At 43.3% G+C, this 144,179-nt stretch overlaps 1 protein-coding gene across 1 annotated transcript; it reads left to right on the forward strand.

The window, feature by feature from the left end:
* The first annotated feature begins 10,309 nt into the window (after positions 1 to 10,309).
* Positions 10,310 to 103,582, forward strand: UBL3 (ubiquitin like 3). Its single transcript, XM_075720093.1, has 5 exons — positions 10,310 to 10,510; positions 94,424 to 94,532; positions 98,238 to 98,324; positions 102,880 to 102,957; positions 103,375 to 103,582. The coding sequence occupies exons 1-5, from the start codon at positions 10,310 to 10,312 to the stop codon at positions 103,425 to 103,427; spliced, it is 528 nt and encodes a 175-aa protein (XP_075576208.1). The 3' UTR covers positions 103,428 to 103,582.
* Positions 103,583 to 144,179: the final 40,597 nt, after the last annotated feature.

Below are 144,179 nucleotides of genomic sequence, written 5' to 3' on the forward strand. Positions count from 1 at the left end.
ATGGTAAAACACATGAAGGGACACAAAGCAGTTGAGGAAAGCAACCTGGGACCCTTCAGTATGTGTCTGTGCCCCTGGCGTTGCTCTGTTAAGATAGCAAGAATCAAATTTATTCTTAGCAAGCAGAGCAAGCTGATAGAGCTGACAGCGGAGCTGGAGCTCAGAGGTGGTCTGCCCCGTCCTGCCTGGCTGATGCCTGGCTCCTGGGCACCCTGTGCCAAAACAAACGCTCCATTAACGCATGCTGGGCTCTCGCCTCCACCCAGGATGTTTCTGGAAAGCCAATAGTGGGTTTATCGGGGGGAGAGGAAGCACACTGGGGGCTGTCCCCGTACAGCGTGGTGCCGCTGCTCCCACACGGTTCCTCCTCTTTCCCCACTGAGCCTGGAGCCATTGCCCCCAGCACTTTCCTGACTCACCTGCCCAAAGCAGCCCCTCCCACCCCGCTCCGGCAGAGCTGCAGTGCGTGGATGCACATTTAGCAGAGGTGTGATGCTAATAACAAGGCATAGGGCAATGTAAACAGGAAATCCTGCCACCTCCAGCACTTAATCAGGCTTTCAGAGCCAACCATCACCCCAAAGAGATGGAGCAGCCCTATATCCGCTTGTAATGCTGGGTGGGAATGCTGCCATCAGGGTGACAGAGGATTGCGCCCAGCCTGGCTGCTCTGCCTTTGGCAGCCATACCCTCCCAAAAGCGAATACAAGCAGGAGTCAGATGCCTGGCAAATCCAAAGGAGAAAGGTTGACTTGCCAAAACTATTTAGTCTATTCAAGGCATAGTAATAGATGCTTGTCTGAGTTGTGTCTACTATTAGTGGACTTGTTCCAGAATGGTAGGAGATGTGATGAAAAAAAAGTGCTTCCATTTTAATAACTAATTAAACAGGCTAACTCAGCCAGGGACTGCTGCCGTGGAACTGAATCCAAAACCTGAAAGAAATAGTGGTAGCTATTGCCCGAAGCCTTAGCAGTGAATAAGCAATAGAGCAAAAACATCTGTCCCTTGGAAGAAGGTCAGAAAAGGCTGATAGCCCTCTTCCAAATGGAGAAAAACCTCTCCAGACCGGGAAATAGAACTGCTCCTGTTGGACCTGTGCCCGCCAGCCCTCGACAAGGCAACCGGCGTGGTGGCAGATGCTCCGTCTGCTGCTGCGGTTCAGGCATACGGGTGCATGTGGCCCACATGGTCAGGGGTTAGCACAAAGCTGGGGGGATGCTGTGCTGCTGCGAGAGCGGCCAGACCGCCCCAGCCCGGGCCCGGCCCTTCTTGTGGTGTTACTGGTTTATTAAATCATCGGCTTGGCTGACAGCTCCCCGGCATCCTCATGGCTTTGCCTGCAAAGCTGGCTTAATTCCTGGCCTTGGAACAGGCTGGGAGCGTGGCATGGGAGGATGTGCAGTTCTCAGCACATTTATTGGGGAAAACCAGGCATTTCTGATGAATGTTTGGGCCATCACACAGCCTCCCCCATCACATTACACCTGCGCTAGGGATCATGCTCACTTGGTTTTCCTGATATTCCATTGACGCCAGCGTTTTGTACAGCCTTCCCCAGGGCAGAGGGCATCCTGCCTTACTTAGGGGCCTGGTTTTACTGCATTGTACAAACATAGTTAGTTGGGTTGCCTTTGCCTTGCTGCCACATTTGGCTAAAATTGGTCATTAAGGTAAAAAATTACTCTGGAGAGGAGCAGAGAGGCAGGAATTGATGCTCACGTGTGTGCATGCCTACAGGAAAGCAGGCTGGAAGTGCAGAGTGCGGTGCTGGGGTGCCGGGGTGCATCTGCCAGTGCAGGGGGGCACCGGGCCAGGGGGACTGGCCAGCAGTGGCCACTGAGGGCACAGGCAGAGAGCTCATCCCACCTGGTTTTGCATCCAGGACTGTGCAGCCAAATCAGGTGGGAAAAAATTGCCTCAGCAGGTGCATTTGACAGCAAAATCTTTTTTTTTTCCTCTGACAGGTTCCTCAGGCAACTCTGGAACAACCCAGAAAGGATGAGCTGGGCATAGTTTATGCTTAAAGTGGGCAGCCATCTCTGTGGTGACAGCGTCTCATTTCTCTCTGCAGGCACAGCTGCCAGGCAGAGCAATAAATCTTTCAGATGAAGTACTTGGCGTGGACCTAAATTTACCTTTCTTTCTGCAACCCTCTCAGCTGTGCAGCAGCAACTCCTAATGCTGCTCCCAGCCCAGTTATCCAAGAGCAGAGTATTTTCAGGATGCTAAAACCCATCTGCCTTGGGTCATATTTACTTCTGCTAGTTTGGGATGAGGCAGAGATGAAGCGACTCTCCCTGTGGGAGGCTGCATGGGTTTATTTATTAGAGGAGGCCATTCTGCACGCCGCAGCGGCCTGGCCATGCTCATCTCCCCAGGGGATTTGTAGCATGCATGTGACCCGCGGATGCACATGGAGCAGCCCTGGCACAGCCCCGCTGCCATGGAGGACTGGAGCCACCCCCAGAACTGCTCCGGAAAGGACGTGGGAAAGCAATTCAGCACTGGGAGTGGTGCGTGCATGTTTATTCCAAAATAATCCACGACGTGCCGGTTGTGGTGCTTTGGGCCCTTGGAGCTGGGGTTTGCTCAGCCGCCTCTTCTCCTGACCTCAGGGCTGCCAGGATAACGGCTTCTCTCCTCTTATCTCAGCTGATGCTATCACTTGTTCCTCCCATGCCCACAGACACATGTCATGTGGTAAAAACTCCCTCTGGGGGAAGCCACCTTCCCAGCCCTGCGTGATCCTTCATCTCAGAGCGGGGAGGGAAGGGCTCAGAAATAGATGCTTCTCTCCCTTTTAAAGCATCTTTGATCCAAAAAAGCCTCCACAGTATCCTGCCTTTTGATCTGTATATGAGAGCTAGTGAAGGAACATTTCAGCTTAAACCCTTCCTAGCACAAAACACGACACCGGACTCTGTAAATCTGAATTGTTCCTGCCATCAGCTCCCGTGTGAGCCTGGGCAAACCCCTCACCCCAGCATTGCTTCGGGGTACAGGGACAAGGGCAGGTGTGACCCTGAAGATAGGGTTTTGCCACCTTCTCAGTCTCTGCCTTTTGCTAAATGGGGAGAGACTGATTCTCTAAAAGCTGTGTGCTCAGGAAGCTGCTCTCTGGACTTGAGCTGGATACCCAGCTCATTGCCTGTTTAGCCACAGAAACAGGTCCCTGATGGTTGCACGCATGTGCCTGCATGCATGCAAACACACCCTCTTGTGTGTGCTCCTTCTCCGGTGGCACTTAGGATTTTTCCTTACACGCTGGTATTTTGCTGAGGTCAAATGGCCCTGGCGGAGGGGGAGCCTGAGCAGCATCGTGCCCGAAGGGACTCAGAGCTGGCAGCTGGAGCCAAGGAGGGAGGAGTGGCGGCACAGCTTTCTGCCAGCCGACGAGATGAGTCATTTGGGCTCTTCCACTCTCTTTACCTTTTAAAATAAGGTGGTGAGTAAGCCTTGTAATACCCAGCTTAAAAGACAACTCTGCAGTTAAAAAAAGTAGATGGCAGGTTTGCTATATATACTTCTTATTGCTGTTTTCCTGTGTGCCATAATGGCTCAGTGTACGTGTCTGAAACAAGCAGGTAAAAAATGGAAATATAACGTTGGTTCCCTGAGCATATTCTGTGCAAGGCAGGCACGGGGATGGGGGGGGGAGAAGGTGGGCAGATTCACTCCTCATTACCCGCCTAATGATCAATAAAGTCTCCTAAGATGCTGAGGCAACAAGCAGATGGGCTGAGTGGCTTTTCTGTGCAATAGGATTTTGGAGAGCAGCCAGCCACCTGGGCTCAGTAGCCCTCCTGTAACACACAGGTGAGACCCAGGGCTGAGGGCTTGCTCCTGCCTCTTGATTATAAGGGACGCAGCAACCCAGAGGATTTGGGTGAAGGCCTGGTGATGACAGAGATGAGCCTGGAGCGAAGGCACATCCCGTGCCTTGTGAAACCAGCTCTCCTGGCCCTGGCCTGGCAACCCGGCCAGGGGCTGTGCCAGCAGCCCAGGCTGCGGCTGGTGGGAGCAGGACCAAAAGAGATGGTCACCTTGTCCCAGGGGCTGCCAGCCACCTGTGGAGAAACCTCCCAGGGTTGGGTCTCTCTCTTTCTATATATATCCCATGTGATGCGTGGATCCCTCTTGGGTTTCTCCCCAGCGCATCACTTCAGAGATGTGGGTTGTGTTCCCTTGGTGCTGGCTTTGTTCTCAATTTAACAGAGGTAAAAATAGTAAAAAGGAAAGAAAGAGAGCATGTAGGAATGGTCTCCTTTTCACGGCGCATCCCCCTCAGCACAGAGGCTGCAGGCAAACCCCCAGCTGGTCCAAAGAGCCCAGGACCAGGGGTCACCTAGAGGTGACCCCTTTGCAAAAAGATGCTGGTGCAGAGGAGCTGCCATGGCCTCGGAGCTGGAGGTGGCAGCACCCTGCATGCCTCCCGCCCACCTGTGCCCAGCCAGGGCTGTCAGGTGAGGAGCAGAAACCCTTCGCTCCCCGCCCCACCATGACTCACAGTGTGCCCGCTCTGCCCGAGCTGCAACAACCAATTCGACACGCGCTGTCGTCCGACCCATTCCTCATGCAGGTGTCCCCTCAGCAGGTCCCTGGTGCTCCAGCGTCCCTTGCAGGGCACCTTGCTTGGCGTGGGACAGTGTCTCGCAGACCACGGCGATGCTCCTCCTAATGCCCTGTGCCAGCCCCTGTCCCTGAGCTCCATAGGGACAGTCCGTGACCAGCTGTGGGAGCAGGCACCGCCTGTACGGCACAGGAACAGGGCATGGGCATTGCAGAGATACCTCTCTAATTGCGCTTAAAACTACACCGCCAAATTCATGATCATCCTCTGACCTGTCCAGACAATCACAATGTTATTTTTGCCTTATGCTTTGCCTTGCTCTGTGCTGCAGTATGTCATATGAACACGGCTTGTCACTGTGATAGGTCTCTTCCTTCCTAATTTCTCGTCACTGTTGATGGTTGTATGCAAAAGCATGACTCCTTTCCTGTGATGGAGCAGTGCCATACCTAAAGGATTAGTTTCAGGCAACCCACGGGAGATTCATCTTGGCCTCTTTTACATTCTGGTCCTTAAACCCACTGTTTTGGCTCTCTGGTGTCACACAGAAGAGACTTCCAGGCTCCCTCTTTGCTTTCTCTGCTACCCTTCAGAAAGTTCGATGCCCGAAATCACATGGGAGTTTGCAGGAGCTGAGCAGTGCTTTGGAGAAGCAGAGGAAAGCTCCTGGCAGTGGAGACCAGCCAAAGGGAACCACCACGAGAGCTGTCTGGGCTTTCACAGGAGCTGTAGGAGTTAAGAGGAGTGTGTCTGAGTGTCCATGGCTTCAGCTGCTACCTCACGTGGTCTCTGGGCTGTTTGGCCGTGAGCATCATCCCAGAGGCTTTGTGTGAAGCCCATGTGGCACGGGGCAGCCAAGCTCGCCATGCCATCTGCAATATTTGTAGATATCTTCTGGGAGACAGTGCTGGCGTTCCGTCACCCCAGGCTCCTCACCACCTTAAACAGCTGGTTGCTCCCAGGCATGCCTCATTCATAAGGCTGCCATGCCCGTGCCCACATCTTTGGTGCGGCTGCCAGGGTGGCATGGTGTTAGGAGGATCACCAATGGGTGGGACAGAAAGGAATCCCTGCGTTTGCGCTTGGCAGGAGACTGAGTGCAGCTCTGGGACTTCTTCCAACACACCAGAAATGCCATAGCCCCTTGATACAAAAAGCTTATCTAGAATAAACATGCTCTGTTGGTGGGAACCTGTTTTTTGAAAGCTCATGGGTTAACTCTGTGTCACATCAGGGACCGTCTGTCCCCCTGCCGCTGGTGCAACCCTGTGCCACCTCCTCGGCTAGTTTGACAGAAACACACCCATGTATGTGCCCACATCTAACCTGGGTCAGATGTGCCCAAATGGGTGATTTTGCTGAATTTAATGATGACAGAGCCATAGGCTGGCATTGCCCACCTGGAGTGAGAGCATCTTATCCCTGCAAGATGGCATATGCTCTGCTCGAGAAACTCCTGGATTTCCAAAGAGATGAGGGCAGCCAGAAACTCTACCTCCTGCAGAAATTAGGAGTCAATAACCTTTTGGGAGAGAGGGAGACTTGAATCTGAATCGCATCGCTGAGAGATTTCAAGAAAGAAAAAGAGTATAAAGGCTGCTGTGAGTGGAGTTTCCACCCTGCGAAGCAGCTCGAGGACCTGGGGCATGCAAAAGTACCAGGGGAGCTTGTAGCAAAGCAGCAGGAATAAAACAGCTTCTTTGCAGGGGTCAGTGCCATCAGCTCACTCGGCAAAAAGACCTCACTGAGGGTGGGTACTGGGCCTTTTATCTGCACATACGTTTGTAGTGATAAGGCTATGGTTTTTCAGAATACCTAAGATAAGTGTGAAAACCAAAAGAAGGCTTTATTTCAGTTCCAGGGCAGAAGCAAATAAAATGGCCACCCTGCCACAAGAAGTAAGAATTATCAGCCTTAAACCAGGTAGCTCCAGCTCTCCGCTGTTGCAGACCGAAGCAAAACCCATGTTTGATATGTGTGCGGCTAGGAGGGCAGAAGCATCCTATGTGAATTTGAAAATTCATAAGGAAAAAAAAAGGGAAAATCTTGTGTTAGGTTTAGAATAAACAATGTTTAGCTATATTTTGCAGTTTGTGTTATTCTCAGGCACAACCAGCAGCAGACTCACCAGACTGAATCATTTCAGAGCTGTGCTCAAGATTGCTGCTTTATTTTTTATTGCCATCAGAATTTAAACAGAAACAACTGATTTACTCTTCTTTTTACTTTTCTCGTAATTTTTTATGTGAATAATAGAATTGCAGAGTCACAGAATAATTTCAGTGGGAAGGAACCCAAGGCAGGGCCAGTTCCAAAGCTAGACCAGGTCCTCAGGCTTTTGGTTCTGATCTTCTCCAGGGATGGAGATCCTACCTCCTCTCTGGGCAACCCGTGCCAGTGTTTGACCACCCTCATGGTGAAGTATTTTCCTTATGTCGAACCAGAATTTCCCTTGTTGCAACTTGTGACCATTGCCCTGGTCATTTTAGTGTGCACCTCTGGGAAAAGCCTGCCTCTGTCTTCCCTGTAATCCCTTTTAGGCAATGGATGACAGCACTAGGTCCTCCTGTAGACAGCATTACGACCCCTCCCCTTCACATCCCCTCCTCCCAGAATGTCCATGTCTCTCTCATATTGGGGAGCCCAAGACTGGACACAACACCCCAGATGCAGCCTTATGGACACTGAGTAGACGGGAATTATCATTTCTCTCGACATGCTGGGTACGCTTTCACTGATGTGGCCCTACATGTGGCCAGCCCTCACCCCCCCACTTAGCATAGCTCTAACCAAGCAGTTATGTGTTAGTCACAGAGTTTGGAGGGGAAATGCCATCGCTGATAGGGTTCCTTAAATATTTGACTTCTCAAGAAGCCTGAAATCTGTATTTGCTTAGAATAAGACTAAGAGGATGACTTGAGAAATGAGAAAGAAGGAAGGGGACATAATCTAGTAAAGATATTCAGCCTCAGTGAAAGGTATGGACAAATATTCCCTGGAGGTATTAAACAAGTTTAGATCCCATTCAAGGATCTCCCTAAGGCTTAAGTGTAAAAAACTAGCCCGGCCATCAGGATGGACAGTGTTAGAACTATATGCTTTTGCCCCAAAGTCCAGGCTGCTGCCCCCCGGAGCACCAGAAGAGCCAGCCAGCCTGGGAGGTGGTGAAGCTCACATGCCTTCCCTTCCCCTCCTGCCCCTCGAACCATTACCAACCCAGAGAAAGTAGGGTCAGCCTCCATTTCTGCAGGCTCTCCAAACCCCCAAATATCTCAGCACATGCAGGGAACCTCCACCTGACTTGTGGGCTCTTACATTCCCATCACTGCCTACCAGTGCTTGTGGCACAAGGTCTTGGGCTGTGTCAGTCTTGCCAACAACACCTCCCTGCAAAAACATCTCTCTTCCTTGTGCTGTCTCTTAGTTTTAATCTGTGTCCCAAACACATTTTACCAGCTATGGTACAACACGTATGACACTGTGGCCAGCTGGTGGTGGTAGGGCTGCCACATAGACAAGTTCATGGCACACAGCGGAGACTGTCCGGGAACCTCCAGTATCCTAAGAGGGACAGCTGTAGGAGGAGATGGGGGACACCCCCTGCCCAGGGACACATGGTGCTGCTGGGAACAGTAGTCTCTTGGAGAGCTTCCCCCATGCTTAACCCCTCATTCTGGGAGCTAGAAGCCCCATCGTGCAGAGCACCTTTGAAGCACTCCCTCCTCTTGCTTCAAACTACTCTATTGCCTTCACCTTCACTGCTCTGACACTGCTAGAAACCTGGCTGGGCTAGAGTAGCCATGGCTTGTGCTGGCTGGGGGGGGGCACAGCCTTTACAAGCAGTTGGTGGCTATCCCGACCAGCCAGTTCACAAATACACACCCTTTTTGTCCTTTGCTTCTTCCTCCAGCTACAACAAACCCATGCCCGCTGCCGTGGCTTCTAGCTGATGGCTGATCTCCCATGCACCCTCTTCTCCATCACAGCTTGGAGCAAAACTGCGGAGAGGGAGGCAGGGATGGTCAGGCACGTTTTGATACATTTGGTTACATGAAAGCATGAGTATGGCAAAACTGGCACCTCATATCACCACCTTCCCTTCCTCGCTGGATCCCTCACATCACCCCAAAGCTGGTGGTGCATGCTCCCTGGTGCTGCTCGCTAAGTCACTTGAAAGCCTTCTGACAACATGTGTTCGTTCACCTGATGGGGGGATGTGGCTGCCTTGCTGTCATGTGCTGTGTGCTGCACATCGTGACTCACGCCTGACTGACCTCTAGTAAAGGCATCAAAATGCCCCAGGGAAATTCTGTGCTGGCCCTCTAATTCCCGTGCCTCACTCTCAGGGTGGCTGGACAGATTTCCAGCACTGTTTGCAGGCTGCTGGTTTGAGGTGGATGCTGTTAAGAGGGTGCCTGGATGTACCGGTGTTATTGCTGAACTGCATACGGTTGCCATAGAAATCTAGGACACGTAAATCTGACTGATAATCATCTTCCCCCCCCCCTTTCTTTCTTTTTGCATTAGGTAAAGGAAACTGCACAGCTAGACCTGCTTTTCTGAGGAGCTGGACTGGGAAATCTTGGCTGTGAAGTGGTGGTTTCAGATGTCGATGCTGCAAGTAGCCCTGTGTGCTGACAGACAAGGGTAATGCTGAGGGAACAGACCTGCTCCAGAGTGAGTGATGGATACAAGTTGGAGAAGCTTCTGCCTAGCTGGGACCTCACACTGCTGCTGGCGACACAAGGTGGAAGTGAGATCAGACCCTGGTTTTGCTATGCGCCATCTCTCCACCCCTCTTTCCTAATTAATGATCCATCTTTTTGCCCAAAAAGCTCTGCCAGATATTTCACAACAAATACTGTTTGCACTTTACAGCATGCTATGGTATGATCTTCAAGTATACAAATTTGATTTCCTCCTGCAGATCCTGGATAAAAGCAAATATAAGGCCTCATTCACCTTCAGAAATACCAACTGCTTGGCTCATGGTACATGCCCCAATGCTACTGATTTTTAAGCAATCATGCTAGTATTACTCTCACTGCAGTTGTGTTTATAACATGCCTGCTCCTTTTACTTTGAAAGAGCAAGATCAGGGCAAAAATAATTATACAGCAAAGAAATAACTGTTCAAATATTTTACCAAAGACCATAACAGAAGCATTTAAGAAAGTGTTGAAGCATTAAGAGTTTAAAGAAACGGGGCTTCCTGCCATAGCCAGAATTATCTCCCCCTTTGGTTGCATGATGTCCTCCCAAAATGGAGCCCTGACCAAAACTGGTGGTTGTTGCAATGTGAGCTGAAGCCCAAACATCCAAGATGAGAAAGCCATTTGCCTTTCTGAAAACTTTGCTTTTTCTCACACAAGCCCAGAAGCCACCCTCCTCTCACCTTAGCGAGTCCTCCCTCATGTGAGTGCTCCCATTAATGTCAGAGGAAATGAGTACATGCCCAGCAGCATGGGAAAGCCTTGCACAACCAGGCCTAAATATAAACCGGACATGGAAGATAAAGTCTCCAGTAAATATAATTGCAACAGCCGGGGGCCCAGCCAGCTCGTGTTAATGTCAGGGGGCGTTGGTTCCCTGGCCATCTCCTGGCTTCCCCTCAAATCAATCAGCATCACCCTTGAAATTCAGCCCATGGCTGAAAACTAGTTTTTTTCTGAATTAAAAGCATTCGTAAGATAGCCCCTATTAGTTGGTGTTTCAAAAGCGCTGTGGCGTAAGACGATGAGCAGCGTGGCTCCTCCTCGTGCTCTGCAGCCTGGGCTGTCTTCCTCCCTGCGCAGCAGTCAGGGCTTCCGTCGTGACAGCCCGCTGCGCCGGCCAGCCCGGTGGCTGCCAGCTGCTGGGATGCTCATGGGCAAAAGAGCTCGTACCCGTATCACGTACACCCAGTGTGCTGGGCCCCATCAGAGGGCGGAAATTCGGGTAATTACCTCCCTGAGAGCCAGACTTCCAGAGCGTATAATTGAGCTCAAATTAAATTGCTCATCAACAGGTAATCAGCCGGTCCACTTGATTTGCTAAGAGTCATAGCTGACGCTTTCCTGCACCTGTGTTTTGTTCTTTGACATGTTCCAGAATTTAAGGTCAAGGTGGGGAGTGATGATCAGTCTGTCCTGCATGCCAAAGCCTGGGTTCAAACCCCAGCCTCACAGTATCTTTAAATGGCTTTGGGTTGGAAGGTTCAAGTACACACCACGGGTAAGATTGCTCTGGCACATCCTTTTTCTGACACTCCTCCAGTAGGAGACATTGCTTCCCAGACACCTTTCCGGGCAACCCAGCTGCTGATCTGGCACAGTATGGTCATTTTTGCAATACACCGAAATGTCTGCAGTGATGATGCTTGAGCTTTCTTCCATGGCACTTGAAGGGTATAAACGTACAGCAGCAACAGATGGATCTAATCCTGTGAGATGCTGTGGGCCTCTGAGGATGTGCCGATGCTCTCACTTGCTGCTGGTGACTTAAGGAGATGCTCCACACCTTGTGAGATATAGGCAGCCAGCCAGGCTCTTAAAAAAAACCCACCCAAACATTAAAACAACGCATCGGTTTGTGGCCTGAGTTTCAGAGGGTTTATAGGACCTTTTGCACTGGTTTCAGCGAGAGAAATATCATCCTGCGGGGTGGTGGTTTGCAGGAAAAGCAGCATGGATTGCCTGCGTGTCCAGGCAGAGTTTCAAAGGCAATGAAGATCAAAGGAAAAAGCTTCAGACAAAGCCACAGCACCAGGTGCTAGGCACGTTAATAATTTAGAAACAGTCAAATGTAAGAATAGTCAAATGCAGGTGCTGAAGGAGTCACAGGGCTTCCAAGGTGAGTACAGCCCAAGGCAGGAGATGGGCACTGGTGCAGGACGAAGGGCTCTCGCTGCCTGGCTTTCCCTGCCTGCTCACCAAGGGAGCTGACAGATGGTCCTCCCTCTCTGGGGGGTGTGGAAGCATGACATATATGGGTGAGCAGGTCTTTGGGAATAAAAACCTCTGATTTTTGCTGGGTGTGTGTGCAGAGCCTTTGGAAAGTCCTGAGTGCATAGGCTATGGCCCTCTGCCATTCATATTGTGCGTGTGTGTGACCTGACCCTGATTATGCTGAGCGTGGCCAGCTGATAAAAAGCATTTTTTGGGTGATGGTTAAAGATTGTTAATAAATATTATTAGATAAAGTGTTTCTTGTGAAATAAAGGATTTTTAATCAAGCTTTAATTGCCATGTGCCACAGATCTTCCTTAAACTGAAAATAATTAATTTCAGTGTGAATTGTATTCTTAGGTGACTAATGAGATATTGGAAAACTCACTTGGTAATTTTTAGGGATGAGTGAGAGAGGGTGTAAACAAAGAGCCTGTCAGAAAAGCACTTGTAATCATTCAGCGCTGGCTGCATGAAGAGATGAAAATGGGAATCTGAAATGGAGCTCCGTTACAAATTCATCTCACAATATTAAGGTATAAATTTTAGCAGCAGCCCACATAATGGCTCTAAGTTTCGAGTCACATGTATGATCCATTTTTAATGGTACTATTTTTGCTGTGGCGCTTCTGACAAATGGTCAGAGAAACGTCAGTCTTGACAGTCCATAAAATTAGCAAAATTCCCCAAAAAAGCTAAAAGCAGGAGCCACTTTCCGAGCCTGTAGGGGCCAAAGCAGCCCTGGGTGTGCGGCACGGCTCAGGCTCCCCAGTGCTGTGGCGATGCCTCTCCGTGGCATGGGAGAGCCTGTCCATGTCCTTGTGCCACAGCCCTCGCTCTTGGCAGGTGTGTGCATCCACGGCTTCTCTGGGCAACCTGTCCCAGCGTCTCACCACCCTGCAAGAAGAGATGAAAACGGGAATCTGAAATGGAGCTCTTTTATAAACCAATCTCACAATATTAAGGTATAAATTTTAGAGGCAGCCCACATAAGAATTTCTTCTTTAGGTCCAATCTAAATGTACCCTCTTTCAGTTTAAACCCGTTACCTCTCATCCTGTCCCTGGTAAAAAGTTTCTCTACGTCTTTCTTATAAGCCCCTTTAAGTACTGAAAGGCTGCAATAAGATCTCCCTGGAGCCTTCTCTTATTCAGGCTGAACAACCCCAACTCTCTCAGCCTGTTTTCGTAAGAAGAAGGTGTTCCATCCCTCTGACCGTTTTTGTGGCCCTCCTCTGGACCTGCTTGAATAGGTCCATGTATTTCTTGCACTGGGGACCCCAGAGCTGGATGCAGTACTCCAGGTGAGGTCTCACCAGAGCAGAGTAGAGGGGCAGAATCACCTACCTGGACCTGCTGGCCAAGCTTCTTTTGATGCAGCCCAGGATACGGTTGACTTTCTTGGCTGCGAGTGCACATTGCCAGCTCATGTCCAGTTTTTGTCCACCAGTGCCCCCAAGTCCTTCTCTGCAGGGCTGCTCTCAATCCCTTCATCCCCCAGCCTGCATTGATACCAGGGGTTGCCCTGATCCAGGTGCAGGACCTTGCACTGGGCCTTGTTGAACTTCATGAGGTTCACATGGGACCAATCCTCAAACTTGTCCAGGTCCCTCTGGATGTCATCTCTTCCCTCTAGCATGTCAACTGCACCACTCAGCTTGGTCTCATCCGCAAACTTGCTGAGGGTGCACTCGATCCCACTGTCTGTGTCATTGATGAAGATATTAAAAAGTACCAGTCCCAATACAGATGCCTGAAGGACACCGCTCGCTACTGGTTTCCATTTGGACGTTCAGCCGTTGACTACAACTCTTTGGACATGGCTCTCCAACCAGTTCTTTATCCTTCTAACAGCCCATCCATCAAACCCACATCTCTTCAATTTAGCTGCAAGAACGTTGTGTGGGACTGTATCAAAGGTCTTACAGAGTCTAGGTCGATGACATCTGTAGCTCTTCCCTTGACCACTGATACAGTCTCTCTGTCGTAGAAGGCCACTAGATTAGTCAGGCATGATTTGCCCTTGGTAAAGCCACAGAGGGTGTCTGTGCCCACAACGTAGGGCCAGCACTTTCAGGGTGAGGGTTTCCCTTAGCCTAGCTGCAGCAGGGCAAGACATGTCATGCCTGGGGGTGAGGTGTTGAAGAGTCCCAGAGCTGGTGGATCGGTGAGGCAGTGGATGTTGCAGCTTCCTGCTGCAACTGGCTGCTCCAGGCCACACAGAGATCCCTCGTGTCCTCCTTGGCCCTGAGCTGGGGCTCACTTTGCTCGTGCAGTCTTGTAACCGCGTGGTTGCTATTTTTCCCTCAAGCACCAAGCAGACACTAGTGTCTCTGTAACAACCTGGTGGAGACCCTGCCCTAGCTGCAAGGTTTGCACAGTGGTAATGTGCCATCAGTCCTGGGCTGAGCCCAGGTGGTCAGCAGCCTGTACAAGGCGCAGTGCGTCACCATGCCGGGTGCAGGATCAGCCCCCGGGGAGGAGACCGTGCTGGGGGCAATGGAGGGAAATGCTTACTCAGCACGTAATCTTGACAGGCCTTTTAGTTTAGGAGTTTCTTAAGGTACGTGCCTACACCCACACATATTTATATATATACATACTTACATAGATCTCAAATCCAAAGTTGAAGTGCAAAGGCTTTTAAAAGCTTTAAGGTATTTAAAGACTCCTACTAGGAGCAATGCTGATGTGGGAGAAGAGAGAAAATAAAGGTTTGCCCTGGCTGGGGGAGAAAAAATGCAAAAGGGTCATCATGGGGAAGCCCAGTGTCAGCTTCTTGTCCTTTTCCAGACTTTTTGTCTGCACACGAACTGTGGTCACTGTCTGTGAAATGGGGTCACTCAGCCTCTTTGCCACCATGATCCCTAATGTCCGCTGCTCACAGGCTGCCCCTCAGTGCACAGCACAGTGGCAATCCTGCTGCCTCACGCTATTGCAGTGAAAATAACATGAAATAACAGAAAATGAAGCTTGGGTCAACAGCTACTGACTATGGAAGAGAATGGAAAGGGGAGCAAGTTCAGAGAGGGCTGGTGTCGGGTAATACAGCCAAGGGCTGATGTTTCAGGAAGTATTCACCAGGGAACGTGGTTTTTTTCCTCTATTCTTTTCTTTTTCTCTGCATCTTTTTTATTGATCTGTAAGAGCAGAGAGTTCTGTGGCTGCAATATCTGAGAGCTGGTGGTATCTCCCACCTTTACCTGCAGCCCTTGTCTCTGTAATTGTTTCTGGCTTCCTCTGTACTGCATCTTGGGCTTTCTCTGGGAGGCCTTTCAGCCATCTGAAATTAAAGGTTCTTCATCAGCCCCTCACCTCAGCTCCTTTCTTCCACTACTAACCAGCATTTTTCTCAGCACCTTTCCTGGTTCTGGCTGGGATAGAGTTAATTTTCTTCCTAGTAGCTGGCATAGTGCTGTGTTTTGGATTTAGTAGGAGAAGAATGCTGATAACACGCTGATGGTTTAGTTGTTGCTAAGTAGTGCTTACGCTGTTCGAGGACTTTTCAGCTTCCCATGCTCTGCCAGGTGCACAAGAAGCTGGGAGAGGGCACAGCCAAGATAGTTGATCCAAACCGGCCAAAGGGCTATTCCATACCATATGGCGTCATGCTCAGTATATAAACTGGGGGGAGTTGGCTGGGGGGCAGTGACCGCTGCTTGGAGACGGGCTGGGCATTGGCAGTTGGGTGGCGAGCTGTTGGGGTTTTTTTCCTGGGTTTTGTTTCTCTCTCTCTCATTGTTCTCCTTTTCATTACAATTTTTATTACTATTATTATTATTACTATTTTATTTCAATTATTAAACTGTTCTTATCTCAACCCACAGGTTTTCTTACTTTTTTGCCCTTCCAATTCTCTCCCCACCCCACTGGCGGGGGGAGGGTGAGTGAGCGGCTGTGTGGTGCTTGTTGCTGACAGGGGCTAAACCACAACAGCATCCTGAATGGATTCAGTATTTCCATCAGAGGTCAGGTGTTTCAGCTGGAAAAGGCCCTTGGTGGTAAGGTGCCCACCTCTCCCTTCGGCCCCAGACCTCCTCCTCCTTGCCCAGCACACAGGAGACTGGTTCAATTCTGCCACATCCTCCTCCAGCATGAGGAGCTGGAGCGATGCTGCAGCCCTACATTTCCCTCATTTCAATGGTGGTTCAGAGCCAGGAAAACTGCTCAGCCCCCCCTTATATTTTCATTTTTCAGGGGAAGTGGGTGGGTGTTTCCATATCAGTATCCGTGTGCTCAGAGCCAAAGGAGGGGAAAGTGTTACCCTGCTCCTCGCACCTTCTCCCCTCCTCTCCAACCCTCCGTGTCCGGCTGGTGTGGGCCTGCAACAGATGGCTCCTGAGTTTGCATCAGCATTCAAGCCCAGAGACATCGGCATTTCCCAGGCAGAGTGGTAACCGGACGCAGAGATTAGCTCTGGCACATCTCCATGTTTAAATGAACTTCCCCTAATTAGGGAAATTGCTTGCTATGGCACTTCAGACAGATCCTCCCTGGAATGATATTCATAAACTTCGCACGCACCGTATTACAAATCAAGCCACAAGCTCAGTGTGAGGCGATGCTCGTCCCCGAGCCCCTGCCCGCTCCCACCTCTGCTGCGGTGGCCATGTCAGTGCCCAGGGTTTACGTCCTTTTGCTCCCCTTTGCTCACCGGATGATGCTCACCTTTTTAGCTCGAGATGTGCAGGTCGCTGTTCCCCCACCTCTCAATGGTTACCCTAACGCCACCAAAACCATGATCCCACACCTCAACTTTTATTATCCACCACCCCCTGCTCAAATCCCACTGAAATCTCTACCAGGCCAACTCATGATGAAACTTTCCCTACCTCCCTTTCCTAAATGTCCACAATTTTTAGGAGACCTTATGGAAGAACAACTTAAGGGTGTTGTGTGTGTACATATTATATTGCCACATTTTCACTCTTTTGGGATATGGTGAAGACTGTGTGCTCTGAGACAAGTTAAGTCTGGGGAAGAAAAGAAAACCAACCAAATTAAACTTGTTAAGTTTTACAGTAAACCACTGCAAGTCTGAGGCATGACATAAAGGCTGGGGTTTTCAAAGGGCCCTGAGGGAAGCAGACCTGGGGCTGACACTGAATTTAATTTGCTCTGTGCTGAAGGAGGCAGCTTTGGAGAAATGCCCGTATGCATACTGATCCTTCAAATAGATGTTTTACCAGATTTAGGAAAAATTATGTGCTCCAGAGCAGCCATGAGTCTTCATGCTGGATGGAGAGCAGCATCCAGAGAAGGGGTCCCTCCACCCTGGTGCATGGTGGGGAACTCCATAAGCACCATGGCTTATCTTTTAATAGAGATATTACATTTTCTTGAGAGATATAATGGGAATTTTCTCAGCATACAGAGACAAGAGAAAACATTTTCAGAACAGAAAAAAAAACCCCAAACCTCAACAAATTGCAGATGAAATCTATGTAAGAACAGGAAATGAATTTTCTGTTAATAATCCTTAAGGTTAACAAACTCCTAAGAGCCAGACGGTGAGAACACTGCCCAGCTCTGACATCTGCCCTCCAAAGAGCTTTTTATTTTATGTCATTTTTTAATTGAATGGATTTCTCTTTTTCTGTTCTTTGAATTGCAGGTGATGCTTTGGACAGCATAAAGAGGCACTAAGCCAAAACGAGCAGGAATTGAAAGAGAACTGAGGGAAAAGCAGAGCTTTCCTGGTTTGAGAATATTTCTTTTTAATGTGTGAAGAGGCAAACCAAACAGGTGGAGTTCCCTCCAAGGGTAAAAACACCAAAACCTAATTCAAGCCCTGGCTTCAAAGCCCAGTTCCTTATCTAAGCAGCAGGATTTGTCATCACAAGTACTGTCACACAGAGAGTAATGGAATAATAAGAGTGAAAATGTATTTAGTGCTTTTAATACAATGTTGTCAATCTGAATTATTTCATCTTGAACTCCAGCGTCTGGAGCTTTTGTTAAGGACTGAGATGCTGCAGTCACGCAGCTTTAGCAGCATCACAACTTTTCATTCTAGCTTCTTCTTTCTCTCCTAGATGTGGGGGAAGAAAGCTTGAAACCCCAAGTCCTGAAGATGAGGCTTTTGTGAAAGATATCTAACTGTTGTGGTTTTAAAGCCTCAGTGTTTACAAGCAGGATGAAGATTTTGGGGGCAAGCAGGCAAACGTCTGGGGCTGGCCAGCATGAGACATGAAGCAATGCCCAGGGGAGGTGAAGCACCTTCATTCCCCCTTAGCATGGAGGAGGCGCAGAGCAGCCACATGGCCGTGCAGCTTGGACACCGCAGTGCCGTCCTCGGGGTGCGTGCTCTCCCTTACGGCCTTGCTGGCTCCATCTGCAGCCACTGCCCATTTTCTCTGCCTTTGAGGAGCAAAGCCACCACCCTCCCTTCCCCAGGGATCTCACCCCAGGCTCCTGCCCAGGTGTCGGGGCAGCATAGGGAGGGCATGCACACCGCTGTGGAGGGATGCAGGACTGGGGAGGGCTCCTTAACCACCTGCATCTAAAGAATTTTGGCGTTCTGCATTGGCTCATTAGAAAAGCAGGTTTTCACAACGTGTTGGAGCTCAGAAGGTCCCTGTGCCTCTTGGTGAGCCTGGGCTGGCTCTCAGTTTTGCTGTGCCTTCACACAGATCCCTTGCCCAGAGGCCAGCTGAGCATCTCAGTTTCACTCCAGCTTTTGGCTTCGTGGTTTCAGGAAAAGAGTGAGATTGTGCACTGTAACCAAATAGCAAAACAGAGAGTGCCATGTACATGATTTTTTTCAAATAGCAGGATTTTATGTCAACTTCATGATGGGAAGGAAATGGCTGGATGCTGGTGGTTGGTAATCCTGCCTTTACCTAGATTTATCCCAAAAGCTGGATGACGTGAATGTGCTGGATGGGACTCTGAAGCCTGGGGATAAGGTTTTGCCTCCATGCAGGAAGGGAGGGAGTAGGGTGTCTGCCCTGCCTTGGGCAGATGTCTCTGCTGACATCCAGATGCTGTTTTGGAGGCTGCGTATCAATGACAGCGTCTCTCCTGGGTAGCGATGTCTTGCTGCACACAGGCAGGGCTTGCGAGCTGTCATGCAAGGTCCTTGTCTCCCTCTGAGTACTTTTGCCTGGGTTTGCTTTGTGGTTGGATCTTTGGTGGCAGAATTTAATTTCATTCTAAATTTGCCTGGAAATTAATCCAGTTCCTCTGAGCGCCAACTATTTGCAAAGAACTAACGACGTCCTGGGTTAGAGTTACTCTGGGGCCAGAGATTAGATCACCAGCCCTTCCTCTTGCTTTGCACAACACATGATGAACACGGCATTATAATGTCAATACACTCAGTACACTTTTCAAACCCACTGAGTAAACACGCGCCGAGAGCGCACTGCAGATAGGCTTGCTTGCCAAGGGCTGTTGCCTCTTTCCTTAGCTGTGTTTAGCGAGTACATGGTTTTGTTTAAACAGGAAAACACATTAAGAGGCACTTCATCTTTGAGTGTTCCTTTCTACGCTGCCTGCATTCCTGACTGGGGTGTTTAATACACATTAAGTGCAACATGCTCATGGGACTCTCTGGTTAAAATACAGCAGGCCAACAGTGCTACGCTGGAGTAATCAGCATGACTACTTAAGTAAGAAAAGGCCAGTAATGTTCAGTTTTTAATCATGTTTCTTTTTCCTCAGGTTTCATGTCTGTTGTCTGATAGTCCATATGCTTCCCATAGAGCCTCTGGTGGTCACAGCAATGGCACCTGGGTTTAAATCCACAGTCATGATTTTCAAGCGTGACTTCTGGGGTTGGGGTTTGGTTCCTTTAGTTTGCACCATGTGAAAGCTGACTTCAGCCTCAGCCAAACATCTGGGTTTCTCATGCAGCCAGGATCAGTGCCTGGTCGGTGAGCCAACACTCTCCCCATGTCCATTTTTCTGTGCTGACTGTGGACAGACATGGGAGGGCTTACAGAGGAGGAATGATGCTCCATGAATTGAATCCCTTCTGAGGTTGCTCTATTTTCAGATGCTCAAGTTGAGTGGGGTCAAGGTGCCCAGCTTTTGTGGAAGAGCTCAGCACCAAATCTGGTGCCCTTAAAGTGTGTTGAATTGAGCAAAGACACTGATCATCAGGCCAGGCCCTCATCCTGATTAAATTTATAGTGGAAATCTAGTTTTATTCTCTTTTGCTCAATGGGGTAATACAGATTTATAGCAGTGCAAGGCTTGCCCAAATATGAAAATTTACAGATGCAGCTATTCCAGAAAAATTACTCAAAACCCTGTTCTTGACTATTACTCCAAAACCAAACCCACATCCCTCCACAATGTCCTGAAACAGATACTTTGGCTGAATGTAAGAATCTGTCTCCTTACCTTACTGAATTTGGGTCCCCAAACATCAGATCCACAGCCCCACAAACATCTTGGTCTGCAAAGATGACAGCAAAGCTGCTTTCTCTGGCCTGCCAAGCATGTCCTGGGAAGGATTTCTGTCTACTCTACCTTCACCCCCAGAAGACTCCCTGCCCTGGGCCCAGTGATCACTGATGGTGCTGGACTCACCTGGCACTAAGTGAAACCCCCCCAAGAGCTCCCACTGTGAAACGTATGGAGAGGGTCTCTCACAATTCCCTCTGAGTTTAGTTACTGGGGTTGAGACACAGATCTTATCTGTAAAAAAAAAAAAAAGAAAATGGAAAGAAGAAAAGAAAACACAGCCACTGATTCTTTCTAAGCTCCCTTTCCTCTCTTTTCATGAGCCTATTCTGGGATAATTCTCTCAAACAATCAGGTTTTCCCATCTCCATCCAATGCTCTTACACTCAGCCTGAGACACTTCTCACCTGCCATCATGTTTTTTTCCTAGTAATCAAAAAAAAAAAGAAAAAAAAAATCCCTGTAGTACAAAAGGGAGGTTATTTTGCCTCATTCTCAGTAGATGAAGTTGTTGAAGTGCATTTCCATCAGACGTGCCATACCCAGTGCTAAAGTTAACAAGTGTTTTTGTTGGTCCCATAGCTTCTTCCCAGCAGGCTGGGTTGCAGGTGCCAGAGACCTCCTCCCTCAGTCCAAGGCTGATCTGGTTCCTCATGGGACATCAGCAACATATCAGGGACACAGTGATTTAAGAGACTTGCCAGAAACCTAAGATGTGCCTCAACACTTTCTCCAAATGATCACAATATTCAAGGCAGATTGAAATAAACCAGGGGGAGAAAAGGGCACCAGACCTAAAGATAAGCATGCCTGCATTTATACCAAAATAAATATTTGAAATAACTTAACAGAGCTTATCCTGGAGATGATGTAGAACAATTTGTTGGGTACACTTCCAAGAGGAGACAAGTCAGGCCAACAAAATCCATTTTCACATATTTTTAGGAGAAGTGTAGAGAAAGACTTCGGAAATGAGGAAGGATCTATTTGCTTGTCCTGGAAAGATAAATATTTTACGTTAGTGGCTCTGGTTGTCAGCACCTCACCTGAGGTGCCAATAATAATGATCAAGTTACAGAATTACAAGTCCCTGCCCATGAGAAAACCAAGCAAGGAAGGCGATACTGTACGGCATCTCTCTGTATGCCTACACAGATCCAGGCAGTGCTCTAGCATGACAGGAACACTGTTGTTAGCTACAAAAGCAAAATGCCCCACAAAGAACCAGTACTGCGTGAACCAGTTGACCATGGAAATGGAGCCTGTTCTAAGGAGAAACTTGAAGTTTGTGGTGTACCCAAAGAAGAGCCAAGAGGAGCTGTCACTGCCCTCTGCAAATGCCTGAGAGAGGAGGAAAAGCTATTTAAGGTAAATGCTGGCTGGCATCAGAAAAAAAAAATTATAACCTGTCTCCACAACAACTCAGTCTGCAGAGAGAAGATCTCTCCCTATCAGAATGTGATGTCCTGTGAAGTCCCTGAGCTCCCCAAGGCAGTCGTGGAGGCTGGGAACCCTTTATAGAATCATAGAATCGTTTAGGTTGGAAAAGACCTTTAAGATCATCCAGTCCTCAATCCCCTCATCGAGATCATCGATAAAGATATTAAACAAGGCTGGCCCCAAAACAGAGCCCTGGGGAACACCGCTCGTGACTGGCTGCCAACTGGACTTAACTCCATTTACCACTACTCTCTGGGCTCGGCCACCCAACCACTTTTTTACCCAGCGAAGACTACGCCCATCCAAGCCATGAGCTGTCAGCTTCCCAAGGAGAATATTGTGGGATATGGTGTCAAAAGCTTTGCTAAAGTCCAGGTAAATGACATCCACAGCCTTTCCATCATCTACCAGGCGGGTCACCAGGTCATAAAAGGAGATCAGGTTGGTCAAGCAGGACCTGCCTTTCATGAACCCTTGCTGGCTGGGCCTGATCCCCTGGTTGACCTGCACTTGCCTAAAGTCCTTTGGTGAGCTTCAGCCTGGAGCTGCTGGTACATGGTCGTCACTGCCGGGCAGGGGCTGGTGCATTATCGCAGTGCTCCCTGCAATGAGGGAATTGTGGAGCAGAGCAACGTCTGCTTATGGCACAGAACAACCAGCCATTGTCCTGGGGTTGGCAGCCCGCAGGGATCCCCAAGATAAGCTGCTGGCTGAAACCAGATCCTGGACGCTGATAATGCCTGCAACATCCATCAGACAATAAAATCAATTGATCTCCTTATCATGGAGGGGAAAAAACATAGAAGGATTAGGCCTGGGAACTGCACTCCAGTCACATCTCTACTCCAAGACAGAAATGAGTCCCATGGGTGAAAATAATGTAGCACAGCCAGGGCTGGCCAGTTTGTGACACTGGAAGTCATGCTGGTCTCATTAATGAGGAGGAGCAAGTGGGGACAAAGCCCAGAAGCAGCAGCGACACAAAACATTGCATCTGGCAAACTACCTCTATTACATTTTTTGTCCATGTACACTCAAATAAGTATTGTACAGCCCAGGAGTGATGGAGGCAGGATCATTCCTTCAGTCACGGTCAGGGTCCTGAACGGGGATTGAACACATTAAAAAAAAAAAGATGTAAAAGTCATTATTTGCATCCAGAGTGATTATATACAGAGAGAAGAGGGCAGCTAATAAGCAGAGGGAACTAACATTAATCAAAAGGGAGTAAGAGTCCTTTCAGATATTCATTTAGACAAACTAAGGGGAGGATGATGAAGGAGAGAGTAACTGATAAAACACCAAGGAATTAAATTAGTGGGAACTAAATGAAAACTGAGTTCTGGATTTTTTCAACAGCTAAATTTCCTCTAGCAAAGAAACATGGCCTGGCCTCCGAGACACAATGAAGTAGGTCATCAGGATTTGAGGGATTGTTTCTGGAGCTCCTGAGTCCAGAGTCAGATTTTTCAGGTCTCTGATGCTGCAATGACTTGACAGAAAGAGCTGTACAAAACAAAACATTTCAAGGAGAGTGAGGTTTTAAGGGACTTGCCTTGCTCAGTCAAGGCTGACAGACATTGCAAAAGACCTCACCACCAGTTTATTGTTAGTGGGACTACAGCAGTCCTAGGCACCATGTCAAATGCATGGGGATAGCCTGGTGGTTTTGAAATCTGAGCACAGCGGTGAAGGGACTTGCCCAGGGTTGGAGCACAAGTTAGGGGGGAACTTGGGCAATGAGCTCAGATCCCCTTGGCACCGCATGTTCCTGTTGCATGTACAGTTAGGCAGGGCTGCTTTGGGGCTTTTACATACTGTGTACTGTTTTGGCCTGGTTACTGCAGACTTAAGCTTTGACTTCTAGCAGCTCCATGCTTGCCTCCAGTACCCACGTGGGAGGTTCTTCCTTTCGCTTCTTCTTTCCCCCGCTGCACACAGCCCTGGGGCAAACGGCCAAGAATGGCAAGTTCTTCTTTGCAGCTTCCTCAGCTGAGTTATGCAAGTGATTAAATCGTTTATGTCCCCCCACCCACCCATATTTTCTGTCTTGTGACTTTATGCAGGGTATCTTTCCATCAAAATTAACAGCCAGCTATATTGACAGCGGTCTCCGGAGCCGGTGACCTGCCCTCCTAGCTCCAATGCTGCATATACTGTGCTGGGGCAGCCTGGCTGTCACCACCCTCCAGTCCCAACCACAGTTCTTTGCAGAAAGTCACAGTCGAGATACCAACTTTTCACGGGAAGCTGAAGCAGTTGCCTTCACAGAGGCCATGGAAGAAGCTGTCTCTACTTGGACACACTCCCTCTCACTGTTCTGAGCAGCTATTCCAGCTGCCGGGCAGAAGCCTGTTGTCATTAATCAAAGCCATACCCACGAGAAAGGTCAGTAAGAAATAGTTTGAGGATATTTTAAACCAGAAACTATTTTTTATGCTTCCTCTTGAGATCAGCCAGTCTTTGTCCAGGCATGAAGCATCTCTTTTCTCTTCCCTTTCCCCTGGGCCACCCTGGTCCTGGGAGGGTGCGGGTAAGGGCAGAGCCAGGCACTCAGCTCCTGGGGCTCCAGGAGCTCAGGATGATCAGCTCTCCCAGCACCCTGGTGAAAAATAGAAGGATGGTGGGCAGGGACACCCACTACCCTGCTTTGAGGGTTCAGGCACCTGGCCCTCAGTCCTGTACTGCAGTCCGGTGGGGCTGCCTTGAGGGGACCCTCTCTTTGGAGGGGCAGGAGAGCATGGTGGCACTGAAGACACTGGCTGGGGCTGTCCCCTCCCCATGGCAGCCTGGCTCTGCTGCCCCTCTTTTTCTCTCCTTCCCTCCCTCCCTCCCTCCCTCCCTCCTCTCCTCCCTCCCATTCAGCTCTGTGGCGTTCAGCCCAAAGCACTCCTTCAAGTTGAAGATTACTTCCAAAAAGGTTGGAAGAATGAGCCAGGATTTTTCCAGCATCCCCCATAGATGGGGCCCCTCTATAACCCTCTCAAGAGTCCCAGTCTTGCCAGAGGGCCAGCAGCTTGGTTACAGGAGATTTTCTGTATGTGCTTTATCACCTAATATTTCTTTCAGAACTGTTTGCTCTGAATAATAAGCTGAAAAAAGTTTATTGTGCCAGAGTGTGCCTCGCCCACCAGCTACAGCTCACAGTGCATCGCACAGTCTTTGGGAAAACTGTAGGTGCTAAGGTGCGTTGCAAACTGAATAGGGTCAAACCTTCCCTAATTCCAGAATCACTGTATTTGCCTCCCCATGCCCACCTCTTCCACCTCTCCCCGCCATTTTTAGCAACTTTGTCTGACCAAGGCATTTGGGAGAGAGGTGCAGCCAAGCCCTCTGAGGGCAAGATGAGGCAACAGGCAGTTGTGTGTTCAGTCCCAGCTCTGACCGTGACACCATGTGTGTGTTTGGGCAAGTCATGCACAGGTAGATGCAGATGAAGTCCTAGCTGGCACTGACTGCCCCTGGCCAAAATGATCTAGTGGATAGAGGGTACGTTTCATGGTTCCTGTGGTCTTTAGGGGTCTGGAGGAGAAGATGTGCCCATCATGCCTGTGGGACAGGATGGGCTCTGGCATGGCTGCGTTTCCCATCTTCCTTCTCAGCAGGACTGGTGCAGCTGCACAGGAATAAGAGGGTTTACATCTCAAACACGTTCCCCAACTGCTTGGACACGTCCTCTAAGGTGTAAGTGAGCCTGGAAGGGACTGTGTGGCTGTTGAAGTTGCTCCCCTCTGCTGAGACAGCCAGACACAAGAGGGAGGAGAAGAGGAGCCTGACTATGCTGCTGAGAGGGCAGCAGAGCCGGCGGGGCAGGAGGATCATGATTTCCAGTCCCTGCTTCTGCGTCTGCTTCTGAGTTTCTCTTCCTATCATTCCTGGTGTGCTCTTGCATTACCAATGGGGAACTCAGCTGCTACCGACGTAAAGCCATGTGTTAAGGGCACACAGAGAGCCTGTGGCAGAGGGAGAAATTGGAGACAGGTCCCCACAGTGCCCGTGGAGCTGTCTGAGCAGAGAAAGCCTCCTCCTGCCCAGCATTCCCCCCTTTCCTGCCCAAACCCAGCCACACAGTATATCCTCTCACACCTTGTGACAGCACATGTACGGACCTCTGCTTCCCAAGGCGTTAGTCATTCCCAGCGGGATGACACGCGAAGCAGCCGGCTGCGTTTCAGCTCCTACCCGCGCATCCTGTTCGCTCAGCCCGACACCGGGACACCCAGCCGGTGCCGAGTCTGCGTACCCCGGTGTTAAAAAATCATAATAGTGAAAGCAAAGGCCGTGCAGCACAAGGTGCGCTGGTGCGGAGGCAGATGCGGAGCCGGGCGCTGGGCAGGAGGCCAGAAGGGGACCGGGCTTTCTGTCGCCAGCAGGTGGCATCGCCACTCTCACCGCCCTGCCCAGGGAAACCAAGCAAAACTTCTTCTTTTCTAGTATTTATTTAGCTAGTTGTCTGTTTATTTGTTTATTAAGTGTAGGTGAGCCCAGAGCTGCAAAGCGCTCGATGGGTAAATTTAGAAAATAAATTTATAAAACGTGATTTTCTCTGAAAGGTCTGTTCATGCAAAACCTGATGAAGGAACGCTGCCCTGTTTATTCCTGGAAAATAAAGGGTTGGGCGTGCAATATGTCAAGCATCCTCCTACCCCAAGGAGCTGAGGGTACTCGGTGCCTTGGGTCAGGCCCCAAGAGGACCCAGCGACGCATCTCTTGTGCAGCATCCCTGAGTGCCTGCGAGGTGACAGAGGGCCACGCTGGATGCTGATCACAGCCTGCTCACTTGCCAGCTCCTACATTTCACCCTGCGCCACACAAGCCCTGCCTGAGCAAAGCACTGCCCAGGGAAGACTATGCCTCCAAAAGCAAAGTCAGTGAGTCAGCAAAATAAGGCTGAATAAGCACTTCCCCATTAAATGCTGGACATCAAGAACAAAGCATCAATGACTTTGCATTTATTAGGCAGGATTACTGATGTGGCTACAAGCTAGCAGCCTTAAAGTACCCAATGACTCTCTTTCAAAAGCAACATCCTTACTAAGCTCAGGTGATAAAGATTTCAATTCCTCCCTTCCCACAGCAAGGCAGATTTGTCCAGTAGAAGCGTAAGCCAATATATCCTGTCATCTCCATTTACATGCTTCTTCCATGTCAAAGGGTCAAGTATGTTATGTTTTGCCCATACCATTAATGATTAACTGTTGTCTGTAGAGGAACTAGTTTTTCTCTTGACTTAAAAAAAAACCCTTGAAAGATGAAATGGAAAACCAGCCTTGGGTTGGCTCCAGCAGGTATTTATGACTATGCATCGATAGTACAGAAGATTAGAAGGCATTTGGAATGTCAGGCTTTTTTTTTTTTTTTTTTTTTTTTCCCTGATCTGTTCCTGGCGAGTTTGAAAATGGTTAGAAAAGCATGAGAGAAAAAAAAAAAACAGGCTTGTGGTTGGGGTACATAATTTCCTGGTCTGGTTGCCAACTCTGTGTGACCTTGAACGGGTCACTCAGAGAGGAAAGCGAGAAGGGAGTATCTATCACTCCTATTTCTAGGCTTTTACAAGTTCAGGTCAAACTCTCAGTGATGACAAACCCTGAGTCAGGGTCATCCCCTGAGCTCTGCGGAGGGACCCCACAAATACTACAGGCTTCACTGGAGGTGGTTGTGTAGGTTCTCCTTACAACTGATGGAGGGTGAATCGTCCCACCTATTTTGGGATGGGATGAAGTGTTCTCTGGAAGAACCTACTAAAAAGAACATTTTAAAGAGAGGTTCTTGTCTTGGCTTAGTGCCGAATTTTGAGATTGCTGAAGATGGCTAGAATGCTTCCTGGCCTTAACATCCTCAGGACGTTGCCTTTGAATTGGGAAGAACTATCCTTTCTGCTGTCTTATTCCTTTGTAGGTTAAGATATTCACAGAAAGGACCAATCCCTACATCACAATATCAGGAACCTTGTTTCCAGCTAGATGTCAGATCGGTGAGGGCCAGCCTGACCCAAGGGAGCTGGGGAAGCTCCTGACACCCTTACTCAGGTATCCCCTAGCATGCTTGTGTTCCCACTCACACACATGAGTGCAAAGCTCTCCAGACACCTCTGGTAGCCCCTAGCTGCATGAAACCTTTGGTATGTACCTTGTGGGATAGCAAAGGTTTGGCCAGCCCTGCTCCAGGCACCACATGAATGCAGGAATAGGTGGTTATATTGCTGGCAGGAGAGCAGCTACACTGGCTGGTAGGCATGTACCTCATCTGGATGAGATCAGATAGCTTATCGTTGACTCCCATCTTGGTGGCAAGGGCTGGGCAGCACGTTCACTGGCAGCCCTGGAGCTTACTGTGCTGGGGCTGAGGGTTCTTGTGCAGGAGGCTGGCTGCTGCACACAGCTCTGCTGTGGCTGTGGAAAGCCCCTCCAAACGGACATCAAAAGGACCACAGAAATAACCACCTCCCAAGAGGTCCCACCTCTCCACTGCTCAGTTTTCACATAATAAGTATCCCCTGATGATAAAGGAAAATAAAACTAGCTCTGACCAAATTCTTTCAAACACACCCTCTGGTCATTGGGGGAGAGACGGAAACACGAATACAGAGTCATGGATCAGTCAGTTGCTGTGCACAGAGACTGTATTGATGGACATGTTAAAAATATCCGGATGGCTGTAAGCCAGAAACCATTTTGTGTCTAAAACGGGATTTCATTTCCTTTTCCTTTCTTTTGTTTTTGTTCCACTTTTTCTGAAGGACCCTTTCCACAATTCACTACATCGGCGCTTCACACTCAAGTTGTTCCAAGACAGGGAGGCTTTTTATCTGCTAAGGTGCTTACAACAACGTTTTTAATGTTATGATACGGACAGACTTGCAGGTATGGTTCCAGTTCACTGCTGCAGAGAGAGCTGCGCCGAGCAGCAGAAAACTCAGCTCACTGCCTCTTCCTCCAGTTCTGCAGGGAGCTGGTCTGTCCTGGGGAAGAACAAAGGGTTAAAAATCATGTCATCCTAGAAAAGGTCAGGTTGGAAGGAGCTTCTGGAGATTGCTGGTGCAACCTTCCCTTGAAAGCAGGCCTTAGACTAGATTTTCCAACTCGCTAAGCACTGTGGTAGCCCCCCATTGCACCCTCTCCCATTTTCCAACGTGTCTTTTGAACTGGGGGCACCAAAACTGGACCAGGCCCATGAACTGTGGAGAAGAGTGCAAATATCCCATCCCCTGCTCTGCTGGCTATGCCCTCACCAGTCCAGCCCAGGAGAGGATTTGCTTTTGCTGCTGCAGGGGCACGCTGCTGACTCAAATTTGGGAAGCTGCATTTCTGCTGCTCACAAACGATTTGGGAGGCTGATTTCAGGGACAGGTACATAGTAATACTCATGGATCTGTTTGGGAGTGAACACGTGCTGAGTAATTGATATAGACTGGGTACAGCACTACAGTGTAATCTATACTGGGTGCTATAAGAGTGTTGCAAAAGAAGCAGAGGAATATAAAGGCTGTTTGCCCAGGAACTACAAGTATTTAAAATCATCATCCCATAAGTTAAACCTTTCCTTCAAAGCAGCCAGTTGTATTTCAGCATATAAATACAGTGCATTCCTCAAAATGAATATAATAATCAGAAAGCTTTTACCAAAGGTCCCCAATTAGCTTTTGGATATAATTTCACATGGCAAAATTTCAAGACATTGTGTGCAGAGAGCAGGTAGATCTTCTCTGGCGTAATGGTGGTCCTTTGTGAGACGTGACAGCTAAGTCCCTAATTAATCTTTGAAATGTCAGAGCCTGCTGGAAGTAATTGGGCCTGACAGTTCAAGGGCTAATTAACTTCAAACCTTGCATTTTCTCTTGCTTCCTCCACAATTCTAGGTCACTTATTTACTTTCTTTTTACATGATTTTTAATGTTCTGGACTGTGACTGTTCATACCTGCTTTTCTGGACATCAAGGTCAAGACTAAAGGTATTAAGGTGGGTGTGTTGCTCCTTATGAATCCTCCTGGAGTATCTGGACTTCACAGGAAAAGAAAGCTGCTGTAAGCAGAGGGCTGGTCCCCAGGGAGCAGCCTGCTGCAGGAGACGCTGGCTGCAGCCTCCTGGGGCCTCCTGTTTGCTGGGAGGTGTCAGCGGTATCCAGGAGCAAGGAGCAGGCGGTGTTCCTGAGGCCGGGCATCCTGCAGAGTGGAGCCAGTGTCATTCATCATCATTGCCGTCCCAACGAGGCAGCAGGGACAAGTTTTACAGGCCTCATAGTGTTGCGGTTTCAAGGCTCAACTTCATGTGAGCAGCATTAGGTGTGCTACGACCTGCTGCCTCAGTAAGCCTCCGCGGGCATCCTGCATCAGGTCTCCTGGGGCTGGTGTCCCATTTGTCTTTCTCTCTCTGCAGTCTCGTTTGACCCTTGGCTGAAAAAAGATGAAGGACTTTTGCAGCAGAGGCTCCAAATCCCATCCCCTGCTGCCCGTACCCATGTTGAATGACCTTGTGGCTATTACTAGAAATGCATGAAAAGCCTTTTCTCTGGTTGACAGACTCAGCCTCTGGTCATGCACAGATATAGAGCACATCTTTGTGAGAGCAGCACGTGCGTAGACTCCTGAGCTGACCCCTGCATCTCTTTGGTTTCCACACGGCAAATTTGCAAGGACGAGCGAGGCAAAGAGCTATCTGGGAGACATTCCCCATAGGCACACCTGCACCGGGAGCCACGGGGCTGCCCTCAGGCTCTCAGGCACCGGGAGCCGGGCAGTAGGAGCAGGGTCCTGCACCAGCCCCTGACCTCTGCCAGCACTGAAGGGATCCCTGCCGGGGCACAAGGATGGGGCAGCAGCATCCCTCTGCTACCTCCCGCTGCTGGCAAGATACAGCGGGGATGAAAGTCAGAAATGCTAAATTATTTCAGCCTCTTTCTGCCTTAGGCATAGCTATGCTGATTACATTTGCCTTCAGTGTAAGAGAGTATGAAGAATGGGAAGGAACACTTACTAAATTGAAAAATATTTTGGGGGAAGAGAGGGTTTCCATCTGCCCAGGTCTGAGCACAACAAAGCTGTGATTGTGGGTGACTGAAGTTAAATCACGGCAGCAGCCATCTCCCATTCAGCCATTAGCTTCAGACATGCACGGCTCATACCTGAGCAGAAGGTTCATCTGCTCCAGAGAACAGGGGCTGGAAAAGCTGTATCTGATTTCCTCACTCTTTTTTTTTTTAATCCTCATTTCCTCTCAGCTAGGGCTTTCTTACAGCTGCTGTGTAACCCTCTCCAGACAATATCTAATCTGTCTGTCACAGACATACCAAGCTGTCCCTTGAGTGTGGTACCTAGTGATGACTGACAACTGTCATTAAGCACTACTCCTCAAATGACAAGGCTCATTTTGTTAACGGGATTGCATAGATTCAGCCTGCAATCTCAGAAGGGAAAAAAAAATGCCATTTGTTCACACAGGATTTATAGAACGTCTCCTTTTACAATCCCTGTTATTTAGTAGCCCAACAAAATGAAGAACATCTGATGATACTAACCATATATTTCATATATATTTTTGTTGGTTTGCTTTTAAGTGTTCTGTCAAAGAAAAGAATGTTTGATCTTATTCACGCTGTTTTCTTGGACTAAATGTTATCCAAGTCATTGCAAATTGTCTGAGCCAATAAAATAGAGGTGAAATGTCAATGGAAAAGAGGTTTCGGAAAAGTTACTATCTTACTGTAAAGGGGTGGTGGTGGTGGAAAGCAAATATAATGAACCAGAGAGCAAATGGCAGCATGAATCCTTTCCATACAGACATTGCAATATTTCCTCTGCAGCTATGCCTTTTTTTGTTCATGCTCTTCTAGGAAGGCCATATGAAAGCACTATTAATTTCAGTTTTTCCTGGTCACCTTCCTATCCTGTGTTGAAGGATGCTGTGATGACAACAGTTCAACACCACCAACCGAAATCAGCTCTGCTATGAATTAAACTACTTATTCAAGTTAGAAAAGTCAGGGGTTCATCAGACACAGGAATCCAGTGTCAGCAGTAATAAGTCTTTTGTTCAGACTAGAGAGGTTCCAGAAGTGTAAGAAAATCACCTCTGCCAGCTTCTCTTCCTCAGTGTTGCAAGCAAGGCACACGGTGACAGGGCAGGAGCCAGTGATGCTGAAGGAGGGGGAATGACTTTGAGCAAAGAGCCCAGTTTCTTCCTTGTGCTGGCATGGCTGAAGCTTACTTTTATCGTTGCTTCAGTCTGAACATCCTCCACACCCTTGCCCCAGCTACCCTGCCTGGCTCTGGCAGCCAGGACAGGCTGGAGCCTCCTTTGTGTAAGTAATGGAGCAACCCCACATTGGGTGCTCTTATGCAGCACCTCAGTACGTTGACGTTATTCTGCCTTGTGACTGTATCCTTTGCCTCCGTGCACCAGCTGTACCACATGCAAAGATGAAAGTCAAGTGAGGGTCATTTCTCTGTGAAGATGTTGGTATCGGGGCAGGATGCTCCTGGAGTAAAAAAGTCATTTGTTTTCCTTAGTGAGGTCCAGCTCTGACAAAGGCAGGGAGTCACTCCAAAACACGTAGGTGATTCCAGCAGCTGAGATTACTGCCCCAGAAATTTTGTAGGCCTTTAGGATCATCTTCTTCCTGACTCCACGTGAAATACTGCCCACATTAAACCAGCATTCACCTTTGGGTTTAGCCCAATTCTTCTTCTGAAAGTAGTTGTTTCTCCCCTCCCTGTCACTGATGTATTGGGAGGAATTAGGGGAAGATGAGGCTATCTGGGCTCCTGGCTGCAGGTGTGAAGCCTGGCACACCAGGAAGTCCATCCAGATACAGATAACCATGCTTTGAGCTGGCTGCCAACAAATCAAACAAAAGGGTGGTGTTTTCACACGAGAGAACTTCATGTGCTCTGGAAATAACCAGGGAGAAGAGCAGCTACTTGCAGTCACATCCCTAGAAAGCATTGTGCCTGCAGGGATCTGTACCTGGCTACTGCTACTTTCTCATTCTTCCCTCTCCATCAAATCTGTGACTTTTGTTGCATCCACCAGCAGGGCCACATGATTTTCATTGTGCTTTAAAAGCTGGAGCAGAGCAGCAGCATGCAGCAGTGAGTGGGACTGGTAATATTTACTCTGACCGCTGCTGCCTTCTCTGTTTTATAGAGCATCCCTGAAGGAGCATAGGAACTGCACTGGACCTTCTGCTGCTGTCTCCAGGGAGAGGAATGGCTTTGCAATTGCATTTTGGCAAACGGAAACCCCGGCGTCACCTGTAGTGCTGTGCGCTCACTTTCTAGCAAGGGGCTCAGGCAGTGGGCTTTTTCCTGATGCCAGCACAGGTTTGTCCTTTCCCTCTCCTCCTGCACTCCAAGGACAAGCCTGAAGGTAACCAGAGAAGGCTTTCTCCTCTCCAAGCCAGAAAGCATTCGGAGATGGTGCTGGGAGCCAAAGCCAGCATGTGGCTTCTCTGGGTGCGAGATGTGGAGTTTAACATTGGGGAGAAAATCCTCATGGATTCCTGTGCCTGGGTCTCAGTACAAAATTAAGTGATTACTTTTTCTGCTTTGTGTGTGTTTAGATTTTTAAAAGGCACAAGCACTTTCTGGTTTCAAAGTGAGAAGCAGTAAATACACTGGTACCCGCAGTAGCTTTTGAGTGTTTCTGATTGTCTTTATTTTCAAGCAGAGTATTTTAGCTCCCACAGAAGGAGACACAGCCAGCTTTTGCTATACAGGATACGCAAGCTACCCGAGGCTCTGTGCCATTGCCTTTCCACTGATTTTGCTGTGTATAGATGAGACCATTATTTTCCATAATGTACAAGTAAAAGCATATTGGTAGTGCGGGCATTTCCGGCGATTAATGCTGGAAAGGTTAGGCATGGTTCCTTGTTGAGATACCACTGTGCTCTAGCAAAAATCGCTCTGCTACTGTGCGCAAAGTGGTTTGTTGTTGTAAGAGCAGTAAAGTGTTTTGTTGTTCTAATATTATGAAGGTTGTTTTACTCAGATGTACCGGCCAAAATCACTTGAGCACTCTGTTGTTTTCAGCCCAAGGCTCCTCACTGTTCAGCGTGCAGCTGGAGGGGGTATTTCTCTCTTTTTGCTCATCAGCAGAGCAGGAATGCTCTGGCAGCTGGAATACTATGGTACCATGTCTCAGCTGAGAGACAACCACTTTTAAAAATCAATCTGGCATGACATGAAGTGCTTGTTTTTTTCAAAAAGGAACAGTAGACTCTGTTGGGGGGCCCAGAGCCACTCAGTTTGTCTTAAGATTAAAAATTCAAGGTTGGGATTCCTATCACCTAAATTTAGCTTTTCAGGAGTCAGGTATCTAACCTAAGCTAGCCGTGTTGGCTGCCTGTCTGGTCAGCAGAGAGATGGGTTGCCAAAATGTGGTTCATCCTTCTGGGGACAGCTGCCAAAGTAGATGGGATGACTCTCCCTCTGCTTTTTCCTTTCTTTGTCATTCATTTGAATCTTAATCTAAACACCAACCTTTCAGATGGCTTTGAGGGGAATCTACTTCTAAGTGTTCAAAGCTGCTGTAGAATACTTCTCTCTGAACTGGGGGACTGATATTTTCTCCATGAGATTATGTTGTTGGGGTGGGATTTTTTGACCAGCATGACTGCAACAAATGTGAACCTGTTAAGAAACTAACAGATGGGTTTTTCTTCTGGCTTGGTTTGTTTTTTTTTTCAAATGTATGTCAGTATTGTCCAAGGGAGGTGTTTGCTCTGAGACAGGCTTGTATGTCAGAAAAGGTTTGTACTGACCCCTCAGAAAACAGAATTCTGGTTCCCCCTCGGGGAAGAGACGGTGGTCACAGAGCTGGGAGCAGAAGGGTAAAAGAATAGGGCTCTTGGCATCTCCTCTCCCATTTGCTAAGGAAACAAGCCTACCCAATACTTAATTTGGTAGATTAACAAAAGAAGCTATCCCTGCAGAGCTGGAAACAAGCTTCATTATGCTATGTCTTTAAAATTGCCAACAAGTCTCTACAGGACCTAATTTAACACATTCATTTGCTCACAAAAGTGCTTGAAGAACAACAAACCCGTCCTGTACAAGGACAAAGAAACTCTCTATTCCCGTACTTTGTCAAGCTGAACCAATCATAAAAGCGACTGTATCCTTCTCTGCTTTATTTTGCACATGTATATCTGATTCTGTACAATGAGGGAAAGTACCCATAAAACTTCCCTGGGGCTCTGTAGTGCTTGGGACTCTTAACTAAAACACCCCAAATGCCCTTCAATAGAAGACCCCACCAAACATGCCAATTACTCCTACAACAACCCAAAATGCCCAAAGGACCAAGCACCAGGTAATAGCACTCGCAGGCAGGGGATTTGAGGAAAAAGAAACAACTGGCTTTACTCATGTACACACGCATATACTTTTATAAATATATATTTTTATATCTTTTTTCCCTATGTTCACCTATCTGATCAGCACTTTTCTTTGGCTTCTCCAAGAGCTGCTGTTCTCCAGTAGGAGGAAGTGGACGCCCAGACTCTCTCGGGAGAAATTATCTGATCAATACCTGACAAGAGCATCCATCACACATTGCTCCACCATACACAAATTCCCTGACAATAAGCCAAGGTCACAACCGGCAAGGGACTGTCCCCACGGGACTTCTGACAGATCTGGTCACCTACTGTGTGAGAAAAGGGCAAGGAGTGATTCAGAGTCCCTGTTCTCTACAGCTGCAAAGCCAGGACTTGGTCTGGAAATGAGAGAGAAAAAACAGGGCTGCACCCAGACCTGCCACACTACGGACCTTACAAGCAGAAACCACGCTGAATACTTCTGAGATGGACTTAAGCCAGTCACTTAGGCTTGGCATTTAGACCAGACCACCTGAATAGCTCACTGATCTCCTGAGTTTAGTTGCCACAGTGGGTGCTTCAAGCCTGATCTCCAAGGTCACAGCGTGCATGACCCGAGGGCTGCCTCATGCCCACAGGGAGAGGATGTCTTCTCCCCACCTTTGGCCAGTGGAATTCAGCCCCATGCCACAGTGCACATGGTATCTGCTTTCCCAGGAGACGACAGATCCCCTCATAGCCTCAGCACAAGCCAATAAAATACTGCAGGCTGTGCTTAGTTTACATGCATAAACAGCCCGGGGTTAGTGATGTTCTTGGGATTAAGCATGTGTGAAAATACTTTGCTAGAAGAAGGAAAGAAAGAGTATGAGAACGGAGGCCGGTGGTGAGGAGGCAGATGCACATGCTGCTAGCTGCTTAATGCAAACAAAATATTCAGGACACGATTAAACACATGCTGCCCAAAGTATTCAGCTCCTTGTTCATAAACTTGTAAAACTTCACATCAAATCCTGTTAAACTAACGTGAAAATATTTTTTGAAATGGGAAAACCACTCTCACCTTTTTCATTTTTTCTAATAATTTCTAAGTCTATAGAGATCTCGTCTCTACCAACATTTTAACTGCTTGTTAATATTTGCTAGCATGTAAATCCACTTTAAGAAAACACCTGTCTTTAGAGTAGAGGGTTGAATGAAAGCCTTAAATGCCGAAGAAATCAGCACATTCATTTATTTGTCAACATTCCCTGATACAGAGATCCTGTGATGCATCGCTCAGATGCTCGTTACTGAGAGGGAATGGCATTGCAGTCAGTGAAATGAAACTGAATCTAACAATTGCATGCTAGCAGCAAAAAAATGTATAAGCAAACTGTTTAAATTATTTGTTTCCTCAAACCAGTACAGTGTTCAGTGTTGCCCACCCTTCCTCCTCATTACTCTTGATACAAGATACTACAGGCTGTTGTTTATTTAAGGGTTCAACTGCAGAAAAGGAAAAACAACTGTGGAAAAGAAAAAAGCTTAGCACTTTGCATACAAAAATTCAAATTCTACGAAATACTGCCAATGGCTTAGAAAATACAGAAAATGCAACGGTCACTCTCATGGGTTCTGGTGTAATTTCAGGAGGGCGCACACTGCTGCCATGGCTCACCAGGCAGGGAAGTGATGGTGCGGTGCTGGTGAGACTACAGCAAACACATGATGTTCAACTCTGCGCTAATCTTTCAACTCTATACCTGTGTTAGTACCTGGGCAGCACATAAGGACTAAGCCAAAATCAGACCTAAGAGTGGGCAGGGTAGTGTTGGTAAGTGGCTGCATTTTAACGAGAATGTATTGCCTTAGTCCCTGAGTTTGTGAATTGGTTAACTATGTGTTCCTGTTTATTGCTCTTCACCCTACAGGCTGTGAGCTGCTCTAACTTAATACTCTTGCATTTCCATGCTCAGACTGTTTTTCTCATGTCTTTTTTAACCTGACTCATATTTGCAACATTCTAGGCTCGGATGTGATTAAGAGTCACCAGATGGTATTACTGGAGATGGTTTTGCTGATCGTATTTAAACTGACTTATTTAAGACCAGTCCCTTCCTGAAGAAATGTTTATGGCCAAGCGTGATACATTGCCAGTCTCAGTCGTGGAGAGGCTGACGGGTAAAATCTATTTTGTCTAAATGAGGTTTTTTTTCAAGACTGATGTGTGGATTCTGCCTGTTGGTTACATCTATGCAAGCAAGCAGCCAGGAGCCTTGTAAATCCAAAATCAATCTATGGAGAAGTTTGCCTATATTATTAAATTTGCTGGGATCCTAGAAAGAATTGTAAAAGTCTGATACTCTCAAGAGCTGAAAAAGTCAAAGCAGCATGAGAGCTCTGCTGGATCACTGACAGCCTACAGAAATGTGCTGCTTTGAAAATCAGTTCTTTGTCAAAAGGTTTGAGGGCATATATTGCCTGCGAAAGCTAAAATGGAAATGCATTTTTTGTTTCATCATGCTACACACAGTAATCAGGAATAGAACAATTCAGTCTGATGACAGTTTTCATTCCTTTTCTTTTAGGAAAAAAAAATACTGAATAGCTTTTTGTTTTTCAGTACTTGCCTTGTTCCTCTACTCTAATATACAGCTTTCGCCCACTTTTTCAACTGCCACTTATACACTTTCTAAAGCACAGGAAAATTAGTTTTTCATACAAAAGGGAAGAGGTGTTTCATAAATAAGAAAAAGCGGGAGTTCACTTTTACTGCAGTCATTTGTCACAGAAAGGGCAGGGAAAGTGAACAAGATCTTTGTTTGGTGGCATTTTTAATACTCTTGAAAATACTCTGCAATATTCCATGTAACCAGTCTCTAAGAACAACCTCTTGCTGCATCTACAAAGAAACCTGCAGCAGTGAACTAGAAAGTATACACGTTACATGCCATATTAAAGCTACGAAGAAAAAGAGATCTAGACATGTTTTCTCCAAGCTTTCACGTCCTCTTCTTGTTCTCTTTCAACAAGCCTTTAATGATCAGCTCCCTCGCTGTGTCCTCAGTGTCCTATATAAGGATCCTTCTGGAAAAATGAAAGGTTTTCAGACCTGATGCAACTCTCAGCTCGGCAGTGGGACTCTGCCCATATAGTTTAATAGCAGCCAGGCTGTGCCCCAAGGGCTTGACGTCGCAGACTCCAAGGCACACGCTGTGATCGCTGAGTAGCCTCATTTAGCAGAACAGCCAGCCCATGACCTTCTCACCTCTCTCAGGAGAGCACTGAGGTGTTTTAAGTGATGCCATGATTGTAATGCTTCCAAAGTTACTTCATCATTCATGTTTGAAAACCAAGTTAATTAAGTGACAATAGCAAGTTTTGTGCTGCAAAGGAAACAAAAGAAGAACATTTTCTTGCCTTGAGGTGATTATTATTTAAGCCTTGATCCTGCCAAAGTTTATGCACCTGCTTAAGTATGTAACTAGTTCTGCTGCTCTTAAGTAATTCATTCAGCCTGTGCCCACTGACTCCAGCCATGGCGGTACCGCTTTCATGCTGAAGGACCTGCATAAATGTTTGTAGCATCCCTGGCATCGGATCTGAGCACTCTGGAGCATGAACAATGCCAAGGTCTGGGTGGGTGAGCAACAAATCATGGTTAACTTTACAGCTAGGCAGTGTGTGGAGCTGCAAACACCATGTTGGTGAGGAGAAGTGGAAGAGATCAGAGAAAGATTCACCATGGTTATCTTCAGCTGTATAAAAATTAAGCATCTAGTCTAAACTAATTGTGTGGGCTTTTATAATAGTCAACAGAGTGAAGTTAAGCATCTCATCTAAGAGATCGAGGCGGTGGATGTACCTTGCTCCATTGATGACAGATGGAGGCCAGACAAGTAGCTTAAATAAGACACCCAATATTTTTAGAGGACGAAATTTAGGTGAGTTGAATCCCACGTTAGCGTCTGGTAAAGGGAATCTGAAAATGTGACAGAAGTTTTTGCACATGGTCAAACACTGACACTATTGCTTCTCATTCATTTGTTGTGCCCGCCGCTGGCACCCAAGACACCAGCCCATTGCCAATGACACATGCAACACAAGTGAGTAGTGAGACTGGTGTCTGACAAATTCTCCTTTCATTTAACTTTTAACTAAAATAATTTTAATAAATTAATACAACTAAAATTAATAAAACCTAATAAAGCTCTTTAACAGCAACTACACATAGATAGAACAAACTAAAACATGGTAAAACCTGTCCACTTGATCTTTCAGATCTGTTGCTCTCTTGCTGACAGTAAACCAATTAGATGATTTTTAGTGCTGGCTATTCTGGGAGCAGTCGCCTATACTACACAAACACCTACTACTGTCCACATAGGCCTTGGGGTGGAATGAGAAAGGGAGGCTAGAATTAAATCAGGCTGTCTTGGGTTTTATGGTCATGATGAGCGAAAGTGAAAACAGAGGAAAAAATCAATCCCAACACTGGCAGCATTGAGGACCCGGGTGACTGTGAGCTTGGAAGTAACATGGAATTCAGGCTCCTATTAATTTTCCCAGTCCCTCTCTCACCTTATTGTAAACCAGGAATCATTGAGATTACGTCAATGGAGTCACAGTCATATAAAATTAATGTAAGATCTCAATGCAGCCCAAAGTCTCTCTGTTAAAAAAAATTCCTATATGCAAGACTCCATTCCCCAGAGCTATTTTTTCCGTATTTTCCCCTTTAAATCTGAAAGAAAGGGGACCATTCAGCAAAACAAAAAGCAGTTATTCAGTGTTTCATATACTGACAACATTCATCCTCAGGAAGTCTTTGTCGATTGTGCCTCGCATGTATAGTAATAAAGTAAAAGAAACACAAAACTGTGGTGTCTCCATATCCTATAGATGACATGAGACTATTGTGCCGTTATGTTTAAACAATGCGCCACCGCTCATGGAGAGTCTCCCCAACAACAGTAACCAGTTACCAGAGGTCAAGCAATCTCTTCAGCCAATTAAAAATAGCATTTCTAGACACTGCTTCATTCAGATATTGTTTCTGGTTTGGAGACTAATGAATGATAGAAAATAAGGCAGATGAAATGTTATATTACATTGACATAACATATGTAAACAACAATTATCTCCTCAGTGCAAATTCTGAGATGGGTTTTTGTTTCAGTTCAAGTAGCATACAATCAGATTTGAGTGTAATCCGGGTGCTACAGTTAATTTAAAAAATGTTCAGAGAATTAATACGCATGTGTGCATATAGATTTAGAGCCTATATAAACGTATGTTTATGTATATACACAAACGCATATGCATATAAGTAACAGCCTCAAATTACAGACATATGAAGATCCTTAAATTAAAAAACCTGAAGAGTTCTAATGCAGTGTAGATAACAGACATGAAAATCAAATGAGCAAGAATGATTTCTTAATTCAATTTAATATTTTTAGTACTAATTTTATAAGGAGTAAATATGACCTATAATGGGAGTTCACTAATGTTTAGCTTCCATTGGAGATCCTTACGGTAAAAAAAAATATATATATAAATGAACCTAGCTGCCTGATAATGTAAAAAATAACCTGCTGTAGTCAGCAGGACAGAAGGATGATAAAACACAGCCAGTACTCCAGGGTCCCCGCTGAGTTTGGCTCTGCGCAGCTAATAGGCTACACTCAGCCTTGGGCTGCAGCAGCTCCTGTAAGGCATAAATGAAGGCTGGGATCCTGGTAGCACCAACAAGCAGTTTGAGCTTCAGCTCTCATGTTTAACAGTTTTACAAAGCCATTTTCCTTCGACATCCTTGGTCTGACTGAGAGTGATTTCTTTTTTACTGTCCTCTCTTGAACATTAACTATGTATTTTTCTTTCATTATTTCCTAGACAATTGCTTTTGCAACGTTGAGTTTTGCAACAGCCATTCCGCAAAGTCACAGATTCTTGTTCCTTTTTCTGCAGAGCTGTCATTTAATCTGATATGGCACTTTCCAGGACCTTTGGCCTCCCTCTTCTCCGGCAAATTTTAATAATTTTTGCCACCGCAGCCCTTATGACCAGTCATATAGGACTTTTTAATTTCCACATATTTGATTTCCTGATATTAAAGAGCATTTTACTGCTATGTTTTGTAAATCCTTTCCTAAATTCACGTTTCAAGTTCAGAGCTTGAGTGTTATATCAGTGTTCCCCTTAGTTCCTCCTTGCTGTCAGGAAGCTGATCCAGGATGGATGCTTCTCTGCTAAAATTTCTCCTTCCCGTTTCTTATCTATTACATACCCTTAACTGGTTTAGTGGTGGTCTTGGTAGCGTCAGGTTAATGGTTGGACTTGATGATCTTAAAGGTCTTTTCCAACCTAAACAATTCTATGATTCTGTGATAAAACAAGGAACCTCTTCCAATTGTTTTCAGGGTTATTTTTCTGTACAGTCTGGACAAATGTATCTGTTAATTCCTAGATGTATGGACAGTTAAACCACCTCAAGAACAGTGGTGATTTGAGCACTCTCTAAAATAGGCCCAGGGATTTCTGTTCTCATCCGTGTTGGTCTTTTCTTCTCCTTATTCCACCTTCATACCCTCCTCTCTTAATCTTCACCCTTGCTCTTAGGAGTACCCTGACATAATTTATGACATCAGTAATGGTAACATCACTATGTCATATCTCTGCTACGCCCATTAGATTGGCAGAGCAGGGTTCCTGCCCAGTTCAGCTGCATCAGGAAGGTCAGGAATAAGCTCTGGCACTCGGTTTCATTTGACTGTTTCCTGTCATCTTATATTCGTACACAGGTACTGCAAATGTGAAGGGGGAAAAGAAATCCTTAAAGCATATTGGGGGGGGGGGGGCATTCAGGGGCAAGATGTGAGTTGTTTTAAATAGCTGTGCATTTTTATTTTCCAGTAAGATCGGTCCAATGAGTAACTTAAAAAGTAAATAAATAAACCATGATTCTGGCTGGTGGCATGTATTATAAACTCTGCAAAACCTCAGAGGTCCTTTTGTTACATCCCTGCTGGCTCTCAGGCAGGTGAGGACTGCTAAACACTATTCCCAGAACTCTGCTGGCATCAACCAAGGGGTCTGGTAGGACCCATATTCTTGACACAGAAGCAGCAAACAGGCAAAAATCAGTGTTCTTCCAAAGGGAAAGGAATAAGTTCAGTAAAAAAAAAAAAATCTGTAAACACAAAATCTGATGTTTTTACAGAGGCTAGCCCTAGAAACTGACAGTGCATGGGAGCCGACAGCGGGCGGCAAAAAAGCTGCAGGATCCGGCCCTCATTTCCAACGCATCTTTTTGCCTGAACACTCCCTTGTAAGGTGCCTGAATTCAACAGGACCAAGTCACACTGAGTTCAGTACAAACTTGGCTCAGTAAGAGTTAAAAAAAAAAGCCACGTGTTTCTACAAAGGTATTAAAAGTATCTTGTTGACTAGCCTGGTGTGTTCTTGCTCAATATCTTGCCTCTGTGGCTGCCAGAGAGGGAAACAATCCTGATCTGTCCCACGGCCAAACCCCAGAGAATTAAACCCTTTGTCTCAGGAGCCTTTCACCTTCTCAGGCTGCTCTGAAAATCTGGGAAGAAATCAGAAGCAATGGATGGATGTTCTTGCCTTAAAAGGAATTTCATGGTGGCGTGTTCCTTCTCCTGAAGATGCTCGTGTTCGCAGCCTGCCTCAAAGGGAAAATACTGGTGCACAGTACGGGGCTGAAAGCTTTGAATGTTGGTCTTGGAGCGTAGGTTTGATGTGGTCTCCAACCCCAGCAATAACAACTGTCGGAAGAGAGCGCTGCTTTTGAAAAATGGCAATCGGTCTTACGTGTTATCAGTGGGTTATTCTGCCATTAAGGCTACAAAGGACATGAAGTTTTGTGCTTCAGGGCATAAACCAGCTTCTCTGGCAGCATTGGCAGCAGTGGAAACTTAGCAAATATGAAGATTATAATGTGATTGTCCATCATGGGGGTTTGTGTGTCTTTCTCTGAAGCATCTGATGCTGGCCACTGCTGGAGACAGGATATCGCATTGGCTGGACTAATAATCTGAGTTAGAATAACAGGCCTTTTATTCCTATTAAGCACGTCTCAGTACAGAGTCAGGTTTCAACTAGTACTGATGGCCATGAAACGTTAAAACCATAGCCCAACCTACCAATAGATACCTGGCACAATCCTTCTCAAAGAGAATACAGCATGGCAAAATTCTACTTATTTACTCATGCCATGTCATATTTTTCAAATGAGGAGCAAAATATCAGTTGCATACTTCATCATTTTCCCCCACAAATTGCCAAAGTAATGATGATGAATGATTTTGTACCTGGACGGCTAAATTCACATGACAGTTCTGCAAGGGAGACTTAATGGAAATAAGATTTGTGTATCTGAGTACAGGGTTAGGTCCCAAAAGCAGAATAGCCTTTTTAGCTCTCCATGTCGCTAGCATTTCTCTCGAACAGCACTTCCCTTTTTGCTTGATCCTTGGATGTGGGAAAGATTTGTTTTCAGATGTGTATGCCTGTAGCACTTGCTTGGGGTTCAGCTGCAAGCTGATGCCAGATGCAGCCTACAGTCACGCTTTTGCAGGGTCCCTTGTTCCAGCTGACTACTGCTGACCACAGCTCTCATTTCCTCTCTGTGCGAATGTGAAATGAATACTATCATAACAGCCTTTCTTAATAGATGCCGAAGAGAAAAGATATTTTTCTGTTTTATATTTGACCACGCTGCATTTCAAATACATGACCTCACCTCCATGAAACTGGTGGGATTTATCCCTTTCGTCACACATAGTACAACTTCTACCACCACCATCATGCAGCACCTCTTTTTATTCATTTGCCCAGCACACAATCATCCTAAAATGATCTCCAGCATGTACCAGCTGTCCTGGATCCTCCATTCGTTTGTGTTGTGTCATCATAGCTGAGAGCCGGAGGAAAAAATCACGCAAATGCAATATAAATGTCAACCATAAACCTGGTACCATGAACCTTTCAGGACAGAAACTCTTGATATGTGCTTGTATGTGCTGTGCCTAAGACAGTGGATTTTGGCCTGCAGTCATAACTGTAGATTCAAATATGTAATAATAAAAAATCTAATTCTTCATGCCGTCTCTTGGACAGCACAGCTGCGTGTCAAAGAGAGAAGCTGATCCTTGTTTATACAGCACTCAGCAGAAAAGTTGACCAACCCGAGTGCGTACATGAAGTAGCAAGGACAGTCCCCTGACTCCTCCTGTACCCCACTGCTTCATCAACACAAAATGCATCATCCTTCCTTTTAATGGACTGTTAAACCAGAGGCAAGAAAGCAAAAACCATAGAAAACCATGCTGATGTAGGCTCTATGTCTTTTGTATTCTGTCCTATGGTTACGTCCTATGGATGTGCTTATCTTTATGCGCCACAGATGAGCTCATCCATCTAAATAATTTAAAAGAGCCATCTCCAATGTAGCAGATGTGCCCTGCTGCTGCCTGCTTGCCTTGCTGACCCCTCATCCAGTTTGCCTGTGCTTGCTGGTGTCCTTACTTGCTTGACGTGCTTGAGCACATGGACTTCCTGATGCTCAATCGAAGGGTATCTCCATATAACCTTTGGCAATTCATCACCACAATTATGAAGCCCTGCTGTCTGCCCTGCCTCCTTGTAGCAGAGGAGGTGGGAAAAACCATGCATCTTCCCCTCAGCTGTCACATCACGGCCAAGGACATAATTTTGAGTTGCCACCAATTCCAGTTTACATGAGGAGACAGCTGTGAGTTGCAGTGCCTGAAAAGCAGACACAGTGCTTATTCTCCCAGCCCTACTGTGAGAGTGCTAACAGGGAGGGCATGGGCAGGGCACCTCCTAAATTACCCTGAGGTCACCTCCAGGCACCTGTACAGGGCTGCTGTCAGCATGGAGTGAAGGGCTGGTCTGCAGGATGGCACTGGAGCAGGTCTCAAGCAGATCTTAAACTTAAGCTATTGTATGTAAGGGTTGGGTTGTTTTTTTTTTTTCAGGGAAAAGCCCACATTAATAACGTTCTAAGTAAAAACTCTATTCAGCAAGATGTATTTATAATTTATTTATAATTCTTCAGTCTGTCACTGATTTAACTAGAAAGTCATATGTGCCCAGAAAAGCATATTATTTGGAATGGAGAGACATCATTCAGGGCTTATCCCTTGGACCCTCATCTACGAGTATTATTATTTAGATGCTTTAGAAAAAAAGAAAAAAGAATGAGGAAGCCTTGCACATTTTCTGTCTCCCAAAGTTACCCGATTGGGGAAAAAGTAAGCAATGCTTCAACAATATGCTAATACTCCCAGAAACTCAAGCCTTTTTATCCTGTTGGTGGCTAGAAGACCTGCCTGAGATTGATGATGCTACAAGGTACTATACAACCATTTATCAGGGGAGAGTCACAGTCACAGCATTGTTCAGGTTGGAAAGGACCTCTGGAGGTCACCTACTCCAACCCCTGCTCAAGCAGGGTCAGCTGGAGCAGGCTGTCCACGACCATGTCCAGCTGGGTTTTGAGTATCTCCACCACAGATGGAGGCTCCACAACCTCTTTGGGTAACCTGTGCTAGGGTTTCGTCACCCTCACAGTGAAAAAAAGTCCTTTCTTATGTTCAGTTTGAGTTTACTGGTTTTTATTTTGTCCCTACTGCCTCTTGTCCTGTCAGTGGGAACCAGCCTGGATCCTTCTTCTTCACTCCGTCCCACCAGGCACTTACACTGGTGAGATCACCCCAAGCCCTCTCTTCCCCGCGGCTGAACAGTCCCATCTCTCAGTCTCTTCTCCTGTGAGAGATGCCCCAGTCACTGCCTCCCAAAAACGTACTCTCCAGGCAAACTAGGCTGACAAGGGAGTGATGTGCCCGAAGTCACACGACGTGTGACAGCACAGGATCCTCACACAGGCCACGCGAGTGGGGCCACTTCTGCTAGCCCCCAACCCTTCTCCTAGGCATCAGATGGGGCTGCTTGCTGCCAAATCTGGTAAGCTTCATGCTATTTTGGAGCAGAGTATGAAGAAAAGCATTACAAACCCTGTAAGGGTCAGTGTCTTGCCAGGGGTTGCCTTCGCTGCACAGAGTCATAGAGAAGAAAGGCAGCCTCAAAGTTTTAGTATTAAAGGGAACAAGTCTGTCTTAATTTCCTGTGGTTTTACATGAGATCTGTCCCCGAAGGAACCAAGCTGCATCTGTCACAAGCTCCATCTACTTGATTTTCTTGATTTTTTTTTTTTTCTCGGACAGATTTACAGTACCGGCGTATGAATGTGTCTCTCCACACCCCTCTCAAAAGGCCTACTCATTTCTTCAATAGATCTGCACCTTGTGTGGGATTTTCTTGTGTCTTCGAGGTGGGATGCGTTTTTCATCAGGCACAGCCTTTCTTTGCTGAATGCTGGTATCTGGGAAGAATAGAATACCCATTTACAGACACCATTTCAGATAATGTGGTGCCGTAACAAACCGGGATGGCTTCTGAAGGGGACACGTTACACGCTAAGTGCCCTTTCTCAGATGTTTCCAGGTTGGAAGCCATCATTTCCACAGCAAATCTTACAAGAGCTTTTTTCATTAACAGAACTACACAGTTTGGGGGGGGGGTGGGGGGGAGGGAAGAAGAATCTTGATATTTCAAACTCTAAAAAATAATGCAGAGAAATTAGAAATACAAAGAACTGCTGCGCAGGCTCAGATTTGCGGATCTGGGGTGCAACCCCCCCAAACCAAGAAAATAAAAAACATTTTTTTTGGGGGGGGGGGGGGACGACACACCACCGATCCATGGAGACAGGGCTGCGAGGGGAGCCCCGAACGCCCTGAGGAAGCTGCAGCCGCCCTTGGGGAAAAAAACGACATACGCGGTATTTGCCCGGGTGGCGGGGGGGGTGCTGGGGTGACCGCTGCCCGGGCGGGGAAGCGGCGGCCGAGGCTCGGAGGGCGGCCCGGGGACCCCCGTCGGCGCGGTGCGGTCCCCGCCTCTGCCCGCAAGGCCGCCGGGGCGGGGCGGGGCTTGCGGCGGCGCGGGGGCGGGGCTGCGGCGCGGAGGGGCGGGGCCAGACTGGCCCCGCCCCTCCGCGCCGCAGCCCCGCCCCCGCAAGGCCGCCGCAAGCCCCGCCCCGCCTCCAGCGCCCCTCGGCGGCCTACAAGCCCCATGGTGCCGCGCGGGGCGGCGGCGCGTGACGGGGCGGAGGGGGGAAGGAGGAGGGGGGTTGGCGGGGGGGTGTCGGTCTCTCCCCGCCGTGTCCCCGTTCTGGGCTCGGCAGACGCCATGTTGGTTTGAGGCGAAGATGACAGGGGGCGGCTGCGGGCGAGGATCGCGCTGAGGACCGGCAGCTCCGGCTCGCAGCGGGGCGAGGCAGAGCGGCCAGCGGGGGAGGGGGGCGCCCCTGCCGCGCCGCCGAGGGCGCCCGGAGCCGCCGGAGGACGAGGCGAGGGAGGGAGGGAGGGCGGGCTGAGGAGGCGGCGGCGGCGGCGATGCGAGCGGAGACCTGAGGCTGCGGGAGGCGGCCGCCGTTGAACGCCCCCCCGGCCCCCGCCGAGTGCTGTCGCCGCCGGAGCGCCGCGGGGGAGGGCTTTCCCCTCCGGCCGCCCCTCAGGCAGCCCTCCCCGGCCCCTCTCCCCGCCAGACCCTGTTGAATGTCGCACGCCGCCTAGGGGGGGCCGAAGCCCGGCGTCCTCCCCAGCGGCCCCGGGCCCACCCCGGCCCTCCCGCCTCCCTCCCCGCCGCCGAGGGCAGGAGCGCGGTCCTGCCTTGCCTGCGCGCCCGGGTCGCCTGCGCTGACTGAGGAGGTGACTTGGACGCACCATTATCCTGTGAATCATCCCGTCGTCATTTGTCAAGGCTGGGAGAGAAGGAAGAGGGAGAGAGGGGGGAAAAAGCCCGCACGCAGCTCATGTGGCGGTGCAGTCCTGCCTGGTCTACCTGGCACCGCTGGTGCTGCCGCTGCTGACAGGGATCTGCTGCCATCTCTGGCCTCCCGCTGGCTCCTCCGTACGGCCCCGCCGCCGCTCGCCCCTGGATATTTCTCCTCCTCAGCCGGCCGCCTTCCCCGCTGCGCATCGGGCGCCGCTTTTTCGGAGGGGTCGTGGAAGTTGCTGCCTCCGAAATTGACCCCCGTTTTGCTTCTTGAAGATCTCCAGCGGGCTGTTCTTGGTGTTTTGTTTTGTTTTTTTGTTTGTTTTTTTTTTTTAAAAGTTGGTTTTAAGCCATTTAGGGTAACATCAAGATGTCCAGCAGCGTTCCAGCTGATATGGTAAGTCTTGTACTCCATGTTTGATAGTATTATTATGGAATAACATTTATTTCGGCCTGTTTTGGCAGAGGAGATGGAAAGAAGAGGGGCGTGGGAAGAGGAAAAAAAAATATCTCGGTTACATATTTCAGGAACAAAAAGTTCCCAGCTAATAACCCCCCTCCCGCCCCAGATGCTGGTTCTGCTTTGCGTTTTGGTAGCGGAGTGGGAAATCTGCAGCGTCGCCTTCGGTGTGGCACGGCAAGGGGGGGATGTCTGCTTTCTCTTACCTATGGCAGTTCAGATCTGACTGCTCTTGCTGATTTCGTGTAGCACTGCTCCTCAGCTCTGCCGAGCGTTGTGGTTTGTTTTTTTTTTTTTTTTTTTTTTTTTTTTGTGGGAAGAGAAATACGAAGTACAGCATTCAGAATGATTTACTCGAGCCAGTTATCCTTCTTTTTTTTTTTTTTTTTTTTTCTTTCTGAACCAGCTGAAATTTAGTCTCAGCCTTCTTCCTTTTCTTCTCTCAAACTTCGCTTGTTTCTTACCGACTCTGTGTCTTCCGACGTTGATGGGAAGTTAATCTCTTCACTTGCTGCCGGGTCAAGAGCGAGGAGAAATTCTCATGCACTAATTTACATAGCGAGGTCCTTTGTGCACTAGCTGCAATCTGGACGTTTTTCAAGGGCACTCCTAGTACTTCTTATGGCGGACTGTACTTCAGCCTGTGTTGGATACTCAGCTCGGTACATTTAAAATAGGAAGGTATAGCAGGGCACGCGGAGGGAGGGTGAATCAGGTCTGCTAGATAATCTTTCGTTCAGCACGACTTTTCCCATTTGTATATATGCCCATAAATCACTTAACTGGGGGGGGGGGAACGCTGTGGCTGCAGTTTGATATGTTAGTTCTTTATTCTTATGGCAGAATATTTTCACGTATCTCCGCAAAACTGTTCACATTTAAAGGTACTCTTTTTTCTAAAAGCAGCAGACGTCTATGCTTTTTTTTTCCTTTCAGGATGAAGTTCTGTTTTGCGAGTAAAACCTGCCCCGGTAGTGATAACGATAAAACTGAATAGCCCTTGTTTCGGCCATCAATATACAATTAATGGTGCATATGTATGACGAAAGGGCTATTGAAATAATGGAATCCTTTAGTTGCTTACTTCCAGTGTTTCCTTCACAGCTTTTGTACTGCAGTCAAAATGAGTGAATTCTGCTAAAAAAAGCAGGAACAGTAAGATACAGAGGATGATCAAACCCAATTTTAGGCTCACCTGGTCTTTTTCCTTTTCTCTCCCCCCCCCCCCCGCCTTTCACAAATACTATAAATAAATTTTGCCCCCTGGAAGAAGAGGGTGATGAGGAGACTATTGCCTCTGACTTTAAATCCTTTCAGCTATTATTTTTCATCTATTTATTTCTAGTGTCTCTCTGGCTGGTAGAGTTCTCTGAACCCCCTTCTCACTTGCACATGTCCATCTTGCATTATATCACAGAAATCCTCTCCTTAGCTGTGGAGGGTTGGTTAGATGCAAATCTCTTCGTGCTGCTTTTTAAATTGCCTGGAGGAGTCCCTTGACGGTGACATGAGGCGCTCCTGTTCCCTCTCACCCCGGGCTGAGCGCATTGCCACCTCCACACTACTTCAAGGTCCTGCCTGCCTGCCTGGGAATCGTGATGCTGCCACTAGGCTTGTAATGTTTGACGTTTGACATTTTATACGAAACACACGCATTTTAAGATAGGTAAAATACTATTTTGTTTCCATGAAAACTCTTTCCTTCTGTTGTTACGATGTAATGAGAATACCACTGACAGGGGTAGCTAGGCCTAGCGATGCTGTGTTTCTTCAAATCAGGAAGAAGCTTGTTACACATAGTGGTGTCTAAATACTGAGTCATTACAAAAACATTTGAATAAAGATGTTACCAATGTTGGTAGAATTTAACTGAACAAATAGACATACTCTGGTCTTAGGATTGTTTTGTTGAGTTTCTGCATTATTAGCTGCAGTTTCTTTCTGAGAGTTTGAAGTGTGTTGTAGAAATTCAAGTTATTAAACAGAGCTAATGAATATTACTTTGTAAAAAGAGGACTCGAAAACTCATTTTGGGTCTCCTTTTGTCACCATCCTCCTTATTTCAAAGGAGCTTGTTCAGGAAAGAAAATGGGATTGCTCTTTAAAGAGGAGCACTTACCAGGCTGTCACCTTTGTTTATATATGTTTTTATTTAGTGTAGGATTTTGCAGTTTGCATTTCTCTTATCCACCCACTGTGTAATTTGCATTTACAAAAAAAATGATTTCCCGTTTCTGTAGGAGTTGGCATCAGTGTGATGGATGTCATATTATGAAGACTCCATCACACTTGGTAAATCTGCTATGAATTACTTAAGTATTATAATACTTATGTTTCAAACTGTTTATGTGAGATTCATGAACTAACCCTCTCATAATAATAATAATGATAAAACTATTATAATTGCTGCTTCTTAAAAATGTGTTAATTTGTCTTCCTGTCCCACCTTTGAGAAGGATCTGCTATACGTAAATTTGTAGGAAATTATCAAATCTTCAGTAAGCTTTGTACTTGTATGTAGGCATAATTTGATCCAGCCTCCATTTCTCTGGCATTTAGTTGACTTCTTCCCAGAAAAACAGCAGATTTTACCAGCTAACCATTTTGACATCACTTCTTAAATAATTAACACTGTACTTTATCATTTGCATTCTGCTAATAAATTGGATAGTGACACACCACATTCCAGGTATTGTAAGTTTGTGATGCATTATTCCTTAGCAATGTGTGCTACTTACAGGTTAAAACTCCACTCTTGGAATGAAACCTGCTAATATTGACCTCTCTGCTTGAGTAGTTTCATTAACTTAATTAGGATTAGACATGTATGGGGCAGTGCTTGAAGACTATACTGCCTAATTTTGTTTAATTTTTCACATAAGTACTACCGATTGTAGTGGCAACAGGGCATCTCTGCGTATGTTCAATTATTTCATCAGGTAATTTATCAGTTTTACCATTTGGTAGCAGCTAGAGTTTGACTGTGAATAACAGCAGGGTTGTTTGCAAGTGGTATTTCTTTTGTAATAATAAAGAGACAAGAGGTGGTTTACGGACTTGTGAAGTTAATGACACTTTTTTTTTTTTAGTGGACCAAGTGAAAAGGGTTTGGTATTTGTTTAAACACTGTAGCTGATTATTTTGAAACAAGCTATGAAAAACCTGCGCTCAGTCCAGAAGTTATTACTCAATTGAATAATCCCCTTTATTTCAGTGGAGTTATCACAAGAATCTGGGAGGCCGCGTCTCTGTATTCTGTGTGCCTATGATACTCCTCCTTGCAGATATAATTCTTTGGGGATCTTAGAAGTTCACAGTAAGGGGCCTGTATGGCTGAAAAGTATTACTGTGTCCACCGTTTCCTATATCAGTGTGTTTTAGCACTTTCTTCCTGGGCAGTTCTTTGTGTGCCCTCTAGGATATCGAATTCTTTTTCTGTCTGAGTAGTAACCGAGAGTGATGCTTTTGGCTCATGGTGGGTTTTTTTGTTTCTCTGGTTTGGGTTTGGTGTTTTCGTTTTGGTGGTGGGTTTTTTTTTTTTTTTTTGGCATTTGATAAACAGCAGACACTGAAATCTATCAAACAGTTAAAGGCTTTCAATTTTGTTATGTACAGCTATTGAATCCGTATGCTGTACTTAAGAGATGTAGGCAGTATGGGAGAGATTATTTTTAATAAAACTGAATGTTTGGTGCGAGACATGCAAGAGGATGAAGTCTATAGTCTAAAACACTTACATACATGGACAATGTTAGAAGCGGGCAATAGGTGGAAGAAGAATAACAAACAGATACCCTGCTCAGTTCATGCCTTAGTGTCAGCATCTTTAGTGGAAATGTGTATGTGTGTGTTCTCTTTTATGAAATTTAGTATAGAATGGCAATGAATAGCTTGACATATATAAGGACTTCCTTTTTTTATACATATGAATGGCAGCTAATAGGGGAAAAGGATGGATGTGTAACTGGTGCTACCTCAGTAGGGGAATCTTGGCATCCAGGAACAAGGCTCAGACTGGAAGGACTCAAAGGAGTAGCTGGTTGTATGGCAGCTGAGTTCTGTTGTCCATCATTCAATCTAAACAGTTCTTTCATTTAAGAATAATAAGTGCAGTATCATTATAATACGCTTGGAACACAGAAAGAAACTACTTTGTTCACTCATAGCATTTTAATGTATCGAAACAAAATGTAAGACGCCATGAATCTCTGTTCTTAGATTTTAACTGCTTTCCCTTTTGCCATCAGTAGATCCTTTTTCCTGGCTTTGAAAATTATTGTATTCCTAGTAGCCTTTGGTGCATATAGTCATAAGTTAGTCCCTTAAGTTTTTTTTATAATAAAGGTCTAATTATTTCTCTGTAGTTTTGTACCCTCAATGTTGAATGTTCTAAGTCATTACATTCTAAGATAAAAATAGTGTATCAGGTTTTTCTGTATGGATTTTTTTTCTCCTTCCCCTTTTAAATTTTTTTCACTATTGTTTGCAGATTGTAACAGATAGGAGTACCCCAGCCTTTGTCATTCTCAGTGTTTTGTGTTGGGTTTTTTGCCTTGTTTTGGAGAAGGAATTGGTGGGATCTGTGTTAGAAAGAAGAGCTTGAAGAAGCTCCTTCCTGACTCCCTAAATATTGAGCCAGGCTTTGTAGCATATTGCAGTGTTTCTTGTAACGAGACGAAGAACCTCCTTCTCTGTTATCTGCAGCAGTGGCTGGGAAAAACTTGTCAAAGTTGGTGTTGAATGTATATATTTGGGTATATTTAAAAATTATTTGTATTTACCATTTACCCCACCCACCCACCTCTTTTCTTTCACAAATTAAAAAATGTCTTACCTATTTATCTAATGACAAAAAAGAATTATCTTGGTAGTGACTGGCATTTTTATGTATGACACTGTAGTGGAAATTCCATAGCATCCTTAACACATTAAACATACTCCAAAACAATGTTTGCATGTCCTTCATCTCATCATCTTCAGGGATGAACAACTGTAACCTGTGGATGAGATAATGATTGATAGTTATGCTGGGCCTTGGTGCAGCACTATATTTCAGACGGAAGTGTAGGCTGGAAGTCTAAACTGTTTCTTCCTTCCTGCCACCCACCCTTGTTGTTGTTACCTGAATTGGTTTCTCTCTACTTTTGTTGGTTAACTCCATGAAATGCTGGAGGGGATATGTACTGAAGGACATTTAACTCCTCCCTTGTTGGGAATGCTGGGAAGCCAGCAGTAGCTGCTGGCAGGTTCCAGCAGAGCCGAGAGACAAAAACCCAAATGCTGAGTATCTGAGTGTAGCAAAATGATCACCTCTACAGGAGGAACATTGAATTCTGCATGTTGAAAAATTGCCAGACATCATCTGTGGGAACTGGACAGCTCAAGGGGACAAGTTGCACCTCACAGATGTGGAATTAGGGACAACTTCGGGTACTGGTAACCTGTATTTCACCTTGGAGCTTGTGACTGCTGTTCGTGCATATCTAAACTTAAATTGTAGATCATTCAAGGCCCATAACTCTCTTCCTTGGCTTGGCTTAAGGCTGTAGTAGGAAAGTAGCCTGTCTGAATGTGGTCCTTGCAGCAGACTTGGTAAGCAATACTTTTATGATACTGTAAAAAAAAAAAAAAATTACTAAGGGCATGCTTTTCTGTTTCTTAATTGAGAGTTCTTCCTAAGTACAACTTGCGTGAATGTTGAAAGCCATGGTCATGGTATATGTAGTAAGTGGGATTTACTTGTTTCCAGACAATTTCTGGTCAGTCAGCTTTGTTCCTCCATAGAAGTCAGAATGTAAACTTTTGGTGATGTTTTCTGTATATGCTTATGCAATACTGAGCAGCATGGAGAGCTCAGTTCTGACTCAGCCTGTGAGTGCTACTCTAGCTTGCAGGAATCCAGAAATATCTGGAATGTGACTAATCATTCTTGTAGTTTTATGTAAAAGAGATAGTACAGCTTATTTTCAATCTTTTCTTTGTACAGTATTGGATCCACTGACTTGGTTATTTCTCATTCTAACTATGCTGAAAAGCAGAGCTGCTGATCAATACTCTTTTCCACGTTAAGTCTGGTTTTGCAGCAATTAATTGAGCCTACTGAAGTAGCAAGCCTTCCCTGCCACAATTTTGCATGTGTAAACTTTAGCTCACCATAATTATTAAAGGGATATGGCTGAGTTCCGTGCTTTCATTTTAGAAGCTATTGAAAATGAGCAGAATGTTAATGAGAAATTTTAATGTTGTTATTCTCACATCAAATCTAAACTCTGAGATGCCAGCTCTTCATCAGTTTTAACATAATTTAGAGGTCTGTCTTTTGAAATTCAGCTATTGTTAAAAATTACCCTGTAAATTCTGCTAGAAGGGCAGTCTTTAATTTTTGACAGCTTCTGTTACACATATGTTGCAGAACATCTTAAAGCAGTGACTGGAACATTTTTCACTTGGTATACCTCCAGACAAATTTAAATTCACAGATGTACCACTAAGTGTTGCAAGCAGTGATAGTGGGAGAAGAATGAAGAATCAGCACCCTGCAAGAATTGTTTAGGGGGGAAAAAAAAAAAAGAAGTTGCCAAAACATCGGTTGAGGTTCTGCAAATAGCATTATGCACTTCCATACTATGAGTTTTTGTATCCGAAAAGAAATTTGAGGGGGAGAAAAGTTGCTAAGAGGCTTTCTAAGAATGTAGAGAAAATTATTTAGGAGACCTGTTTGGTTTTGAGAGTAACACTTAAAGAAGTTAAGACCTTCTTACTTGTAGGTCTGCTGGGCCTCAGAAGAACAGTTCTGCAGAAATACTTAGAAGTTGCTGCAGCTGAGTGCTCTTATGTATTTGTGGAAATTTGGTGTATTTTGCAGTTCCTAACAGGAATTATGTTTAGCTCCTTGACAGAGGGTAAATTTGTTGCTGTTTCTAAACCATCCGCAGTGAAGGCAATCTCTCCATTTGTATTAAGACTCTGCAAGTATGTTGAAAATTGATTAAAATAATGTAGTGTATATTTTCCACAAATAGAAACTGTAAAATGAAGGATTAGCAGATTACACAATTGTGACATCAGCATCTTGTAGTTTCTTCTACTTTCTGTAAAGAAACTTGAAAATAGCTTGCCAGTGACAGGATTACATTTGTGGGTTTGTTTTGGTTTGGTTTTTTTACTTGAAATTATTTGGGAGGTTCAGTTTAGAGTTAAATGGAAAGTTTGTGGCAGAGTTTAGCTGAGGCTTTATTCCATGATGCTGTTGTTATGGAGACAGAAACAAGCAAGAAACTCCTTCAGTTTTATGTATCCCGTATAAATCAACCAAGTAAAAACAGAGATTCTGCCTAAGAGTTTGGTAGTTTTGTTCTACTACCAAAAAATGCATCTATGCCTTAGTAGGACGTAGTAGCCAAAATGGTACTTCACGTTCAACAGCACAGGGGTGCAATCTGAAAATGTTTGTGTTCGTTTCCTACCTACTGTGATGGTTTCGGTTTCTCTTGAGAGCTGGCACAGATTACCGTTCAGGCTAATCTAATTTATGTCAATGGCTTGGACCACTGCTGAGGAGCAAAGGTAGTCTTATCCTGGAGTGCTCTTTAGCTGCAGCTGAAGATCTGGATTTTAATCTGTGAATCTATTGGTAGTTTGGATGGGAATGAAAGCTTAGCTCCTTCTCTCTCTCTCTCTCTCTCTCTCTCAAAGGGTGGTCCTGAGCTCTTCTGGATGATTTTCTGTGATCTTCATTATGCAATACTTGCTCTTTTCATGTTGCATAAGAAATTCTCTCAAGCAGTTGATAAAAGTGTAGTACCAATTTCAAAATAGACACAAGGAAACTAAATGTGTTTTTCTTTCAGAGATTGAAAAGAACAATGTGTTTCATCTAAAAAAGAATAGTAGTTTGAAGTCATATACTGTAGCATTGGTTAGTATCTCCTCAGTGGAGTTATGATATGGTAATGCTTTGTGGTCTGGCAGAGATCCACATCCAGATCCGTAATCTGTTTCTGATACTTAACATATATTCTAGATGGTACTACTTAATCTGTCTCCGGAATCTGTCATATGTTTTTAATATAGAGAAATAATGGCATAGTGGTAAAATAGTGAAGTGCAGTGTTAGTCAAAAGTCTTTTGTAGCTGGGGGTCTAAATTTAGGGTTCTCTTCTGAAAGGTAGATTAGTGCCAATCTACAGGTGAATATATTTGGCATATGCTAGTAAGCCTCAGGAAAGTTATTATAAATTCTATTACTATAAAATAATTCTTCTAAAATAGTACTCCTTTTCAGTATTTCTTTTAAGATTAAATACTGTCTAACACTTTTCAGACATGCTTCTCTCTCATACATTATAAGGGACTGACTAGAAGCCTTTGTATGCTTATAAAGCCTGAGATACCTAGTTGCAGTTTGGTGGTTGTTTTTTTTTTTTAATTATAGAATTCATATTTGTATGGGCAGTAACATGAACATCAAAATAAACTTAATTCTTGGGATAGTGTTCTGTGGTTGTATTTGATGCACAACATATTACTTAAGGCATATTAAATCTGAATATTTATGTCATTTTGCCTGTGAATGAATATACTTTTAATCTGTGCAAATGAGTCATACATCATAACAGCTGTGGGGTATGATAGTGAAAGCTTAGCTCTCACTTCTGAAGCTGGGTTATCGATCTGTGATGGAAACAAAGTTTGACTTGCATGTTTTAGCGATTTATACTTTGTATACTTGTATAGCTACTTTTGTCCAATAAACCCCAAGCTTTTAGAAAGTTTTATTAAAAGATTTTTAAGTGAGGGGAATAAATACCCATTCACTAACTCCATATGATTCACTAATAATAAAATTAACATGAAATCACACACAAAATGAGTAACTTCCAATACCCATTTTACAGCACGTAAGTGGTGATGAGGATGTATGTTTATAAGAATAATTAAAAAGCTGTTCTCAATAGAGTTGTATGCTCTCTCTTATGAGGCCTTCCTAAGTTTTCACTTGCGTTAATTTTCTGGATTTTAACTGTTGGACTGCAATGTCCTAGATTAAGCAGGACGAATTGTGGCACGGCATCATGCGCACGCTGTAGCTGCCCCCCAGTAGTTGCTCAGGGTGCGTAGTGCTGCAGGTAAATCCCTGCCTGAGGTCGGCCTTGCACTGGTTAGTGTGGTTGGGACACTGGCATCGGTGGTTTAGCTGTTCTTGTGAACACCTAAGGAGATGCATTGCTTTCCCTGTTACACAAAGGTCATGGTAATATTTCTTGGAGTCATTTTAGTTTGATTGTATCTCTGGTCAGGAACTCCATGTTTGTGAGGTGGGGTTTGTCTGGCATGTTACCTTTGGCCATAAAAATGTATAGGGATTTTTTTACTTGAATATTCAAAGTGTTTTGTACCAAAATGTGCTGTAATGTGTATTCTTCATGCTATGGATTTCCAAGAAAAGCTATTTTAAAGACCACCTCTATAATTTAAAGATGTGGTAAGTATTTTATGTGAGTGTCAGCTCTATGCTAGTTCACTTCAAGCTCAAGTACAAAGGAAGGGAAGCTTTTATCTCAAAAAAAAAAAAAAAATTAAAAAGATGCTAGTGAGTATTTCTAGTCGTCTAGACAAAAGACCGGGGTTTTAAGGTGTAATATGTCAGATCTGGCACCAGGAGAACAGCTTGTTGCTGAGAAATTTGACTTTATCTTGAGGATCTCATTTTCATAACTAATGGCAAGATGACCAGGAGCTCTTATTAAAGAGAAACTGCAACTGTCTTTGATTTCTGTTTTCTTATTGCCTCTGGCCAGTATAGTTTCATACGAATCGGGGTTTCATGTAAATCTGGAAATGGGTAAATATTTTTTCCAAATTACATATATCTAAAATTATTTTGAGGTTTAAAATGTCCTCTGTAGTGGCTGGAATGCTAGTTAAACTGTAAGTGGGGTGGTGATGAGGGCTCCAGTGAAGGTGGCAGTGGGTATTTGCAAAATTGTTTTAGCTTGGAGATGGTCACCTTTGAATTGTGTTTCTTCTCACTAAGAAGGGAGTCTTGTAGAAGGTGGTTCAGGGGAAGAGTGTAGGTGCTTGGAATAGAGTAGCAGAGGAGTCCAGTGGTGGGCTCTAATGCTTCTTCACTAGCAAGGATCTCAAAAATTCTAATTTTTCAAATTCATTGTAAAAAGGAAGGTTGAAGCACATGGTTTTGCAATGAACTGCCATCACTCACCTCAGCTTGGGTGATGGGACTCTTTAAACTTTCTCCTACATGCCACTTTTTATGGGAATGAAAATGGGCCCTGTGTGCTCATTTCTTCTGCTTTGGCGATAGCCAGGGAAATCCCTATGGAGGGCTACAGTGCAGGTGCAGAATGCTTCTTGTTCCAGCACTCTGATGCTGGCAGTTGATGATGCTAGCATATGTGTTCCTTGTGCTTACTGCAGGAGGTAAGTAGGACTTGGAAAGATTTTAATGGGGAATCTATAAAGCTTTGGTGGGGATGGACTCCAGAGCTGCAGCTATATCTTTCCCTGAATTGACTATCAAGAGTGGAAAAACCTTTATAAAGAGCCTGGCACTTCTAAGCCGAGGTTGTCTTTTTCAATAGAGATTTGTGGCTTTTAAGCAAATACAGTTTATCTTGTTTTTTTGCCACTGTGAGTGTGGTGTATGCACCATAGCACTATTTATGTTGTACGTGGAAAACTCACATTAAGAAGGAACTCTTCTGCTTGTAAAATGAAGTACAAAACCAGTCATAAATACCAGGATCAAGACTGTTTAACAATATTTATCCATCCTGTGGTATAAATGCATAATTGTCTCCTCTTCTAGAACCATGTGCTTTCCCCTCTGCCCTCTCCTTATTCAGCACCTCCTCATTGTTCAGAGGCTGGATCGGTGCCTTGCCTTCCTGTACTGCTCAAACTTTTCTTGGAAGATAAGTTTTAATTCGTCTTGAGCCTTCCTGTGATGCTAGTCTCCTTAGTATCCAAGTACTTAATAAAAATCCATTTATTTTTGGAAGATCTGTGAGAGAAGAGGTTATTATTTATAAAAAATTGTCGATATTGTGGAACGTAATTTCACTTAAATATACTCTTATACTAGATAACTCTGCAGCAGAGTTGCAGGGAATGAAATCTTACAGTTTGAAAGTCAGTCAGACAGAAACAAAATTCGAATAAGATCAAGATTGCTTGCTTGTTTGCTTTTTTTTTTAAATGATGTTGTATATTTTAGTCAAATTTTGTTGAAATTTCCCTGGCCTGCTCTGCTCTGGTGCATTTTCAGTGCTTATCAGTCTTGGTTGTTCAGAGTAGTCGTATTGCATGACTGTACCAACATTTCAGTTAAGCTAATGTGCTCTTTGCAGATGTGAAAGTTTTATTCTAGAAGACTGGTTGTGGACAGCGAGTTACTTAAAATGATGCAAAAGTCAATAAAATATTTATACATTGATAGATGCTCCTAAGAACACTTGGAGGAAGGTTGTAACCATATTTGTTAACGAGTTGTGAAAAGCAAGTTTTGAGGCTTATGCTTTAGGGGAAGCTGGTTTTCATACCACCTTTGTTGTAGGGCTATGTTAGTATTTCTTTCAGCTCTCTTATTGATTGAGAATCACATGCTTTTTCTGAAGTGTTTTTGTTGATATTTCAAAGAAACTGAAATTCTGAGCACTTTATTATCAAATATTGCCTTAATACAGCTGTCAATCTTCGTGTTCCTGCTTTTCAAATAGTATGCTGTCAGTTTAAATCTGAAGCAGTCTCAGGAAAAGGAAACAAATCCACAGCAGTTTCTGATGTTCAAGGTCATGGGGATTTAGTTTTATTCTTAAATTATCTCCCTTAAATTCTGTATTTATTTTTTTTAGGAAATGACAGCTTGCGCTGTCCATAGAGCACAGAATGATTATCAGTCAGTGCCTTTATCTGCAAATGTGCTGCTTGGTAAATTTCAAACTCAGCTTAAAAAATGAAAAGAAAAAAAAAAAAAAAAGCAAGCACCAAAGTGAATAATTCAGAGTGCTGACTAATGCCAGATAAGGTGGAGTGAAGGTAAATAGTTTCCTGCCTTTTATAGTCGATTCTGCTGCTGCATATCAGTCCTGACTTTGATGCTTAAATAAGTGTCCTAGGTTATGAATTTTATTTATAATGAACATGTGGTTAGGAGGTGATTTTGTTCCCCTTTGTTGTTCTCTTCTGGGAAAAAAAAAGGAAACTTTTTGGATTATCTTGTAGTTCTTAGCATATAGAAATGAAGACCAGAGGGAAGGAAAATTGGTGTGGTTAGTGCTTCTATTAGTACAGTTTCAAAGGGTTTTCTGTTACTAGATGTTGCTTTGCAGGAGAGGGAAGATAGAGAATTATACTTGAATAAGCACAGCATTTTCTGCAGTCTTTTGTATTGCATAATAGTTTTTCTTGTAAAACCAGGTTGCAACATGTTCCAAAAAATTGGATACAGTTTTTAGGAAGAACCATAGCTCTTTGTTGTGTGAGTTTGAAATTTCCTATACAAAAATCACTTATTTGGAATCTTAAAATATGGTAGTCATGTATTTTTGTTCTGTCTTTAACTTTGGGGTAAAGCCAACAGTTGTTTTGTGGTGCTCTGTTGGCTAACCCTAGAATGTCTGTGGAGCTGTTGGGGTAGGGAAGAGAAATCTTTTGATTTGTTTCAAAGTAGTTCTTGCTAGGTTGCTGGGAAAGATGGCGTTCACTTTCTGTTGTAGGCATTTTGGACTGCTGTAGCAGTTTGTAGGATGGGTGGTGGTAGCAGCTGAAAGGAGCACAGAGAGAAGCCAAATCATGATTACACAACCAGCTAGTGGCAAAGGCACAGGCACTGAACATAGCAGTGGCAAAGCCTTCAGGCTTATTTATGGGCAGTGATTTGCCATACAAGCGCGATGGGCAGCAAGAAACAGTCAAGGAGTCGTCATAATTTTCTCTTACCATGCATAGGTTTTGTATTCTTAGTGATTAAATTCCACTTAATGAAGTTTTTCATGTGTCAGATGATAACAGGTTTTGATGAAGGACATCCTCACCCTTCCTCTGCCTGCCAGACACAAACATATCCAAATCCAACCCTTAATATTTGTATTTTCAGTATTGGTGTTGAATGGAGATAGAAAAGTAGAGTGTGTTACTTTGCTGGGTGGGAAGACTATTGAGACGTGTGCATGCAAACATTATCTCACCTTCTGGTAAAAGTAAATCTCATGTTACCAAATATAGGCTCTAAAGCAATGAGGCTTCAAAGACTTGATTCAGTTGCCTAAACGTGCCCGTTTGCACATGCCAGTGTGTCCAGGATGGCCAGAGAGAGCAGGCAGCCATGACTACCAGCCGGGTTAGGTCAGTTGGTTAGAGCATGGTGCTAATAACACATGAGTTATGGGAGACCTGTGCCCTTAATTCGAGAGGAGCAGCTGCACTGTATGGGGCGGGCAGTACTTCACAATGCCTAAAAATAGCACTAGGTGTATACATTTAGGTAATTCTTTTGACCTGTTGGGGCTTTGTAAAACCTCATTTGCAACACTTTCATATTGGTTTTTGGTAGGTAGTCTTTTCCTAGCTTAAAATCATTAAGTAGTGCTTCAAAATCATTAAATGTTTTAATTTACAGTAAATCATAGTTCTACCAGCTTTGGTATTTCCTACAGAAAACTTTCACATCTATGGTTGTGAACACTGCAGTAGAAAAATTTTCCAGCATTCAAAATACATTTCTTTCCTTTTAGCATAGCAGATCTTCCCCTAATTACAGCTATATGGAACTTCGAATAGTTGTAGGTGTACTACTGCTTGTTGTGGTGAAGTAGGTAGAGTGTGATTGCAGATCTTTGCCAAGCGTGATTCAATCTAAGCTGTTGCACACAACCTGCTTAAAAAGAAGAAAATGGAAGTTTATACATGTTATGACAGTAAATTTAAAAGTAATGTAAGTTACCAGACAAATGAAAATTTCTACACAACTGGGTTAATTTTGAAAATTGTCTGAAGTCCTTGAAAGTGCATTATCCATCCTCTTCATAATTTGCTGTATAAAATTGGACTTGAATGGTCTGTTCTAAACATCACAGCAGAAATGTGGTGTGTTTCTGCCTAAGTGTGTAATCACACTTGTGGAGCAGAAGAGAAAGAATACTGTCTATACAAATGCTATGTTGTTTTAATGATACTGAATTTTTTATAATGGAGTCTTCCAAAGAAAGTCAGATATGTTATCTTTTTATATTAGATTAAAAGAAAGAGGCTTACTACTTGAAGCTTGACAGGTCTTTCTTGGTATTTGGCCTGAAATGTTTGCAAGATAGTTCATATCCTCAGAGCAGGAATGAATATGAGTGGGTTGAAAATTTATGCTTACATAATTAAATAATGAAAATTCTTTGGTATTATATAAGATATGAATGCAGGGAAGCTTATTATCATTGCCCTAGCAAGGTTTCTATTGTATACTGGAGTAAATTTCATGCCTGTTAATTTGATAAATACATTTTACATTTATATTTTTGGAGGGCAGCTTTTGATACTTGTGTATTGCTAAGGTTGAGTTACAGATTGAATGAAGCCTTTATGCTGTGTTTCATATTAGCACTTTTGTTTTGGCTCAATTTAAATTTTGAAATGTTAGTTTTGTGTGTGTGGTGGTTTTTTTGGGTTTTTTTTGGTTTGTGGTTTGTTTGAGTTTTTTTTTAAAGTTAAGGTAGGAATGTAATGATCATAAATGAAACCTTTCCAGCATAAATTGTTGTAGTATTTGTAAAACAAGAAACAATATCCAAGCTACTTCATTATTATCTTGACACAAAACATATTTTGTCTCTGCATACTTGAAGGCTAAATCTTATTTTGCTTAAGCACTTCATATTTTGAGGAATTTCATGTAGAGGAATCTTTATATGGTAACTGTGTAAATAGATATATATCTAAATATAGTCTTCATTCCTTTGACAAGACTAATCTTTGCATTTGTGCTTCTAACAGACCTCTTTCGGATGGCTAGATTTCAGTATTGAGGGGTCAATCAAAATTGCAAAGTAGAATTGATAAATCGGGAACCCTGGAAACAGCACTTGACCTGAAGAGTCAGATTTTTTTTTTTTAAATAATTTTTAAGTATCAAGAAGCAAAGAACTAGCGGCCCACAAGTATATTGTTCAACTCCATCCATTTTCTGCTGTGGATACATGGGCTGTTACACTTTATAATACAGCTTCTATTTGTGGATCAGTGTATCATGATTGTTGAATGCAGGCAGTTTATTCAAAAGACTTTTATTGTTCAAACTAAGCTGAAAATGATCTGTAGGATAAAGCTGTGACCTAGTTCTGGATTTCCGTGCTTTGGAAAGCATTATATTGCCAAATCTCTGCACGTGTATGTCTTTGTTTAATTCTCTTTCCTTCTCTTTGAAGACTAATGATTAATAAATTATTTTTAGGTTAATAGTTGCATATCTATGAATAAAATGTGCAAAATACTCTATTCAGTGTTAAATTTTAGGGTTCAATTTTTGTGGGAAGAGAAGTTTTCACCCATTGTAATGTATTATAGAGAAGGTCACCCTACCTAACTCACACTGGCTCTGAAGTAAGTGTCATATACATTGGTAGCATCAGCGTGCTACGTATGTAGGGAGAATTGACTGCCTGATCTGTAATGATAGGTATTTCAATTTTGTAAGTTTAACAATGTTCACATTTCTTTTTCAGGAATGGTCAAGTCTCTGTAAATGAGCAAATTTATTATTAAGACATGTACAAATATTATAGATTTTTAAAATTAGAATGAAGAATTGCAGTTAGCAGATATGTTCTATGTTTTGCTTTGCTTTTAAATTGGTGGAATATGGGTCTGTGCTACTCTTAATAGTAGCTTCACCCCATGTCGAGCTTGATTTTTGTGGCATTGAACTTCCTGGTTAAGAGTTCATAGGACTGACAGATGTTTATTGCAAGTTTAAGAAAAATCCCTAATATAAAACAATGTCTTCTGAGACAATACCTTCACTTTCCCCTATACCATGTGAAAAGATTAAGACTTTGATTTATAAAGTAATAGAACGGAATTATACTTGTTATTTAAAACAAACAAATCTCCTTTCTCCCCAAACCCTGTGATGTAAAACAAAGATGATGGAACTACTCTTCCTCTGTGAAAATTGGGTGTGGTGGCATGGCATTACATGCCAAAGGCGTATATATAGAAGGCAGCTTTGTGGATATATGAAGGAGGTGGAAATTTTTTATTGTCTGGGGGTTTTTTTTCCTAACAAGCAATATAATATTGAGGCATGCCCCTAGCTTTTTTGCTTGGCCTGTCTCTAACTTTTTTGCTTGAGGTATAAGAAAGTAACCCTAAAACTCCTAATTTTTCTGAGCATGGACATTTTTTTCTCAGACAGAAGCATGGAACAGGGTATGATCTGTAGAAACATGGTTTTTGTTCTAAACGTAAGTGTATATACTACAATAAATGCTTAGTTTTGTTTCATTTGAGAAATATTGTAAGGCTATTTGACTATTGTATCTCAGTTATGTTAAAAAATTATATTCGGAGACTGAAGCAAAGACCAATTTCATAACCTGTGCCACCATCTGTTAAATACACCAGAAGCTTATTTTTTTTCTGGATGGGTTTAGCCAGCTGTCCATTTTGCACTGTTGCCTGGATGGAGGCGTGCATTTAAGAATAACACAGTAGGCTTTCTGTGAGTTGACAAAAAAGCTTTTTTATTTTGATCTGAGACTCCTTTAGCTTGTCTGACACTTCCTTATATTTAGTCTCTGGCTGAGGAATGTATTTGAAACCTTTCCCCTGTTGCACTCCTCTAGTCTGTGCTTTCATCTTCTCCCACTTAGGTCTGGAGCTGCTCCACAGGACAAGACATGTGCCTTCTCACCGAACATGTGGATGTATTTGCTAGCGTCAACCCAGAGTCCATTCTAATCCTATTGACATCTAACCCAAGTGGCATTTAGTTAATCTGTCTGGCACTCTCCTTTCTTTACCTGACCCTGTGAGATGATAGAGGCTTTTTGAAACTTTATTGTCTATTAGATGAGTGTTTTGGGATGGTAATACAGAACAGTAGAGTTTACTGAAATAGTTTTCGCTCTTTAAATGTTGTCTTCATGATAAATAAGACCTATTCAATAATGGTGTCAGGGTCACTTGGCAGATTTTAGTGTTATGTTGTTATTATGCTTAATTATAATTTATATAAGGGCTGATGAGGCAAGGGAAAAATCTGGTATTTACAAAAGCCTGGAAAGAAAATTGTTGCAGGTTAGTTAATCATTCTATTCTGCTGTTCAGTTTGCAGCAAAACAACCTGTATTGAGAAAAAAAAATAATAAATTGTAGAAAATGGTTTAGAACTAGAAACCAGCTCTCTGCTGACTGCAATTTAGAGCTGGCTTTAACTCCGAAAATTAGTTTTAGAAATTCATTTTCTGACTTCACAGGAGTTTTGCTTTCTTTTTAAATTGTAAAATAATGCCCAAGTAAAATCTGGCAGAAGTCAGCTGAAGAAGCTACCTGAGGCAATGCACTGTATTTTCTGATTTGGATTTCCATGAAATACATCGTGTGCTGCATCTGATCACTGACACTTAGGATGGCAAAGCTCCTTTCGTTGGCTCGCTCTGTTCTGTCAGGTTGAGACTGTTGGGTTGGGAAAGGATTTGGCTTCACTTCATGTGGAAATCCTTGTTTGTTTATTCTTCATCACAGAGTTAGCTAGAGGTGTCTGCACCACTTAAAAGCATGAAACCCTGAATTCAATGTTGTGTATGAATACCCTAGTATATTTTTGTCCTGTCCAGCTTCATTTTCTGATCTTCTTGGAACAGTGGCACTCTGTTTTGGTGCAGCTTGGTGGAGTAGCATTTTGCTATGTCTCTGGAGTGTAGATAAGCATATGAAATGAGAACAAGAATTTGTCGCTATTGTATGGAGGACATCTGTGCTGCTAATTAAGCTATGGTATCAAAATATTTGAAATGCTTGCTTTTCTTATATGCATGTGTCAGTTGGATAAACTGAACCTGAGAATTAATTGCATGCAGGCTCTGCTGTTTGTACATGGTTTGCTTTGGCTTAACTTTATTGGCCCAGCTCATCAGAGGCTTATTCTAGGAAGATCAAGGAACTCAAATCTATGCTTTTAAAATCTCCTTTGCCCCAGCCCTTGTCTTCAAAGTCTCTCTGGAAGCCTTGTAGCTAAAACCAGGGTATATAAGGTGATTGCAAGACAGTCCATTTATCTGTGTTCCTGGCAAGTGGACAGTCAAACCGAGCACTTAATGCCTTCATTCAAATGTTTTGATGAAACAGTGGACAAAATTGTGCTATAACCTCTGTTTTGGCAATTCGGGTTCTCCATCTACTTTCCCATCTAGTCATTAATGTCTATGCATGACTAGCCCTGTAACATTTGCCCTCCATTGGCCATGTTTCCACCATGTCCTTATAATAGGATTTAGTTAGTGGTCATGCAGCCAAAAGAGGAATTGGCCAGTCAGTAGATTTGATGGAGGAGTAATCTACCAGAAATTCCCCCAAAAGCTTTTCCAGACGTCCAGTTTAAAACCACTCATCTGATGACATTAGGTTCACGAGATCTGACCCCAGCAAAAGGGAGAGTGAGAGCATCCCTTTCATCGATAAGCCTGCATTCACACAAGTTCATATGTAACAGAAAATGCACTTTTCATGAAAAACACAAGCTAGCTGAGTGTTAGAGAACCAATCGTGCTTACATTTATATAACGACCAATGTACTGAGACAATGCAAATCTCCAAGTAGGATCATAATAATGAACATAGCTTAAAGGATTACTTGCTTGTCAGGCAAAACAAAAGCACTCTTTTTTTTTTTTTTTTTTTAATTTTGTGAATTGAATATTAATAGTAAAAGGCACATGAATACCTAAATAGTCTTCATGTAAAATAGTTATTGCTGGTGTAAACTTCAGATGGAATTGAATAACCAAGAAGAGAATTAAGGAAATAAATTTCTTTCATTTTAATACCTTTTTGATGCAATATTTGCTCACTCCTTTCTCACATTCCTGGTGCCACATTTATCAGACGTTAATCTCCCTACTGGTGATGTTTTGGCAGCGGGGGGGGTGAAATAAATCGGGAACAGTGAGAAATCTGTAGCAATAAAAAATCCTTTGGCCTGACAGAGGACATGAGTTTTGACAAAGATATAATGTGTATGTGTGGGAGGCATTGGAGGTGTTCACCTATTCTTGTAAAATGTTTTTTTTTTTGTTTAGTCCTTCAGCCATCAGTTGTAGTAATGAGATAATACTATAAATTGTTAAGGTAGAATAAAAGATTTTTTTCCTTTTTAACTCTTGGAGTCTCGTAGAAAACTTGTGAGACAGAGGTTGTTATACAGAGATATAGTTCTATACCCATAATAAATTATTCTTCCAGAACTTATTAGTTGGGCTTAAACCTGTTTGTGGGGCTGCCAAACATGGGCTTTGAAGCTCTACTCAGTTTAGCAGTGCCTTGATATATGGAATGTGTTTAATACAAATGATACTCAAAAGTAAGAAAATCCATATTTATAGATCATGGAGTCTTAAGGTTAGAAGAGACATCTGAAGATTGTGTAGCCCAAGGCAGAGCTAGCTCTGACGGTGGCTCAAAGCAGGGGTCACCTCAAACTTAGGTCCCATTGTTCAAGCCTTGTCCACTTGAGTTCTGACTGTGTCCAAAGATGCCAATTCCACTGCCTCTCAGAGCCAGAGCTTAAACAGAGCTCTCTGTGCTAGAGCTTAAACTACCTTCACTGGGAGGGTTTATCTGCCTGTGTGGTGGGAATTTCCTGTGCTGCAGCTTGTGACCATCAAGATGGTACAAAATGCTGTTAGATACTTCAGCTCTTTGAATAAGAACTTACAACCAAACTACATCAGAATTCCTTGTATCTGAAGTTTGTAAGTGATTGATTTGAAATTTGTAGCAGATAAGGAGTTTGCCCATGCATAGGAGTTTGAAGAGATACCTGTGAGGTTTTTTTTCCAAATAACCTGTCATTCGGCATTCCTGATTTCCCTTCATTAGGGTATTTACCCTCATCCATAGATGGAATGGTTGTGATTGTATAGATTTTTATTGAAAAAGGGGGTTGGATGAAATAACAAAAAAAATTGTCCATGTCAGTTATTTAGGTGAAAGTAGGAAAGAGAAAGTAAATGTATTTTTTGGGTTAAGAGGGACTTAAAAATAGCAAGACACTTCAATTAAAAATAGGTAGCTAAGTAGGAACAAAGAAAAGAATTCTTCCCAAATGCAAAACAGGCTCTTGTATGTGTAAAGCTTTGGAGAGGGGTGGTTGATAAGATTTTTGTAAAGCAAAACCAACAAACAAGGAAAAATTTATTCTGTTTTTGTTGTTGTTAGTAACAGGAAAAATACTTTAAAAATGTATGCACAGTGTTATGTTCTCCCTTCTATCTTTTTGGGTCAGAAGGTAGCCTTTTTTTCCTTGCATGTGTAGTAACCTGCATTTTGTCCACTCATATACTCTGACATATATACTCCACTCAGGTTTAATGTGTTGGGATTTTTTTGTTTTTAACTTTATTTTAAGCATTCAGGCTACTGAAAGAAGCAAAACAGAATAAGGGGAAAAGACACCATCAAAATGTCTTATTTAATCTGAATGGTGTCAGTGATACTAAGAGGTGGGAAAAAGAAAGTGCAAATTGTTTAAGCTGTTCTCTAAAACACTACATTGCATGTGTTTCATAAATTTTTGAAAATGGAGATTGCAAGGGAGGTTCTCATCTCTGAGATATGCATCCTGGTGGAATTTGCTACTAATTGCTGGAAAGGAGGAAGATCTTCTGGAAAAGAATATTGCTCTTTGCTTTTGTTATGGAAGAGGAAAGGGGCATCAGTTAGTGATCTTGTCCCTGGCTGGGCAAACAATTGATGTGTGCTTCACTGTCCTGTCCTTCACTGTGGGTGCTCCACTTGGATGTCCACACTGTCGCTGTACCTTGCTATTTGTGTACAACAAAGGCTCTTTTATTTGACTCTCTGTTCCCCTGGCCTTATTTACAAAAACCCCTTCAGTTTTCTGAAGTGTGGTAAAACATGACTAACATTCTTAGTTTAATTCTCCAAGGCCACTGGGACCTGTGCTCCTCGCATACAGATAGTGTCACATCAGATGTACAATATCTCCATCTGCATATTATCAAGCAGTGTCATCCTCACAGCAGGTTGTGAAATTGCCAGGTAATATTTTAGATGATGTGACAGTATTTTAGATAATGTTCTTCACTTTATGACTGCTTGTGTGTGTCCATTTTGCGATCTCATTCTAATACCAAGTGTAAACAGGCAATAAGTCAATGAAGAAAAGCACATTTATAGTATTTACATATCAAGGGAATGTGAATGACTGCTTATACCTGGTGACTTTGTTTGATCCTTGCAGATTTACAGGAAAAAGGTATCTATGCCTGTCACTCAAAGAAAGAGTTTCAGTACTGGAAATGAAATTATGACATAAGAGAACACCCAAACCACCTATAAAGCTTTGTAGATTCAGTAAAGGGTTTGGGTAATATTCTAGGGAAGTGAAGCTTCAGAAGATCTTAATTTTAATGAAAATGACACCATGGGGGTGTTTTCCTCCCTTCAAATATAGGCCATGAAGAGAAAAGTTCCTGCTGTTTTAATGAATTTTAAAAATGACCTTTTTGTAATCTTAGTAATTACAGGAAGAAATAATAAAAAAAGCACAAAAAATACCTTCAAATCCCAAATTACTTTCTGAACAGATATTTATTTCCTGCAATATGTTTGTCTTTCTAAACAGATTCAAGGGTTGGTTTATTAAATTTACATTTAATTCTCAGTGCCAAGAGAGGATTATGAGTAAAATGAGAATAATTTTTAAGTAGGTTTATATACCAACAATTGAAAACATTCTGATAAGACATGCCTTTCTTCCCTGGACTTTTGCCTGGACTAAAAGTCCCTGTTCTGGTTGTGGGAAAAGCTATGTTAATTCAGGTATAATGTAGACAGCCATATGGTAGGAGAAGAAACAGGGAATTTTTTTTTTTTTTTTTCTAATTAGATAATGGTGGAGATACTGTAGACTACAGCATCTTACAGTGCCAGCTGGAAACTGTGCTGTGCCTCTTGCCAAACTGCTGAAGCTTCCCTTTTCTGAGCTTTCTTCATCAGGGCTTTTTCACAAGTTCCAGTTCCTCTAAGCCCAGGGATAGTCCATCCCAATAACTGGTAAAATGAGTAGATGAGCCAGTAGACTGGCTTGGTTAAACAGGGAACTCATGGTTGGATCATTAAGCTTAAGAGGTAGTACTTAATGGTTGGTTTCCTACCTGCAGGTTGGTTGCAAGCAGACCCGCAGGTGTCTGTTGTAGGACCTAGACTGTTTAGTATCTTTATCATAGAATCATAGAGTCGTTTAGGTTGGAAAAGACCTTTCAGATCACCCAGCCCAACCATTAACCTAACACTACCAAGTCCACCGCTAAACCAGCTAAGGGTGGAGTAATAATTAATTTCATGTTTCCTGGCTTGGTGGCTGGATTATTTTTAATGAAAGTAAAACCTAGGAATCATTAAGGTTGGAAAGGATCTCTAAGATCATCAGTCGAACCATCAACCCAACACTGCCATGCCCACTAAACAATGTCCCAAAGCGCCACGTCTACCCATTTTTTGAACACCTCCAGGGATGGTGACTGCACCACCTCTCTGGGCAGCCTGTTCCAATGCTTGACCACTCCTTCAGTGAAGAAATTTTTCCTAATATCCAATCTAAACCTCCCCGACACAACTTGAGGCCATTTCCTCTCGTCTTACCAGTGACCTGGAAAAGGAGACAGACTCAATTAAGTTTGCGAACACCAAGCTGCAGGTGCAGTTGACCTGCTTGAGGGCAGGGCTGCCATTCAGAAGGAACTAGGCAGGTTAGGGAATGGACCAGCAGGAATTTAATGAAATTCAGCAAGAACAAATGTCTTGCACCACGGAATTGAGGGATGTGATTGTTCCTCTGTACTTGGCACTCAGTAGACTGCATCAGGAATACAGTGTCCAGCTCTGGATACTGGATAAAGGAAAAACCTTTCCTGTACCATGATGGAAGAGGAAATGTATTGATCGACTGCAGCATGTTCAGCAGAGGTTGCTGAGCTGGGCTGGGCTGGAGCACCTCTCCTGTGAGGAGAGGGTGAGGGAAGAGGACTTCTTCATCCTGGAGAAGAGCTGGCTTTGGGGTTACCTAACACCAGCCTCCTAGTACTTACAAGGAGGTTGTCTAAAAGATGGAACCAGGCTCTTTACTGAAGTAAAAAGGCAGGAGAATGAGGGACGGTGGTCATAAATGGGAACAGGGAAGGTTTTGAACTAAGGGGGTGGGAATACTGTAAGTATAACTGATGGCACTATGTCTTTTTGCTTTTGCATTCAACTGTGTAAAACTTTTTTGACTCATTCATAAACTTGCTGCACATCTTTAGTGTTCAGGTTTATTTTCCTCTATCTTGTTGCTTGCTAGAGAAGTCTTCTGGTCATAACAGTAAGTAAAAGAGCTTGCTTCTTTTCCTGATCCATTGTGAACCAAACCACCTTGTGCACCTTCTGAGGGTGTATATTTTATCTTTATTGGATAGCAAGAAGAATATGGTGGGAAGTAAAGATGCTTCATAAATTGGCCAAATCCTTAGGTTGAATGACTGCTTTGTTGTTAATAAATTACCTGGAAATAATTTTTAATTAAATCTAGGTTAAGGTAAAATTCAAAACCACACTATGTATAATATTTCAAGTAGAAAACATAAATGATATAAAGAACACAAATACAGAAATGAAAGACAGGGTTATAGTTAGTTGATTTACATTAAGATTGAATCTGGAAGACCTCCCTCTTGTATCCAGATGGTTTGCCATATTTTATTTCTGGAAACCCACCTTGACAGGGATGCTGTCTTTTTGAGTTGTGTTCCATATGTAGTTGCTTCTCCTGGAACCTCTTTAATTTTTTTTTTTTTTAAATCCCTTGCTTTTTAAAAATCCTGAAAGGCTGTGAATATATTGACTTTCTCCCTTAAAACACCTTAATTTATACTTCAGAGAATGTCTTCTGCTGTGCTAACACAAGTACTGTCTTGCTTTCTTGAAGGTGGAATTGCAATTTTGTTTTATCAGGTGTCATTTTCCGTTGGTTTTGTTCTGCTAATAACAACTAAAGAAAACTTAAAACTTCTTGTTCTTCCTTCTGTGCCTGCTCTAATGCCTATAAATCTTTGAGAGAAATGTCATCTTCAACTACATCATCTATCTGTGTCCAACATTCATTAAATAACACACTTGTTACTAACATCTAAATGAGATAAATGTATGTATCTCACTATTGGTTGTAGATTTGGGACCAGGCATGGCAATAAATTACAGCTTTGGGGTGATCATGCATTTGAGGTAGCCTGTCCTTCAGGGATGCTATAACATAATTTTCTCGTGTTTTTTCTGCAGCGTCTTTATTGCATCCTCTTTAGATGGCTAACTTTCTTTTACTCGAAGCTTTCTCGTTAGAGATTTCACAATGCTCTGTTCTTGGTACTTGCTTAGTCGTGTTTGTGGACCTGTCTCTGCTCCATTTCTCCCGGCGATGACTTTAGCAAACATTTCCTTGCTCACAGACAGAACCGTCTGCTGCCAGGTTTGTATGAAAACATACAAACATAGTCCAGGCTTGTCTCCTGGTCCAGCAAAAATCTGCCTGTCCCTATCACACATGCTATTAGCTCAAGCAGAACTGGGCCTAAAGCCATACACTTTACCTCTGTTCTGGTTATGTGGGCAGTGTCAGCTTCCTGATCATCACCTGGGCCTATAGTCTGGGTGCCATTTTTGAATGGGTGTGATTGAAAGGCCTTAATGAGATCTTTATCTGAATCTTTCAGATTCTTGTTTCATAGCAACTCTAAGTAACTTGTGTTCTCTATACTTGTCCCTACAGCTAGAACTCTCCAGGTTCTCCTCATCTCATCTCTTTTTTTCAGTAAATGCAGCATTCTGTTCTTTGACCCCTTTTATATGCTTCCAGAACGATCTGCAAAGATATAAATGTAATGTTTGCATTCTTAATATATCCGTTCACTATCTCTTTCTTCCCTAGTTCATGAAAAATAGATTGCTTATCTTTGTATCATACACTTCTGTTTTCTGCTGGGTTGTTTGGCTCTCAGTGGCAACTGCTCCTGCACATGCCTATAATGATCCAGTGAGTACAACTTGACCTTTATCCCATGCTGCCCATTCGGTCCAGAAGGAATATTGTATGTCTACTGCAAAATTAACATTTTCCATGTTTTTCCTCCTGCATTTCTTGTGTGAATTTCTGCAAGACTTTTGACAACATATAGATGATGTTCTAAGACCACTGACCATAATAATAGTCAGCAGTGCTGTCTTTGTGGTTTGTCTGTAGGGTTTTTGTATTTCCTTGACAACCTGGAGTTATAAGGGACAGTTTCTTTATTCTGGTCGCAGTAAAGTGTGTTAGACTCTGAATTCTAGGCAATATTGTGATGCAGGTAAGTATGGAAAAGGTGGACAGTGTCTGTCTATGTTTATAAGGCGGGGAGGGAATAATATTCAAGGCAATCTGAAAACTGTGAGGTGCAGCTGAATGAGGAAAATCCTGGTCAGCAGCTACTCACAGCAGTCAGAAAAATGGGATGATAGTGGTAGGTACAAGTAGGACAAGAGTTTGAAGGTAAAATATGAGCATATTTTGGATTGTGCTGAGACTGAGATACCAGCAGATGAAATTAATTGTCATATATGTAGGAGACTAAATTGAGGGTAAGTGGTTCGATGTATAATGTCAGATAAATGTGTGAACACAAATGAGTCACCTTGGACTGGGTGCTGGTAAGTAGAAGATGCTACTGAATGGGGGAAAAGTTAGGAAAATAGGTAAGAAAATTGATAGGAAGCTGAAGTGTTGTAAGAGGCAGGGAGGGCACACAGGACCACAGCGGTTCAGAGGACACTAGGGATTAAACAGAGTCATCAGAGTGTTTTATTGCAGTTCTTGTTCACCTTCTGGAAATAAATTGGTTTTTGGCTTCCTGACAAGTCACAGTCAAATAGGAAGGGTGATGTAATCTGTGTTTTTCTAGTGATTTGTGCTGTTTTTTTTTTCCTCAAGTAGCAAGAACTTACCTGCCTAGAAAAAGTGAAGTTAATTGTATAGGATGATTGATGAGGGAAGCTGAATTATGATACATAATGCTCACATAAAGATTTCCTCAGTGTTATATAATGACCTGTATTGCTGTGGATGGTGTTGGTTTATTCAGTTGTATTTACATCTTTATGTAGTTGCATCTAATTCATTGTGAATTCAAGTAGGAAATAAACCTCTTCTACAGACAGAAATGTTGGCCAATGAATTAATTACCAGAAAGCTATCAGCTAAAATGACATCCACAAAGGATGACTCATTGCGAAGCTTCCCTTTAAGACGTAACTCTTCCAGGAAGCAGTAAATGGTGTGTTCTGATATGGTTTCCAAGTTAACTGTAAATAGATGAATTTTCTTCTCTTGAGTTTGATGATCTATACATAGCTACCTTCTGTTAACGTTGAACATATGGTACATCACTCAAAGCCTTACCACTGGACCTTTAAATTTATTTCTGTTTGTCTTGATACAATTGTTTTGAACTTTTAATTAAATAAGTTGCTTTTTTAAAAATATGTGGAAGTGCTTCTCCTTTTTCCTTGTCCCTTCACTTCTCTCAGAAGTGGTAATTTCATTCTGGTCCTACTTTTGGACAAAGACAGCAAGCCCTATCTTAAGTGAGAACCTGTATAGAAAATCTCAGCCTCTGTTGTGGTTTAACCTGGTAGGCAGCTAAACACCACATAGCTGTTCCCTCACTGCTCCCACTCCCCTGTGGGATGGGGAAGAGAATCGGGGTGGGGGGGGAAGTAAAATTTGTGGGTTGAGATAAAGGCAGTTTAATAGGACAGGAAATGAAGGGAAAATAATAGTAATATGCAAAATCAGTGATGCACAACGCAATTGCTCACCACCCACCAACCGATACCCAGCCAGTTCCTGAGCAGCAATCCCCTGGGCAGCTCCCCCCAGTTTCTATACTGAGCATGACGCCATACGGTATGGAATAGCCCTTTGGCCAGTGTGGGGTCAGCTGTCTTGGCCATGCCCCCTCCCAGCTTCTTGTGCACCTGGCAGAGCATGGGAAGCTGAAAGTGCTTGACCAGTGTAAGCACTACTTAACACACTGATGGTTTAGTTGTTGCTATCAACATTCTTTTACTAAATCCAAAACACAGCACTATGCCAGCTACTAGGAAGAAAATTAACTCTATCCCAGCTGAAACCAGGATACCTCACAGGGGGAAGTCTCTGAATATTGTGATCAGTGGCAGAAGGCTTCAATAGAAAACTTTGGTCAGTGTTAACCATCTCTGTCCTTCTAACACTGTATGTATTACTAATGCGGTGAATGTGGGTCTGCCTTTCTCTAAAAGTGTTTTCCTCGGCAAGTTTGAGGTGGATGTACAACGTGCAGTTTTATACATCAAAAATATAATCATAGTGTTTCAAGAGCAATTAAAATAATTATGACTGTTTAAAAACCAAAACAACTCTACTAACCCTTTATTGTACATAAAAAGATCTAATCTGTTAAAAGATATTATTTATTTATAGTTCACGATCACTTAATGCTTGCTTTTATGGAAAGGGAAGCAATCAGTGTTATTTTCTTAGGTTGAGGCCTTTGGCCTGTTGTCATGAACTTATGCTTCCAACTGTTAATCTTGCTGCTTTGCTTATGGGATACTTTTTCCCCCTATATGTATTTCCTAGTGTTTCTATCTGCACTGGTTTCTGTGCAGGAGAAAAATCATATGACAGCATGTGTATGTTTTTGGAGAGACAGAAGGGGATGGAAGGGGGTCCATTTAGCAGCTTGTCATCATTAATATTTCTCTTTGGTTTCCTTTCTAATGCTTTTATACAAAGCAGTAACAACTCTTTAGGAGAATCTCCTTGGCTTTAGCCTGTTGTTACGAGGCAGCAGCCTGGGGAGCTGCAAGTCAAACTTACAGGTCCGTCCCCCCCAAGCACATAGAAATGATGCAGAGGCCTCTCTTGTAATCTTCTCCTATTGAATCAGTGTTAGTTGGACACTCAGCAACCATTCAGAGGACAGCTTAGTAGACTGGGGGTGGGGAAATAAATTAAGAGTCATTATGACTTGGTCTCTTGTGGTTTGCAATGTCAGTTACTTCCTTCCTTGATGAAACAAACAGTATAATAAGAAGGGAGTATTAATTACCATTGTATTTTCCTTTGGAAAGTTTGGAAGTCTTTAACTGAGGAGTGTCTCTGAATATAGCTTGTGAAGCAGAGAAGTAGGGTGAAATACTCTTTTGATTTATGTCGCTCTACTCATTTAGCTTACCGTAAGTACTGTCCCTCTGTGCAAGTGCTGTTACCAATACCAAACCACAGAAGGAATAATTAGTAGGCAAGAAACATCTGGGTTTGCATTGCAATTGGCAGAGTTCTGAAGAAAGGTGTTTTCTCTGTGTGTATATGTATGTGTTTTGTGGGAATGATTATCAGTATTTAAAGAAAGATCAAAGTTATGTTCTTTCAAACCTCCCTGCGCAACTTAGACTTAGTGCAGTTGTATTTTACATCAACTTTATACGTGGAAATATCACGTTGTGAATTATGTTTACTGTTAAACATTAACTTAGAAAATAATGTGTTCTGAGTAGCTATGAATTTTTATTAGCCCTTAAACTCAAGGAGAAATGTGAAATTCAGGTATATGCAAGAGTAAAAGGACACTTTTTCTGGATTAAATATAATGTTTCAAAATAGGCCAAACTTGAGTGGACCACATGCTGAATTACTACCTTTTTGGACATGAAAAATATGCTTAGTCCTTTGTTTGAGGTAAGAAAAAGGATGGGGATGTGCTGTAGGAGTTGGTATCTAGATAAATTGTCTTTGGACAGTGAGGCGGATAAATTGTAAGATGTAAAGAGCATAGAGGTTGTGTGAGGTAAGTATTCAGTAGAATTTACTAGTTTGTTTTAATGAGGCAAAAGATGTAATTTAATAAGAATCACTGTGAAAATGATTGTCATGATTTACGTCCAACAGAGCCAAAACCAGTCACTGAAGGCAGGAAAACATCCTTCAGTTATGACACTGTAGAACTGAGACTCCCCATAAAGATTTTACTCCTTTCTCTGAGATAACTAGAATAAGATTGTGTCAAAATAAGACTCCAGCTATGTTAGATGCTTGGATTGATCTTTGATGGTATTTTTTATTCCTTCGCTTTAATCATAAGAGGCAAGAAAAGTTCTAAACAGCTTTTTGTCTCCAACCCCCTGAATTTTGTTGCTTTATAACTTCACCCCTATGTTGCAAAATGACAGAGTACTCTCTATATCTTGTTCTACTTTAATTTTAAATTCTGCATTAAAAGTTAGACGTAGCAAAATTGAAAATTTTGGAAACTTCTCAAATTGGGGTAAACTTAATTGATTTGACTTTGAGATTCTTATGCTGTAATGTAATAACTGATTACACAGGGCGGTTTTGCCGTGCATTGAACTACACGGTGCAGAGATCCATCTGCAAGTTGGTATTCTCCACAGGTAGTTTTTATACTGAGAATTAATACAGTAATCAATAATTATAAAGTGTTTGCTGGTATATGGACTTTTTAATTTATTTAGCAGAGGCTTTAATGGGGAAAGGTGGAGGTGTCATTTGCAAAATGCTAATAATATTTGAGATGCAAAGGAAGTATCTCAGAAGTTTAAACTTGTGAGCTGACAAGCATTCTAGAATGTAAGATTGAAATACTGTCTCATTTTCTTTTATCTTTGTGAAAGCACGAATTATTAATATTGTATGTAGACTCTCACTGTTAATAAAACTGAATTCTACAGGTAATGTATCTTAATTTTTCATAGCGGCATTGAATGCGAGTTATTTTTCATTATAATGCAACCAGATTGACTCAATATATGTATTCCAGATAATACTTAAAACACCAATGTTTTTTTAACAATGCTAGTCACTTTTTCACTACTTAATCTATTTTCTTACATGCACTTGTGTTTGATCTCTGTTTTGAAGTTTCAGATCATTTGCCTTTCTCTCACACTGATTTTTATAAAACACCTTTATGGAGGTTTATTCTTGTTTTGATATTTAGTGTGTTGAAGATTGTTCTATTATGTTAATCTGTTATATATCCCAATATAGTGTGTATATAAGTGTTCGTAATGTAACTAATACTACATTTCTTAATATAAGGATTTTAGTTTATTATGGATGAAGTCCATTCTCTTCACATCTAAAGAAAGGAAAATGGATTATGGAGAATGGATGTGTTCTCTGTTCCAGAGTTTGGATGGGTGCAAGACTGTGAGGGTGCTTAACATATGAGCATACATGCAATCTTTCCTACATTGTTTTAAGAACACGACACCACGGCTTTTGAGATTTGACTGTGAGCAGGTAATCACAATAATGGTCTCTTCTTCAGAGAGCAAATAGTACCCCAATGATTTTACTGACGCACTTGGGGAGGAAGGTGGATATGATCAGCTGGTTCAGTACTTGCATGAAAAGCTAATTAAACTTTTTAATCCTACCTTTGAGGCATGTATTGGAAAGGTCCAAAGTACCATGGGTTTTGAAGAGAGAAGTTTTCCTTACTGTCTGTAACTGTTCTCTGTGCTGCAGTTTTAAAAATACGAAACTGGTTTTTGCCAGCATAGAGTATAATCTTTGATATTTGATTAAAAGTATCAAAACCTTTGGCTCAGAGGTACTTTGGGCAAGCTCTTGTTTGGGGCGTAACGTGTTAGGTATATTTAACTGATATTTTTGTGAAGGTTTGCAACTTGAGAGGCTCAGACAATTAGTAACTTGGTTTTACTTATTTTTAACTGCTTGGCCATGAAATTTGTGGCTGCTTACTTTTCATGCGTTAGAGCCTCATAGAATAGGATAGAATCATTAAGGTTGGGAACGACCTCTAAGATCATCTAGTCCAGCCATCAGCCCAACACCACCATGTCTACTAAACCATGTCCCAAAGTGCCACATCTACACATTTTTTGAACACCTCCAGGGATGGTGACTGCACCACCTCTCTGGGCAGCCTGTTCCAATGCTTGACCATTTTTTCAGTGAAGAAATTTTTCCTAATATCCAATCTAAACCTCCCCTGATGCAGCTTGAGGCCATTTCCTCTTGTCCTATCGCTAGTTACGTGGGAGAAGAGACCAACACCCACCTTGACTTCACATAGGCTTCATCTAGCTTTACAGAGATAGTAGCTGACCACCATCAGTCTCATTCCATGTTCATCACCGTTGTACTTGATTTTTTTTTTTTCCTTTTGCTGCTGTTCTGTTTCCCTTGCTGATGTTATTTCTGTATTCTTTGCAGTCTGGAGCTGAGTTGGGTTTGTTGTTGTGTGTTTTTTTTGGTTTGGTGTGGGGTTGGGTTGGGTTTTTTTTTTTCCATGTTGTTGTTTTGCTTTGGGTTTTTTTTGTTTGGTTGGCTTTTTCCAGGGAGTCAGTTTCCAGGTTTTACAAGTTTTTGTAGCCTGTCATCTTGTTCCACTTCTACCAGTTTCCTTTGTCATTCTTCTCTGGGCTTCCTTGTTTAGTTTCTTTGTAGTGGTTTCAAATTTTTTAATAAAGTCCTAAATTTAAAAAAAAAAAAACGTTTTTGAGCACCACTTACACTTGTCATGTATTTAGACTAAATCAGAACTGAATTGTCCCAGGTGATACTCAACTGTCAATTAGCTGACACATTAACAAATGTATTTCTAAGATGACAAGATTGAACTTCCCTCTAACATGGTGATGTTTAGATCCTAGGCAGTATCTGGCAGTGTACGCTTACCCAGCTACTCAGATCCTTGATTTGTAGTGTAAAAACTACACAGTGTTCATACCAAATTATTTTGTATAATTTGATAGGCTGTTTATTAAAAGTAAACAGTCTTGCCTGTTGAAGTAATCAATGAAATAGTTATATGCACATGAGAATTCATTACATTCTTTGAAAACTAATTTCTGAATGAGAATGTTAATATGAAAAGCAGATGATGCCATAGTTGTCTGGCACCACTGAGTGACAGTATCACTAGTCACAGGTTGATGCTGATTGACTCTCAGCTGAATAGTCGCCTAAGCCATGGGTAGCTTAAGACAATAGTTTTCTTGATAGCTGTTTTGTATGACAAATGCACTTTTCTTTCTAAATGCCAGATCCTCCTTTCAGCTTTGTATAATGATTTGTCTCCCAAACTCTTGAGAAGAATTAAATAGTTCTGACTATGTGGACTTTCATTTTCTTCCTATAGAGCAGCTGTATTTTCTGTACTGTCTTGTGAGTATATGCTAGACCTTTTGTAAGAAATAGTTATATCTACAATTCTGCTACTGTGCTGTAATTGTGACTTAGTAATTAGCTAGAAAATCAGTTGGCTGATAACTAGAAACTTTTGAACTGTATCACTGTTAACATCAGGTTGTATGCACAGAATTGTTATCCAGTTGATACACACATACATACTTAAATATTTCCCCTCAAAAGATTCATACTAATGGATGTTGTGTCTCCTGACAGAGAGCTTACTAAATTCTATTCTTATACTCTTCTCTCCAAAAGCATGGTTACTTTAACTTTTATCAGGTCATGACAGCAAACACAAGGACATGGAATCTTTCTTTCCTGTAATGAAAAGATGTTTTGTCTTTTTTTTTTAATAATTATTTTTTGTAAAAGGTTGGTCATCATAGCTGACATGGACATCTATCCACAACTCTGAGCTGTACATGTTGAGTCCCAATAAGAAAGAAGACTTTCTGGCTTGTTTGGTTTTGGGAGAGAGTGTTTGCTGTTTCTTGTAATATCAAAGTAATGCTTCTAGTGAGATAATTACAAAACTTTAGTAATTGTCTGGGAAATAATTCTCCATTAACTATAGTTAGTCATACCCAGTGGTACCAGTGAGATTTTTCATAATGTGGTCAGTCATTGATGCTATCTCTCTAAACTGTCATGCCTTTTGCCTTAATGAAGAAAGGGGGCGAGAGGGTCTTTAAAACCCATTATGGAATTTGTGGAACTATTAATAAAACAGTCTGAGTTTTAAAACATCTGTTCTGTAGATGAGCGATAGCCTGGAAGTATTATATATGAAACAAAACAAGCAGCTATCCTAAAAAGCCAATAATCTGAGTACATGAGAAAGAAAAGGGGAAGAGACAGGTCATCTCCATGTCTCAGAACTCGGATGTGCTGAGGTGTCGAGTAGTATGTGCTAGTTGTATTGACCATGTGTGCTAAAAACATGAGGACAGGGAAGTTTAGGATCTGGAATATGATTTAAGTCTAAAATTATTTTATTCTAGCAAAAGTCACAATGTGTGAGGAGAAAAGCCTGTTAAATTGTTTATTCTCCTGTTGCCTATGTATGTAGATTCAAACAAATTAGTTCAAGGAAGTAGTACTAACTCTTTTTTGGTTTGAAGGTAAGAATCATAGATACTTTGGGGAACTTTCAATAACATACCTCTGTAGTTGTCCATACATAGTGTTTTGTAAACCATAATTAAGATGCAAGCTAGAACACATGTTGCCCCAGATTCACAGAAGCCAACCTTACTCACTACTTTGACACAGAGCAGATGGCTTGTTATAATGTAGTTGTTGATGCAGTAAGAACTGAGAGCCATGACTGGTGTTGCTTATAATCGCTACCGATTAAAAGACTGAAATGTCTTCAAGAAGGTGTCACTATGCTCCCCTCCTGCTAAGGGTTTAGTGACATCCTAGACCAAGATGATATTTATGCTTAGAAGATGCCTGAATATCAATTGGGTCTTAAATTTGTGCTTTTTGTATGTAGATAAATTTTTCTGGAGGGTTGGAATGAAGCATTTTCATGTAATTTGATGCTTTTTGTGTAGATTCTGGGCATACAAGACAAATGAAGAAAGGAAAAAAGTACTGAATATGTGCTCTCTAAAAACTTTTCTTTTTAAATCTTTTTTTTTTTTTCCTCCTCACTAAAATCTAATTTTCTTTGAGGAAAACTCTTTCTGTGGATGAAAAAGCTTAAAGTACCTTGCCAGGCAGGTGTAGTCTACTTTGGAAGCACTTGACTACTGTGGTGGCAAGTACTTCATAAAACCGTGTGGTAGACATACAGGGATACTGCATCAGGAGCTAGATCATCCAAGGAAATTGAGCAGTAAGCTAACAATTGGTAAATTGTAGGTTCCTGACTCTGTAGAAAGCTTAACAATACTGGAGAAGGAGGCGGCCAAAATGGAAGGGCAGCTTTAACTGTTTTAGTCATTAGTAGACAGTCTGGACACGCTAGTGCTCTTCATGGTGGAAATAGGATAAGAATTACTCTTAGACTGCCAGCTGGTTGGGAGAACACAAGTGGGTAAGCTGTGCCTTTTAGTATTCAACGGTGAATGCAGAGCACAATAAATAACTGTATCAGATCTTATTTGTGATATCACTCCATTAACTTCAGTCAGTTGACTTCAGCAGGCTTAGCTTGGGGTTGAAATAGTGCCATAATGTTTAAATAGAACAAAACCATGTAAGCTTTCTATGAACATGTCTTACATTTTTGTTGAACATTAAGGGTTATTCATTGAGGGAGGAAAAAATGGAAGGTAAAGAGTTCATTATTCTGTTCTGAGAAGTACAGGCATAGGTCAAGGTCAAGCTGTTTGCTCTTGAAGAGTTGTATTCTGAATAAATTGGCATCAGCATCACAATCCTTGATCTCTTATCACATAATTCAGTGTTTTCTCTGGGCTATTTTAGGAGGAAAACAATTAGAAAAGGTTGTGTTCTCATTCATATCAGAGTTGCTTGCTTTTGCTAGAGTAAACGAGTTCTATGGTCATTGAAACATCCATTTTGATTAAAATTTGAGCTATCTTTTGCATCAGAGACAAACATATATAATGCCCTGTCTCTTGCCTTTAATTATCACAACTCAGTGATTTAGATAGTGCTTTGGAATGGCAAAGTTTTGGCTGACTGCTATGATACACGGTAAGCCCAAAGAAGCTAGGAATCAGTAGCTAATAATAAAAATTTAATTTTATGGTATTTCCACCCAAGTGAACTGAAATACATCTTTAAGTCAAGGTGCAACTGTTTGCTTCTTTCATGTTTTAAAATATATTTAAGACATTTTCCATTTTGTTTTTGACACTCTCGAGGCTTGAACACCTTAATACTTTAGTGCTGACCAAGATACAGAATCATACAAGGTGAAGGACCTATCAGCAGAGTCCCAAAATGACTGTAGAGTGAGAAGCTGCAAACTTACCTCCTATTGTTGGAATTTCCATTGGGATGTAGGTCCTGAAAAATCTTAGGGAAGCTTTTTTTTTTTATTCATACAATGTTCTTTATTAATAGCTTAAAGCTGATATGAGGGGACTTTCAGGAGACCACATCATTCTTTACTTGTCTTTAGGGAGTGACTTTTTTTTTCCCTAGAATTTTTCAAGTTGTGTCTAGTTTAAATGGCAAATAGTATTTATATTAGCTATAATCCTCTACTTAGTTGCAGTGAGTTTTTTTACTGCACAGTAAACTGCATTAAAACCATATAATGCAACAATTATTGCAAGAGAAAACAGAATAGAAGACAAAATTGGATTCAGGAGGTTGTTTCCTTGCTCTTCCATTATTTTTCTTCTGCTCCAAATCAGGCTATTTTTGTACTCGGTTGTCACTGTCCCTTTTTTGGGGCCTGAGGAGTAGGCCATTTTAAAAATAGGCTTTGCGTTGGAGATTAACTTGTTTCTGAGGAAAAGTATCATTTCATGAATCTTTATGCTCTCATAAGGAACTAAGGGGTGGACCTTTGGTTTCCAAGAAAGTGGGGTGGTGGAGTTTTTTTGTTTCCTTTTTTAAAGAAATGCATTTTTTTGCCTTATTTAAAGATTTTCCAAGGAATTTTCTAAATTGGCTAGTTGGTTGTGTCTTTTTGGTGCGAACTGAAAAATGAATATATACACTAACTTTGAAGTGATCCTTAATTGCTGTTCCTGTCTCGCATAGTAGAAAGCAGGAGCAGGGGGAAGAGCAATTGGACTTGTGCAATAAAGATTAACTCAGGAATGGAGAGAGCCCAATACATGTTTACTATGTTCTAAGTAACTTAAAATGAGAAATCACTTTTTAAAACTCCATTAAAAATAAAAAAAAAAAAACCCAAAACAAAAAGCCAAACCCAAAAAAACCCCACTTGTCTCTCCTGAAAATTAGCATGTGAAACTCGATGATATCCATGATCATGTGTTGGTTGCAATTATCACTGTTTTGATTGTGTCCAGTTAATAGCAGCTCCCTTGAAATGTCCATTTTCTGTATTTTTAATATTTTCTTTGTGTTCACATTTTTTTTCTCACTGAACTTCATTTCTGGTCAAATTGAAGCTGATGTTTGTTTTCATCCAGGCTGTAACTGAAAGATTACTTTCAGCTTTGTCTATGGTCTCACTGACCTGTTCTGATTACAAAATTGTAATACCTCCCAGTCTAGGTATATTGTACGCATTTTTCAAAATTTCCATTATGCAGCTGGAAACTCAGTTTTCTTCCTCTGTTTTCTCATAGTGCACAAACAGAGCATTCAATATACTCTTCTCTGTCTGTCATTAGTTTTACTTTATTCTTTGTAACCAGGGAAGAGCTGCATCTGAAACTTCTAGGAATGTGGGTTAAATCAAATTGAGCCCCACAAAATTGGTTAAAGGTAGGAAGAAAATAATTGATTTGGGATTAAGAAGGGGTGGAGGGTATTCATCTGCTCCTTGAACTTGGAAAAAGTAGCTATGTGTGGAACCAGTTCCTTGGAATTGTATTTTCTCCCTTGTTAGCAGCAGCAGTAGTATTCATTTTCAGATCTGAGATGTTAGGCATTTCACAAAATAAGCATTCACAAACTTGACGGCCTTGCATCTCTCTCTTGAAAGATGACATTGAACTGTCCTAAATAATATTTTAAAATATTATGTTAAATTCTCTATAGAATTCATTAGAACAAATGTTGAGTTATATTAGAATTAAATCCAAATTTAAGTGCCTAGCATTATCATTATTCGTATTTGTGTAGTGAACTTCTAAGCTTTAAATATCAACTGATATGAGAGGGTGAAAACATGGGCTTACCCAGGGGCAGCTCTTGAGAAGAGATGGCAGGGTGGTAACACAGATGGTACGTGCTGATTTCACTTCTAAATTCTGGAGTCAAATGTTGGGATGCATGTCATTAGAAGGTATTTTTAGGGAGATAGAGATTGAAAATACAGAAACAGACACCTTCTTCTCTCCCCTACTCACACTCTTTCCCACTTCAGAAAGAAAACCTGGAATGCTCTTCTCTGCTATTATTGTATGTATGCTCTGAAGAAGTCATACAAAAACCTATGTTTGTTGCTGCTTGACCACTAACTCCTTGTGCTATGGGCCAGGGACCCCCAGGATATGTTGCTCCAGGATGGGCTGGTTCCAGTTTCACTGGGAGTCCCTTCTGAGAGCAGAAGCTCTAAAACACTGCAGTTATCGAACGGCCTTGCTGTGACCATGCTCACCAGAGCTGACCATCCGCCAGCATGAGCTTCTCATGTATGCATTGTCATTTGTTGCAGTTTTATTACTATTTCCACTCTCATGTTTTGAAATGACTGGTTCAGCATCAGTATACACTGATTGCTACAATGTTCTCTACCAAAATTTCATGTTAATCTGAGTATATTGGGTTCTCTGTTTCGTGTTTCAGTCAGTATATTTCAAAGTGAAAATATACTTACTCCAGCACTGGGTTGAAAGGATGAACTTTGAAAATAGAAAACTTGAATGCCACATGGTTAACTCCTTCTGCTGTTTTTGCTACCTACTTGTATTAAAGCTTAATTCCAAAACATGGTTTTCTGTATGTTGTAATTTACACATTATGATTATGATGGACTTAGGCAATTCTGTCATAACATAAGAAAAATTTATTTTGCATGTGCAGGGTGAAACTGCCCTGTCTCTGGCTAATGAGTAATTGGAGTAGGTCTTTCTCTGAATCTTTCCTGTCAAGTGGATTCGCATGGGGGCCAGCAGGAGACAGGTTAATTCTGTACCCTATAATTAAAGCATGCACCTGGGGTACAGTAGACAAAATGCCATTTTTGCTGAGAAGACAAGATACTTGAGTACTTGCATTATTTCAGGTAATGGAGTGCCTCTGTTATCTTGTACTGCTGGGAGAGAAATTATTCCTGGGTGGGCATCTGTGACACTTATTTCATCAAATTACTGAACAATCTTTTACTGATAGAATCAGTATGTTTCAAGAAAAAGTTATTTTTCCAGTTTCTTCTGATTTTACTTTCTTATTAAAACTGATTTTCAGTGAAAATTCTTAGCTATCTCCAGCTGATGCTTTGTGTTGACCTCACCCCTCTCCAAAAAAAAAAAAAAAAAAAAGCAAAACCAGCCTTGTCCCAGGAATGCTAATAGTCAGGATAGTAAAGGAAACAGTATGCAAACTCCACTGAAATCCATTGTATTCTACTGATTATTTATGATAGCATCTGTATTAATGTATTTTGAAGAAGAATGTTTCCTAGATATTTGTTCTTAAAAGATACCCCTGGAACTCATAGGAGGATATTGAAGAATATATTGCTATTGTTCCTGTGTTATTTGAACTGAAGTGAGGGAATGGATGAAGTGTGACCCAGCAGTATGATTTTAAGTTCAAGAATGTCATGGTTTCCATAGAAACAGCTAGCTCTATGATAGCTACTGAGTTAAATGCTTATAGCATTTTGCTTTTTCCTCCTCTAAATACAATTTGATTATGCTTCATTTTGGTTTTCTTTTTGCCTTCGCTTCAGACTCCTCTGAAATTTGCTAACTTAGTTTTTACCAGTGCAAAGTTGCCTTAGCCATTCCTTGTTTGAGAGCAGTTGCATATAAGAACGTATTTGTTTCTCTTGTAGTAATCCAAAGATGAGTATGTCATTGGAACTGGTTATGAAGTTCACCCTAGTCTTGAATAGTGATGTGGGGTGCTGTCATGCTTTCATGGGGTCATGTTGGGATCACCTTACTTCCACAAGAGGTGTGGCTTTGAATGAGTGGTGCAGGTCTGTCAGCCAGCTGGCAATGAAACTTCAGAGCTTTGTTCAGTCACGTTGACAATTTATGTTACTTCGCATGTTCCATGTCCATTTTTTTCCTGATATGAAGTTAATTTATTATAGGTGCAAGGTATTATAAGGGTAGAGCAAAGCCCCTTTGTGCATCTAAAGCTAAATGCAGGGGTTCTGAGTGTTGCCAAATGTAAATTTTAGGTGTTCAGTTGAGGAATTGCAGTTAAGTTACCTGTATTCCCTATAAAGTATGTGGTGAAAATAGGTGTCTAGAAGTGTGATAGCAGATATGATAGCAGATGTGATAGCAGATACAGATTAAAGTGAATTGTAGAATCATTCACTGTGGAAAGGAACTTGAGAAATTTTCTAGCCCAAGGTCCTGCTGGAAGCAGGGTCACCACTGAATTCAGACCAGGTTGCTCAGGGCTTTGTCAGTTGGGTCTTGAAAACCCCCAAGGGCAGAGCTTCCAAAGCATCTCTGGGTGACCTCTTCCACTGCTTTGATGTCCTCAGGGTGAAAACTTTTTTCCTTATCGCAGTTCAAAGCCTCTTGTTTCCATTTATGACTGTTGTCTCTTGTTCTTCTGTCTTGGACCTCAGTAAAGAGGTCGTTGTCTTGGTAATTTAGAATCATAGAATCGTTTAGGTTGGAAAAGACCTTTAAGATCATCCAGTCCAACCATTAACCTACACTACCAAGTCTACTCTAAGCCAATCAAGGGTAGACTAGACTAAACCATGTCCCGAAGTGCCACATCTACCCGTTTTTTGAACACTTCCAGGGATGGTGACTCCACCACCTCTCTGGGCAGCCTGTTCCAATTCTTGATTTAGGCATAGGAAGGCTGCTAATAGGTGCCCACCAGGCCTCCAGGCTAACCAAACCTTGCTTCCTTAACCTCTGTTGATGTGCTTCAGAGCTTTGTGATCTGTGATCACTGAAGACAGTGATCACACCAAGGGCCAGCCTATCAATGAGGAAAACCTTTGCTTGTTTGTTTTAGCAAAGTGTGTCCTTTTCTGCAGATGTAGAAGAAAGTCATCAAAACCCCAAGGTGGGAAAAAGCCTGTTGTAACTAAAGCACTAAGTAGGTCTGGCATCAGTGCATGTAACACGTCCAAGAGTAAATTTATGCTGGGAATTGGAAGAAAGCTCTACTCGGTGGGATAGTCAGGTTCTAGAGCAGCCTTCCAGGGAGTGTAAAAACTGAAGTTCTTCATTATATTAAGGTGGATACATTTCCGGAAGGGACTATATTAGATGATATATCTGCCTTAGGAGCGAACTGGAGTCTAGAACCTGCAGGTCCCTCCTGACTTGGCCTGCATAATGCTGCTGTTTCACTTAGACTGTTATTTAGGCTTGGTTCAACCTCTTATGTGAGCCTGGTGGAATTCAGTCAGTAAAGTGTACTGCTTGGTGCAGTGAGGTTTCTCTTTAGCTTAGAGTCGTTAGGAAACTTTGATGCATCTTTGGAGAACAAACTTATTTCTTACAATTGTGAACTTGAACTAGGAAGTAAATGTATTGGATTTGGGGAAGTGAAACTTCAGTCTGTATTTCTGAATGCTCTTACTCATCGCTTTCCCTTCTGGTGGATAGTTTTTAATTCAATTTCACATCTATTAAGAATATATGTGTATATATTTTAATCTTAAACAGCTGCAGAAAAGCAGTTAGTTTAAACTTGGGGTTGTAGAGCATGTGGTGATATGACACTTTTCCTCCTCTGCATTTTAATTCTCAGATGGGAGGAATCTTAAGCTACTACTGGAGCATAAAGTTGATAACAAAATAACTTGTTTAACTGAATAGATGGGAAGTCACTTAAAAATCAAGAAACTTCGTGTAGGTTGGAAATGTCTCATTTCTTGATGTTTAAGTGACTTCCCATTTATTTAACTTCAGCTGTGAAATTAGAAGCACTGTGGCACTAGGACATTTTGTACTTAAAGAATGAACAAATTCTGTTGCAGATGCCTGTAACAAAACACAACTTATTCTACATCTGCATATATGGGACCCAAATTTCTGTTCCAGAAGCTGCGGTCACAGTTGTTACAATCTTTGCATATACGTATATTTTTTTCAATTTATGGGGTTTTTTTGCTTTACAGTATATAATCTAGTAGTTACTGGAGCTGTAATTATGACATCGGTGCTGGCTGTGGTGTGGGGGGGAGAGAGGGCGAGGTTTGCATGCTTGAGATCACAAACAGAATGTGCTATTATGTAACTGTGCGGAGGGGATGTAGTCCATGAATTGTATTTAATCCTACTTCTGATACTGTGGCTCTTCTTAACTGCCTTCATCAGTAATGTTGCAGCTGGTGCTGTAATGCAGAAGTGTGAGGATATGAGCCTTATCAGTTTGCTGTAGCAAAAGGCTGGAATTCCCTTTGGTAGCCTGAAAAAAAATAAAATAAAAAAATCAGGGCAGTCCTTGTTACGTCCCCTGTGGAAGAGCAAACTTCTCAGGGCCATGAGAATCGTGAAAGTGTCTTGGGACCAAGACTCTTTTGACAAGAATAGGTGGAGGGGCTTTAAGCATACAAGGGATACAGATACAACTTCCTTGCTAACTTTTAATGTAGGAAATAGGATACAGGGTAGCTAAGACCACTAAGAATTCTTTCATAACTTGAAAAATTAAAATTTGCTGCTTTTTTGTCAAAACTTCTCTATCTAACCAAGATTTTTTTCCTGTGCTTTCCTTTGAGTAAATGTGTATATGCATATGCTCTTTTTTTTTTTTTTTTTTTCCCTTTTAGATATGAACTTCCATTAGTGGTATTTTGCCAGAAAGGTTTGTTTCAGATCCCCTGCAGTTTGTTTGAAGTGGGGTTCTCAGGCTTGCAGAGTAAGTAGTACAGCAGTTGCAAGCCATTAAATTTCCCAATGCTCTTGAGGGAAATGAGATTAGACTCTAAAATTAAAGGCAAGTTTTGGGATTCTTTGCTTCAAACCCTTTGAGGTAGTGTGATGTGCAACTCAAGATTAAGATTCCTTCAAGCCAAAATTAAGAAATACAAATATAAAGACTTATATATATGTGCATATATATAGACAAACATGCAAACTAAATGTGTCAGTGGCGTGCTGTACTATAAATAAGAAAATACTTTAACCTTTCATTAGAGCAGCTGTTTCCTTGCACTTGATGCAACATCTGCTTGACTGATTTAAGAATTTATTTTGGGCTTCTGCTGATATTGGGTGATAATTTTTTTTTTTAAATGCAAATATTCCTCCTGCATTTTACATATACTTTATAGTATATCCTGTAAAATTACTAGTTTATCTTGATGTTTATATTTCATAGTAAGACTATAAGAAATGCTTTTCAGCAACAAAAAACTTGAGCCCTAAGTTATCCATCTTGGGGCAGTGGGGGGGAAAGAAGGAACTAACATTTTTCACTTCCCCCCCTCCCCTGTTGCTTATATTGATTTTACATTGTATATTAACTGCAGAAGTATGACTTAATCAAATTTTCCAGGAAGCCAAGTTAGTTTTGATTACTGCTCTGTGATATTCTTCTCCTTTCCGTATTCACTTTAGTGTGCCTGGTAATCTCAAAACTCAGTAGTAAGAATAAAAAGAAATGTGTCTCCTTAATGTTATGCTAGCTGAAAAATAACTTTAGTTCTATATTAATGCTGTGCCCCAATCATATTTTAAGTGCTGAGCAGGACTAATCTTCTGGGGTTTTTTTAATAATCTCCTTGTAGGGTACAAATCAGACAGTTCTAGGGAGCTGATGGTTTGCTGTTATGTCTCCTGCCTAGGAAAGTGTTATGATCTTCAGAACAGGTAATCCCCACCACAGATAAACTACACACAGATGAAGGAAAAGAAATCCTTAGATTCCTTTCTGCATAAAATCAGAGTTGGGGGACTGCTTGGCCGGAGGGAGCAAGCTAAGGGGGGTGTCTCAGGAGCTAGTTAGAGGGAATGGATGCAGGGGGATGCGGGCGAGAGGCAGGAGGGCTGCTGGTGAAGAAGCTTCTCACCACGAGTGCCTGCAGCAGCCACTGCTGCCAAATATTTGGGGTTGGTTGGTTTGTTTGTTTTTTAAACAGGCGGCCCATTCCCAAGTACAATAATAGTTTGTGACGCAGTCTAAACCTCCTAAATTTTTGGCAGTATGTTGGTGTTGTAATGAGATGCATTAATGCTTAAAGGATAATTAAAGATAATGAGGTATAGAGAAAGTGGAATGGAGTGCAGTACACCATGCCTCTGAAAGCCGGAGTGTGGCAAGCTGACTTTTGATGAAAATAACTTATTTTCTACATAGACTTTTATAGTTTTATCTGAATATGTACGTAGTAACTGATGTGGTGCCATATTGCAAACTGTTGGTTAAATAGGAGAAATTAGGATTTAATAGAGAACTTGTGAGCGTGTGTAAGGACCTAACATAAAGGGCCTAGCTGAGAGGAGGGGGAAACCAGCTCAGAGAGAGCTCGTTATTGGAATCGTTATGGTTCAATTGTCAGATTGGTCTTACATTTCCTGATTCATTTAATGACAAAGGTCCACATAAAGGGATCTTGCCGCTAGAATTTGTTGATGACATAAAGTTTGAAAAATGCTCTTAATGTAGAGAGAAAGAAGTGTTACAGAGAAGTTTTGGGGGGATTTCATAGGCCATGGGCCCAGACATGGGGGAGATCTGAAACATCTTTGTGGTGCAGAATACTTCTTTCCACCTACCCTCCTTTCCCAGGGAGAGATGGAGTAATAGGAGTGGGATGAAACTTGGAGCCTTGTGCTTTAGGGCATTACAGCCAAAATGTCAGTTACAAGCTTGGAGGCAGAATAGTTGAAAGGATCAAAGCGCAGAAGGATACGAAGGAACTGAGCAAACAGCGTGGTGCAGTTATGAAGAAGGTATATGTGCTCTTGGGACGCAATCACAGAAGATGTTTCCAGTAGACAGAGGAAATTACTGGTGGTGTTATACAACCAACTGGTGAGACATCGTTTAGTATGCTTCAGACATAGTGATCTGTTTTGAGGAGAAAAGTGAAGAAATTGAAATGTGCAGAGACAGGCTCCTAGGATGAATGGGGAAATGGATATCTCACTATAGAAAGCTTGAAGAGCTTGTCTTGGGTAGTGCTGCTAAAGAAACCATATATGTAAGTGTTGTCTATATGTACACAGGTGGAGACAGCTAAGAGGGGGGAAACTACTTAAACTGAAAGACAATATAAGCAAAACAAGTGGACATAGTCTGGCCATTGCTAAATTTAGCCATAAGATTTTAAATTGTAATTCATTACAGTACTCAGGTTTTTGGAGTAAACAGGAATAGTGGGACTTTGTCTGCCTTTTGTGCTAAATCCTGGTGAGATTTGAAAATAATTCCTTAATCATTCTGGAAATACCAGAGAAAACGGAACTTTAATGTTTATAGCCAGATGTGTTCTGAATTTTATGAATAATTGTCTTTGACTAAACAGCATATCTGTATCTTCTCTCCTTTAAGTTTTTCGCAATGTCTTTGTGTGCAGTGATACTCTTACAGTGGCTGTGGTGCTTTTTCAGAGATGGCTACCACTTCGCTTCTTTCCTGGGCTAATGGCAGAGCTCATATTTTCTGAAGGGCATTAGCAGGGGGACAGGGAGGGGAACCTAGCCCTTTTACGCTAACTCTTTTCATCTTTGCTACATTTTGAAATAGAGCCTGAACTGCTTTTTCGAGGGGTCATTTTCTTCATTGAACTTGAAATGTGCAGGATGATAGAGATTGTAATTTGGAGACCTCCATTAGGTGCTTAAAGATAGGTGGGATGAATCCAAGCCAAAGCATTCAAGAGAGAATAGACAGTCTGTCTGGAGAGCTTCTGAAATAAGTGGTAAGTAGGTAACTGAGGCAGGACTGTCATGTTCAGTGGGTATGATGTGCTGAGATTTTTGACCCTGAAGAAGTCTTGAAAACTTGGGCATCACTGTAAATTTTTCCTTTTGTATTTGATCTAGAAAACAGTTTACTGAATTCCAACAAGGAAAGCTTTGTTGCAACTTAACTTCAAATGAGAGCCACAGTGTGAGAGTGTGATTCGGAAAAAAGTATCCAAGCAGTTAGGATGCTGAAGTCTTGCTGAAAGGTGATGCAATTTAGGCTTGTAGGCCAAAACACAAAAGCAGCTAGACTCCTACTTGCCATGGGCGCTGGTAAAGAGCTAGCTACCCAAACACATTTTGTGACCTTGCTAGCAGTTGCTTGAGGAGCCAAAATTTAATCTCTTTTGCATTGTAAATAATCATGTCATAGTGAGCTCTTTATATTTTAATACTATATGGAAAAGGGATTATATGCAGTAACTTGCAAATAGAAGAGAGGAAAATTATAGCTGAAGATGCTGATTTTTAGGTAAAGGAAATCGATGATAGAAAAACTATGATGTGGTGTTATTACTGTATTGCATGTGGATCTCAACCAGTTTGCTTGTAGTGAAAGACAGTGGTGGAACAAAGTTTTGGGTTCAGAAAACTGGCAGAAGGATTCAAGTTCTGTGGCAGCTGGGATCGAGGAAGGATGCCGTCTGACTCCCTGGTGTTACGTAGGAGATGCAGTGGGTGAGATCAGGGCTGACAAATATCATACTGGAGGGAGTGTACTAGGGCTTTTACTGAGGCTCACAGGCTGTTTGGGTGCAGTTTTTTATATTTTTAGTGCTCTCTGTTCGGCTTAATTTTTCAGGTTTATATTTTTCCTCTTTATTCAAGAAGATACGTTGCCAGTGTGTCTTGGCTGGAATTCTTTTATACTCTGCTGAAAGTTTGGTTTGTTTGGTTGTTTTTTTTTAAAAGGCACAGTTGATTCAGTCACTACCTATCAGAATCTTCTGGTGTTTATCATCAAAAATGCCAGCTGTTAGAATTTAATCTTCCTAGATCATGTGTAAACAAACAAAATTTTATTGACCTCTTTGACCCTATTTTTAACACCATCTTAAACTTTTCTCACATCAGTTTGGATCAATCTTCTTCTAAAACCAATAGCAACTTTTTAGTAACTTTAAAAAAAAAAAAAATTAACTCTTTTCTGAATACTTTCCTAATACTGCTTTTTTTTTTTTTTAACAGATAAATTTGCGCCTCATCTTGGTAAGCGGGAAAACAAAAGAGTTCCTGTTTTCACCAAATGACTCTGCTGCAGATATCGCAAAACATGTGTATGACAACTGGCCGATGGGTGAGTAGCTGTGTGGCTTTGGCTTTTTAACTGGAGAGATAGATAGATAGATAGAAGCTTCCCTGCATTTTCAGACTAAAGTGTCAATAAACTGATCTCTGTTCTCAGTGTTCAAATTAAGTATGTTTATTGTGTATCTGGGCATAGATTTATATAGAAATACAATTGTCTTCATGCCTTCTTTCTTCCTGTTTCTTTGGTTGGGCAGATTTTTAGATGTCTGGACTATTTCCCACTTTATTTCTAAAATTTACTTCCCCAAACTGAAGTAGTTCTTTCCTCCTATCTGTAGACTCTTTTCTTGCTCAATCTCATTAGAGGATCTAGTAAGTGTGAGGAAATGTTGGAGGTATAAAATCTCTTATGTGAGGACAGCTAATATAAAACGTGGCATGTCACAGGAACGCATTAGTGAAATTGAGTCTGATGTACTTCTTCCTTACTGCCCTATCTTGGAAAGGATCCATAATAATGATACTTTTCCAGGAAAAAATCAAATATAAAAGAACATTTTAAGAGACATAAAAAAAGACTGAGGGAAACTGAGACTGTTTGTATGAATATATTTGGTGTTATGCAGGAATACTAGCTTCAGAAAATGGAATTGAAAACTTAAGATGTGTATTCACATATGTACGTGAATAGTTCCACAAAAACAAAGTGCTTCTGTTCTCCCCATATGATTTCATGGGAAAATAGCCAAAACACAGACATAGCGTTCCATACGATGAAAGAAAATGCTTCTTCTGGTACAAGACTTCATTTGGGTTACTGTTTTGATGTTGAAAAAGACTACTATTTATGCAAACGAAAACATTGCAATATCTGTTTCTGTGGTGCCTTTGTTGAAGAGGTATGGTGGATGATAATTCATGCCAAGAAGTTAGTGTTGATAATCCATATTTTAGGCCTTAAACTGGTCTTTGAGGTCAGGAAGAACAGTGTTTCAGGGGACTTGTTTGCTGTTTGTTTTGCTGGGATGCAGCATTATGTATTTAGTAAAATATGCAATGAAGGAGGTGGTCTTTAGTCCTCTGAAGTATTAGATATAGATGTAAAACACATTTACAGTAAGAAATCTGGTTGATGTAGCATCTGTGTAGCTGCTGTACATATTTCAGTGTGTGCCTACAACATAGTTGTCGTGACCAAATGTTCTTTGTGTACTTTTATCTGAATTAGTAAAGGCAGAACTGTTTTTTTTTTTTTCTTACTCAAGTTTATTCCTGAACATGTGGTCTCATGTTTCCAGCCTTGTGAAGAGCTTGAAGGTTGCAGATTCTGGGTTTAGAGCTGAGAAGAAACCCAGACTTTAAAGTCTCTTTTTGAAAGAAAAAGAAAAGTAGAACTGGACACGGAAGCCTCTGTTCAAATACCTGCTGTCCTGAGGGAGTGCTGTAAATCTTGATGAATATTTAATTGCCTGTGCAAAGGAGAATAGTGTTGATTTAAAAGACTGAGGAAAAATCTATTTCATAATAGCGTATAGGTTTTCACAAACATTAGCCCACTGGCTGTTTTCAGACTGAGAGTGCTGCTCTTTGCCACAGGACTGAGAAGTCTTGATGAGGACTAAATTTTCCTTGAAATAGAGATGATATGAAATGATTGGTTTTGCCACCATTTTGACTTGTTATGATCTTGTGGCAAAAAGAAGTCATGACATAATCCTGCCAGCACATGACTGAGGATAAGGCAAACCTCTCCTCCACCCTTTTGGCAACACAGTTGTTAATTAAGGATCTCTTGACTTGTAGTGGAAAATGCCAAATTAGTATTAATGTATATCATCTAGGCAGGTTACCTGTTCTCTTCCCCCCCCCCCCCCCCCCCATTTTCTTCTACATAATATTAACTTTTTTCTTGTACAGCAATTGTCTGCTGAACTTAAAAAAAAAAAAAAAAAAAAGTCATAGGTAAATATTTTCTTCTTGGCTCATTGAGCCATCAGTGGAAATTAAAATTTGAAATCATGTCAGAAAGAAATGTTTCAGACTGCCAGCCAAGAAGCAAAAATTAAAAGGATGGATAAATTGGCAGCTTAACAATGAGCAAATACCTGTGCCAAAATAGTCTGTCTTCTATTGGTTGCTGTTTTACGTCATTACGGCACTGTAAACTGGCTGAACTTCTCTTCTTTACAGGCATAGTATAGTGGAGTTCAGACTGTATGGAGTAAAAAAAAAAAAAAAAAAAAAATTGGTATCTTCAAAAAAAATTGTTTACCCTAGCAGTGTGATAATTCAGATCCTTAAGGTAGCCCACTTCACAGCATAGCAAAAGGGCATGTGCTTGAATTGCAAGACAATTGAATCAGACCCTGGGTGGAAATACTTGAAATTCGAATAGCTTTGGTTGCCTAATTTGATCTAATCTTATAAACCAGGCACATGGCAGCACCCGGGGGTATTGCAGGCTCTGGTGTTGGTACCAGCCCTGCCTCCGCCGTGTTCTGTGCAGCACTGGGGCTGCGATGGCTCCTGCTGCCCGTGTCTCTGCCTGCTTGCTTTTTTGCACCAGATGCCTCTCTGTACACTCTCCGCAGCTGTGGCTTTTGTTTTAAATGCTTCCCCTTCTCTGCTTTTCAGTTCTTCTTCTTTTGTGGTGCCAGTTGCCACTGCCTGTATGTTAATTGTATGTTCCCAGTGAACAGGTTGGTTTCTGTTGCGTGTCGTGATCCCTTGCTGAATATTCATTTTGGTGTATAAATGCTACAAAAGCAGAAAGAGAGAACATTTGTGAACAGCTGTTGCCAGATATCTGGTCAGCTGAGGAACAGAAGACACTGTATTCCCACAGAGCCCGTTTAAATTCAGCATTTCAAGGTTTTATGATATTTGTTCTGAAAGCAAAGTGCAGATTTATTTGTTGTTCACATTGTGACAGGGAACAGTAGAAGAGTAGGAAAAGATCACTTAAGCTTATAAATGATTTATGATGGCTTAAGCATTATTAGCAAATGCACTATAGGAAGATGCATGCTTGCTTTTCCCGAATCACTGTTTGCCACTTAGGACAATCTGTGGATGTTTTTTTGAGAAGTTCCTTAAAATGTATCAGTGTCTGCTCTGTGAGGGCCCTCTGTTCAGGCTCTCCGCAGGGACGGTTCGGGGCTGTGCAGGTCACTGCCCCCTCTGGACATTTATCTGGTTGGATCTGGCCATCATTGAACGCCGCTGAGCAGCCTGCAAGGCGTTTTCAGTGCTGTGATCTGACAGTCCTATTTCAAATGACCCATCACATGCACTTCTGCTGTGTGTGTGGCTGCTTCCCATTCCTGGAGAACAGCTCCAGTTGGACAACTAGCTGGTGAGGAGTGTGGCTTGAGAGTCTTCTGAATGGGAAGAAACTAAGGCAATTTTAGCCAAGTGGATATTAAGCCTCAGGAAGCAACTTACATTTATGAAATATTTTGTGTAGGACTTGTATATATGCTAAATATCTCATGCAATCTGTGAATTTACTTAGTAATATTTATACTTGCAGGCATAAAATTTTGTGTTTCCATGCCCAACGTCAATAATTCTAAGAATAGATTTCAGGAGTGCTGGCTTTGAATTATCTTTCTGTATCTTCAACCTGTGCTCTCTCTTCAGTGTTTCATTCAAGAGAGTCCTGTTCTTAGCTTTACTCCTGAGTAAAGGTGAGAGAAATAAGATGTTTTTATTACAGTGTAACTGTGAAAATTCTCTCCCTTCTTTTCAGATTGGGAAGAAGAACAAGTCAGCAGTCCAAATATCTTGCGGCTTATTTACCAAGGGAGGTTTCTTCATGGCAATGTGACATTAGGAGGTATGAAAATAATTTTCATTATGCATGTTACAGCCAGGCAAAGGGGATATTTATTTGCAGTGCAGTAAATACTACTTTACTGTTCAAGATCACAGTATGGCTTGCTATATACTACTTTTCCTCTGCATAGAGTGAGATTGTATCTTACTGTGTATTTTTCCATCTTGTTACCACTAGTTGTTAAACTTTGGGAGGTACCACCTGCTAAGTCAAGTCTTCTCTTGCATAAAGAAACAGTAACGCTGCTTTTATTTGTTGTCTTTCTAAATGGAATATTTTGTTCCACCTCTCTTACACTCTACTTGCAGGGTAAGCTACTTCATAAATGTCTGAAGTATTTTAAAGTGTTTGGTAAAGTTCATGATATTTGGTTAAATAATACTTTAAATTTTAGTGCAATGAAGGAAGACACCCTATGAATGAGAATGAGGGGAAGCATTCTTGCTGTCCAGTGCTCTCCCAGGGATACAATTGCATAGTTATGCGCAAACAAAAGTAAATGGCTTCACGTCATATGCTAAGGAAATGCAATTCAACTATGCCCCCTTGTGGCAAGTTTTTCCCCACAATTACATATTTTCATGGGTAGCTTTGATGGAGATACAACACAAATTATTAACAATAGTCTTTCCTTTTGTAGATAAAAGTTGCCAGTGTGGATATCAACTGTATCACAGACTAAACAAAACAAGACTCTCTTCTCTGTGCCAGTTTAAAAATAAATTAATACTTTTACTTTCTCTTTCTCTGTATGTTCAGATTGTTCATGCATTCGGTACTTGAGTGCAATACAGGGAGGAGAATATAATACAAAACCACCAATGAAATGTTTTTGAAATTAAGATTTACATTTCTGGATTGCTTATGGTGATCTTTCCATGAAGAAGTGACTGGGATCATGTAGTCATGGATTCACTTTCTACCATTACCAATGTTGTCTAGTGATGTACTTTTACAAAAGATTTACTCTCCATATAAATCAATTATTAATGCTGCTATATGTACAAACAAGATGATTGTCAATTCAGCTGGGAGAACTCTGAAAATTTTATTCATTCCTTAATTTGTATGTTTACCAGGTGCCAATGAGTGCAGCTATTAGCAGTTGGAGTAGGGTTGAAAGACAAATGTGAAGTCTTGGATCATCTCTGCAATTAGAGATGCTAGTCTTACCCTACATTTTCCAGGCAAGGATAGCTAAATGGGTTTTTCTTTGCCATTCATCTCTAGGTGTTGCTCTTGACCACCAGTGCTTGTTCCCTTTAGTGACATTTGTATAAATCCAAAACAACTTTGAATATTGGTTTGATATATTTAATATATTGTTTAACGAGTTAAGCTGAAAAATAATAGCTGCATGCATTTGACTCTTGCATTAACTCAGGTCTATGGATTTTGAACATTTACTTGGGTTCAGGGCATTTTAGTTCATTCTTAATCATTCATGCATTGCAATTTAATCATCATGATTTTACCCTAAGGATCTTACACGTATATTAGTGTTTTTCAAAGATCTTTTTGTTGTGTATTGTTTTAAGAAAAAGAATCCCTAAAACATTGGCTTACTTCAGTACTAATGAAGTTATCTGCAGTTAGATTATACAGCTGAAAGGGGAACAGCAATTCACGAAGCAGCCTGAAAAGACTGTTACTTCAGTTTGTGGTGTTCATTACATGTAACCCTAAGTGAACTAGTTATCTTGAAAAAGTGGAGGGGGGAGGGAATTTCTTGCTAAATACAGTATTTAGTTTCTTATGCTGTTATAATACAGTTCCATTAAGCTTTTCTATCTGCAGCTCTCTATAACTGAGTTATAGCACTTAGTGTTTTATTTGCTTTAGGTGATTAGGAAATATTGACTGGAATTTGGACCTACTGTGTACTGAAAGTCACTTTATCAACTAGTGAAACAAAAGTTTCCAAGGAGACAGTTTGGTGTTTTCTTTTTTAACAGGAGTCCATTTTTTCCACATTTAAAAATGGCCCTGTAGTGTTCTAGTTGTAATCTTGCATGTCTACATAGTGTCTTATGAATTTGAGGCTCCTTTAAACTAAGAAGCATCAAAAAATGACAAATTGATAGGAAAAGCTGGCTTTTGAGTGGAAAACTTTATTTTAAAGAAACTGTGTCTTTTGCCAGCTTCTCTGAATGGGCTGTCACTACAAGAACAGTAGAGCTAATGGCATTGGAAGTGGTAAAGAAAAATAGACCCCTCTGTAAAGACTCGCTGTGCCCTCTTGCCTGCGGTGCTTGAGCCACACTGTTTTGTTGTGTCCTGCCTGTGCAAAGGGTTGGGGAGTTAGCTAGCAAGGCAGAGTCTGTTGTTCAGCTTCCAACAGGAAATTTCATCCTTTAGCTAAATATTTGGTCTGCAGTTTGCATTTGGAATAATATTAATTAGAGAGGTAATACGTAATTGAGAGTTTTCTGTTTCTTGTTAGATAACGGTAATCAGCAATGTTTTACTTGCTTATTTATTGGGGAGGGGGGAATGGAAGCCAACCCACCCTGTGCCATACACATACCAAAAGAGGGGGTGAAAAGTAAATTCTGACAACAGAAAATCTGGAATAAAAGTGGAATTAAACAGATGGGAAAGGAATTAAATAAAAGTTCAGTTTAAGTGAGAGAAAGGGGTGAGAGAAGGAAGACAGGAGCAAGAAAGGATTACAGAGCATAGGTCAGGGTGCTCCAGTTCTGTCATGGTGGTCCAAGCAAGAAGCTAGAAACTGCTAATAAGAACTTGTGTGAACTATGCAAACTACTAGCTGAAATTAGTTAATTGAAGTATTAGCATACTTTTACTTGATTACTGTAAATAATTAATCTCCACAGCTCACTAATCAAGTCTCCTCAAGTGTCTTGATGTTATGAAAGATGTCCCTAATGTGATTAGTTTGTAATATTTTGCTCTTTCTGTAATGGCTTCTTAGGAGTTTGTCATGAAGACAATCCTTTTCCATTGAGTTTAACAGGCTGGTAATACGCTTTTTGCAGATTTTTCAGTTGTATCACAGAATCAAGTACCCAAATATTTCATCCTTACCAGACTTTAAGCTATCAATAGCTTCTAGTTGCAGGCACAGGTAGTGCTTCAAGTAAACTAAGCAACTTTCAGATCTGACTTTCTATAGAGATGGCTTTTCCCAAAGTACAGCTATTTCAAAGAAGCTTGTGGAGCTGTATATCCCTCCCTATGGTTACACCTGTGTTTTAATCATAACTTGCATTTTTTCAAACAAATACATAGGCAATGAACATGATTAATAGCAGTGTTGTAGCTAGGCTTGTATTGAATCATGTAGTAACCAACTACTAGGTTTGTTTATTTTTCTAATTACTGAATTTTGAATCTATGCTGTAGTGATTAAAATAGAGAAGGGCATTTTTCTCTTCAGTTACCTTCAGGTTTATTGGACATTCATTATTCATTTATTCACTTAAAATGCCTTGGTGCGCTGTATGTGAAAATAGAAGATGTAAATTGAATTTGAGAGGACAGATTCTACTCGGGTCAGAACGATTTGTGTATTTAGGGTTAAATTCTTGTTACATTTATCGCTGACTTTTTTCCCCTCTATATGGGGGGGGGACACGACAAAACTTAGCATCTTTACCTTACATTTCTCAGAAAAATAATCAAGAAAGATGCTTAATGTTAGGAGTTGGAGAGAGGAAACAAAACTAAAGTTATGTAAAGAACTTGTAAAAATACCACCCCATCCCCACCCCCCATAATAATTGGAAGAAGTCAAAGTTCAGAATATTGAATCTGGCAAGGAGAATCTGCTAAACATGATGAGCAACAGAGAATCCTTTCATTTCAAGGAGACTAGAAGTTTTGATGGATATTATACTATAGCGCTAAAACCATAAGTACAGCACTGTGTTAGTATACTTAAATCAGAATGTGAAAATCATCATTTTAGTTTCAGAAACAAGCAGAATGAATTGTGGAAAGCTCCAATTTTGTTATTTTGTGGTACTAAAGCTCACAAAGGCAGCATTATGAGAACTATCTTATCTGAGAATGCTTTAAATTTGATATTTTTCACATGCAGTTGACATTTGATTAGTATTAAAAGGCTAGATGCAGACATTTCATATTTCAGGAAATCTGTATCGTGGATCAAAGCATGTTTTAGGAAAATCTGTTTTGCACTAGTGGCTCAGTGTTTTGATGTCTCGGGATTAACAATTTAGTGGCTGAATTAGCCACTTTTTTGCATCTTTGTCAATAAAGGGTGCTTAGCAGCTGAGTCTTGACATGAATGCCCACTTCTTCCTTTACTCAAAAGAGGAAGGCTAAGTTTCCTAACAGGAATATCGTGTCTCTAAGAACACAATGTTTTAAGTGATTATTATCAGGTCCTAAGACCCTGATCTACAAAACTTTAGCCAGGAACGCCTTTATAAATCTATTTAGTAGTTCAAACCTAACAGTATAAACTTTTGAACAGGTGCTGATCCAATTATAGTTAGTTTCAATTGGGTGTTTTGAAGAAAGACAACTGCTGTAATGTATTAATAAATCTCCCTTTCTCCTTTTGCAGCATTAAAACTTCCTTTTGGGAAAACAACAGTGATGCATTTGGTGGCTAGAGAGACATTGCCAGAGCCAAACTCTCAAGGTACGCTGTGCACTAGACTTATTTCTTACTTAAGTACATGGCAAAGCAGTCAGATCTCTTACAGGCTCTTTGAATGTTTCATAGTAGAGAAAAGTCAAGTCCATGTCAAGTCTTTTGTGAAGCAAGTAATGAAATACTTTTGTACGTGTTGTTTATAGAAAACTAAGAAATTAACTTTCTGGTTTAGCATCTTTGTAGAATGCAGAAATGTACTCAAATATTAAAAGCTTTTGGGTTTATTCTTAAAAACTACTCCTGATTTATTTTTCAGTTATGTATGCATGTCTATCTATAATAATAAATAATTTTTTTACTAAAAATAATAAAAAGCATACTTGTATCAAGCATACTCACACACAAAACAACATGATTGCTTTAGAAATGGCATGTAAGCAAAACTTTCTTCTTGCTCCACAGGTCAAAGGAACCGTGAAAAAACTGGAGAAAGCAATTGCTGTGTAATCCTGTAAACCCTGTTAGCTTTACCTGCTAAGTGTGATGTAATATAGTCTTTGTCTTTCATGCTGCTGGAATAGAAGAGGCCCTACCTTGCTTCAAACACCTGTAGGAAGAGCCTGTCTGTAAATCCATGGAACTGAAATATTACACGAACACTGTCTCGTTAGTCTTTTTTTTTTTTTTAAAAAAAGAGAAAGTTCTATGAACACTTTCATTGTTTTGTTTTTTTTAAATTCCTGCTTTTTGTTTTTTGAATAATCTTACAGTACATCAGTTCTTGAAAGAATTCAATTTTCAGAAAAGTTAATGTGTTTTTTTCCATGGCAGGAATCATTTTGCTACCACAAAAATCTCCATTAACCGGATCTAACCAGGCAAGCTTTCTAGATGCAATTTGCACTAAATATGGTTGACCGTGTATTTCTCATCAACAATCTCTAACAATATTTGAGACACCTAGTAATAACCTACAATGTATAATGCACACTGGAAAATAGTATATCTATAATTAAAACAAATCTCACTTATGGCCAAATCAAAGGAAAAACTGTTAAGTCAATTCTACCTAAGTCAACCTTGGTGGCCGAACTGGCACAGAATACTAACTAAACCAAGTCTAACTATATATATATTTTCACTGCAACAAACAAAAAAAAACTATGTGCCTGTAATTTAAAAGCACTCTGTAGAGGGCTGATGAAACTGATTTTTTCGTTACTGCGTGCACTCTGATCTCCTATGTTAGTTGAGTGCTTATTCAGACAGCACAAACAAGTGCAGAGAGTGCATTTCCTAGCCTTAATATGGGAGGGGTAATTTCCTGTAGTTCATAGGCTTTTATTATTGTGCATAAATGTTAGAAAACATCATTTACTAATCAATTTTATGTATTTGAATATTGGCAATTGGTGTTTTTGAGTCATTTTCTCATCTGTACCTTAGTGTCCAGTGTCATGCTTACTCATTAGAGACTTCAAAAGAATTATTAAAGTTTAAAAAGCAAAAAGAAAAACCTCTGCCATAGTACTAGTTTTGTTTCTTTACGTAATCTGCATTTGGTATTAGTGCTTGCAATTGTATTAAAATCCGAAGCTGATTTTTGAAGGCATACATAATTAAAAAGGATGCCATTCTTTTATTTCATATCAATAATTTAAATGTTGATATGCTAAAGAAATTTGCACAGCACTAAAGCATGAGCTAGTTTCATCTAAACCTGTAAAAAAATAAAAATAAATAAAAATAAAAAAAATATAAAAGATTTTATATTTTTTCACTGGGGAGGAATTCTTCCTGGGTGAAATTACAAATATGTGTAGAATATATTTAATAAAAATCTTATAAAATACATAACTATAGAAGTTAAATATAGATTGGCGTGTAGTATAATAGAACAATATTCCATATAAATAGCTTTAGCCTTTAAAAAAAAAAATGAGTCACAGGTTGACATTGTGTTCTGTACTTAAGTGTCCACAACTCTTACAGATGTTCTGTGTAATCGTTTTTTCGAATGATTGGCATCATTCAAATGTAATCAGGTTATTTTATTCATTGTTACTGCTTTGATGAAATGCTTTATATGCAGTAGATTTACAAAAATATTGTTCATACTGATCAGAATTAAATTTGTATAGAGCAGAGTTTTAAAACAAATTGTAAATAGCACTAAACATTTTCTTTCTGCAACCTGTACTGATAGACTCTTCTGTAAACTAAATAAAAGAATATTGTAGTGCATTTTGGTGGTGTTTTAAGGGTTGTAATTGAGTCTGTAACTACTTTTAATAATACTTCTTAGTCTGGAAACTAAGTAAAGACTCTATTTATTTATTTTAACGAAGGGGGGGTGCAAAACCTGCTGGAAAATGCTAATGGGATTTATCACTTCAGTTTGGCTTCTTTTCATGTCAAAAGAAGTGGCCTAGAGAGGTTTTTTTCTGTCTGAGAAGAATGCGAGCATGGACAGTTGCAGTTGCAAATGTACAGCCGTGTCACACCCTGGTGTACCTCGCAGAAGTTACGTGCTCATACTGTAAGTTTTTGTAGTCTTCACCTGTAGCAAAGAGCATACACATACCTCTGAAGGTGTTGGGAACTCCGATGACAGCATTATTATATGCTCGTTGCCTAAATCAGTCTTGGGGGGAGGGCAGGATTTCTGTGTACTCTGCAGTGTAGTTGCTAAATAAGTGACTGTAGGACACAAACCTTCTTATTTTTTTAAAAAACGTTTGCTAAACATCAGCTTGAGAAAGTTACTAGGAGCATGTTATCATCTTTAACTATAAAATGAAACTTCCCTTTTCCAAAATGCTGACCACCAAAGTAACACAGGCTCAGACGGGAAATGGCTATGACAATACAAGAAAAAGAAACGGGCTGAGGCAGGACATGTTTTGTTAGTTAAACAAGTCTTTCAGATGCATTGATTTTGAAAAATGGATGTTTGAAATGTAATATTGGTTTGAAAAAGTAGCTAGGTACTTAATACAGTATAAATACATGAAAATCCAGAAGCTTCCAGTTAAAATATTTGGCAAGCCTGAATATCAAAGTATGTGGAGTTCCCTTTTGTTGAGATGAATAAGATGCATATATGTGCATGTCCAAGCAAATCCTTAAATGCCGCTTGGCATTTACAGTGTGAGCTTGCCAAAACAACTCCTGCAGAAAGCGGGTAGAACCATTGCCTTAATTTTCCTGCAAATTGTCAGGAGTTCTGCCCATTGAAGAGCAATCCTGTTGTGGTGTGGTGCTGGTGGAAAACTGTGGGGGAGAATTGCTAAAAGATTTGTGCTTTTTTCCTTGGATACTTTGTATTGTGGATGGTATATTTGCCAAAACAAAAGTGGTAGCTCTTAATCCCAGATTCCTCAGCCTTGCTGAAGTTCACGCATATGCTTCTCTTCTATGTTGATCGGAGTCAAGAAGATACTTGCATCCCATAAAGATTAAAGCTAAGTCTTTGCAGGGTCAGGCAGGACGGTCTGATAGTATGTTGAAGAGTTTGACATTTGATTTTCACTGTTAGATAGAAATGACATTTTCCCTGTGGGTGAGTTAATAGATGTCATGAAGGAAGGGAAGGAGAGGATGAATTGGAGCCCTTCATATTCTGAAATATCACGAAGGGACTGCATCTGTCTCCCATACCATTGTGTATGTTATCAATCATAAAGTAAGATTCACACATGTGAGGAATAATATCTGGTAGGAACAAAAGTACTCTGTAACTTTTGTTTTCTTAAATGATAGCAAAAATATGATTGTTGAAACAGTCTTGGGGATTAGCTCAGATGCTGGAGTAAGAAAGTATGGCTGCTGTAATGTTAAAGACTTTGCTAAGGTGCTGCGTCGATATTAATGCAGTGGTGATTTCTGCAGCCTGCTTTCCGTAGTACACTGCATTTACAACAGGAAGAACAGTGATTTAATTTAGAAAAGAAATATACGGTGCTCTGAAAAAGCTTCCTTCCTCTCTTAGAGGTAAGAAGGAAGGCAGCCGTTTCTGGGCTGGCCAAAAGTCGGGATTTGCTGCTGCTGCTCTTTGGGGAAGTAAAGCTTGTGTATTTTGTGGTTCTGTGTGTGCTCTGGTAAGATTCATTATACAAATCTTACTTCAAGAAGCAAATAGGAACATCTAAAACTCTTACTAACTTTATGCTAATTAAACAGGTAAGCTTAAGCAGATTTTGGGTTATATGTGCTGTCCGAATTGACCATTGATGGCAGTTGCAACATCGAAACCAGTGGGACTTCTGTGCTTAAATCAGAGGAAATGCCAAGATCTGTTAAGATTCTTAAAGGAGAGTTCCTACCCTCTTTATTTCTTCTGAAGTACTTGGATTCTTCCGAGATACACTATCTTGGCCATAACTGGTCATTATCAAGCTTATTTTCAGAGCACAGTAAAAGGCCTTTGTTGTTATTCAAGAGGCTGACAGTAATATATGGTTCATGATAATAGTTGTTAAAAATCCTCATAAGGTAGTAGCATCTTGTCCTTCTCTGCCACGTGTACATACCTGTGAAGAGGTTTACAATGTAATAGCTAATTTGCTTACCAATTTATTATACTAGACTGTAAAATTGCAAAAACCTCTTTATGCTCTTTGTTTTTCCAATAGTTGTGATTGACTTATGTTTTTTTTTTTTTAATGGTAAAGGGGTTTTTTTAATTAATCTGCAAGAGGAATGACCAATGAAATAGAAAATGGTGAAGGTTATTGAAGTCAAGCTCATGAAAATAAGGAAAATTTAGTGGTACCTTATCAAGCTCATGGAATGGATCACAGTAATAAATGAAGTTCAATTTGGAATGTAAAGGATGGCATAGTTAGAGAAAGCGAAGTACTCGCGTAACTCTGAGTTTTAAAATTAGCTGGATCAGTCCGGGACTGAGTTCTGAGCATCGTGGGCAAACACTTTGTATTGCAGGTTCCTTAGAGTTTGGAAAATGATAACAAAAATAATGAGACAGCAGAAACATTATAGAGAGATTGAAGAGAATGAGAAATTAAAATAGCTACAGTTATGACTAACACAGAAAATGGATGGAGAACTTCAATTTCTGTCTTGTAGCTTTGTTGGCCCAGTTGTTACATTTGTCTTTAAAACAGAGGTGACAAATTCAAATCCGATAGAAACGTTTTTGTGAAATCAATGGCACTCACTTCCACCAGAAGTAATTCGAGGATAAAAGCTGAGCAAGATTTAAAAGGAAAATGGATCATTGTATCAATGAAAATTGATAGGATTTCCAGAATTATCATAATTAGCGATGCCAAACTTTTTATCAACAAGGTAGTAATTTTTGTCCTTCAGACACTACATTAACTTTCAATGAAGAGCCCAGCTCTTAGGGGAAAAGTACTTCTGGCACGTTACCACCTCCATTATGTACAAGCAACTGCATAACGTGAGCCCCAGCCTGTGCAGGACAAGCGTATCGTGTACCCTGGTAAGAGTTTATCTGTACAAACCTGCTGCTTCCTGAAAAAAACTTTTGGTTGGAGTCAAAGTGATGTTTGTGCTTTCCTGGAGCAGGCTTGAAGGAACAAGTTACTGTGTTCAGCTGGTGGAGAATGTGAACTGCCGTTCTTTAGGGCAGAAGTTAATGCCTCTTGAGCGGTGCCAGATGAAAGCACCCTGCTTTTATCAATTCAGAGTACGCTGAATTTATAGGTAGTAAATGTTTTGACTCTTCTACCAGAAAATAATCTTCAGCTACTATTTTTTTTTTTTTTTTTAATAGAGGCAGGGTAATGGGATGAAACAGAGAACAATTTTCTTTTTGTGCTGTCTTATTCTTTGAACTAAAGATCAGGAAGAAATAATGGGAGACATTTTAGGCACCTACCATAGGATCAACCATTAAATGGTTGGTCAAAATTCACCTACCAGCAGCTATCCATGCCACAAAGAGCAGCTGTAAGAAAGATGTGGCCACTGCCCACAGTGTGGCAACTCTAATTGCCAGGGTGATGTGGCTAAGGTTGTGAACGAGGGGCAGAAGGGGGTGATATTTGGTTGCTTCATGAGGCTTTCTGTTGTTGCCTGGCAAAAAAGGGGGTAGGGATCTTGTACCAGTCATCAGGGGGCAGAGTAACAGAGTGGAACTACCTGTAGAGGTTAGATTTTTTTAAAAAATACTAATATAAAAATAAGTCCATGATACTGGAAGTCAGCTATGCTGGATGGATGATACTGCACTTCCAGACCAAGGCAGGGAAATACGTACTGGTGTCCGTGTTACATGCATCTGTCTGTCACCTGCGCTGGCTAAAGTAAAGAAAGATTGAGTTTCAGTTCTTTAACTTTTGCAACTCACACGTGTCCCTAAATAAGGATTGTTCGTCCCCGGTGCTGCCACAGTTACGGCTCTGCCATAGCAGGCAGCGGAGCTGGCAGGGAGCTCACACCCCGCAGCCTCGCCGAGTGAAAAGTCAGCACTGCAACTGCGCGCACCGGTGCGAGAGGAAAAGCACGGAGGTTTTAAGTGGGAGGAAGTGTCAACGTGGCAAGAGCAAGTGCCCAGGCAAGGGAAGTCTGCCAAATCCATGCAACTGTACCAGCAGCTGAGTGTTCTGCCTTCCAGTGAAGTAAATTCAGTGGGTATTCTTCTGGAAAGCAAATCTGCAAGTGTCTTCTCTTGCATTCTTCTGTTAACTAAGTGACATCAGCTAAATCATTTGGTTCCCGAACACCCTGATTGCCAGCATCCCAGGGAAAGGTCTTCTCTCAACAAACAGATATGAAGGCTGCCTCAGACTCTATTTTTCTTGTCCTCTGAGCAATGACCATCTCTGGCTTCATCTTCAAAGTCTTCAAGCTTCCCATGGTTCTGATTTTCTCCCAGCTTGGTGCTTCTGGCTGCAGATGGCAGCGATCACCACTGGACACCTGCTCTACTGAGCTGAGCCCATGGCAAGGACTGGAAAAAGACATCGCCGGTGTGGATGCAGTGTGCCTCAGCAGCCGTCTCCGCTGAGCTGCAGACAGGACTCCTCCACGGTTCTGGTCGTTGATGGTAGTCTGAGCTGCCTAGAGGAGAGGAACATGCTTTGAGCTTCCAAGCCAAGGGCAGACCCCCCTTTCATGACACTGTGGCCAGACCCCAGCTCCAGCTGCATCTGCTTCTTTCCAGTTGGGCATGACTGAGTGTTGCAGCAAAGAACCTCGCTGGTGATCAAACCGGTAAGAGCTACCGTCCCTCCTACAGCAGGGAGGCTGTAACCCCTGGGGTGCTTTTTCAGGTCTAACTGTGAGAGCAGACGTGGGTCAGGAGTACCCTTAGCTGTGCACCCGCTGCTGAGCTGAGCACCACGCTGGCACGGGGCTGCCCCTGAGAGCATGCGGAATGGGCAGGGGAAGAGAGCGTGGGGAGGTGGTTTTGACTTGGGCTTCCAGAAGGTCTTGTGGGGGACCGGATCTGAGCCCATGGCTTTCGTTTGCCTCATTGGCCCGGCAGCTGCTGCCAGCCAGTGAAGGCAGCAGCCTCCCCCCAGGCTTTGTCCAGGTGGGGACTGGAGGGGTGGTGGGGGTGCCACAGGTTGTTTCACTCTTCAGAGATGTAGTTTCTTTCAGCCTGGTGGTTAAAAGCTATGAGGAGGCTTTTGCTCATGTTAAATATTGTGTGTGTGCTTCTGTGCCTGGCTGTTTTAATCAACTGAAAATTAATGGTTAAGCCCCAGAGACTGTGGCCAGGCACTGAGAAGCCTCTCGTTAGCTCTGGAAATTAAGGCAGCTGGAAGGTGTGGTGATTTACTGCCTGTGTATGTGCCAAAGTCCCACCCTGCCTTTGAGGAGGGCTGTCTTTTCAGTGGTGTATGGTTGGACTCCCTGTGCGTATGGGAGGATCCGGCTGTGGCAAGGCTTCCATGCACAAGTTCATGGGCTGCTTAAGGAAGTGTGGTCTTAAAGATGTTGGGTCAGTGTAGTGGTATCTGAATCTTTAACTCCTTTTTGATTTAGTGAAGAACTTTCCTCCAGTTTCCTGGAAAGGGGAACCAGTGTGCAGAAGTTATTCAACTCCATTTTTTTCAGATAACAGTTCTGCTGGAAATAGTTGCCTGGAAGGCAGGTATAGGTATTCCCCTGTGCTCCAAGAGGGACAAGTTGGCCAACAGAAAGCCAATGTGGAGCTTCCTCGCATCCTCCCTAGGGTGAAACTTCGGTGCAGCCAGGGAAAACCTGAAGGGTTCCTCTGATCCCTGCAGGCTGATTCCAAAACGTGGAGATACACCCCTTTTCTTGGGTGGAAAAATGAAAAATGAAGGCAAAAATAACTTTCATGTTAGTGGGTCATTGCAAACAGAAGAGCCTGGAGATAATGAAGCTTCTGAGAGCACAACGTAATTGGTGTCTAATGCACGGCTCACCTTTTCAGCTGCTGATAGGTATTTAAATGTGAGTGGTTCCGTTCCTGCACCTCCGGGACATTGCAGTCGTTAATGCCTGGGATGTGTTCGAGAGCGGGGGAGAGATAAGGTGACCTTCTGTATAAAATGTTAAGGGCATACAAACGTAGTGGACTCTTGTAGCTATGAACACTCCCCGACTTGCCAGACCTTTCCTTGAGGAAAGCCAGTGGGATTTGCAGAATCATGGACCGAGCTTATTATCTGCTGAGTGAGAAGACGATGAGATTTGATAGCTCTCCAGTGCCCCTGCCCTGGCAGCAAGCCTTGGGCAGCCCCAGCCACGCTGGCACCGGCGTGGGCAGGAGGGAGCGGGGGGCTCGGCAGCTGCGCGGTGGAGCCGTCTGTGCCGCGCTCACCTGCGTAAGGAGGTTTAAATTAGAGGTGTATGAATCCCTAATTGCATGGTTTGGCCAAACATGTTGAAAGAGTTTTCAGCCAAAACTAAAACAAAATATTTGTGGAACAATAAAAAAATTATATATTCAGCTGCCCTGAAGCATACATAATTGCAGTTGGAGATGCCAGTTTCCAAGGCGAAAGGTAGCATGGTTAATGAAGGGGGAGGAAAAAAGGCTGAGTGCAATTTGGCTGGGGCAGAAAGCAGGGTACTGCAGTGTCCGGGCATCAGCAGTGGAAGGCTAGTTGTAAATTATGCTGCTCCTGGCACTTTGGGATTTTGCAGACTGTCATATTGAGGCTATATTGATTCCTGGATACAGGTGCTGAATTTTGACATCTGATAGTCCTTCACAACTGCAGTTCTTGAGCTTACTTCTTTATAGAAGTACAGTTTCTATGTGTGAAAAGAGCTTTGTGTTAAGAAATGCTCCAAGGAAGAAGAGCTGGTTTTATTAGGAAGTGCAGAAGTGACTGGGGTGGGGAGCAGAGGCCGTGGCTTGTCATCTGATGTTCTCGCCAGGTCATGGCTAGGTTCTTACAGCACCTGCAGATCAGGACTTTCCCTCCTGTACCTGCTGCCATTCCTGCATCAGGATATTTGGGCTTACTGTCATTTTCTTAAATGTGAAAATCTCAACCAAAGCAGGCACTTTTAGCCAGCTTACAGTCCTGTAAATGTAGCTCAACTGTCCTAGTTTTATCATCAGTAGTTTTAACTGAAAACAAGAAAAAAAAAAAAAAAGATTCTGTATGATACACTGAAGATGCAGAAGCATGTAATAGATGCTATTAGTCATTTCTAGACTGAGAATCCAGCCACAATGTTTGAACCTGATTCAACAAAACTTTACTTTTTCCTGTGTGATGCCCCTTCTTTACACCTCTTTGAAGTACTGAATTCACTTCATCATCAAGAAAAGTCACCTTTCTGTGTAGCATTAACTCTTGGCAATGCTGCACCATCAATCCTGCCACACCTCTAAGAGGAGCTGTGTCTCCTTCCCTGTGGCTGCTCCATCACTGCTCCCTTTTGGGACTGCTGGCCCAAGCATGGACAGAGGCAGGTGGTGACCCCTGCCTACTCCTCTGGGCCTGGATCGGACCCCGGATGAGGCTGCCAGGTTTTCAGGTGCTATCAGGAAACTATGAATGGGCAGGTCTCTGAACTTCTTTAAGACAACCCTGCAATAATTTCCCCATTTTGCATCACTGTGTGGATCCTGTGCCCGTGGTCTCTGTATTTATATACTCTTTTTTAACATAGAAAATACTGAATTTGGTTAGCCACACTGCAGCAGCAGGAATCAATCTTCTTTTCTCATACGAGGTATGCATCTTTTAGGATGCAGTTGTGTGCAGCGTAATAGCTGCTAGCTCTAATGCAGTCATTACTAAGCAATCATAGGAAAGGTTCAGAGAAAATAGCAGAGAACCGCATCCCGCAAATCACGTGGGGAGGGAGGAAATGAGACTGCTGTACTCCAAGCCAGTATATAAAATGCTTTAGATTATAGATGGGAAGGTGGGCTGATGTGCAGGTACATCATGTGATGACTGAGTTTGGGCTGTTGGAAATGAACATCTTGGAACGCCAGGGACCAAACTGGAGGGCTGTTGCCTGCTCTCGCTAGCAGCCATCTCACAGCCTTACTCTTAGTTTCCTCTTTCAGTGTAGGTTCTCTTTTGGGCCTTTTGCATTTGGGTTATGCCAAGATGCAGGACAGTATTCACATGCAATGAGAAGGATGGAAGAGAGATTTTCCTACCAGCACGTGAATACAAGTCTAGGCTGATATAATACCCCTGTTAGGAAAAGGGCAGATGGGAGAGGAGGTTGCAGTGATTTTGCCCTATTTAGTTTCTCTGCTGTGTTGGTGTCTCAGTGCTTTTTTTGCATCTGTCTTAAAAGCTGATGAAGCTGATGCATTACATGATGCTGTTGTGCAAACTGGTCTGTTAAATCTGTCAAACCTAACTGGCCTGATGAACTGTTTGAGAGCTATGGCTGCCTGATAGATTTTACTCAGTCATCCTCAGCCCAGACTACCCTGGGATTTATCAGCAAACTGGGAATAGCTGTAGAATTTCCTTTCAAAGGTTATAAGTTGTGACTGGGCTGCTATAGTCAACCATTGGGAACCATTTGGCAATTGCGTGTTGTCTCTGAGCAGACATGTGCTCTGCTGCAAATATTTTGGAAATCAGAAAGGCTGATTCTCATTGATGTGAAGGACCATATGTGCCATAAGAGAAGTTTCAGCATTAGCAGATGTGAAATTTGCATGTGGATGGAGCCTTCCAGCACCTTTGTGTTGACAGCGATGCAAAGCACTCCCAGTCCGTTGAAGCTAGATGACACTTGCATCATTCAAATCGAAGTGATTCCTATTAATGGATCGGGGATGGAGCATCCTGACTGAGCAGCACACAAGGATAGCAACTGCAAAAGGACTGATCAAGGACCCAAGACCTTTTGGAGTCTCCTCCAGAAGAAATTGTATGAAATAGCCTACAGAGTGCTGGAGACCCAGCATCAACGCAACTGGTTTACAACCTTTAATAAGCTGAAACTTCATTTTGTCAAGCTATCCTTGTTGCAGGAAATGATAATGCACTAACAGAAGTAGCCAGCGCAAGGCTATTGATTTTTACGAGTATGCTGATAAATGAGGAGCACAGGAAGGAGACTTGGCTGGTCTCCAAGGATTGCCAATAGATAGGAGTAGCAAAAAGAAAAAGATACTGAGAAATGTGGCCCCATCTGATTCCCACAGTAGCTCATGGAAAGTTTTCCATTGACTCCAGGTTTTTTTGGGGGGGGAGAGGGTTTTTTTGGTTTTTTTTTTTTTTTTTGCATTTGGCCCCTACCAAACATGGTGAGAGCTGTATGGAAGTTTCCCACTGAAAGACTTTGTCCCTCTTCTGAATTCAGGAGATCTCAGTCCTTTTTGAGACCAGAGTCGAGTCCCTCTGGGATGGAGAATCCTTCTGGATGTCTGAGTGAGTAACATTCAAGCTGGGTCAGTCTTCCCCTTCCATAGTTTTCCTATGAGGACCTCCTGCAAGGGGCTAGAAGGGGAGACTGGTCTTTCTCTGGGTGGCTTTTTCTTTTGCTCTGCCCATGGTGCAAATGCAGCCATGGAGGGATCTGAGGACATGTTTATCTGTCTAGGTGCTTATGGTGCCACCTCACTGGTGGTGCTGTAATGTTTTATTCATCCTAAAGCTTTGTCATGTCTGCTGTCTTTGAAAGCTAGCTACTTTCGGGAAGACCATTGTTAGCACACTTCTAAATTATTATTGAAGAGAAAACAAAATTTGTGAAGAGGAGAGGAAGAGTTAATAGTGTTAGCCATTCAAATCTATACCCTGCTTTCCTTCACCAGATGCAAAGTCATGCCCATGGTCATCCTCCTTGGAAAGTTCATTAATACTTGCTTTGAAACATATTCCCTTTAGCAGAGACCAGCTTTGCAAACATACCATCATCCTCTTACCCTCTGTTGTTGTTAGGACTGAAGAGCACAAGGTAAGAGGTTTGGAAGATCTGCCGCCATGCTCACCTGAGTGTAACATCATGAGTCCATAAGTACAGTTTGGAAATGACAACTGTGCTGATCTTTGAAAGGTCATGGAGGTTCTGTGAGGTTCCTATCATTGGGATAAAAGCAAGTGTTGCACCCATCTTTGTGGGGAAAAAAACCCCAGCAAACAGACAAAAGTATGATCTGGAAACTACAGGCTGGTCACCCCTTTCTTTGGTCGCTGGGAAAATCATGCAGTGACATCTCCTACATGTTCTTGTATCCAAGTTTGGACATTATGGTCTGGATAGGTGGGCAACCAGATGGGTAAAAGGAAAAAAAACAGTTGGATGATCAGGCTCACCAGGTAGATGTTAATGGGTTATACTCTACCCAGAGCCCAGTAGGAAGTGGGGTGCCATGGGTCTATTGTGGGACCTGTTCTGTTCAATATCTTTAGCAATGACCTGCAGGAGGCAACACAGTGCACTTGTCAAGTCTGCAGGTGACACTGAACTGAGATGACTGGTCAATATGCTGCCATTCAGAGAGATCTAGGCAGCCTGGAGGAATGGGTCAGCAGGAACCTCGTGAAATTCAATAGGGACAAATGCAAAGCCCCATTCCTCTGCAACGACGCAGGCCAGGGAACTGCATAGCTGAGAGCAGCCAGGCTGAGAATGTCCTTTTGCCATGTAACTGGACGTCCACCGTGAGGGTGGCCAGGCCTCGAGGTGGGTTGTCTAGGGAGGGTGTCCTGTTTCTTTGTCCTCAGAAGTTTTCAAGACCCATCTGGACCCTGAGTAACCTGGCCAGATCTCACAGCTGACCTTGCTCTGAGCTCTGAGGTTGGACTAGAGACCTCCTGAGGTCCCTTCCAGCCTGAAGTATCCTGTGTTCCTAAGAATTAATGCTGAAACATTGTCACAGCTACAAACTACAGCTTGGTGCATTACTTACCGTCTCGTGCATGCAGCAGCCCCAGCCTCACTTGGTACGTCTCTATTTCCAAACAGTTTCCCAACAATGGCAAAAAACCCAGAGATATGTCCATTAAAAATTGCCCCACTGTGAGCACTGATATCAAATGATGCTGCTGATTGCTAGGTCCAAAGCTATTTATTCCTAATTTTGCCAGAAACCTTCCTACTTAAAACCAGGGAGAGTATAAAAACCAGACAGCAGAGCACTAGGAAAAAGCCTGTCCCGCTCTTTGAAGTGGCCTTGGGCAGGATGGGAGGAGCAGGAATGGCTGCAGCATCCTCTGACAGGGTTCTGCTGGGACAGAGGAGCAAAACTGTGATGTGTGTGCACTGGGGAAGAGGAGGAGAAAGCCCCTCTCCAGCTCTGCCTTGAATGATGGTGGCTTTGCATGGTGGGTGGTAAGGACCACCGCATACTTAAAAGTTTTTGCCTTCGAGTTTGGAGCAAGGCAGGCAATCCATATTAAGATAAATGTAAGAAAGTCCAGTCTGAAAAGGGTAATTTATTTTCTCCTGTGCTTAGCAGTATCTCCAATTCAGATGATTCTGCCAAAAAAATACGTGGGTAATGAGACAAAAGTATGAGGTGGTTTGTTTCCTATCCGGGCCATCTTTTTTCTCTGGCAGATATTTCACAGCTTCAAAAAAAAAAAATCGTATGGCTTCAGCTGTTTAGCCCTGGCTTTCCTGTGCATCCTCTGCACGAAAGTGGTCTCTGAGCCCCTAAATCAATATATGCCTTCCTGTCCCTCCGAGATCGCTTATCTGCAGTTACTTCGCCGCTCTTCCTGCAGACTGCTGAGCTCACTGGTTTGCCTATTGAGCTGGGCACATTGCAAGAAAGCTTCAAATTCCCGTGCCCCAGCTCAGTTTGCCGGTTTGAAGGCATTTCCCTCTTCTGTCACAGCAACGCCCTGTTCCTGGAAGCTGCAATTCGTTCTGCCGCTCCATCCCCTGTGAGGCCATCTGCCGTCAGTGACGTAAAAAGAAGGCAATTCCTGATGAATAAATAAGACCTTCTCTACAAATGACCCGAAGTGCTGTTAGGCTTCACTACAAGCCCGTGCAGTGGAAATCCAGTGCTTATTTTGGAAGGTTCAGGCAGGGGCAGTGCTGGATCCCCTTCCTGCCCCTTGCTCTGGGGCGGGATGCCCCTGGCTCTACCCCCCAGCTGTGCTACCACCCCACTTAGTGCCACACCATCCTGCAGTGGTGAGCAGAGGTAACTGAAGATGCTTTTACTCCCTCCAGCAAGTTTTGGCTACTGCTTAGCTGGTTTTTGAGCTGTCAGATGACTTTAGGTTATACCTTGATATAATGTGCATGGAGCCCTCAGGGAAAACCCTCCTGAGCTCCATGCATTTCCATCTGGATGTGTGCCCCGTGCCAGGGGATGCTGCTGGTCCCTCGGCTCTCTCCCTGCAGCCCCGGCCCCTTGCAGGGCTGCGTTCGCTGTGTTGCTGCTCCCAGGCTCTGCAGCAGGGACGCAGAGTGGGGCCCGGATCACTCACGGGCACATTGCACACACCACAGCTTTCACAGGGTCAAATGGCTCACTTGCCTCCTTGTAAGGAGAGGGAGAAAAAGAAATGCATCGGTTTCACAGCAATTTATACAGCAGAGCCACATGTCATGACGTTCCAGCGACGGAGGCAGCAGCTTCCAACCACCACAGTCCTGAGCATCAGTGGGCATGGACAGACCCAGAGGCACCTCCAAATCAGGGAGAAGGGGGTGAGCGGGCGACTGCACAGCCATAGCTCAGCCCTGGCCTTTCCCTGACTGCGGATAATTTTGTCCTGGCACATCCCTCCTAGGGGTGAATTTCATCCTCAACACAGAAGGTTTCCCGAGTTATAGGCGTTGGCTGTGTGGTGAGAGGCTGGCTCCAGGAGGCTGTGCTGGCACCTACAAGCTTGAAAATTTTCCCTCGCCCTCATAATTGACATAATTACCCAATTACAGGAGGGATATGTCAACCGAGATTCGTATCAAAGGGAGCCAGGAGGATGGCTGCAGCCAGGTGAAATTCTGGCTGAAAAGCAAAATCCCTCAGCTGTGGCTTCTGCTTAAACACCAGGAAGTTTCTGCTCATCCCTGCTGCTTCCCTATTCTAGTGTCCCTGTTTTTCACCAGGAACTGAGCGGAGGCCATGCGTTATTTTGTGATTTCACAAACACAAAAAGCCTGCCAGCGTGCCCTTGCCTGACCCTGGGACCTGGGCATGGGGAGTGCCCAAAGATGTGAGTGTTGGGGTGCAGCATGTGCTTCATCTCCTATAAGCCATAAAGAAGAGGGAGAAGATGGGGAGGAAATCCATCCCAGCGGTATATTTTACTCACATGCAAAATTCTCTTTTATTGACTATTTAATGCTGGCAGAGATGGCTCCAAATCAGAGGGTGCCTTGGATGCTCATGCTCTGCCTGCAGAAACGGGCACTGCTGGATGTGATGACCGCAGGTAATCGTTCCCTGCTTCTCGGCACAAAGTGTTGGCGTCTCCTTGGTACCAGCAAAGTGTGATGAGGAAAAAAAAAAAAAAAATGGGCAGTTGCAAATGCCACTGGCAGCACAGAGTGTGTCAGCCGCAGTAAAGCAGAGGAGCGCTGAACAGTGGCCACTTCCCTGCCTGAGAAGCAGCTCCTGGGTTTTGCTCATCTATTTTTAAAGTACATTTTATTGAGACTTATATGTGTGTAGTGGTGTGGAGCCACAGCTGAGCTCTGAAGAAAGCATTTGGGCTCCTGGACAGGCTTCACTGAAGATAAGTGGCCCGAAGCAAGGTTCAGAGGGGCTTCTGACCCCCTCCCTCCCTGCCTGCTGCTGCTGGCATGGCCTCCAGCATCTCCCTGCCTGTGTTGGCCTGTTGACCCTGGGGCTGGACACAGGAGATGCTGGTCTCAGCTCATGTCTCTTAGCAGCATTTTTTAATTTGCTTTTTGATCTCTTTTACTGCCATAGATCCAAAAGGCTGTCATCACCTGGGCAAAGCCTCCTATGCCTTCCTCCAAGGAGAATTGGGAGGGTCGGGTCAGGGTGAGTTACCCTCAGGTAGAGGGGCTGGGCTGCTCCGGCCAGACCCCTGCTTGTGTTCACTGCACGGCGTTGTAGGTGCACTGTTTGGGAAGCACCCTTGGGTGTCTCCCTCTGGTCTGGCAAGCAGGGTGGGAAGGAAGAAATCAGAAAGCTACAGCTGCAGACAGCTCATGGTGGGTCTGGGCTGGGGACCACCTGCACGTTGTTAGTGTTGTTTTGCTGTACCTGCTGCCAGATGGAGCAGAAATGAACGCAGCAAGAGAACGATCGCTCTGCTCTTCCACTGAAGTCAGGTGCATCCCACAAATACGCTGTGGGCCAGCATGAGCCTGACAGACAGCGGTGCCATCCCTTTGACAGGAATGTGGTTGTGCAGTGGGGGCAAGTCCTGCACTTCAGCCTTCTTGCTCCGGGCCACTTGTGGCCTCCCCTCCTCAGTAAGACAGATAAAATGGACAGAACAGGCTTTGTCTGGGACTCAAGTGATGCACAGCTTTTTCTGCAAGAGAGGATGAGTTAAATAAGGCTCAACTGACTGTTTTTTCAAGGAAGCTGAGCACGGGTGGGCAGTGGGTGGGCTGGGACCCAGCGCTGCATGAGTGAAGGTCCTTCTGGCCATGAGGATGTCTCTGGGAGGCTCCCCAAAACACCAGAAGCATGGAGGGTGGGCGGATGCATAGCCAGCATCCCTCCTCCCCCAAGCCTGCAGGTAACAGACAGATCCCCCCCACCCCAGGGCCGGGTCGGGGCACGGGGCAGGGGGTGCCAGCTGAGGAGCACGAGACTGGATTTACATTTAAAGGCTTTTCCAGCCTTACTTTCTGTGGCTCTGCTTCTGTGCTTGGGGTGGATTTCCTGTCAGCCATAGAAATAAGAAAGTCTGTGTTACTGGAAGATTTTTATTGTCAGATATATGTATCATTTGATCTTTTGCTCTCGATTGTCCACGATGTGCAGTGAGCCCCAGAGCAACCTTTTCACACCATCAGAGAAACTGTTGCTGTCATAGCACAGAAACTTAATTTTAGCCTAGATTTCTGAGGAAACGAGGCGTGTAAACTCAGCTAGCTGTCCGTCCATCTGTCTTGCCAGCCAGGCAGCCATCTGGGTCTGCCTGCTCTCAATGGCTTCTGATGCTGTTGATCAACTCTACCTCAATCTAGCAGGCAGGTGATGGTTCCAGCGGTGAGAAGCTCCTACAGGTGATGCGAGGAGTGACAGCTGGGTGGGTGAAAGGGATGGAGACCCGAAGTGGGAAGGCAGGAGCGTGAGCCAGGTTTTGATCCACCGATGGCCAACATAGGGAGCTGGAGGGCATGGCAGCAGTGGATGGAGATGGCCCATCTCCCACCAGAGTTACTGGTTAGGTGGGTGCCAGCTGGGGATAGGGGCGGGAAGTAGGACATGAATTACAACATGATAAGATGAGCAACTGAGGGGTGAAGATTTTGGACTCAGCCCAGTAGGAAATCAGGCTTTGTTCCCTCTGCTATCCCCAGGAAAAGCGGCTACTACAAAGCGAAGCTCAGGCTGGGCAGCCAGGAAAGGCGGAGGGCAGGGAGAAGCTGCCCAGGGCTGGCCCGGAGGGCACTGCTTTTTCCCCCCATTATTTCCCCGTGGTCAAATCAGGGCAATGCATTTGCATTTTGTGTGAGGTCCGAGGGACCAGGCACTTCATCTCCCTCCCTGCCCGCCCCTGCCTCGGGGATCTGCCTGCCTTTCGGAGGCCACATGCTCATTAATTTAACTCGTATTGTGCAGGCTACAACCGCAGCTTGCGAAACCCTGATTTACATTGCCAGTGAGGGCCAAGTGTGGCAGATAGAGGCCAGGGCACCACTTGGCACAGGACAGGGAGGCAAATGGTCCTTTTCTCCCCCATGTATGTGCTCTCTGAACTCGGGGTGCCCTGGGGTTCATGGACTCTACACAGCAGGAGGATGGTGGAGTGCAGTGAGGAAGGGTTTTCCCATTTTGAAAATAATATTTTGAATAACCGATAGTAACTCCTGTCTCATTTATCTTCTTTTCTATCTTTCTGGGCCTTTAAACATGTAGGCTTGCTTTAAAAAAAATCTTTGTGAATTTTACCTCAAAATAATTCCAAATTTCATAACACTTCGTATTCCATTTCCAAGCATCGTAAGCCTCGTGGTGAGGCTGCAGGGTGAAGCACATCTAGATGTTACCAGGGCTTGTTTTACCACATCACTGGTTTTATGGGGATAAAACTATTCTGCAGACTGGGCTCCAAGACCTTGTGGCATAATACCCCTAACTTTCCCTAAATTGTTATAATAATGTTTTTAACTGATCCCAGGTGAAAAGTAACGTTCTCTGGCTTATAGATGCTATTTCATTATATCCAAACATCTAATCAATATTTAGAATCTTGCAAGCTATTTTCATCTGGAGTGAAAACAGCCCCAGGATGGCATTCAGCATATTTCAAGGGCAGCTTCTGCTGTTGCTTAGCATTTTTGTCTGTTGTCCATTGGTCTTTTTTACCTTCATTTTTAGAGTCATGCCTCTTCCCACTTGTGAATATCCAGGCAAACCCGCTCCTGCAGTTTTTTGTGTGGGTTTTTTTTTTTTTTTTGTCTGCCTGGGCCTTGCAATGATACAGCAAGAAAAGACCTGCATACATCTTACATTTGCCCAGAGTGGTGGCTTTTGGGCCAGCTGACATCAGTGGGAAGTCCAGGCTTCAACGTAACAATATAAAGGGGAAGCTTTTCAAGGGCATAAAGATGATCATATTGTAGGTTGGTTACCTCCTGTGAACCGGATAAGGATATGCCAAACAATGCAGGTTTGCAACCCTGAAAGACCTTTTAACTCCAACAGATGGGGTCAACTCTGCATGCACCTGCTTGCATGATGCAACTGGGCATTGGGGCCCTTCAGACCCTTCAGAGAAGCAGCCTTCCTTTGCTAGAACTTGCTCTTTCAGGAGCCTTTCTCCCTTCCTGAGCTTTTCAGAGTCACTGAGCTGTGAAGCAGACCCCAAGGCTGAACACATCCAGGGGGTTTATGTACCCAGCTGTACCGGCCTCCCGGGGCCTGCATGGCCTCTTACACTGGTGCTAATCACTATGATGATTTTTGAAAGTAATTTAGGGAAACTGTACGTACCCTTAGTTTCATAGGAAGCAATGACATGATCTACTGGAGCCAAAGACTGTCACACAAGGACTGGTGTTGGTGGAGATGGGGACACAGAGGTGGGTTGATCTGAGTTTGCCATGGTCTTGCAGGAGGTGGGAGGTCTCTTCCCACCCCAAGTAATTTCCAAGCAGCAGCAGCGCTGCAGACCAGCTGTAGGGATGTCAGCTCTCACCAGGCTGTGGGAGGAAGGATGCAGTGAAATCAATGGGCAGTGTCCATTTACTGTAATGGGCTTTAGTTTGGGTCAATGGGTTTCTTCCTCCTATTAATCATCGTTACAGTTCACCATACAAAGGCAGTGCTGGAAGCTGAAACGGAAATAACCCTGTCCCTGCAGAGAATGAAGACAACCCATTATCAATGCACGTGATGCTCTCTTGATTGCATTTGCTCTGTCTGTCTGTCTTTTAATTGTGACCGGGGTTACAGGTGGAGGAAGGGCTGGGCTCAGTTTATATATCCATTTTTCATTAAAAGGATTACTCAGAAAGAGGTGTCCTGTGTACAGGTTTCCCTGATTACTCCTTGACATTTCTGAGAGTCAGAGGTCTCCCTATGATATTCAGCTTCCTGACAGCCTTTTCTTCTGGCTTAACTGGTGCTGAAATTAGATTTTAAAATTACCTGGTAGTCCATGCGACTCCTTATGGAGAAGTTTATATCAGGAGTTCCCTGTGGTGGGAACTGGGTGAAGGTTCCCAGCCATGCGCCACGAACAGCCTCTGGTCCCCTCAAAATCCCTGTGTGAGCTGTCTGCCACACGTGCTTGCCCAGCCCAGCCTCGCTGGTGATGGGGAATGGCTGAGCTGCCTCCGCAAGTGTGTGGGAACTAGATTTTCAACCCCCAAGGGAATCTCTCACCTGCTCCTTCCAGCGGAGGGTATCAGCATCAAGGCACCGATACAGGGAAAATTGCTCGTCCGCCAGCACTGGACCCAGGTGCAAGTCGCAGGTGCTGGTGGGGATGGGGCTTGGCGAGACCTTTTGTGAGGCAATGTGTTGTTCTGAAATTCATTTAACAAAAAAAAAAAGCCCTGTCAGTTGTTTAACTGACAATAAATGCTTTGTCAGGCATCAAAGTATCTGCTCATCTTTCTCAAGTTTAGTTTCATAGGAAATTCCAAAACTTGTTGGTTTTGATCCAACAGAAAATAAAAGCCCATTGCAAAACCGGGGAATTCCCTGCAAAATGGAAATTCCAGCTCCCACGCAGAGCTAGTTACTCTCATTAGCTTTAGTTTCTTGCCTGCATGCTCCCTGGTTTCCCTCTGCTTCCCAGGACTCCCTGATGTAAGTACACGAAGGTGGCCCAGAGCTACCCAGCCACGCCTGCCCCCTCCCCTGGCCTGCTGCAGCCACGGCCTCCCGGGAAAAGCACCAGCTCAGAAGAGCAAGGAGGGACTGGGAGCTCACCCAGCACAGGAGAAGGTGCACACATTTCTTTGCATTTTGCCATCAGAAGTGGTCCAGGAAGAAAGCAGAATGGGGCTGGCAGTTTGGCCAAATGTGGTTGTGAAGGCTGGGAGTGTGCTCGTACCACCAGGAGGGGACACCTTACTGAGGAGGGAAAAGACCTCCTCCAAACTTGCAGGCAAACTGAACTAAGGTTTGGGCAAATTGTCTGCAAAAGGGGAAAATCAAAGCTCTCCTGGAGCTGCAACATGAAGTAAGCCTGGTTCTTCCTGGGCTTGTCCCTGGCAGGAGTGTGCCCACATGGATCCTCTGCCTAGGCAGGAGCGAATTCTTCTTCTCTACCTGGACATCTACATCTACCAAATGAATAGGATTACTCCTATTGCAGCTTCTCTCCACTCTGTAGTTAGGTTATTTGTTGAGGGATGGACAGATGAATATTGAAGCATTCATGGGAAAACTGCTTTTCTCCCTCCCCAGCATGACCATGCCAGCTCATCCCCTTGAAAACTTGGCCAGAAAGAGGTTGAATGTAAAATGACTTAGCACTGGATAAAAAATTAATGGGAAACTTTTTCCTACCCCTACTGTTTTTTTTCTCTACCTGGTTTCCACACTCCAGCATCAACAATTGCCTTCCATAGAAAGAGTCATACTCACCACCAGGAAAATCAGCTTTCAGCTCTTACAAGGAACAGAGCTGCTTGCCCAGGCCAGGAGGTTGCCGTTCCAGATGTGTTTTGTGTGGGCTCACCCTGGCTGCACCAGGGCACTCAGCCACAGGGAGACATATCCTTCATGACCCACAGATCCCCAGCACATGCAGGTCCTATGTGCACCTCAGTGTGCCCATGCATTCATACTTTATTCCTTAGCATGTTTTGGGCCCTTTGCAGCAAAATATTCCAGCATGAAGCTTCCCTTTAGCATGAGAAAGAGGTTGCACAAGAGCCCCAGCTCAGCCTGCATCATGTACATAATTTTTACACAGTCCTGGCAAACACTTCTGGGCACTGCTGCAGCATGCACAAGAGCAAACAGTGTCACAGCCTTCGGGAGCATTCCCGCTGGTCCCACATGCAGGTTGCACCACTGAGCCCCATCATCCAGTGGCATGAAGACCTGGGACAGGACGTGCCTCCAGTCAGGGACAAATAAGGAACTGTTATAAAGAAAAAAAAAAAAAAAGAATTGGGAGAGGGAAGCAGAAAAGTAATGAACTGAAAGAATAAATTCATTTGATATGACAGAAAAATAGTTCTTTATTGTTAAAGAACAGAGCACAGTCTAGTTTGGTTTCTAGTTGTATCTCCTGTGATTCACAGAGTGACTCATATCAGACCATTGCCAGTTATATAAAGGGATGTATTCCTGAAGATATGTGGTGGCCTGCAATTTTCATAATGAATAAAATTCAGATCAGGGCCTCTATTGTTACACTGCTGGATCATCCTGGCAGTGACATACTGCGGAAAGAAGCAAGAAAAGGCTGAAGTCACACAAACCCGTACTTTAAAATTAGGAACTCATAAAGTTTGTCCCAGATAGGGGTTCCCCTGCAAGATACACTCAAAGTACTTGGTCACTGGCAGCAAGGCAACTAGTCAGGATTCAGATGGGTATAAATAAGACTGGGACTAATAAGCCCTATTTCTGCTTCCTAATGGAAATACTCAGGGAAATTGAGGACTGTAGGACTGATAGGACTCTTCTGGCTCATCAAATCCAACCTCCTTTTGCCCCCAGCACCTCACTACCTAGTGCTGCTTACAAATTTACTGTGCTTTAGACCCAGGTGGATGTGGGGCCCCATACGCCGGGTCAGAGGCTGCTCTGAGCCCACTGGGACCCTCGGTGAATGCCCAGCTGAAGTGCACGCATGGCAAGCTGCTATCAGTTTGCTCTTGTGACAGCGCTGGTTTGCAGTTCAGAAAGCTTCTTCAGCCTTCCCGTGCTTGCTCTTGAGGTATGAAGCGAGTGCTCACAGCCCCTCTCATCAAGCCTGAAATGCCCACTCCATCAGTGTCCTTCCTCTCCAGATGAGGAAAAGTTGCTCCCCCAGCCACCCACCATCCGCCTCTTCTGACTCCAAGCAGCGTGGTTTGCCTTGAGCATGGCTGAGTAGAGCAGGCAAGGGTTCACCAGGGCTTCAAATGAGGCTTTCCACCCCCCATGTCAAATGCAGGGCATGCAGACCTGCCCCATGCTAGCACCGCAGCAGAGACACACAGCGTTTTTTGCTCCACCAGCTTTCCCACCTATCACCACAGGTTACTGAAGACATCGCTACTACCCTGCCAAAGCACCCCTTGCACACTGTGCTGTTGCAGTGCATTCTGTTTCTTCTGCTATGGTCCTCAAGGTGAAATGATCAGGGGTTTGGCAGAAGATAAACACCTGAAAGAGCTACATCACCAAACTTTGCAAGTCGCTAGTGTCTCACCCACAGGAATGGATATTCTCCACTGGATGTGGATAGCCCCTCGCCATTATACCCAGCTCCAGGTGCTATGAAGCTTGGAGGCACACGGACCCTGAAAGCCCTCATGTTGAGGCATGGGCTTTCTCAGGGGGGATCAGGGCACAAGCAGGACCTAAAGGCTTGTGGACTAATGAAGCTTTTAGTGCTAGACAAGTACATCTAACTTGTAGTGTCTGATGCTGATGCTACAACCACATTCCTCATGTGGCTTGCTGCTGTGATGGGGGTTTAATGTTTAGATAAAGTTTTTCTTTGTAAGAGTAGTTGCTTCATCTATTTTTTCATTTCATGTTTCCATTTATAAGGCACAACTATTGTCAACACCTGGAATACTTAAAGTGAGCAATTAGGATAATTATTTTTATTAAGATAACAACAGAAAGCCCTCAGTGGGGGCGAGGACGCTATGATTTCATCTGTTGTTCAAAGATAGGGTAGAGACTGTTTCTGCTCTACCTTGTAGTCTGTCTCTTGCTTGTTATTTACTAAGGTAAACAGCAGTCTTAATAGCAGTCAAAATAAGTCCAGAACAGAGACTGAGCAAGAGTTGAGGATTTGGCCCATTTATATTGCTGCATAGTCAGAGCCAATGCCATGGAGTGTTGTCCCAGAGAAAGCAGCTGCCTTCCAAATGAAAAGCCCCAGGAGAGCTGATGGGCCTCTGCAAAGCCTCAGTGATTGTTGGGGCACATAAATCGCTGCTTTGCTGGCTGCGGAAACGTTGCATCTGGCACCACCATAGTGGGAAGCGCAACTCACGTGGACTGAGCTGCGCCACAAGTAGGATGCTGAGGGCTTGCAACCTCATGCCGATGCAAAGCTGCCTTGGAGGTCAACAGCGTGGGTTTTCCTCTGCAGAGAGGGTTGTGGCATGGGATTCCTGCTCTACGTAGGCAGTAAAAATGAAACAAACTGCAATAAAAGCAACCTGGCTTGTTATTTATGAAAATACTTGCCCCACGAACAGTGGTATTAAGGGCTAAGCCTTAACGTAAGGGACAGTTGAGCCGTTAAGTGTCCTGCTCAAATGCCTCCTATGACATTGATATCCAAGAGAGTGGTTTAGATCTCTGACTTCCCGGTGTTGGCTCCATATAGCCTGGCTGAGGAGCAGGGTCTATATTCAAACCATAATCTATAAGTATCTCTCTAGGGTGTTTTGATGGCTTCTCTTTATTGACCACATAAGCAGGCAGGGTCTGGGAATGCTGGATAATTGCGGTTTGAATTGCTTACTACTCTCTCAAACATAGACTCCACAGGAGGCACCAGTGCCAACTGTCAGTGTCATAGGAAATGCCCTGCATATCATCTTAGTCTCTTTTTGAGACATTTGTCTAACCCAAGACACCATTGATCTGGGCAATAATTATTTTCCCCAAATAGAACTCCAAATAAAATTCCATTATTAAAATCTTAATTATTGCCTAAACAAGTTTAGCTTAATTGCCAGCTCCAGCTGAACAGACCCATTGGGATGTTAGGGAATTACAGCTAATGCAAACAGAATTCTGATGTATTTCTTCACAATACTGTGTTAAGTAAAATCCTTTAATTCCTCCAGTGTTGTTTTAAAGAACTGTGTGTGATAAGTCAGCTTGGTTATGTGCTCTGTGTGAAAAATTGCCAAATATCCCACAGGGCAAATATGAAAAAGCAGCAGAGAAGACATTCTGAAGAAATGAGACTTTATTGACTTTTTTCCCTCACCTTCAAAGGCCATCAATCAAATATTTTTGAAGACTGCAATTTCACAATTTCATTGAGATTCCAGAGGGTGGGTAGTAAAGTGAATCTCATGTTGGCATATCACTGATTGCGTGATTTTTCTGTTTTGAACCAAAAAAGAAACAAAGCAAGAGAGATAGCAGTGATGGAGAGCAAGGAAACAATGAAAGTCCTTGATTCAGTCCCTTTTGATATCAATGACAGCTGGTGCTGGTCTATCACAAGGACAGGATTCACACAGAAGAGGAATAAGATGGGAAAGCAAAATTAATTATTAGGGAAATGACTTCTGAGCAGATCAAGAAAATCTGGTTGCCATACTTGGGTTGGTGTTGGGTTTTTTTAGGCAGAGAAATAATGAGTAGTGACACAGGTATCTATTTAGTCTACTGTATATTTTTCTTGATCTTTTCTCCTTTGCAGTTGCCAAATACTGCTGTTCCAGCAGATCAAAACTGAATAAAGTCTTTTACTCTGTGCCATATCATGTTTCTGTTTTGCAAGTGGTATGTCTTGAATAGAAAAACCAGCATATGATAAACCTATTAATTCACAGAGGACCACCCACTGTTGCAGATGAAGTTCAGCAGTAAAACTCCCAGCGAGGAGTCAGTGCACAGGAGCACAGCTGTCCTTCATGGGCCTCCGCTCACGCACAGTTGCACCGGCTTTTTCCATCTATCTGACCACAAAGATTTAGGGTCCGCTCTACCATCTTCTTTCTACCATCCTCTCCAAACCTTTTAAAGTCCCAAATCACACACTCCGTTACCAGGGGCCACCTTTGATTATTCTCTTAGCCATATGTCTCATACTTCAAGGGCCAGAATTTTTTTTTTCCTCCTAAATGTTTAGACTCCATATGGACTCTATCAACATCTTTTTATCTATTTATATCTGTTTTTACCTATTGCCAGTGTAGTCCCTATCTCAAAGAACTTACAATTGAGAACGGAGATCTATATCCTCCAATATCTTAAATGGCATTGAGCTGTTAATTTTCAAGCACTACTATGAATAACACCAGGTGAGGATCCAACACTGATAATTTACAGAAGCAATAATTTTTAAATGCAGTCTCCTAAGTGAGTTTGTGATGTGAGCAACAACAGAAGAGGAGGAACTGGGGAGAGCTGCATGCCAAGGAGGCAACAAGAGACACCAAGGATGAACGAAATTGCATGTGGAAGGGTAAAACTGAGGAGAGGCCAGGCAGTAAATAATGAGGTAGCTTGTGCTAAATTATACCCAGCTGTGGGTGAATTGTTGCCATGAGGTGGTGTCACAGGTGAACCCAAAATGTGCAGGGGCCTTTAGAAGTCTTCCTGGGATCCTGTTGCTTCTCAGGGTTTGGATCCAGCTGGAGATGGGACAACATGAGTTCAAATGCTGCCAGTCATTGATGCTTCTTCCTGGAAGGCTGTGAAGAGCTGTTTTTCTTAACATTTCAAATGAAACATCCTTGAAATGTCGGTAAATGTGACTGTGATGAAAAGGATTTACAGCAGAGCTGCCTGGAATGTGTATGAGGGGACAATGACGAGCAAGAAAAGAAGAAAAGAAAGCAAGCAGAGCTGTAAATGAGTGAAAATATAGGGTTTATTGATTAACACAGAATTTAACATCCCAGTAACAATTCCGTTGTTCGCTGTTACACCAGAATATGTGTTATACATCAGTGTCTCCTGCAAGGCTGTTTCTCTTAGCAATGGGAGCCTTTCTTTCCCGCTAGACTTTGAATCTGATTTCCAGATTATCTTAATTACTTTCCAACTGAGTCAAGATACTGGAATGTTTCTTTTGGAATTGTCCAAAATTAGTTTTTTCTTCTTTTCTTGGAGATTCACTTCTATTTCTGTATAGAGTTCATGAAGTGCCTGGTCTTAAAATCTTCTGCAGCTGACTAGTTTCAATGGCAGCTTTGCACACAAAAGGCTTTGTGCGAACAGACCCTTGGCATTGCTGCAGATGAAATGCATGAAATGATCTATGTGAAACTGCCTGATCAGACAAGTATTTTGCAGTAAACTTAAAGGGAGGAGAGTATCTAAGTTCCCTGGACAACTCTGACCAATTTTGCATCTATTTCTGTGGTGACAGTGGCTGATGAGAAAGGAAGTGAACGATGGGGAGACACATTGAGCCGCTTATCTCTGTCATGTCTTGATTAATGCAACTGAAAGGCAGAAGCTGTAATTGAACATGGGGTCCCGTGCTGAAGTCACTAACAGACACATGTTTTGATGGGAGGAGAGGAGCAGACAGGCCAAGCTGTTTTTGGTATGTGAATATTGCTAAATATTATGTTTACCTAAACATTAAGGAGAAAAAAAAAAAGAAAAATTGGCTCTTCTCTGGGTTTAAAATATTAAACAGAGTCTAAACGATTGGTTCTGAGCTCTGAAAAGCCTGCTTACATGAATCATTGACGAAGGGAAGATGTGAACCTTATTTAATGTATCAGTTCCTGGAATGGGCTTTTTACTATGGAAAAACGTTCCCTGAAAGTAACTGCTTTATCAGTGGGATTAGCACCATCCAGAGTTAACTCCCTACTGAAATCAGTGGTCCCTCGTGAGAGGTTCAGGACAGTACTTGGCTCTCGTGAGTGGTTGTCCTCCCTCATGCAGAGGTGCTTAAAGCAGGGAGAATGTAGCTGGGTGACATAGCTATAGTTTATGGGACTGGGTTTATCTGTACACTGGGGAATGAATTGATCACTCTAGTTTTGCACAAGCCGATTTATTTTGCGTTCTTGTTATGAATGTAATTCCTTAGGGGGAAAGACTTCCTGACTGCAGGTATATTTGTTCTTATTACAGAGTCATTCCCCATCTCGTTGTGCTTAATTTACTTTCCTAATGTTGTCAAGTTGCTCTCAAAATTAGAATCCACGTTTTGATATACCAAAAATATCAAGCAGGACTCTCCAAAGCACAAGCAGTCTGAAGCCTGTGTAGAATCACCACCTTGGAGACTAGTGAATTACTGGAGACAATTTTTTAGAAAAAAGTAACGAATAATAGAGCTATTTTTGGATGTTCTTTTAAAATCAGTGGCTGTCTAAGAATGGTAGCTTCTAGCACAGGCTTCATTGTAACTTGAAAATGGATCCATTCACGGAGCTCAATCACACATATATCACACAGGCTGACAGCTCACATTCTATTACCTTTCTTTAATGCTGCATTTCTAGGTGATAATTATTTTAATGGGTGATTATTCTGGTTTTGAGCAGTTCAAGGAATTTCTGATACGGGTAAGGAACTGTAACTTTTAAAAACCTTTGCTTCATATAAATTTGCCCTATAACTGATCATATAGGTCTCTGTGATACCATCCCTAGAAACTGATCTGAGCAAAACCTACCATTTTATCTCCTTTGAGATACTTAGATCCATTAGACAAGGTTCTCCATTCTCTCTTTAATTATTTGCTCTAGCAATAAAACCTTTGGTGGCTGTTTAAGAAATAAACCTGGAGTTCAAAAACTCCCAGTAGGAACTGTGGTGAATATAATTTCATTATACGTAGCATAGAAAACATATTATTCTCTTTGCTGAACCCTTTGTGGTCTATTGGGGGAATCCTGGAACAGGGAGAGGAAAATACCTCCCTTCTATGTGTTGCAAATCGGATCGTATCTAAGTTTTAATTTTGAGTTCTGAGACACCAGTGCCAAATGAGTCACTGGCCAGATGAAGAAGAAATATAACAGATTCCAATTTTCTTTTCTGTTCGTCAGTCTTTCCCTGGCCCTGTTTTGGACACGGGACAAACAGATGCTTGTATAAACCTTCTCCATTTTGCAGGGAACCACAGAAAGCAATTGCCTGGGCAGACGTGCTGATATTTTGGTGGTCATTGCATGAGAAAGGAAGGCATAACCATAAAAGCTGTTCACATCATGTCTGTCAGGAGAGATATTCCCATAAGGGGAAATGTCCCTGCCAAACAAACTGCAGCAAGTGAGGAAGGAGAATATCTGCTTTTCAGGAACCACCATTGCATGGGAAAACTCCGGGGCTACAGGTGCCTCTGCTTCTTGTGGCAAAGACTGGGGCAGGGGTGGATATATCTGTGTTGGATGTTTTCCCACTTACTGCTGTTATGAGGTAGGGGATTACCCAAGGATTTCCCTATTCTAAATGGTCACGAAGGCAGGTGTGTGGGTCTGTGATGAACGCATGGGGAAAGTGGAGTTGCTGCAAATATCTGTATTCCCTCTTTATGATCATGGGGGAGGAGGGCAGGTAGGTCAGGATCTGGTCTTGTGCTGTTTCTTACAACCCAGAGAGGGTGGCTGGGAGGAGGCAAGGCAAGGTGTGGCAAGGCAAGGTGTGGTGAGGAGTATGTGGTTTTCAGGTAGAAAATAAGACATATGGGGTCTTGAAATTTTCTTTGACTTGTCCCTGAATGTACATATCAGCACCAAAGACTAAATCGGCCCATTTGATACTCAGGAGGCCTGCAGTGTCCAAAATATCCATCAATTTTTCCTATTCCAGTTACTTTCTTATTCCTGATGAATATCTATGTATCTTTCACAAATTTGTGATAAACTGGAATAAATGTATTGCTAAGAGGGAACAGCCTTCCCTGTCACAGTAGGACATAAGTCAGTAATACCTTGTATGCGTTATCAGCTCCCGCTGGACAGACCCTCATAATCTTCATTACTGTCCCAATGTGCTCTGTGAACAGAGAGGTCTCCAAGTGATGTGGCTAAAGCTGCAGCCTTTGTGAAAAGTCACCTCTCCTCTGGCATGCTGTGTCTTCCAAAGATGGACTTTATGTGATTAAAACCAGTATTAGGAGAAACCTCACCAAGTGTGGCTGGCTCAGAGCAGTGTGATACCAGTCAGACATGAAAAGACATCACTGACTGGTCAGGTGAAACAGGTCAGCTCCTCTTCATTGACAAGGACGTTTGGAGAGGCGGATTACCTGAATGGTTTGGGCTCCTCTGTTGTTCCCAGAGAACTGACACGCAAATCTGGATACAGCTCAGAGAAGAGGTCTGGCCTTAACGCAGTGCATGGTTACAGACCACTCTGCAGTGCCTCGACATCCCCCATGCAGCCCTGGGAATGTTTTAGCCTGCACAGTTCTTGGATGAGCAAAAAGTATGTCTTTGTCAGCTCTCCAGAAGGATGAGTGATCTTTTGTCTGCGTTCCTAGCTGTCCTTCAGTGTCCTGAAGGTCAGAGCTCCTTTGATAATGTTTCATCAGCTTGCTTTGCTGAGCAGGTTTCAGCCAACTTTTGATCTGTGGCTAGTCATGCAGTCCTAATTAGCCAGCAGCCAATTCTGTAATCAGATGTCACCCTCTGGCTTCAGGCAATGGGCTTCTTGAGAGGGCACCTGCTGTGGCAAGAGTCTTACCCTGGGCTGCGAGAACCACAAGCTACTGCCTTGTCATACACATCTGGATTCCCTGCACTCCCAGTGCGAGCAAGTTGGGATGTCTTGACAGGAAGAACTGCTTGTGGTCAGCTGTGAGAGCTACACAGAAGCCTGTGGTGAAATCCCAAAAGCAGTTAAAACACGCAGTCAAATGTCAGAATTGCCTTTCTTATTGGCAGATGTATTTTCTCTCTGTGGGATAGCATTCCCGAGGCATATGCCATCAGCCCAGTCTCACCATGTCCTTCTTAGTCGAAGATCTCCTCTTCCATGTCATGATAACGGCACATTTGTGCTGGCAGAAAACAGGCGAGCTTTAAGTAGAGCTAATAATCATCTTGTAACATAATTCCTCCTATGCCCACCGTCACTTCCATTTCTGCACTTCAGTCAAAGCACAGCAATTCAAAGATTGCAAGGTGCCAACCAGTTTGGGATACCTTTTTTTCCCCAATAATTTGGTCACACCCAGATAAGAGTTCAGCTCCATGGTGCTGACAGATCCACCTGCTCTGCAGATGGCCTCAGCCAGCTCTTGCCAGGGGAGTACTGGACATGGAAGTGAGTGCTTTCTATGGTGAATCCACATCTGCTCATGTTTGGGTAAGTCCAGCTTCTTGAAACAGTCATGGCATTTTGCTCAGATGATCATGAAGTATCTAGACAATAAAGCCATGGACTAGGATGCGGTGAAGGCCACACTTGATGAAGATTACAGTGGGTGGCTAATTGTCTTTCCAAAGGTCTTGGATGCAAAAGAAATTTCAAAGAATAAATAACTGAGTCTGCACCTTTGAATGCAGCTATTAAGTGTTTAGAGAACAGCTCAGACATGAGAGAGTGACACCCACAAAATGCCATTGAGTTTAGCATCTTATTGGCACCGAGTTTACCAGGCCAAGTGCATCCCCGGCTGCTAGCCTGGGCCAGAGGTTCTGTTCCAGCTTTTCCTGATCTCTAAGTTGTCAGACATACCCAGAGAGCTCTGCCACCCGGATGAGAGCCAGGAGGCACACAACCAATTCACCAGCTGGGACCATGCCATGGACCTGTCTCCTTTTCTGAGCTTTATTGTGCAGGGTTCATTTTGAGGAATACCAGATAGGCTCTGGTAGTAAATAGCCTACAAAGAAAGAGGATAATTTTCCTGCTTGTTACCAAATCTCCTGGGTGGGGAGTGGGGGAAGGAGCAGAGGGGAGAATCTGGGTGTCACTGAGCCTGCCAGGCATGGCTGTTTGCATTGGTATCACTGTTTTAAGTCTTGTGACAACAAAACATCACATTACAGCTCTGAATAAGGCTGTGTGCTGTAAGGCAGCTCTTCTGCAGGAACTGAAGCTGTGTGGGGTCTGTTGACCAGCCATGGCTTGCCTTTAGCTTCTCAGTTTGAGCTGGGATTCTCATTAAGCCTCTGTCATGCCTAGTTCTTCACTTAAATTACAGCTCAGCAGCAGCATTTAAAAGGTTTTAACGCAACAGATGTCTTCCAGTGTGGACACCATCTTGAAACATGCTGGTGCCCTGGTTACTGATCCTGGCTGCAGGGACCTCTGTGGTACATATAATTGCCTGCCAACAGGGCAGGGCTTGTACTGAGCCAGAAGAGATTTGTACGTCTTCTCAGGAGTATCTGTCCCTATCGCAGTCTTGAACAGACTGTCCTGTCTCAGTATGAAATCTCTCTATTCCAGTGATTTATCCCCTCGTCTCCCAACAGGCAGATGTGTGTCTAATGGCCCTTGTGTCCTTTATCACCTAAGCCATTGGAATAAGGCAGCTACTGCTGCACCAGACCTATACAAAGGTTGTTCGGTTTTGCCTTAACTGTCAGTGCAGATTGCTTTTAGCTTGTTTGGAAAAGCTGCTGCAGATGCAGGTTAATGCTGACATTTCTTTAACTATTGGTGTCAAGTAGTAACATGGTTGATGTTGCCTAGGGGATTAGCTGGACCCTGCAATGTCTCCTGCTGCTTCTTGGTGCTCTTGGCTTGTGTGTCTGCTGTAATTGCTTTCCCTGGCATCAAATCAGTGTCAAGCTATGGCCTCTCTGACACCCAGTGATCTCTCCCACAGCAAAAAATAAAAATAATTCCTTGTTGTGGTTTAACCCCAGTTGGCAAGTAAACACCACACAGCCACTCATTCACCCTCCCCTGCACCCACAGTGGGATGGGGGAGAGAATTGGCCGAAAAAAAAGTAAAACCCGTGGGTTGAGAAAAAGACATAATAGCACAGCAGAGGAAGAGAAAATAATAATAATTATATTAATGATAAAAAATATACAAAACAAGTGATGCACAATGGAATCGCTCACCACCCGCTGACTGATGCCCAGCCCGTCGCCAAGCAGCGATCGCTGCCCCCCAGCCAACTCCCCCCAGTTTATATACTGAGCATGATGCCATATGGTATGGAATAGCCCTTTGGGCAGTGTGGGTCAGCTGTCCTGGCTGTGCCCCCTCCCAGTTTCTTGTGTACCTGGCAGAGCATGGGAAGCTGAAAAGTCCTTGACCAGTGTAAGCACTACTTAGCAACAACTAGAACATCAGTGTGTTATCAACATTATTCTCATCCTAAATGCAAAACACAGCACTATGCCAGCTACTAGGAAGAAAAATTATCCCAGCCGAAACCAGGACATTCCTGTAACATTTAATCATGAAACCTGCTAGTGAATTCTCCGCACTGTGCTGGGGTGTGCAGGGCTGTGAAAGCTTCTTCAATAGAATCAACCTTGCACTGAGAAAAAAAAAAAAACATCTCTCATGAAATATTAATTCAAGTTGCCAGCATCAGCATTCTAGGATTTGCTTTTTTAAAGTCACCAGGTTGAAGGAAAACATATTTTCAGCCCTTGGCCCACGAAATACAGAACAGAGTTCTGAGAGTTGTTTGTCAGCCTGATCCTTGCCTAAACTGCTTGAATCTTATTTTCCATTTGAGCTAATCATCCCCAGCCTTGAAATGAATTGTTCTGGAGCTGGTATCTGGCAGTGGGAGCACCCGGACCTCGCAGGCATTGTTAGAGCTGGGTTCCTGTGGAGACCATTCCGAGAACTCTCTCATTCTCTTCCCAAGTTTGTTTCCCCACTGTAACCATATAGCGTTTTCTTGTTTAAATAAAAGCTGACCATCTGGTCTGGTCTCCACAGTGTGCTTCTAGTCAGCTTTTAGCAAACCAGCCTAAGTGCAGCACTTTCTGGGAAAAATCCCAGCAAACCCCCCTACCCACTAGTGAATAAATGAAAGCTCGCACTCCAGCACCCTCTGGCAGGAGGGTGCAAAAATGGTATTACTGCAAAGGGGGAAGGAATCCCAGGAACAGAGAATAATAATAAGAGGAGACTCGTGACTAGGCATTCCTCAGCAATAACAGTGTTTTAGAGGCTCTTGCCAGAGCTACTTAGGGCATGCTGCGGTGCTGTGCAGAGGTTCCTGCTACACAGCGCTAAAAAGCTAATGATCAGCTAATGCTGAAGGGAGCAGCCTCTGTCAGCTGTCTGAGCTCTGCTTGGTTACCGAACACCACGCGGTATCACATATGAAATAAAATGGAAAATAACCCCAGTGAAAGAGGGAAGCCATTCAAGGAAAAGACACAGCGCAAGGAGCTGCAGGCTCTGTGGCAGACACCATGAACAGAGATGACGCTTGTCATTTGGAAGGAGATGCAAAACCTGCAGCAGCTCCATCACTTTGCAGATTGACAGAGGTTGCCAACAACTCCAGAGCACACATGGGTGATCAGCCCCAAACCAGACTGGTTATGTGTTTATTTTAAATTGGATACGGATGCCTGAAGCAGCATGGTGGCAGAAACAGTTTTATTAACACTGGAAGAGACACCATAAATGACACAAGACATGCAGTAAACCCTAGAGACTTCATGAACTAATCTTTACCAAGGAAGGATGTGAAATGCAAGCTCAGATAAGTACCAAAGTGAATTTAAGTTTGTTACATGCAAGAATGTGTATGTGCAGGAAACCAAATCTCTTTATTATTTGGGAAACCTTACATGCTGGATTACAATAGAAAGGATGGGCACTGAAGAAAGAGGAGACCGAAAGAAGTGAGAGATCAGAACTGGGGAACATACAAAAACCTCTGCTGATAGAGAGATTTCAAAGGTTTCCTGTAATCATGTTGGAAGGGAGTGATTTCACTGCATGCAAAAGGGAATGTTTTCTTAAGGGTATACTTGATGCCAGATATTTTTCTACACTTGACACTCCAGCATCAGCAGGTATCTGGCAAGGCTGTGGAAAAACAGCACGTTTGTTCACATTCAGCACTCTGTTTGGGAGATATTATTTTCTCCAACTACCACTGAATTTGCATTCAGCAGCCCAGACGTTTCATCAGGCCAGCCAACCATCTTTTGTTTCTCTTACTGTGGGGAGGGATGGAGACTGCCCTCACAGGTCTTTTAAAGAGCACATCAAGCAAAACAGCTATCCAGCATAGTACTGGTAAAGCTGATGCTGCATTTGGGGTAAGAACTTGACACAAGACCCCTTCATTCTGCATTTTTTCCTACTAAGACCTGGGAAAACAGAGTAGAAGAGATCGTGCCAACACACCAAGCCGCTCTGACACCAGCTGGAGCACTTAGGCTAAAGCAAAGTGATGATAATGGAAGACAGCTGCAGCATGCTTGTCCTACCAGATAGAAAGATTTATGGAAAAACGTGTGCCACATCTTCCTCAAGCAGCACCTGGAAGCTGCACAATGCAGAGATGTCGGAAAAAATGTGGTGCAAATCTTATTCAGGTGGAGAAACTGAAGGAATCAGTTGAAGTCCTGCTGTAAGGGCAACAGCAGGTTGCCTGAGATAGCTGTGGGCAGAGACAGGGGATGGGTTTGTCCAAGGTGCAGATATTTCAGCACAAGTGCCAACACATACACCTCAGAAATGAATAGGACCTTTCAAAACAGTGAGGTTGTTTATTTATGCTGTCAGCTATGTGTTATGATCATCTCGATTGTTACTTGCTATTACATTTGGCTTGGGAAAAACAGGCATGGAGAGCTGCCTCTTTAAGGGAGCCTGGCAAGAGCTGGGCAGAAAGAGCTGTGCTTGCAGAGATGTGTCACGCAGCCCAGAGCGGCTGGATGTCAGGCTTTGAAAGGAGCGTGTCCCCATCAGTGTCCTTTGCTAGGACTGATTGCAGAACATATTTAGTGTTCTACCATTTAAATGTACAAATGACTGCTCTGTGACTCAATTAATAGCTCCAGTGCTCCTGGCCAGCCTCTCTCCCTTGAAGGGCAAAAGGCAGCTCTGTGTAACTGTTAATGCTCCTATAATGCTGCAGACTTGTTCTGATTTTCATGACGTGGCACTCCAGGCCCACGGTGCCAAGCCGATGCTGGCATCCAGCTGGCTCTCCTGGACCTGCCTACCCGCTGTGTTCCTCCTGCCAGGGCAGCACGTAATACATCCTCTTCCTCAGCGATAGATGGTCAAACTCTTCTCTTTGTTTTGGAGGAAAATTGCTACCTTTTCCGATAGAACCGAAGTTACTAGGAATTGATCCATTGCCTCTGAGAAAAGGGTGTCCCAGTGTTCATCCATCTCCCCTCCAGGCAGTGGGACCCACTCTTGACTTCTACAAGCAACTCTGTGCCGTCCCACCGAGTGACTCCAGGAAAGGATCGGAGCCTGGTGCTCCTCCTGTCCTTGCAATGCATGGACACTGCTCCGCCTGCGTCATGCATCCCTGCAGTCCCAGGACATCCGCAATCACTGTGTCACTGGGCAGGAATGTGGTGGCTCCATGGTGAGTGCCACAGGGACAGCACTTGCTGAGGGAGAGTGATGGTCTTGTCAGGCTCAGCGAACCCTGCTCAGGGTCAAGGCCATGGGCCAGGTGGTGGGCCTCCAGAGGCATGGGCTTTCCCAGTGATGGAGACATGTTTTCACATAACACTTCTTTGGCTTCCAAAGACCGAGAGAACCAGACTTGTTTTGGGTGAAAACATTGCATAAGGTGATTAGGTATTTTCTGACTGAATTTCGCTTTGCCAGAACCTGAGAAAGGAAATACAATGCGGGAGTTAGAGTCCGTGAAACACCAAGCTGCTACATTTCAGAGAGGGCGAGGGTCCAAGAAGACAGGGCAAAGATCAGAGCAGCCTCTGCTGTCAGAAAGACAAATGTTGTTTATTGAGAGAGTGGTGAATGATATTGTGCTCTGAAGAAAAGTATTAAACACTATCAATGGGAGGGGAAGGCTGGGGGATTTCTAGATGGCAACACAACTGGGGTGGAACATAGTAACTTCTCTGGGAAAAAACACAAACAACAGCCAACCACCATGATATCTCAGGGGACTGCATCCAAGATCTGCACATTAAAATAAAGCCATATTACAAGCCTAGAAGTGGGAAGTAAATGGCTAAGAACGCCCAAAGTCTCCTAATGCTGCAAAGAGAATGAGTCACATTAGGAAAGCACAAAGAGACATCACCACATGCACATAGTTCCACGCTGCATTTTCATTGTCATCCTCAAGCTTCCGGCAAGGGTAGCACTTTCTCCCTGAAGACTGCATGCAACATTCCTTCTCGATTTCCTAGCTGGAGGTCACCATCTCAGAGCGGGAGAGGGAGACAGAGGAGAAGGTGTGGGGGAAACCCATAAGCAAGTAGAAGGCACAAATTTTGCAGGAAGGGTGGTAAGCAGAGATACTGGAAACATGTTCCTGTCTGGGAAAGACATCCGTATCTGCTTCTCACTGCCTTGGTATGCTGCAGCCTGGGGAATGGAGGGAACAGAAGGAAGCAGTCTCAGAGATGCTAGCTTGGGAGAGACTGGTTTCAGGCCACAGCTGATCTAGGCCAGTTTACCTGGCACCAGAAAGGCTGTAAGACTCTAAAGCAGAGGAGAAGATACAGGCCTGAACTGTCTCATCATGGCAGGGTTATTGAATACAGAAGAAGAAAGATAAGGTCTGAAGGGCTGGAAAAGGCTAAAGATGACATCTGAAGGAGAGGATCTGCTCTGAACCTTTTGAGCTTATCTTTAAAGAAGCAACAAGAGCAGGGTCCTTGCAGGGCCACCTCCAGCAATGCTGAGGGCACCTCTACTCACTGCTGGTGGCTGTTTCACCCAGGGAAATGTAGGACCTTGTGCAGCAACAAGCAGCAAAGACCCCCACTTTTTGACCCCTGGAAGAGATGTGGACAGTCAGCCAAAACTGAGGGACTCCCACCATCCAGCCTACGGAATAGCTGCAGAAACAGAAAGAGATGTAGAGTGTCTGGGAGCACAGACCACCGCAGACACTGAAGAGGAAGGAAGGGTGATGTTCCTTCAGTGATGGGGACTGCAATGACACATACAAGGCGGCTTTGCCCAGATATGGGCTAAGATGACCAGGAAGGCTGGGAAGGTCCAGACTGCTGAAGGTTGTCCAGAACAGAAGATGCCTGGTTCAAAGCATGGCAGATCTGTAGACACAGGGAAAGGTACTGGGCACATAAGGCTCTTTGAGAGAGGGATTTTCATTGTGGGAATGCCTTGGTGTGCCGAAGGTGATGCTAGAAGGAAGGATGAAGCAAGGAAGAAAGCAATGAGATTTGAGATCCCAGGTGGAAGGTTTACGGGAGGTGTCAGAGGAGATAATCTGGCACCTCTTAGGGTAGAGGAGGTGGTGTAAGTCTTTTGCAAGAGCTAGGCCAGACCATGGACCTGGATACTTTTCCAGAAAATTGAAACAGTTTTCTGAAGGACAGCAGGGTCTAGGTAGGGGAATGCAGGCAAAGAAAGAGCTGTTAACCTCAGAGGAACAAAGATCTGAGAACCAAGAACAGACTGCAAATTTGTAAGCCCAATATATAGCTTACATGTGTGAGGTCCAGCTGCAAGGGGCAAGACTCTGAGCTGTGGAGGGCACTGACCCCACTCCTCATGGAGCAACGGGAAGAGCAAAAGGATTATTTCTAGATAGTGTGCAATTTTTGTGGGGGAGAGGACTGACATATGTCAAATTTCAAAGTCCACGTGTCCTCTGGTATAATTAAGCAGGTTCAAGTAAAAGCTGCAGTAATGGCTTCTTTTGCAGGCAATACGCCGTATTTGGGAACCTTCAAATACGGAGGAGGATGGTCTTCACTCAGGAGTGTTCTTCAAGGCCACATCCAGGGAGACTGCTCCCATGACACCAAGCACCAGCCTTGGGACAGTTTGATTTCAGCAGGTGCCCCACTGTGCTGTCCACGCTGGAGGCGTTATGAGGACTTGGCAGTCTCCCTGCTCAGCGTCTGACCTGGCCACGACTTGGGAGACTGCATTAGCACCACCAGCACCTTTCAAACTGTTTGCATCTTGTTTAAGCCAACCAAAACACCTAGTCTCGCCAGAGTACAGGCTTTGGGGGGGAATGGTTTTCCCCTTATATGTTTACTGCATTGCATCATGGGTGTGACATAATTTCTGGTTGAGAAATACAACCACCAACTCTAAAGAATGCAAGTGCTCAACAGTTACAGGGGTTGGTGTTTTCTCTCTATTTTCATGTCAATAAGGGGGAATTTGTAGGGGTTTTGTTGGGGAGTTTCTCCATCAGCCCAACGGGAAATTCCACCTTGGCTGGAGAACGTGGAAAGAAATTAAGATCTACAGAGATATTTAGGTACCAACATCCCACTGAAATCGTGGGATTTAGGTCCCCAGATGTCCTTGTGGGTTGGTTCCTCCTTGGCGAGAGGAAGATTTCGGGGCGGAGGGTCAAGCCAGGGAACAAAGGGGCTGTCCTTAAAGACAGCAGTGACCCCAGTTACAGGAGCCCTCCATAACCCCTGGGGATCTCAGGGGAGGGGAGGCCTGAGGCCTGGCGCAGGGGCTTGGCTGAGGAGGAGGTAAAGCCTCAGCAACACCCACTGCTAGCCGAGGCCTGAGCCCCGCGGGGCAGCCGCCCTTCCCGGGGTCAGTGTTGGGGGCTGGCGGCATCTCCCCGCCCCGTCCCCGCTCGGCAGGGCTGCCCGGCCCCCTCGGCCGCGGGGGAGGCCGGAGCCCGCCCAGACAAGGCCGCGCCGCGGGCCCGGCCCCGCCGGACGCAGGCGGCAAGGCCCCGGCGAGCCGCACGGGGGCGCCGCAGGACGGCGCCTGTGCGCGGGAGCCGCCGGTGCGGGCTCTGGGGCGGGAGGGCCGCGGCCCCGCGGGGGAGGGGGGGGGGGCTGCTGCCGGCTCCTGCCGCACAGATCCCCGGGGGTTCACAGCTCCCCGGGGGTTCCAGGTGGAAACACGGCCTTTGATCGCGACATGGTCCAGTCGGGACCCAATTCATGGCTTTCCAATAATTTCCGCTGTACTTCAGCGCAGCAGCAGCGGTCACGGTCACGGTCTCCTCGCTTGTGCTGCGGCTTTCCTGGCTTTTTCTTCACAGACCTTGGTCACGTACCCAGAAACCATCACATAGACCAGTCGCAGAGGGACGGTACGAGTTTGGCTTATCACGGGCGCCGGGGTTATCAGGGGAGGTGTGGAAATTAAGCAAGGCCACTGGTTCCTTCCCTGCAGAGGATGCGCGTGGAGCCCTACCGTCAACGTCAGACGTGTGGGCCTGTTCAAGAAGGGGGTCAAGAATCTAATTCAGGTAGGAAGACAGAAATAACAAAATCCGCGTATTACTGCAAGGATTGAGCTGGAAGGAAAGAGAAGCTGCAGAACAGGGTGCAGGGATGTATACAAGCAAGATGATGGGACCATAGAAATAAGATCTGAGTATGGAAGAATATGCCACATAAAAACATGTGTGGTGGCTCAGACTGAAGAATTGTCTTCCAAAGTACCTTGCTTCCAGCAGCGGCTATGAGGAGGTGCACAGTGAAGAGTAAGAGCACTGCAATATAAGTATAAATATTCGCTGTACTCCCCTGGGAGTACTCTCCCAATTTTCATCTCTTTTCAGTTCAGGGGATTTCCTGAGCCCGACGTAGTTTACCTGTAGCTCTGACAGATCCTTCTGCCAAGCACTTGTCCCGTGCCCCTGCACACATTTTGCATCTTGAGCACTGTTTGCTGAAGGGCTCCATAGACCCACCAGGCACCACGAGAAGGGCTGCTCCTTCTTCTGAGTTTTGAAACTGTCTTAATGCCATTTGACAGCTTCTGGTTCTTGTTCAGAAAGAGAAGCAAGCACCCTCTCTATTGACTCATGGGATCCACCTTTCCAACTCATCATTTCACAGCTGTTAATGTATCTTCTGAAGTTAGTCATCTCTTTCTGAAGCTGACCAATTCAAGCCTGCTCAGCCACTCCTTAAATGTAAATCATTCCATATCTTTAATGTTCATCCTGCTCTTCCCCGAACCTTTCAGGTTCTGCTATCTGCTTTGGAGATGTGGGCACAGTTCTCAAGATGTAAGCAAACCAGAGCCATAGCAATGCTTTCTGTACTGTTCTCTCTTCCTTTCCTAATGATCCCCTATTGGATTTGTCTTCTTGGTCATTACTGAATGATTATACAGTGACAGGTAATAAAGAAAACTGAGACAAAAGCAGAAAGAAAATAGAATGAGGTGAGTCAAAATCCTCTGGGAAAGGATGGTGAAGGGGAAAAATGAGATGGTGTTAGAGGCCTCTTTTATAAAACCCTAGACCTTTAATGTGTCTTTGGTATCAAGAATAAATATTACCATGAATTGTATGCATATATGCATATATGCAAAAGTTTAATGTTCCAGCTG

The sequence above is a fragment of the Pelecanus crispus genome, chromosome 1 (genome assembly GCF_030463565.1).
Source record: "Pelecanus crispus isolate bPelCri1 chromosome 1, bPelCri1.pri, whole genome shotgun sequence".
Lineage (NCBI taxonomy): Eukaryota > Metazoa > Chordata > Aves > Pelecaniformes > Pelecanidae > Pelecanus > Pelecanus crispus.

Coding starts and splice junctions, on each gene's coding strand:
- UBL3 (XM_075720093.1), top strand. CDS start 10,310: ATGAGCAGCGTGGCTCCTCCTCGTGCTCTGCAGCCTGGGCTGTCTTCC. Junction 10,511..94,423: donor ATCAGAGGGCGGAAATTCGG/GTAATTACCTCC, acceptor TTTTTTTAACAG/ATAAATTTGCGCCTCATCTT. Junction 102,958..103,374: donor GCCAGAGCCAAACTCTCAAG/GTACGCTGTGCA, acceptor CTTGCTCCACAG/GTCAAAGGAACCGTGAAAAA.